Source organism: Mesoplodon densirostris, chromosome 11, assembly GCF_025265405.1.
Source record: "Mesoplodon densirostris isolate mMesDen1 chromosome 11, mMesDen1 primary haplotype, whole genome shotgun sequence".
Taxonomy (NCBI): Eukaryota; Metazoa; Chordata; class Mammalia; order Artiodactyla; family Ziphiidae; genus Mesoplodon; species Mesoplodon densirostris.
The window spans coordinates 65,244,606-65,379,657 of record NC_082671.1 but is presented as its reverse complement, the minus strand read 5'-3'; the positions used below and the strand labels follow the sequence as shown (position 1 = coordinate 65,379,657).

Sequence of the window (135,052 nt, the reverse complement as noted above, 5' to 3'; positions counted from 1 at the left end):
TGTACGTGGTTTAAAGCTGGCCATGGCAAAAGCACACACACCACAGAAAGTGACACACATTACAGACCTCGGCTTGATTGATTGTTTTGTTGGTTGTCTAGACTTGAGAAATATTAACATTAATAATGCAAATTCAATTAAAAGCGAGTCACGTCTGCAGCTATTGCACTGTGACTAGCAGAAAAAAAGTGAGAAACTATTTTCCCAGGATTTGAAAACTGTTATTTGGGACTTCCCTGGTGGCACAGTGGTTAAGAATCTGCCTGCCAATACAGGGGACACAGGTTCGATCCCTGGTCTGGGAAGAGCTCCCATATTGCAAGCAGCTAAGACCATGCGCCACAACTGCTGAGCCTGTGCTCTAGAGCCCACGAGTCACAGCTACTGAGCCCACAGGCTTAAAGCCCATGCTCTACAACAAAGAGGAGCCCCCGCTCAACGCAGCTAGAGAAAGCCCGCATGCAGCAATGAAGACCCAAGGCAGCCAAAAATAAATAAATAAATAAACTTAAAAAAAAAAACTTATTCAATTCAACAAAGAGGGCACTCGGGCCACTGATGAATGAGTGAAGTTTCAACAAACATCTTCTTTGTTCCCTTTCACCTTACTTTTTAACAAAAATGTACATTCATGTTGGACCAACACTTGTTCATGGGTCCCAGCTACAGGTTGGCTACACATACAGTTTGGCAAAAATCTGCAAAAACATTCTGTGAGGATCAGTTGACTACATCAAATTTATAAAAAAGGGTGTTGTATATTTTATTATTATTTGTAAATGTTATGTCACACATCCTTTTTCTGAATATGTTTTATGATAAATATAGGTATATACACAGACACATGCATTTTTCCTGGAGGGTAGGTTGTTTCTCACTTGGCCACATACCACCGATTCTGTCCTCTGTCAATAGGCATCATTTTGTTTCCATTCCAACAAGGAATTCCATTCCATCCATGAGTGTATGTAATGTTAATAGATATTTTCAGGTTGCTTTCAACAACCATTATAACAACTCTACTTTCTTGCATCAGTGCGTGAGTACCCTTTTCCCATACAGCTGCTAACCATAGATTTATAGATTTATTTTTTGTCAGTCTGATGTAAAGAGGTATCATTATTTCACTTTGCTCCCCTCCCCCATACCAGTGTGAGTGGAGGTCTTTTTGTATGTTGCCATTTGGATTCATTCTGTGAATTGCCTCTTGGTGTCCCTTTTCTTCCGTGTTGTGTTGTTTATTCTCTTTCTGCCAATTTCTGCATGCTCTCTGTAAATTAGATGTAAGCCTTATATGTGTTCTCTGTGTTTAAATCTCTTGTTCATCGATTGACTTGGTGTTATCTTTTGTCATAGAAAAATTAATTTTTGTATTACTAACTGTGTATCATTCCTTCTATAGCTACCAGGCATCTGGTCTTGGTTAGGTACATTTCTCTCCACTGAGAGTGTTCATACAACCCTTTAGAATTTCTTGCTGCATTTTTATTAAGTCTTAAATATGAAGTTTATTTTTACATATAGCTAAAATAAGATCCAGTTTTATTTTTTTCTGATGGGTAGCTAGTCATGTTAGTATAATTTGGAAATATTTGTGGTTTAGTAAAACAATAATCATAGTTATTTATTAATAATTCCCCATTGTATTGAAATTTCATTTATTTATTTATTTATTTTTGCGGTACGTGGGCCTCTCACTGTTGTGGCCTCTCCCGTTGCGGAGCACAGGCTCCGGATGCGCAGGCTCAGCGGCCATGGCTCACGGGCCCAGCCGCTCCATGGCATGTGGGATCTTCCTGGACCAGGGCATGAACCTGCATCCCCTGCATCGGCAGGTGGACTCTCAACCACTACGCCACCAGGGAAGCCCTGAAATATTATTTTTGTTATCAAATATACTCACATATATTTCTGTATTCTAATCTGTCTGTTCTCAAGCCAGTAGCATGTTGATTTGATCCTAGTGTCTTTATAGTAGGTTTTCATTTGGGGGGTTTTAGGAATACAGTATATAACACTGTTTCTGGCATGAGGTCATTAAGAGAGCTTCCTTTATCTTGCTATGTCCCTTTCAGTGCATTTACCACAGGGAGGCTCTGTGTTGAAATTGTGGAGACACCAAATGAAAGCAGTTGGATCCCTGAGTCACTTTATGGAGGAGGGTTTCCCTGGAGCATTGCCTGATTGCATCATCTTTGCATGAAGGATAAATAACCTTTTGTTTTGAACTCAGCATAGTTTATCCTGTCCTGACTAATAATTGATGTTGCTGCATTTAAAAGCTAAGATACATGGCATTAACTTAGTTGCTGGTGGTTGGCACCAAGGAAACTGATACTGGAAGGTGGGTGTTGGCAATCCAGGTTATAAATGCTGACACATTACTTCAATCAGTCTTTATAGCCAAATGAACTTGAACACTAAAACAAGAGGTAAGAAAGCGGGGTATTATAAGTGTGTCTTGGCTGTTGACTACCCTCAAAAAGATTTTGCATGAATTCAGGAAGGAAGTGGTTAATTTGTAACCAGGAATAAAGAGAACAGGGAAATTCCAGAAATTAAGGGCTTAGCAAAATTGGAAAGCCAGAAATAATTTGATACAACATCCAGAAAGCCATTGAACATCAAAGGCTCAAACTACCTCAGGGCGAAAAGCAGATTAAAAAAGGTCCCAACAGACTCAAGGTAGCTGCCATTATATTGTGAGTGAGTGAGACTTAGGGGCAAAAAGGCAAATAAGCAAAATTGAGACCATATCTCAGAAAGAACTTTTGGGTGGAGGTATGGAACATGGAGCTCATTGGAAACAAATAAGTTGGAAGCTTACTATGTTTTTAAGGAAATCATGTTGTGAAAGAAACCCAAAGCTTGGACTAAATTAAGGCTTTGACTGTTCTTGACTTAAAACAAGCCTTGTGTCCCCAGTCGTCCCTGGGCAGCTGAGAGTTTCACGGCCCCCAGGGATGGCACGGTCTCCTATGTCCACTTCAGACGTGGCCAAGGAGGATGATGGGGCAGCATGGTGGGGGCCTTGGCAATGTCCACCCAGCAAGGTTTCAGAATTACTACAGAGCAATGGCCCTACCTCCATTCTTCCCATTTCCATGTGGAAGTGTTGACCTCAGTTGTCCTGACCCGCCCCATCAGTGAACATTGCGTCTGTACAGGAGGCCAATAATGTCTCAGTTTGTAGATTGTCGACTGAAAAAAAATGCACAACCTAATAGTCGAGAATTATGTTTTATTCAGTGAACATTCTGAGGACTTCAAGCCTGGAACACAGCCTCGCAGATAAAGTTGAGAAACTCTTCCGAAGAGGCAAGCGGGGAGCCAGGATATATAGGAGTTTTTGCAACAAAAGACCAGGTAGTCCGAACATCAAAGGATTACTGTAAAAGAACACCAGATATCTCAAGTTACGGAATTTAGCGCTTTTCTATGTATGGGAAGTTGCAAGAGCCTGGGCTCACTGAAATCATTTCTTTTTAAAATTTTTTTTAATTTTTATTTTATATTGGAGCACAGTTGATTTACAGTGTTGTGTTAGTTTCAGGTATACAGCAAAGTGCTTCAGTTATACATATACATATATCCATTCTTTTCCCATATAGGTTATTACAGAATATTGAGTAGAGTTCCCTGTGCTATACAGTAGGTCCTTGTTGGTTATCTATTTTATATATAGTAGTGTGTATATGTTAATCTCAAACTCCTAATTTATCCCTCCCCCTCAATGTTTCCCCTTTGGTAAACATAAGTTTGTTTTCAAAGTCTGTGAGTCTGTTTCTGTTTTGTGAATAAGTTCATTTGTATAATTTTTTTTTAGATTCCACCTATGAGTGATATCATATGATATTTGTCTTTGTCTGACTTACTTCACTTAGTATGAAATCTCTAGGCCCATCCATGTTGCTACAAATGCCATTATTTCATGCTTTTTTATGGCTGAGTAATATTCCATTGTATGTATGTGCCACATCTTCTTTGAAATCATTCCTTTGATATGCACCTCAGCTACATGGGGCCAGCATCCTGTGCTTTCTCATCCTGAGTCTCGTCAGGGTGCACCATCGGGGTTGGCTGAGGCAGTTGACTGCTAGATGGTGAGCACCTTGTTTCTATCCTGAGTTCCTTCAGGGCTCACCGTCGGGGTGGCTGTAATGTAATGGCTTGATGGCTGCAACATCCTTGGTTTACTGATATGGCAGGCAACATTTTAGTTCACAAGAACTCCAGACCAAGAGGAGGCAGGTACAGAACCCCTAGAAAGCACCACGCAGCCACTCACTCGAAGATCTGAGATTTCAAGCTGGATTCGGAGACCCATGGCAGTTGGGGAGGGTGTGTGACTTGAATATTTGGGAACCAGGGAAGACAGCACTTCCCAGTTCCCAGGTAGTTAGGTGGGGCTATGTGGCTAGTTCAAACCAATGAAATGTGAGTGGAAGTGGCACCTATTACTTCCGAGCCAAACTGTTGAAGAACAGAAGAGCTACCCTTACACTGTCTTTTCTTACCATGGAGACCCTGGAGACCACAAGATGAGATGCTGGTGGACAGGAGGGTGCCTAGGTCCCAGAGTGGTATATGGAAGGGGGGTCTCACCAACCCATATTAGATTTTGCTTGAATGAGATATGTTTTTTTTTTTTTTTATGCTTAGCCACTGGGTTTGATTTAAATTAGGTTATTTTGGATTTTCTACCTGTATAATTATATCATCTTGAAAGGTAACATTTAAATTTCTTCCATTCCCATCCTTCCACCTTTTATTCCTTGCCTTACGGTGCTGCCAGGGTTTTATGTTCAATGTTAGATTGAGGTGGTGATAGCAGGTATTGTGGTCTTGTTCCTGTTCTGAAAGGAAAACTTTCAATATTTCAAGCATTAAGACCTGTAAGATGTTTTCTGTAAGTTTTTCATGGGTGTCTGTCATCAGTTTTAAGAAAGTTCCCTCGTACTCCCAGCTTGTATAGCATTTTCAAGCTCAAATGGGTGTTGAATATTATATTTTTTATGTGTCTATTGAAGTGATCATATATTTTTCTCTTTGAAATGCTAATGCTGTGGATTATATTTATTGTTTTTGGATGTTAAGCCAACATGACACTTCTGGGATACCTCTGATTAGGTTGTGCTTCATTTCCTTTGCTATCTTTTGATTGAAATTTTTGCATCTATGTCAATGACGGAGACTCACTTTGTCAGGTTTTGGTATCAGGGTAAACCTGCCTCATAAAATGAGTTGAGGCCATTTTTACTCTTTTATATTCATTTTATACATTTTTTCCTATTCTCTAGGAGACCTCGTGTAAGATTGGTATTATTTCTTCTGTAAATGTTTGGTTGAATTTGTAAGGCCTGGAGTTTTCTTATTGGGAAAGATTCAATTTATTTAATAAATATAGGGTTCTTCAATTTCTATTTTTCCAGTATCAGTTTTGGGAATTTTTAATTTTTAAAAGAATATTATCCATTTGTTTTCAAACTTCAAATGTTTTGGATACAATTTTTCATAACTGTCTCATTTTTTTAATGTTTTCTGGATGTGCTGTGGTATCTTCTTTTTAATTCCTGATATTGGGAGCTTGTGTCTTCTTTTTTTCTTTCTTGATGATGTTTTCCAAGAAGTTATCAATTTTATTAACTTTTTTTCCCCAGGGTACTGGCACTTGGCTTTGCTGATTCTCTGTTATGTTTATTTTCTTTTTCATTCATTTTATATTTATCTTCATTGTTCTTTTCCTTTTCCTTTGTGCTTATTTGACTATCCTATTTTTAATTTGTGGAAAGTACAGATAAATCATTAGTTTTCAGTCAGTTAAATTTGTATATCAATTTGGGGAGAATTGATATCTTTACCATGTTGTTGTCCAATCCATGAAAACAGTATGTCTCCTCATTTATTTAGATCTTCTTTGATCTCTTTACCAATGTGTGCTCTTAAGCTTAAATTTCCCTTTAAGCACCAATTTAATGGCACCACATATGTTATAATAGTATCATTTCTTTTATGCTCAAATATTTTCTAATTTCAATTATGATTTCTTCTTTGACCTTAGGCTATTTATTTTCCAAACAAGTGGGAATTTTGTAGTTATTTTTTTCTTCATAGATTTACCTCAATGGCATTGTGATCAAATAATGTCCTTTGAGGTTGGTAGAAAGTTGCTTAATTATCTGGTATATGGTAACTTTTCACAAAGATTCTGTGTCTGCTTGGGAAAAAATGTGTATTTTGTATTTGTTGGGTGCATTGTTTGGTATATGTCCATTTGGCAGATTTCTTAATCATGTTCAAGTCATCTATATTACTGATTTTTCATCTGATTTACTAGTAATGAATTCTTTCAATTTTAATTTTTCTAAAAATATCATATTTTTCCTTCATTCTTGAGAGAGAATTTTACTGGGCTTAGAATTCTGAGTTGGCAGTTACTTTCTTCTAGTACATCAAAAATATGAATCTCTTGTCTTCTGATTTTCATTACTTCTGTTGTAAAGTTTGCAGTCCATTTAATTGTGCTCCTTTGAAGGTAATCTTTCTCCCTCTCCCCTTTGCCTCCCCTCGTTCCTGCTCTTTTTTTCTGGCCATACTTAAGATTTTCTGTCTTCTGATTTAGTTTAATAGGGCTTCTTGAATCTGTGGCTTGGTTTCTTTAATCAATTGTGGAAATTTCTCATCTGTTTATCTCTTCAAATATTATTTCTTCTCCATTCTCTTTCACTTCTCCTTCTGGAACTACAGTACATGTCAGTTACATGTTTCCTATGACTGCTAAATGCTTTTCTGTTTTCCATCCTTTTGTCTCCATGGTTTTTATTCTGGGTACTTTTTGCTAATACATCTTAAGGTTCATTAATTCTCTCTTCTGCTGCATCTAATCTGCTTTTTAAAATTAAACTTTTTCCTTTTGAGATACTTGTATATCACAAGCAATTGTAAGAAGTAATGCAGAGAGATCCCTTTACCAAGTTTTCCCCAGCGGTAACTTCTTGCAAAAGCTATATTACAGTATCACAAAGAGGATACTGAACTTGATACAGTCAAAATACATAACATTTCCATCACCTCAAGGATTCCTCCTGTTTCCCTTTTATAGCTACATCCACATCCCTCCTGCCTTCACCTCTTCCTTAATCCCTGAAAACCATTAATCTGTTCTCTACTTCTATAATTGTGTCATTTCAAGAATGTTAAATAAATGGAATCATACAGCATGTAGCCTTGTGAGATTGGCTTTTTTTTTTTTCACTCAGCATAATTCTATGGAGCTTCAACCAGCTCACTGCACACATCAGCAATTCCTTCCTTTTCATTGCTGAGTAGTATTGCACAGTGTGGATGTATAGTTTGTCTAACCAGCCACCAGTTGACGAGCATTTGGATACTTTCCAAGTTTGGGGTTATTATGAATAAAGCTGTTATCAACATTCACATACAGGTTTTTGTGAGAACATCAGTTTTAATTTACCTGGAATAAATGTCCAGGAGCACAACTGCTGGGTTGTGTGCTAGTTGTATGTTGAGTTTTTAAAGAAACTATACCATTTTATATTCCTACCAGCAATGTATGATGGTTCCAATTTTTCCACATCCTTACCAGCATTTGTCACTATTTTAAATTTTTGCTATTCTAATAGGTGTGTAATGGTATCACATGGTGGTTTTGATTTGCATTTCCCTAATGGCTAGTGATTTTAAATATCTTTTCATGTGCTTATTTGTTGTTGTCTGTATTTAACAAAAGAAGTGCAAAACTTACACTCTGAAAACTGCAAAGCATTATTGAAAGAAATTTTAAAAGACCTAAATAAATGAAAGATATCCCATGTTTTAAAATTCTTAATATTGGAAGTCTTAATGGAAGACAATATTTTTAAGATGACAATACTCCAAACGGATCTATAGATTCAACAAAATCCCTATCAAAATTCCAGCTTGCACCTCTGCAGAAGTTGACAAGCTGAACTTCAATTTCATATGGAAATGCAAGGGACTTGTAATAGCCAAAACAATCTTGGAAAAGAAGAACAAAATCATAAGACCCACACTTCCCAATTACAAAACTCACTCCAAAGCTACTAATCAAAACTGTGGTCCTGGCATAAGGATGGACTTATCAATCAATAGACTAGAAGTGAGAGTCCAGAAATAAACCCTCATATTTGAGATCAGTTGGTTTTTGACAAGGGTGCCAAGACAATTACAAATGGTGCTGGGACAACTGGATGTCCACAAGCAAAAGAATGAGTTGGACCCCTACCTCACCATACATAAAATTAATTCAAAACGGTTCAAAGACCTAAATGTAAGAGTTAAAACTGTGAAGCTCTTAGAAGAAAACATAGGGATAAATCGTCCTGAGCTCAGATTAGGCAATGGTTTCTTAGATATGAAACTAAAAGCACAAGCAACAGAATACAAAATAGATAAATTGGACTTCATCAAAATTATTTGTCTTCTGGAGATGCTCTTTCGTAAAATGTTTCTTCATATCTAATAGGATTGCTTGGATTTTTTTTTTTTTTTTACTGTTTACTTTAAAATTTTTTTTAAGTTACTCTTTCTTAAAAATTTTTAAAATTAAGGTATAGGGGCTTCCCTGGTGGCTCAGTGGTTGAGAGTCCGCCTGCCGATGCAGGGGACACGGGTTCGTGCCCCAGTCCGGGAAGATCCCACATGCCGCGGAGCGGCTGGGCCCGTGAGCCATGGCCGCTGAGCCTGCGCGTCCAGAGCCTGTGCTCCGCAACGGGAGAGGCCACAACAGTGAGAGGCCCGCGTACCGCAAAAACAAAAAAACAAACAAAAACAACAACAACAAAAAATAAATAAATAAAATAAAATTAAGGTATAATTGATGAACAACATTATATTAGTTTCAGGTGCATGACATTATGATTCCATATTTTTCTTTCTACTTTTGAGGGTTCTTCATATAGTCCAACTACTAGTTCTTTGTTGGTTATGTGGTTTGCAAAGATTTTCTGCCAGTCTATAGCTTGTCTTTTCATCTAGTTAACAGGGTTTTTCACAGAGCAAAATTTTTAATCGTGATGAAGTCCAGTTGATCAATTTTCGCCTTTTAAGAATCATGCTTCTGGGCTTCCCTTGTGGCGCAGTGGTTGAGAGTCCGCCTGCCGATGCAGGGGACACGGGTTCATGCCCCGGTCCAGGAAGATCCCACATGCCGCGGAGTGGCTGGGTCCGTGAGCCATGGCCGCTGAGCCTGCGCATCTGGAGCCTGTGCTCCGCAACGGGAGAGACCACAACAGTGAGAGGCCCATGTACCGCAAAAAAAAAAAAAAAAAAAAAGAATCATGCTTCTTTGCCTAGCCCTAGATCCTGAAGATTTTCTCTTTCAAAATTTTCTACAGTTTTATCGTTTTGCAGTAAACATGTAAACCCATGATCCACTGAGAAATAATTTTCCCTTAAGGTATGAGACTTAGGTACTTAGGTCAAGATTCCAATATTTTTTTTCCCCTATGAATGTCCACTTGCTCCAGCACGATTTGTTGAAAATGCTGTCTTTCCCTCATCAAATTGCTTTTGCTCCTTCTTCAAAAACCAGTTGGGCATCTTGGTGTGGGTCCATTTCTGGGTTCTCTATTTTGCTCCATAGATCTGTGTGTCTGTCCCTCCACCAACACCATATAGTGTTGTTTATTTTAGCTCTATAATAAGTCTTGAAATTGGGTAGAATGACTCCTGCCACTTTATTCTTCTTTTTCAAAACTGTTTTAGCTTTTCTAGTCCTTTGTCTTTTCATATAAATTTTAAAATAATCTTGTATATGTCTTCAGAAAATCTTCCTGGGGTTTTGATAGAAACTATGTTAACCTTATATATCAACTTGGGAAGAACTGACATCTCTACTATGTTGAGTCTTCCAATCCATGAACAAGGTACATCTTATTTTTGGCTGTGTTGGGTCTTCGTTGATGTGTGCGTGCTTTCTCTGGTTGTGGTGAGCAGGGGCTACTCTTCGTTGTGGTGCATGGACTTCTCATTTTCGTGGCTTCTCTTGTTGCGGAGCATGGGCTCTAGGCGCACAGGCTTCAGTAGCTGTGGCACGTGGGCTCAGTAGTTGTGGCGCACAGGCTTAGTTGCTCCGTGACATGTGGGATCTTCCTGGACCAGGGCTCGAACCCGTGTCCCTTGCATTGGCAGGCAGATTCTTAACCACTGTGCCACCAGGGAAGCCCCTCCTTATTTATTTAGATCTTCTTTGATTTCAGCAGCTTTTTATAGTTTTAGCATAAAACTCGTACATGTGTTTTTTTAGACTTACACTTTAATTTTTTAAAGAAATTGTAAATGATATTGTAATAATTTTAGCATTCATATGGTCATCGCTAGTACCTAGAAATACAATTGATTTTTGTGTGCTCATCCATGATCTTTTGAACTCACTTATTGGTTCTAGAAGTCTTTTTTGTAGCTTTCTTGCCTTTTTTATTTTTATTTTTTTGTAGACAATCACATCATCTGCAAATAGGGACAGTTTTAATTCTTCCTTTTTCATCTTCATGCCTTTTATTTCCATTTCTTGCCTTCGTTGCCCTAGTTAGAACTTCCAGCACCATCCTGAATAAGAGTGGTGAGAGCAGACATCCTTGCTTTGCTTCCGATCTAATCTGCCTTTAAACCCATTCATTGAGCTCTTATGTCTGGTTATCATACTTTTTATTTTTTACAATTTCTAAGTGGTTCTTTAAAACTTTCCTGTATTATATTTTTATGGTTTTCAGTTTTTAGAAATAATTTTATACATTTTGAGCATATTAAGTGCAGGTGTTTTGGAACTTCTGTGAGTCTCTCCTGTGATCCATTACTGCTGTTTCTTATGCACATTGCTGCACTGTATGCCTGGTTACCTCTGAGGGTGTGACAGACAGAATAGATCTGATAAATTGTTTGTAGAAATATTTTGAAGTCTAGGATGATGAAACCTCTCTGGAGGAAGATCAGCGTATGGTGCTATCAGTTACATGGGAGTGGTAGCAATCTGGGATCCCCTTAACCCAATTTCAGGATTTGGGTGTCTCTGGGCCCCCAGATGAAGTGGAACTGAGTGTAAGGGGGGTCCACCCTTACTCCTGGGTGCAGCCTTTGAGGTCCCCATCCAAAGTGGGGCTGACGCATCCCTCCCTCAAGTAGTCCAGGACTCCAACCCCCTCCCCCTAGCCTGCTAAGCTGGAAGAGCACGGCTCATCCTCTCATCCCTCTCTTTCAGAATCAGCAAGTCCCCAGGAAAAAAGCAGCCCCAAGTTCAGACCTCAGCTTTCTGTCTTCTCCCAGACCTTGAACTCAAAATTCTTCGCTACCTTGTCAGCTCTCTAATGCCCTCCGGTAGTTTAAAAAAATACATGTGGCCCAGGGTTTCTAGCTGGGGTGGGCGGCGTAGTCTGAAGACCTGATCCGCCATCACTGGGGGCGCATGTTGGAGCGTGCCTTTCAGACGGGTGAAACGAAGACATATTCGAACGCTGGTGGTAATGACCCACCAGAGGAGGAAATCCGGGATGCAGGACTGAGCGGGATGTTGTCATAGGCAACGGGGGATGGAATCTTTTTTTTTTTTTTTAAACAAGTATAGTTGCTTTACAATGTTGTGTTAGTTTCTGCTGTACAGCAAAGTAAATCAGGTATACGTATACATATATCCCCCTTTTTGGATTTCTTTCCCATTTAGGTCACCACAGAGCATTGAGTAGAGTTCCTTGTGCTATACAGTATGTTCTCATTAGTTATCTATTTTATATATAGTAGTGTAAATATGTCAATCCCAATCTCCCAATTCATCCCACGCCCCCCTTTCCCCCTTGGTATCCATACGTTTGTTCTCTATGTCTGTGTCTCTATTTCTGCTTTGCAAATAAGTTCATATATACCATTTTTCTACATGATTCCACATATATGCGTTAATATACGCTATCCTGAGATATGACCCAGTGAAGATGGGAGCCTGGATGCTTCGTTTTGTGGTCGCTTCCTTGCCTGTGTGGAGTGAAGACGGTAATCCCGGCAGGACCCCTTGGCCGGGTCACAGTGTGGTGGTAGGTGGCCCCTGCTTTCTGCAGACCTTTCTCTCTGGGGGGAACTAGTACTAGTCCAGTAAGAGCCATGGGCTGTGCTTTCTTCCTGTGAAATTTCCAGTTGGCTGTATCCCATGGCTCAGGAGCTGAGGAAGGGAGGAAGGAGGTAAAGTGAAGCTGTGGAGGCCCTTGAACAAGCAGGGTGGGAGCCAGCAACGCTCAGCTCATCCGCCGCCACTGACGGCCACCAGCTTATGAAGTCCTGCCCAGAAGTGCATCCTTTCCATGCTCAGATCCTGCTGTTCCACAGGATAGATCTGGGGGTGTCTCTCCTTTGCCCCCAGCCTGCCCATGGCTCCCCACTGCCCATACAATCAAGTCTGAGACATTCAGCTGGGTGCCCAATACCCTGAAGCATCTGGAGCCCTTCTCATGTCACCCTTGCCAGCTGGGGCCAGAAATGACCCTGCTCTAGGGTAAGGGACAACTGGGAGGGAGAAGGCAGCTTTCTAGCACAATCTTCACTCAGAAGGTTATTCTGTCCGCTCCCCAGTGCCAAGTCAGGGAGGTGTGTGAGTGCGTCTCTGTGTGTGTGTGTGTGTGTGTGTGTGTGTGCACGTGGCTGTGTCCTGGCCCGGTCCTCCTTGCCTGGAAACAGGGGCATGGAAGACCTCCACGGGGCTCTCCAAAGAAGCCTCAAAGTGCCCCAAGAACGTGTCCGCAGCAAAGCAGTGATGTCAATCCTGCCCCACCCCTGGCCTTTTCCTGGTCCTTTTCTCTGCCCCCGCCATGAGGCTGGTGGTGCTGGCGGGGAGGAGGGTGTGAGCTGAGAGTTTGCGCCATCCCATGGGACTCAAGTCCATTGGGGTGGCGGGAAGAGTTTGACTAGCACTTAAGACGGAAATTCTGAGCTGAGCTGGGCCCAGAGGGACACTGCTTTGGCCAAATTAGGAATGGGGTTGAGGATGGGGTGGAGAGGCTCCAACGTGGCCTCCTTGGGCGACAGTTGTTGGAGGTGCAAAACCCCTATTTGCCCAATAAGTGTGTCTGTCCCTGCTGGAGCAGGGGGTCTGGTCCTCCTCCGTGGACCCATCGGCTGGAGGTGGACTCAGCCACTGGGGGCCGTCTTCTGAGCCAGGCCTGGAAACACACTGACCCGCAGAGCTGCTCTCACGCTGCCCCAGCCTCAGGCGCAGGGGAAGGGGGTGGTGCTGGAGGGGGTGTGTGCGAGGGGGCGGCGCTGCATCCCCAGCAATTGTCCCTGACGGCCCGCGGCTTGCAGCCCCTCCTGCCGCCTGCCAGTGCCCCTTTGGAGGCTCTGTCTCCTTTCCAACCCGGCTCTTGCCCTCTGGGAGGTGGTGTCCATCAGGCCTCTCCATCTGCCCTTGGGCTGGACCCTCTGAGGCTTCCCGGAGGGACCCATGTGATCAGCTGCCCCTAACAGCACCCCAGCAGCTTCTTAGCTGAGACCCCAGGCCCTGGCCGTCCACCCTCCCGACAGAGTGCCAACAAATGTGAGCGCAGCTTCCCCCGAGCACATTTTTGAAACATTAAAGCAAATTTTAACACAGGGAAGAGTTGACGTGACACTCCTTTATTAAAACCTAAGGACGTCTTTATAAAAACTACTGTATATAAAGACAAAAGCAGTGCAACAGCGGTCCGTGTAAAACACATTATTATTATTATTACATTATATTATTATTATTAGGAATATTATTGGTTTTTGGTTTTCCCAGTTATCAGCCTGCTCACGTGAAGTAGGGGTTTACAGGAGAGAGACAAGTCTGTCCCATGGTGTCTGCGCCCTTGTCCGGCTGATCCTGGGGAGGACACACCGACCCTGGGGTGGGGTTCCTACCTTGTCAGGGTGACAAAGCCCCCCACTCTCGCAGTCCCCACTTAGTTATTGCCCATCACCCAGACCCTGACTGTTTGGTTATTTGACAGTGACGTATCCCACTAGCTTTAACCTAGAAGATGGGGAAGAGACAGGAAGGAACCGAGGTGAGAACTTGAGGTGAGTTTCCAAGAAGAGATTCCCTTGGGGACACCAGTTTGGTTCCAGTTGTGGCCACACTGGATGCCCACAGAGGCCGTGTAATCTGTAAGTTTTGATCATGTGCACAGTGACCCTTTCTGGGGTTCGCTGACTTTGATGGGATCCTGCACATTTCGGAGAGCAGTTTAGGGCAATTCACAGGGCACCTCACTGCACCATCCCTGGGGTCACTGTTCACAACACAGTCTATAGAAACGGTGCCCCCTGGAGGTGGGCACTGCAGCAGCCCTGAATTTCAGTCTAGCAAGGGCAAACAGGTCAGGGCTTTGACGTGAAGATAGGAGTTTTAGGTAGAGTGTAACTAATAGTCAAAGCTGCTCACTCATCAAGCATCTATCTAGCACCAACTGTCTGGCAGCATCTTGGACTGAAAACTTGGGGGCGGGGCGGGGGGGAGACAATGCCACCTCCAAGGTCACTTATTCTCCTTATGAATTTGAGCATTCCTAACCATTAGGCACAACAAGTCATTTCACAGGTGATCCCAGCCTCTCCCTCAGACACTGCATGTTCCCTGACATCTCCGTCTACAGCAGGAACAGCTCCCGGAGGGGCACTGGGTAAATATTTGTTGAATAGATGAATGAATGCATGCATGAACAAATGGAATTTCTAGAATCTTCTACCTCACCTGACTGCTAAACTCAACATTCAAGTTTTCAGGCCACGGGCTCCAAAGCTGCATACATTCACTTAATCACCATCTGGGGCTGCATTTGTGCTGTAAGGAGGGGCTGGGGAGCCTGGCGTGGCATTGGTCAGACGGAGGGTGTGCCGTGTTTGTTTTCTGGAGGGGACAGGACATCATTCCAGGCTGGTGGTGAGTTCTGGGGCTGCAGGTGGCAGTGACCAGAGTGCCACCCACTCACTGGGTGGGTGGCTGCCCTGCTGACCTTTCAGATCGCCAGTGGGTACAGGTAGACACTGTCTATGCTCGCCAGGTGAGCAGTAAGATAAGAATCCCCCAAGGTTGCTGCAGAGAGGGGAGCCCACCCAGACGTGTCTGCAGTGACGTGGCTGCCCCTCCACATGGACAAGAAATGCCCCCAGCAACTCCTCTCGGGGCTATCATGTCAACTTGGATCACTGCAGAATCTGCAAATTCACCTCTGAGGGCCACCTAAGGCATGGCTTCTGCCATTGCTGGGGATCAATCAGCCAAGCTGAAAAAATGAAAATAAATCAATCAACAATTTTTAAAAAGTCTGTGACTCTGGGAAACTAATCTTCTTTTACGGCACGACCTCTAGGAGACACAGTAAATGGGGTGTCAGAGGAGCCAGGAGATGGGGTCTGGGCAAGGACCGTGGTCTGGAGGGACAGCAGAGGGCTGGGACACTGGCCTGGTGTGGACAGGGGTCTGGGGGCCTGCTGGGTACATGGGAGACGGTGCCAGGCTCGATATGACGGGAATGGCCTAAAGGGAGCTTTTGATTTGATGGTGAGCTGAGAAGCGTCTCTTGGTAGAAGAAGCCTGTTAACCCCCATTCCTGGCTGTGTTTTCCCTGATGCCCCCAAGCCTTCCTTTCTAGCCATGGGGCTGAATTTGCCTGAAGGGTTTTTTGGATGAAGAGGGGATACGCCACCACTCCAGGAATGCTAGCTGCCTACCTGTTATTTCTCTAAAGCATCAGAGATGGGTTCATCAGAAAGATGGGATCTACCTGCAGAATCACATGTGTGCATGTGTGCATGTGTGTGTGTGCGTGTGCATGTGCTTTCAGTTAAGGCCTGTTTCCTATAGGTCCTGGTCGGCGTCAGATGTCAGGCTGGCAGCTGGCGGCCCCAGGCCCTTCTGTGCTGGCGGGCAGCTCCTTGAGGTGCAGGGGGATCTCAGAGGTTCAGGTGGGGGCAGAGAGGCCCATGGGTGCTACCAGATATTGGTTCTGCGTAGAGATTCCAAAATGCACAATTACACTATACACAAATGAGAAGGAAAGCATAAAACTGCTCGTTATAACACACAGTTCCCAGTGGGAAAAAGTTCTTACAAATACAGGGAGTCAAAGACAAGTTCCTCAGCGGATATATTGCCATCTTCTTTCTCTTCTTTTTGTTTTTCTTTTTGTAGTATTATTATTGTTATTTTTACAAATTATGTGGTTATAGCCAGAAGCTCACAGTAAAAAGTAAAACTAGGCAGCTCGAAAAATCAGGTTAGGGAGTCACTAAAAAACACTAACTCTGTAAATCTCTACTTGAACCTGTCACTACCCTGCATCGTATTCTCAGGGACACTCTACTCATTGGCACATCTGCCTGCCATGGTAGGATGGGGCAGGTTTTTATCGGGATGGCTCATGTCCCAGGGGCTTTGAGGAGCCCTTGACATTGAGAGGGAATGAACCACACACGTGTGCCTTTCAGATGGGCATTCACACCCACGCACACTGACCTCTCCCCTCAGCCACTCCGTCCCACGCCAACACCCCACACACTTGACAGGTGAGGCTCAGAGAGGTGAAGCGATTTGCCCAATACCACCCAGCAGGGAAGGGGCAGCGAGTGCTGTGGGTCCCTGCACTCCGTCCCCTGCATCCCAGGCTGCCCTGTGTCAGTTTGCTAAGTCTGTGATGTCTGCTGAGCTTCACGATGAGGGGCCGCCTGCATACAACAGACGTTCTGATCCCCAGCCCGGCTGCACCAGTAAACCTCCACCACGGGGTCATCAGTCATTCCTGGAAAGACCTCTGGTGGAGTCAGGAGCAGTGCCTTGCAAGTTCTCAAGCCCAGGATGCAGATCAGGGGAACCCTAGCCCCTGCTGGTCTCTGTGACAGTGACCTCTGGCAGAGAGGCAAGGCCACCAGCTCCTTCTTGGCAGAGGAAGCGTCTCCATGTGAAGAGCTGCATGAGCAGCACCCAGAACCGCAGGAAGCCAGAGATGCAAGCCCCCTAAAAATACCTGGTCTGAGCCCTTCCTTTTAGTGAAGGCAGAGAAGGCACAGAACTTGCTTGAGGTCACACTGGTCTCAGTGCAGAGCTGACGTCAGAATCTGGCTCTGTGCCCACACCCCTCTCCCCAAGGCTCAGGTTTCTCTGATTCCCGAGGCTATGCACATGGGATGCAGGTGTTTGCTGATCCAGCTGGGCTGAATGGCTGCTGAGCACCCCTCCATGGCAACTGTTGCTCTGCATGGACAAGGCCCAGGGGCAGGCCCTGGCACGTCTCAGCATCCAGGGTAAAGCAAGCCACGTCTATCCCTAATCAAGACCCCAAGCAAAGGTTATCTGACATTGCCTCTGCCAAACCTGTACACCTGGGCCCTGGTAGCACTGTCTGGAGAAGACGGGACTCAAGCCACAGGTCTGGGTCTTCCTTAGCTTGCCTGTGTGACCTTGGGCAAGCCACTTGACCCATCTGAGGCTCAGCATCCTAGTCCACGAAATGCAGAGAGTCCCTTCTTTATGGGCATTGAGAGGATGAAAAGCCAGGCTGGATGGAAAATGCTTGACACCCTGGAAACTTCTTTCTGCTTTATCAAAGGACAGGTGTTATGTTTTTCCAGGCTAAGGTGACTCACAGCGGACCACGGCATCTGGGCTCTCACTCACCTCTCTTTCCGCCCTTCCTCTGTGTCCCAGCCAACCTGGATTTCTTTTGGTTCCTTGAAAGCATCAAGCTAGTTGCTGCCTCAGGGCCTTTGCACTAGCTGTTCCTTCTGCCTGGAGTATCTTTAATGTCCATGGCTGGCTCTTGCTTATCCTTCAGAGCTGGGCTTAGCCTGCTCAGAAAGCCCTTCCCAGACCACCCAAGCTCAACAGGACCCCACGAACATTGTTTTGACCAAATTCTCGGCTTAGGGCTCACTGTTATTGCTAACTTCCTTATTCACTGCTTATTTCTTCCGTCTTCTCCCCCAGCTAGGACACCAGCACCACGAGCAGGGGCCTGCCTGCTCACTGCCACGTCTGATGGGCAGAGGGTCTGTGGAAGACACTGAGTCCTGCTGAGTGAGGGTATGTGAACAGAGGAGCTGGGCCCACCCAGCTGGGCACTGGGGGAGATTTTTGGCTTCACTAACACCAAGGGAATGAGGGTGTCTACACTGCCACCTTGGCCCTCGGGGATTTATGTGATCATTTCCTAGGTCATGCCCTTCCATGTGTGTGCCCCCGGGCTGGCGGGGTGGGTGGTGGCGGTGGTGAGCTCTGTGGACAGATGTTATGGGCATCCAAGTTTTTGTGGAAGTCCCACCTTAAATGGGAAGAGCTTCTAGAACCTTCCCCTCTGCATTTCCACAGTGCTCATCACTCTATCCAGCAAAGATCTGTGTGTCTGTCTCTCCCACCAGATGCAACTCCCCCAGGGCAGGGACCAGGCCAGCCTGACTCATCTCCCTTCCCGATTGCTGCCCAGCAGAGGACTGGCAGACAGTAGGTGCTTAACCAGAATGTGCCCTGTGTAGGCGGGTCCTGCAGCAGCGACGGTGGAGAGCTTGGGTGATGGCCCATCCACTGAGAAGCCACTGGGGAGATTCTCCAGGGACTATGTTGGGGGTACCCTGGGCTGGGGAGCTTGGACTTTGGGTTCTTATACCTCTGAGGTCAAACCGAGGGCTGGTCTCCTCCTGGCTGTGAGACATGGGCCATTTCTGCAGGGAGTTCATCCCACCCACCTCCCAGGTGATGAGAGAGGGCGTACGTGAAGATAACCTAGTGCCTGCCTCGAGGATGGCCTGAGACGTGTCTCTCATTATCACTGTCATTATGGGAACAAATTCCATAAGAACGAAACCCCACCTGCATTTCGCATCCCCAGCACCCCCTGAGACACAGTGGGGCTGTGACCTGTGCTTGCCCACTCTGTCTGGCTCACAGCTGCTGCAAGAACCTGGAGCCCGGACACTGGGCCAGACCCCCAGCACAAGGTGACTCAGGCCCATCAGAGAACTTGGGGGGACCCCAATAAAACCAATCAAACAAGCAAAAAGGATACCCCTGATCACACACACACGCACACACACTCACATTCAATATTCTGACACAGAGAGGCCCACAGGCCACTACAGGAGGAAGCAGAGGCAAGGGAACCACGCACAGGTACGACACATGGCCTGAATCCTCCCTGCTTCACTTGGCCGGGGCAGCTGTGTCGGTCATCCTGAGTCCACCATGGCACCACCTCTCAGAAGCCACCGGCCCAAAATGGGACTATTGCTTGCAGACGGGTGGCTCAGAAGCCCCTCCCTGCACCCGGCCCCCACCCCTGGGTTTGCTCGTAGTGTTAGAAGTCCGAGGAAGGGTTCGGCACAGGCAGTGTTTTCTCCTCTGCCACCACCGCGGCCGTCTTGGCTCTCCCTGGCGTCTTGAAGTGGTACTTCTTGGAGTCTGAGCCAGGTGCTTTGGGCCTCACCTCCCCCATCCTGAGGCACGGCAAAAGGGTTTTCTAGGGAAGTAGAAGGGAACAAAGTATCACATAGTGTCTCCTCCATGGGGATGCACTGGGGACATTTCTCTCTGGCCTCAGTTCCAGGAGAACCCAGGTTTTTCTCTGAGCACATGACATTTTTTTTGTCTTCTAGATATTGAGACCTGTTTGACTTTAAGGCTGGAAGCAAGACAAGCAGGTCTGCTGTCACTATGGTTTCATACAGCACTAGTGCCCCTGGCCCAAGCAACAAGACAAGAAAAGAGCATAGAGTGTCAGGAGTGGACTAGAAGAACCCTAATTACCATTATTGGCAGATCATGTACATAGAAAACCCAAGAGAATCAACAGGCTAATTATTAGAACAGAGAGTGCAGATACAAAGATACAATTTTCAATCTGTAAGACAAAACCAGATCAACTTATAAAACCAACAGTGTTTTTTTACCTCAGTTGTTACCAGGGTGATTATATGTCTTGGCTTAGGATAGTCCCAGTTAATACTTACTGTTCTGACATAATTTTTAATATTGTTCCCTTTTCAGCCTCAAAAGTATTCTACTTTGGATGATAAACCAGATGGTCACCCTTGTTATAACAAACTAGAAAATATTAAGAACAGATACAGATAACACTCATAATAATAAAAAGAACCATTGTGAATCTTGGTGTCACACCACTGGATAGGACCATATCATACAAAGTCATGGAGAGGAAACCAGGACACTCCTGGCACATTGACGGGTCACAAGATCACTGGGATAAGGTCAAGAGTGTAAACACCAGCCCACGGGGCACTTACAGCTTTGACTGGCAGAGCTGAGTTGCCTTTGTTCTTTCTCCTCTTGAGATCACCTCTAAACAAGGATAATGAGGAACAGAAATACAAACTCCATCTCTGGCAGACACAGTGAATCCCGTGTCCTATAGCCATTTATAGGGGCAATTACCCAGTCACAAATATTCACCTTCCCATACTCCCTTGCAGACCGGAGTGGTCACATACCCACTCTGGCCAATGCTATGCAAGTGGAAGTCTACTGGGAAGGGGACATGGATCCAGAGGAAGAGTGTGAGAACAAAGGACCTTCACTAATGTGGCTGGAGTGGGAAGCAGGGAGAAACCTGGTTCTGGTGGCAGCCCCAGATTGTGCACCTCCACACCATTGTAGCTGGGTTTCTGCAACTTGTATCTGATTACAGCTACTAACAGATAAACCATCTTCCACCAAACTCCAGTGTGTTCCAGGGGCAAGGGGGGAAGTTAATGGAGGGATTAAGCCAACAAAGTCCGTCTTTCCAGAGGGCTTGATACTCCAAATGGCAGAGTCAACACCCCATTCTGCATCACTGGGCTCTGGGTGACAAATTCCGTGGTCCCGCATCACCTGCTTTATCATTCTACATCCAGTACACCAAATATTTTACTTACTGGTCTAGCTTATTGTTTGTCTCTCCCAACTAGAAAATAAGCTACATGAGGGTGAAGGTATTTGTGTGTTGTGTTCATTTTGGTATTGCCAGGATCTGGAGCAGTAACTGGTACACATAATAAGTCTTAGTTGAATGAATGGATGAAGCAAGAATTTAAAGCCCAGATGAACCCGATTTTAAGTATAAAGTCAACAGAAAAACTTTTAAAAACACATTTTTGATTTATAGCTCCCATGAGCCCTTCTTGCATAAATTAACAGAGGATACATAGAGGATAATAAAGGATAATATCCTATACCTTAGGATAACAAAGGGTAAATAGAGCAACTCTGGCAAGAGTACTAGCAATGAGAATCTATTTAACTGTAGGACTATGTCTGAAACTAGTGTATTGTGACTGTTATAGAAAAGAACAAAAAAGAAAACAGAGAATCAATATAAACTATAGTAGGGAAGGTGGAGGTCAGAAAGAAGGAGGTAATACATGTAAACTATGTCTTATTTGTTTATAGTTGGGAGTCCAAAAATATCAGTTAGAGATGGAAATAACATTAGAGGTACAAAGGTAAATGGAAAAACTAATATAATATAATCAACTAAAATCATTTGATGGAAGTGAGAGAAGGGGAGGGAGAGTAGATATGTTCTAATTTGGGCATCATTCATAGTAGGGAGAAAATAAACATTGTCTAAAGAAATAGAGGATTAAGGGTATCATATGACAGTATAATTATGAAGATAACTATGGGATGAAAAACACAGCTTTCCAAATTGTCAGAAGATATATACACAAAAAATAAAACAAAGAAAACAGAGGCCATATGGTGAAAATTGACAACCCCCACAAAAGCTATAAAAGCAGAAAGCGTGTCATAAACTATGATAACAGAACTAAGACTAAATGTAGCTCCCATATTAGTAAATGTTAATGAGCCATACACACTTGCTAAAAAAAAAAAAAGACTCAGACTGGATTACAAGCAAAATCCACTGAAGGTAGAATAACTCAGAAAGGTTTCATATAATAGGATGAGTAGATGATGAAAAAGTTTTGGAGATGGACAGTAGTGATGGTTGTACAACAGTGTGAATGTACTTAATGCCACTGAATGGTACAGTGGTTAAAATGGTAAATTTTGTTATGTGTTTTGCCACAATTACACAAGAAAGAATGGGCAGAAACAAAACAAGTGCAAACCAAGAGATACCAGGGGTCTTGATCTGAATGTTAGACAAAGCTGAAGTCAGGGCAAGAAATAGAGAATGAGAAAAAGAAGGCATTGTGTGGGGATCAAGGATGAGAGTCACCATGAGGACCTAAAGTAATGAGTGTCTTTGCACCAAATAACAGTCTCAACATTCATAGAGCAAGAAATCTGAAAATGTAGGAAGAAAAAGACAGAGTATGGTAATATTGGTGCATTTTAATTCACCTCTCTCAGTCCCTCACAGATTAAGTTGACAAAAACATAAATAAGGTATAGAGAGCCAAATAACCTAATTAATAACATAGTATGTGTGTGTATATTTTAAATTTTATTTATTTATTTATTTGTTTGTTTTTGGCTGCATTGGGTCTTCATTGCTGTGCATGGGCTTTCTCTAGTTGTGGCGAGCAGAGGCTACTCTTCATTGCAGTGCATGGGCTTCTCATTGTGGTGGCTTCTCTTTGTTGCAGAGCATGGGCTCTAGGCACATGGGCTTCAGTAGTTGTGGCACGTGGGCTCAGTAGTTGTGGCTTGTGGGCTCTAGAGTGCAGGTCCAGTAGTTGTGGTGCGTGGGCTTAGTTACTCTGCGGCATGTGGGATCTTCCCGGACCAGGGCTTGAACCTGTGTCCCCTGCATTGGCCGGCAGATTCTTAACCACTGCACCACCAGGGAAGCCTTAGGGAAGCCCTATGTGTGTGTATTAAACAGAATCTTCCTTCTGTTCAAATGCTCTTGAAAATGCACACACAAAAAGCAATTATCAGGCCACAAAGAAATTAAATTCTAAAAAGTAGATGTAAGACAACATTCTCTGATCACAGTACCCTAGAATTTGAAAATGTTAATAGCAAAACCACAAAATAAAACCCAAGAAGTTTAAAAATGCTTTAAAATAACTCTTGTGTCAAAGACAGAGCCAAAAATCAAAGTTGCAGAATATCTAGACAATAATGAAAATAAAAAGATTACATTTCAGAACTTGTGAGATGCAGCCAAGGCAATGCTCAGAGGAAAATTTATAGCTTTAAATATTTATATTAATAAATAAGAGAACATGAATTAGCTATCCAGCTCAAAAATTAGGGAAAAACAAGGCAAAATACTGAAGGAAGGCATTGGAAATCACTTGATAAATTAAAACTGAAATGAAGTTAAAAACATAAAAGGAAGAAATGAAAAAATAAATCCAATTTCTTATTCTTTTTGAAAAACAGGACACATTAACTGTTGGTGACTCTAATAAAGCAGAAGGAGAAAGTGACCACTTAAAAGTTATGTGTACTTTTCCTTTCCAATTCTGCTTCTCCACTATCTCTTAACCCCTCCAGATAGGCTTTTGACCCAACTCTTCTGCAGAGTTTACCCTTGTTAAGGTCACCAAAGACCTCCATGTTGCTAAATCCAGTGGTCAATTCTCAGCCCTCCTTTTACTTGTCCTCTTGGCAGCACTGACACAGGTGATCACTTCTCCTGCTTCCAGGACACTCCAGGCCCCTCTCTTGGTTCTCCTCCTAATTTTCTTGCTGCTTCTTCTCAAGCTCCTCCGTGGGTCCCTCCCCATCTTCTCGGTCTCCTCTTCTCCTTTCCATATCTACTCACTCCTGAGGAAATCATGTCCTCCCGAGGAATTAACTACTCTACATACATTAATGTCTCTTTCAGCCTCAAGCTCACACCATAGCTTCAAGCTGTCTACTTGACATCACCAACTGTATATTTAATAGGCATCTCAAACTTAATATGCTCAAAACTAAAATCCCGATCCTCTGCCCCAAATCAGCTTTTCCCACAATTTTCCTGACTGCAGTAAATACAACTCCAACAGAGTCCCAGAGCATCTTTGGCCCCTCTCTTTCTCTCACCCCCAAATCCAGTCCACTAGTAAATCCTTCAGATGTATACATCAACCTTGCCTTTCTGCCACCTCCATTGCTTCTACCATGGCCTCCTCGCTTATCAAGCTCTTCTGTCTATTCTCCATACAGCAGCCAGAGGGATCCTGTGAAAATCCATGTCACATATCATGTCCCTCCTGTGCTCACTGGCTCCCATCTCACTCAGAGTAGAAGCCAAAGACCTTCCTCTCCATCCGCTCTGGTCACATCCCTTATCTTCTCTTTTTTGCTCACTCCACTCCAGCCGCGATGGCTCATTTTACGTGTCAACTTGACTGGGCCACAGGGGTGGTGCCCGGATATTTGATCATACGTGGTCCTGGGTGTGTCTGTGAGGGTGTTTCTGGATGAGATGCATCTCTGAAGCTGTAGACTGAGTCAAGTGGATCACTTACCCAATGCAGGCAAACCTCCTCCAATCCACTGAGGGTCTGGATAGAAGAAACAGGCAGAGGAAGGGAGAATTCCCTCTCTGCCTTCCTGTCTTTGAGCTGGGTCATCAGTCTTTTCCCGCCTTCAGACTTGGATTTGGACTGGAATTTACACCATTGGCTCTCTTGGTTCTCAGGCCTTCAGACTTGGAGTGGTACTGGGCCATCAGCCCTGCTAGATCTCCAGCTTGCCAACTACAGGTCTTGGGACTTCTCAGCCTCCAAATCTGCATGAGCCAATTCCATGGAGTAAGTCTCTTTATATATATAGCTATCTCTATGTAGATTTTACATATTTTATCTGTATTATATATAGACATATATTTATAGAGAGATATCTATCTATAATCTAGATTTATATATAGATATCTACATCTATGTCTATACTATATCTATATCTGTATCGAAATCTATCCTATTGGTTGTGTTTCTCCAAGAACTTAGACCAAGACAGCACCTGCACCAGCATGCTTCCCTCTCTTCTCCCAGATAAACACGTGGCCATTCCCTTACGTCCTTCAAGTCACCTATTACTGAGACCTTCTCTGACCACCTTATTGAAAGTTGGACTCCATCATCAACTTCCTCCCTGCTCTCATAGTGTTTTTCTCGCTAGCACTTATCACCATCTAACAGTCCACGTATTTTATGTACGTATGTATTTTATTTTATTTTTATTTGGCTGTGCCGCCCTGCATGTGGGATCTTAGTTCCCTGACCAGGGATGGAATCTGCGTCCCCTGCAGTGGAAGCGCAGAGTCTTAACCGCTGGACCACCAGGGAATTCCACACGTATTTTAAATTGTCTGTAGCCTCCATATAAATGGGGGCTGGCCCACTACTCTACCCCCAGGACCAATAACGACACCTGGCACAGAGCAGGCACTCAGGAAAGATGGGGGGAACAGACAAATAACAAGAGAAGAACGAGGGAGCCTACCCACTCAACGCCTGTGCAACAAAATCAGAAACTTTGATGGGATGGGTGAATTTCCAAGACAATAGAAACTGCCCAGAGAATCCAGGAAAAGAGAATCTAAACAAAGCAATTGCCAAAAAGAAAGAGAGAAACTGTCCAATGGCAAATCCAAAGTCTAAAATAAGAGAAATGCAAATGAAAGCCATAATGAGAAAGCATTCCAGAGCACAGACCAAAGGAAGCTTCTTCATTCCTCCACTCATCACGTCTGCAGAGATCAAAAAGGTTGAGTGCACCATGTATTTGCTGGTTTTTGCGGGGGAAACCTCTGCTTTGTGCTGGTGGGAGGGACATCAGGTCACTCCTGGAAGGCAGCTTGGCGCGCACCCAAGTTATAGATGCGCATGCCCTCTGACCCAGTAATTCCACTTAACCATTATCCTACAAATACGCTCACAAGGGCAAAATTCTTACAAGCTCATTTATTGCAGTAATGTGGGTAAAAGTGGAGGATTAGGATCAAAGAAATGTCCATCATTGGGGAGCTGGTTCAAAAACAATGGCTCCCCATGCAGTGGAGACCAAAGCAGAATGATGCCTTCTGGAAGCCCCTGCTGGTGGCATCTTCTGCCAGGCCTAGGCTGGGTGCTGAGACACAGACCTGGAAGGAGTGGGACCAGCCCTCGAGTGCTCTGAGCTTGGGGGGAGCCACACTGGGACCCTAAAACAAGAGCGAAAGACCCGCACTATGTCAGTGCTGAGTGGCTGGGGGCGTGGCTTGGATGGGGGCGGGGACCCAGGGAAAACTCATGTCAGGAAGTGGGGGAAGGCACACCAGGAGGAGGGCGCAGCCTGAGCCAAGGCCAATCAGAGGGTCACAGCAGGTGACGCAGGATCTTCCTGGTGGGCTGAGGCTAGACAGACATCCACCGAGCACTTCAACTGACAGGTGAAGGCACTACATGAGATCCCAGGGCTCTGGGACGTAGACATGGAAGATCCTTCCTAATCCCAAGAAAGGCCAGAGTTAGGGCTGCTGTGATGGGGTATCTCTTCTGGGCTGGGCACTGTCGAAGCACTTTCTATGCCTAGTCTCACTTCGCTCTCCCAACAGCCCTACAAAGGGGGACTCCTATTTCTCCTATTTACAAGTGAGGAAACCGAGGCTCAGGAAGGTAGTGTGACTTGCGCAGAGTCACATATCTGGCTAGTGGCAGAGCCAGGAGTCCAGGCTGTGCTGCCAGCCACTGGGCTGCACTGCCACCCCTCAGGTGCAGGGTGGCGGCCTGGATAGGCTGGCTGTGGGGAGGCCAGTTGAGCAGCAGGCACTGCTGCCCTGGAGAGAGGGTGCAGGGCTGGGACCCAGATGGGGCCCACCAGGATAAGGAGGGTCTCCAGCTGGCTTCTGCAACCTAACCGGGGAGATAAGACAGAGCACCTGGCAATTTGAATAACAATGAACGCTTCCAGAAGGCTGAGAATCTGTCACAATAACTGCTCAGGATAAAAGCAGAGGCCTCAGGAGGCACAACATGACTAAACTGCAAGGTGAGCTGCAGAAACTGTGCCCACGGCACCGATAAGAGCTCAGCCTGGATCTAGGGGGGACAATAAGCCGGGAGTGGGGACAGGAGCTTTCAGCTCCATTTCTATTGCGTCCTCACAGCAACTTCTCACAAAGGGGTGAACAATGCGGGACCACCAGGGTGGTAAGAGGGCACTCCCACGGAGGGGAGAGCAGAGTCCCCCAGCACAGAAGGTGGCCTCTTAGTGGCAGAAGGTGTGGTCATGGGGAGCGGCATGGAGGAGGTGTGCTCGTGTAATGAGGATAGAACGTGAAACGCAAGCATGGAGAAAATGCAACGTAAAACTACTGCAGGGAGCTGCCCTACAAGCCCCCTGAAACAACGGGCTAAGATGAGAAAGACTGGTGAGGAGGTGGGGGAGGAGGAACTCTCACCCACGACCTGGGGAGTGCAAAATGGTTCATCTGCTTTGGGAAACTGGGGGAGCTGTACATGCTGATGTTGAATATATGCCTGTCCCATGATGCTACATATAAACCTGTGTGAGTAGAACTCAGGCCCCCAAAGAGGTCCCCATCCTAATCCCCAGAGGTTGTGAATGTGGCCTCACGTGGTGAAAGGGATTCTGCTGGTGCGAATGAGTCGAGGGCCTTGTGATGGGGAGACTGGTTACCTGGCAGCACAGGCTGGACTCCTGGCTCCACCACTAGCCAGATATGTGACTCTGCGCAAGTCACACTACCTTCCTGAGCCTCGGTTTCCTCACCTGTAAATAGGGGAAATAGGGCTAGGGCTGTTGGGAGAGTGAAGTGAGACTAGGCATAGAAAGTGCTTGGACAGTGCCCAGCCCAGAAGGGATACCCCATCACAGCAGCCCTAACTCTGGCCTTTCTTGGGATTAGGAAGGATCTTCCATGTGGGCCTGGGGTCATCACAAGGGTCCTTAAAAGAGGGGGGAAGGACGGTCAGAGTCAGAGAAAGAGATGTGAGGATGGAAGCAGAGGTCAAAGGGATGCCATCAAAGGAAGGGCCCACACGCCATGGAACACAGGTCACCTCCACAAACTGGCAAAGCCCAGGGAACAGATTCGGAACCTCCAAGGAACCAGCTCTGCCAGCACCTGAATATTAGGGGTTCATAAGGCTCATTTTGAACTTCTGCCCATCAGAACTATAAGAGGATAATTTGTGCTGTTCTAAGCCACTGAGATTGTGGTCACTGGTTGCAGCAGCCACAGGACACTTGAACGACACCCAAGAGAAATGTGTTCACCCATTCACCAGAGTACTTGGCTGTGAATGTTCAGAGCAGCTTTATGGATAATAGAAACAACCCAAATGTCCTCAGCAGGTAAAGGGATAAGCAGAGTGTGCTACATCCATATGATGGAGTACTACACAGCAGTGAAAAGAATAGGCTCTTGACATGCCCAACAACATGGGGGAATTCACCTCATAGATAAAATGTTGCGTGAGAGACACTGACCCCAGGCCCCACACCAGCCAATTCCAGCCTAGGAACAGCCCACGGTTGGGCAAAATCACTCAGGGGCTGGACGTCAGAGGAGTGGTGTTGAGGGGACGCGAGGAAGCCTGGGTGTTGGAATGTTTCAATTTCAGATTGAAATTCACCAAGCTGTAGCATCAAGATGGGCACTTTATATACTTCAACTGGGAAACAGTGACCAACCTCAGGAAATGAACCTCTGGCCTCACCTTGCATGCCCCAGTGACGGGGAGCTCACTACCTAGTGAGGAAAGCAGCTGGGCTGTGGAGGGAGGCTTCCTGGCAGGAGGCTCTTCCTCTCCTGAGCCCGTAACCTGCTTCTGGCCTCCTCCTCCCCCTGCTGCCAGCTCGGCCTCGGGGTCCTTCACTCTAGTCCTGCAGACACGGTCAGGCTCCACGAGCCTGACAGCGATCAGGCTTCTCTGGATCAGGGCTTCCTTCCGTCCTCCCCTGCTTCAGGCGAGAGCTGCCTGGGCCCAGGCCCCTGGGGTCCCATCAGACTGCTGTCACCTGCTGTCAGTCACCTGCTAAGTGGGGACTTTGTGAGGCTCCCAGGAAGCAGAGCGTGTGAGAACACCTCGCTCGCAGAAAGCACTCAGGGCACGGATGTCCTGTGAAGTGGGCGGGGAAAGCGTTTCACAAAGGGGTCCTTAGAGACCCTCTAGGAAATTTTTATTTTGCCTTTAGCAAGACAGCTTGTTGGGCCTCTAGACGGATGAAGAGGGGCAGTGATCCAGGTGCAGACGGAGCGGCTGAGCAAGGGAAGGTGCGTGTGTATGTGTGTGTATGTATGTGTGTGTATGTGTGTGTGTGTGTGTCCGTGTGGAATGTCTGGGTGTGTGATGTGAACAGTGTCTCTGTGTGTGGTGCATGTGTATCTGTGTGTGCTGGGGAGGCTTTGGGCTAACTGGGTCCCCCTTGAGACCTGGCACCGTGGAGGTGCTCCCAGCAGAGGGTAAAGAACCCGACTGTGGAATCAGGTTGCTTCTCACTGGCTGTTTGACTTCGAATGTGCCAGAGACCTCTCAGAACCTTAGTTTCCACATCCATAAAATGGCCAGAAAACACCTGTCCTGAGAGGCCGTGGTACAGGTGAGACGGGCAGCGCTCTCCCAAGTGCCCCTCGCACCCCAGCTGTGGGTCACCGGGTCTCCAGGAAAAATGAGAGGTCTTGTTTGTGGACAAATTAGAATGATTTGGGGTCATAAGGCACTGCTTCATTTGAAAGAATCTAACATGAAACCTCACTTTCTTCCTGAAGAGAGAAGCCAGCTGCGTAAAAGGCCAGGCGGATGGGAAGGAGAGATGATGCCTTTGGGTGTCAGACAAACCGTCGCCTCCGTGTGTTTGCAGGAGTCGCTGACTGTGTCGCGGGACGGACACGGGGCATCATGGGAGCAGCGGGCAGAGGGCCGGGCATTCGGTCCTGGCATCTGAGGCCGACCCCGCTGCTCCAGGATCCCCTGTCTTCAGGCCTTCTGGGCTCCGTCTGCCTCGGGGGCTGCTCCTCCCCAGACTCCTTTGCCGGTGTCCCCTGGTCCCTTCCCCCACACTTCATCCTCTCCCCAGGTGACTTCCTGGCCCCTTCACGACATGATTCCGTGACAAGCCCCCTTGGCCAAATCCAAGCTGGGATTCAACCCAGGTTTTCCTCCAAGCTCCTCCCTGACTTGTGGGTGGCACCGACATCACCCCATCCATGCTCACAGGCACCTCAGACCGCAGACACTCCACGAGGCTGATCCCCAAAGCCATGCCTGCCCCTGGGTCCCCACCTTGAAAAAATCCCACCAGCATCTCCCCAGCGGCTCAGGCCTGAGTCCGGGACACGGTCTTTGGAGCGCCTCACCCCCAGCCAATCCACCAGCTGGTCCTGTGGGCTGTCTGCTTCCTTCTCTGCTCCTGCCACAACCCAGCCTGCAAGACAGTGCCAGCCTCTGCTGGACAACCAGCTCCCTTCCCCACTCACTGCCAGGGGGAGCTTTTAAAAAGGCACCTGTCCCTTTCCTGGAGGGTTTCCCCGGTCCCGGGATCAGGAAGCCCACCCCTCACCATGGCCCTGCACATCAGACACTCCCTGCATCTCCCATCCCTCCCCTCCTGTGCTCCCCCTTTCTCCCCACACTCCTGCACCTTGATTTCCTTCTGGTGCATGAATGCACTGGCTCTCTCTGCCTCAGTGCCTTTGCACATGCCACTCCGGGACCTGGAATGTTCCCCGAGCCCACCTCAATCTCCTCCAACCTTGGCAGCTCACTCTTTTCCATCCTAAAGGTCTCAGCTGCCCAGAGAGGTAGGAGCAAAATACAGAGGGCCATGAATGCTGAACCGAGGGCCCGTCCTTATCCTGCAGGCCACAGGAGCCTCAGAAAGGCTTATGGCTGAGGAGGGCTGCCCAGGTGCCTCTGCAGATGCAGGGCTGAAGGCTGCTCTGGCGGGTAGCGGGAAATAGAGGAGGGGTCCATGGGGAGCTGTGCCTGGCTCTGGGGGCATCATTGTTGAAGCCCAGCATGTACCCTTCCTGCCCGTACCCTTTACTCTTCTGCCTGGTGGCATTTCTCACAGAGCTTTGGGTCTTTAAACCTCTACATCTTAAAGGTTAATTTTTAATGTTGCTTTGGTAAATATTTGATGCTGCTGCTTCCACAGGCGCTCTGCATTCTACATTAAATGCCATAAGGTGCTCCAGACTTTGTCCTTTTCATTTGCAGCTTCTGTCCTTAACTCCCCCCTCCTCCTGCTCTACAGAAAGAAAGACTCTCTCTCTTTGTTTCCTGCTACGATCTTTTCAAAGCGCTTTCCACATCCATTCTTGTCCCCTATCGGCGTCTCCATTAGCCAGGTAGAAGGTCAGAGAGGTCTAAGTTGAAAGGCACCGTAGAAGCATTCTCTCCCTTCCCTCGACTTACACGAGGGGACAGTAAAGCTTGGGGAGGCACAAGGCTGCCCAAGGTTAAACAGCAAGCCAGTGGCAGAGGGGGTTGAACGAGCAGCCGTGATGGCCAGCCCAGGCTCTGCTCTGGGCCCTGGGATCCCCCATAGGACTCAGACTGTCCTTGTTTTCTCAGTGCAGTGGGCACAGATGTGACAACAGACCATGTGGTCCTGGCTGTGATGGGAGCATGGAGCAGGGGGAGAAATCCTCCAGAGGATGGAGGGAGGCGAGTGACCTGAGCAGGGCTTTGAGGGGTGAGTAGGAGCTTGTGGGGAGCTGGGGTAGGGAGCCCAGTGAGGCCAGGCTTGGGTGAGCGTCTCACAGGCACAGACGGAGTCTGATCCATTCTGTGTCCTCAGCCCTGGCCCGGGGCCCAGGCTTTGGTCCAAACTCTCTGGGAAATTAATGTGCCTCCTTGCTCCAGGGCACTTGCACCTTGCCCTTGGCCATCCATGGCTCCTGGTCCCCTGACCCTGGCAGCATCCATGCCTCTATGCTCCCTCAGTCTGGGCGCTGACCTGGCCCTGTTCCTATTTTACTGCGCCCCTGGCTGCGTCAGGTGCCCTGGCCTCTCCCTGCCGCCCTTCCCGCTGCCCTAGGGTCAGGACAGAGGTGGCAGGAGAGGGCTGAGGCTTGGGCCAGGGACACACCCAAGCATATGAACATGCACACAACACACACATCCACACACACACGATACACACATGCGCACACACTATGCCCAAACTACACACCTGCACTTCACATGCACTATATGCTACACAGGTACACTACAGCCACACTATGTACACAAGCCACACACACAGACTGCACCCTCCTACCCACGTTGTACACACACACACCCCTAGTCTTGGCCTTTCCAGGCAGGCTTCACGGCCAGGGAGGAGGCCATCTCTCAAGGGCAACATGACATGAGTCAGCCGGTCCTCCTGGGACCTCCCTCTGCCCACCTGGCTCACACCTGGCCCTCCTGGCGCCTGCATCTCTGCAGCTCTCACGATGCATGTTCCCCTTTACACGCCCCTCTGCCCCGCAGCCCCCGCCCTGCCTCTTCTCTCGTGTGTCCTTCTGGGCTGTGGCCACACGCGTGTCACCCACGTCAGACCCCACAGTGGTCCTTGGCACTCCCCCTCTCCCGTCTCCCCACATCCACTCCCTCTGTAGGTCCCGCCTAGTCCACCTCCAAGATACTTCCGAATTGGTCCATTGCTCCCCATCACCACCCCCCAGGCTCTACCATCCTGGTCTCTTCCCCGGGGCACAGCGGCGGCCTATGCTCGGCCTCCCTGCCTCCACTCCCGCCTCCCACTGTAAGCCCTGCCCGGGCCACGGACGGGGGAGCTCCCACCAAACTCCCATCAGACCAAGTCGCCTGATGCTGAAAGCCCTCCACCCACCCCACGTTTTCCTTAAACTCACAGACACACTCCCTCCCATCACGAGGCCGCCAGCTGTGAGTCGCACCATCGGCCGGAACAGTGGTTTTTCATGATGGAGCGGGCAAGGCTCCATCAAATGCACACAGCCATGGGGGCACATCTGGAGGTGAGAGACGTGACCCCTGGAGTCGTGTAAGTGATGGTGCTGGTCAGGGTCACAAGGACACAGCCACTGGGGTGCTATTGTAGCGACTGGTGTGTCCACACTTGGGGGCAGGGAAGGTCCAGAAAGAGGCATCAAAGGTTCGGAGGAGGGTCACTCAGAGGTGCTGGATGGGAGAAGGGGGCGCATTTGCAGGGGGGCTGGGAGCCAAGTGACAGCCGAGGGGCCTGGATTCATAGAAGGCTCTGGCATTCTACCAGCTCCCCAGGACGTGTCTGCGGGGTCCGCTGGCCTGGGGACAGCGGTCAGGAAGGAGGGCTGGACACAGACGGCAAAGCTGAAGACAGATGGCGGCCCAGGGTGCCTCTGCAGCCGTGTCTCCCTGGCTCTGAGACCACCAGGGCCGAGGACGGCTGTCCCCAGCCTCCCAAATTTCAGACGACTCTAGCCGGCCTCACCAGGGAGTGGGCTCTGGGATGTGAAGACCCCAGGGTGACCAGGCCACAACAGGACAAGCCAGCACCCTATCCCCCTGTCTCGTCTCTTTGGATGAGTTGTGACATAAACCCTCGGCAAACTCCAGCTGAGCAGGGGGCATTTGGCAGGGAGCTCTTTTCCCACCCACAAAGTGAGCAGAGACAAGGAAAGGGGGTCCTTTGGGGGTCTTTCCTATGAGTGGGGTGCTGGATTAGGTCCTCTGCACACCCTCTCAGATTCCGTCTTCACTATCCACCCCCATGCCAGGTGGGGATTATTTGCTCCCCCACCAATGTCTACGCTGCAGCTCAGAGAGGTAAAGCAACTTGCCCAAGGATGCACAGCTGGGCAGCCCAGAACCTGGTGCCAGCCCAGCCCAGGGGACTCCCAGGATGCAACACCCAGAGATTCCCAAAGCCATGTTCCCAGACCTCAGGGCAGGATGGAACCACTCCCAGATCTCGCGGCCAAAGTGACCTGGCAACGGGCTCTCCCCAGCACCCTGTGGGTGCCTTAGAAACAACCAGAAGACCATCCTGGAAGGCTCTGGTGAGGAGCGGGGGAGCGGGTGCCCTCTTGGCCCACAGGCAAGTGCAGGTTTCCATAGTTCCGACGGGACTGGAATGCTCACATTGAGAGACATTTGCTGCACCAATGAGCATCTATTCTTGGAAGCAAATATTTTAGCAGCTAAAGCCAGAGTGTTAATGGCGGGGAAGGGGGAGCAGGATAAAGAAGGAAAGCTTCCGTGGTCCCCCAGACCCACACCGATGGAGATAAATTCCTTCTTCCCATGCCCCCTGGCTCCTGATCTGGGAGCTGGGCCTGGGAAGAGCCCTTGAAATAAAGGGTCTGGGGGAACATAACAGTCATCAGCCCAACCACGATTTCCCTCCCTGGTGACCCCGCTTTGTCTGGTTACACCTGCTGCAGCCCAGAGGGCGATTCTATGGGATTCCTGTCAAATTGACATAAAGGAGCATCCTCCTTTCTTGGGGGTAATGATCCCCGAGATTCGCCCAGGCCTGCATGGAAACATCTCTGTTAATTGCTCAGGCGAGCTGGCATCTTTGTTTACACAGTAGCTACCGCAGTTACTGGGTTAGGGAATTTTAATTGATTTCAAACTTGGGAGCTGGGTGGGCCGTGTGGGTCTCCTCCAGGCTGGGTGGCCAGGTGTGAGGGCAGGATTGCAGGAGCCCCACCCAGGGTTTGAGCGGCCGCCTGGCAGTGTGCCCCTGGGAATAGGGGCGCCACGGGACTGATCTCCTGCTCTGTTGCCCTGATGCCCCCGTTTTCACAGACAAGCAAACAGGCTTGGCAGGAGCGAGTGACTGGCCCAAGGTCACAGGGCCTGTGGATCTGGTTGGCTGGACCCAAGGCCCTCACTCCCCACCTCCCCACCCCTGCCCTGGCTGAGCTTCATCCTGGGCCCAGAGACAGTGGGTCTAGTTCATTCTGGAAGTGCATTTTCAGTGACTTTCCCAAAACCTTCCCTGAGGTATATTCTCCCTATGGCTGAATACCTTGATTTTCCAGGCAAAGCAAGTGGAGGGCCAGGATCAATTTCCTGCCCATCACCGGCCAGCGTTCCTTGCGGGCAGGGCTGATCCTGTCTCATCTTTCTACCCCCAGCACTTAGCACAGCCGTGACCTAGTGCCAACCTTAGATAAAGTACTGGTTGAATAATTGAGGGAGTTAAGTGTGCCCAAGCTGCAGCTGCACAGCAATGCAGACTGTTTCAGGAAAGGAAGAGAGCAGGATGGAGCTGGAGAGTTTTCAAAGGGATGTCCGAGATGTTTCCTCGGGGTCTGAGACCCAGATGTGTGACAGGGAGGGCTGACCAGGCTCTCTGCCTTCCCACCCCCACTGATTTCTCCGTGCCCAGAAGAACCAGGATCTGGAAAGGGTGGATGAATCTCCCTCCAGAATCACCTTGCTTCTTGTCCCAGCTACTGCTGCCCGGGATGCCTGCCTACGGGTGTCCCAGGGAACGCCAGGACCCTGCTTTCACAAGCACCTAAGAACATGTTTGCTTCTCCACAGTAAGGGGCACAGACCACTGGGGCAGGCAGATCATTGGAGGTGCCATCTGAGCCATGCATAGCGATGAGCTGGTAAACATTTAATGACCTGTTCTCCGGCGGTGGGGGGCGGAGAGCCCTGATTTGTAGCATTTGCTGCCCATTCCCATGGTGTAAATACTGCCAATATGATGTAGCTGATGGCAGAGTTGGGGAGAGATGGGTGGTAACCACCATCATGCACGTTTGCATCACACAGATACAACAGACCTAAAACCTCAAGAGCATAGAAAGTAGCCAATGTAGCATTGCAATTAGGAAGTGAAGAGTTTCAAGTATCTATTACCTTTGTGTTTAATAAAATTTATTTAATTGGAAGTTTAGAACATTGAATTTTTATAGTGGTTTAACTATGGGCTCTGAAAATTTCTCAGAATTTAACTACCAGTGCTGCTGAGGTGGCCCCAGCAACTCTTGGATATGTTTATGGATTTGTTTTATGTGTATTAGGAAAAATGTAACTTTTTAAAAAATTGAAGTATAGTTGATTTACAATGTTGTGTTAATTTCTGGTGTACAGCAAAGTGATTCAGTTATACATATATTCTTTTTCATATTCTTTTCCATTATGGTTTATCATAGGATATTGGATATAGTTCCCTGTGCTCTACAGTAGGACCTTACTGTTTATTTTATATATAGTAGTGTGTATCTGCTAATCCCAAACTCCTAACTTACCCCTCCCCACCCCTTTCCCTTTTGGTAACCAGAAGTTTGTTTTCTATGGCTGTGAGTCTGTTTCTGTTCCATAAATAAGTTCATTTGTGTTGTGTTTTAGATTCCACATGTAAGTGATATCATATGGTATTTGTCTTTCTCTTTCTGACTTACTTCACTTAGTATGATAATCTCTAGGTCCATCCATGTTGCTGCAAATGGCATTATTTTGTTCTTTTTTATGGCTGAGTAGTATTCCATTGCATACATATATCACATCTTCTTTATCCATTCATCTGACTATGGACACTTAGGTGGCTTCTGTGTCTTGGCTGTTGTAATTAGTGCTGCTATGAACACTGGGGTGCATGTATTTTTTGAATTAGAGTTTTAGTCTTTTCCGGGTATATGCCCAGGAGTGGGATTTCTGGATCATATGGTAGGTCTATTTTTAGTTTTTTAAGGAAGCTCTATACTGTTCTCCATAGTGGCTGCACCAATTTACATTCCCACCAACAGTGTAGGATGTTTCCCTGGAAATATGTAAAGATATGATTGCTTAGAGCAAGTTTGAGTTTTCTAACCAAAAAAATGGCTTGATTTAAGATCAATTAAAAATGTGGTAAGTAAATAGTACAGGGAGAGAGATACACAGTCAAAAGGAACACCTAACAGCTGAAATTTGGGAAAGAAATGTTGTTGATGGAAATGGCTTCAATTATCACCTGTCTTGGGGGCACAGTAAAATAAGTGGGCAACCCGCAGGAGAGGAAATACAATTAATTAACAAATGAAAGGAAAGGTGTTCAACCTCACTAATAATCAAAAAAATGCAAACCCCCGTGCTGGAGAGGGGGCTGTGAAATGAGCATCCTCAGAAGATGCTGGTGGGTGACAGTCCCTTTGGGAATGAGGCTGGCACCTATATAAAGAACCATAACACTGTCACACCCTTAGACTCAATAATTTGCCGGCCTGGAATCTATCCAGAGGAAATAATTCAGAAAAGGGAAAACCATAAACACTTAAAGGTGTTTGTCGCCACCCCTGATTTTCTAGAGTATGTGCCTCCCCTGCAATGTTTTTTTGTCACAGTAAAAAAACTGTAAGCTGTATAAATGCCTTGTTGTAGGGGAATGGCTAAATTAATGCCAGCATATGGAATCTAGACTACTTGGGAGCTGCTAAAATGATATTTAGAAAAATTAAGTCAAAACCACAGGACAATGGCTAATTTAATGTTAAGTGAATAAAATTAGAATGCAAAATGATGTGCACAGTCATTCCCCGGCCATAACCATGGGGGATACGTCCCAAGACCCCCAGTGGGTACTTGAAACTTCAGAGAGAACCAAACCCTACTTATATTATGTTTTCTTCTATACGTACATACCTGTGATAAAGTTTAATTTAGAAATTAGGCACAATAAATATAATAAGGCACATTTAACAACAATGACTAATAATAAAATGGAACAATTATAACAATACACTGTAATAAAAGTTATGTGAGAGTGGTCTCTCTCTCTCTCTCTCTCTCAAAATACCTTATTGTACCAATTTAATGTCTTTTCCATCTTAATGAAGCACTTATGAGGCACTGTGGCCGTTACTTTTGCAGTTTGAGGTGTGACAGCGAAACTAGCACAAATTTCTTTTTCCTTTTTCACAGCGTCACGGGTAGAAGATTCGTTCTTGCCGTAGATCTTAGCAAGATCTTAGCTATTTTTCTTTCCACTCTGAGCACTTTCATCCTTTCACTTAAAGGATCCACTTCGTGGCTTCCCTTTGGCACAACTGACGTGTCAGCATCGCTGCACTTGCTCCGAGAGGCCGTGATTAAGTAGATAAGGGTCACTTGAACACAAACCCTGTGACACCACAACTGCCCATCTGATAACCAAGAGGGTTACTAAGTGACTGATGGACAGGACAGCCTGGGCAACGGGATGTTTCACATCCGGGGCAAGATGGCATGAGATTTTATCACACTACTCAGAATGGTGTGCAATTTAAAACTTACGAATTGTTTATTTCTGGAATCTTCCATTTAATATTTTCAAACCGAGGTTGACCGCAGGCAACTGAAACCGGGTAAAGGGAAACTTTGGATAAAGGAGAAACACTGTACGTCATTATTGGAAGAGTGTAAAAGCACGTGCATAAGAAAGCAGAAAATGCGAAACACCTGTGCGTGTTGGGAGGTTCTGTGGCTTCTCTTGTCTACCTTTACTCTTTGCACTAATAACATACCAATAATTACGATGACCATTTACGGAGGCCCCTATCACATGCCGGGCCCTGTTCCAATCCTCTCAGTCGCCCCGCAGGGTCGGTCTACTGAGTCCATTTTACGGATGGGAGAACTGAGGCTCAGAGAAGTGAAATAATTTGCCCGAAGTTCCCCACTAGCAAGCGGAGGCACCATCTGAACCCCAGGTCGATACTGCGTCCAGACCAGAGAGGGCTTGGTCTGCCGGTGCCTGGAGCCCCAGACCTCATGCTCTTTTGGAGGACCCTCAGGGTCCTGCCCCAGGGATGGGTGAGGCCTGACTTGCACAGGGAGCCTGTCATCAGGTCCAGCATGGGGCTGGGTGCTTTGTGAGTGCCATCTCAGGGTGTAGCTCTCACAGCGGGAGAAGTACCGGGGGAGACCCTGCTTCCCATTCCAAGAATGCGGGCTTTGGAGTCAGCTAGACCTGGGTGTGAATTCTGGCTCAGCGGCTGTGCAGCTCTGGGAAAGTTGCTAACTCTCGCTGAGGCTCAGTTTCCTCCTCCATGCACGGAGTCAGGGTGGCCAAGCTGGGGACGTGAACTGGCACCGTCTGCTGCAGCTGCTTAGCTTACCAGTTCCTCAGGAAATGGGAGCTCCTTTTATTAACAATAATGATGCAATTCACTCATCGGTCTGACATTTACTAGGTGCCTAATATGTGCCAGGCTCCGGGAAGAAGAAGATGCATTGACTCAACACTTATTTATTGAGCGCCTACTTCTAGGTGCTGGGAGCACGACTGGGCACGAGACAGACCAATCCCAGCTCTCCCGGGATTCCTTACAGCAGAGGAGACAGCAGACAAGAAAGCAAACACAGCAGAGGGGGTGAGCTCCATGTAGAAACCGAAAGAGAAAAGGGGGAGTAGAGGGGGACGGTGGGGTGGGAAGGCTGTTGCTATCTTATAAACCTTGACCAGGGAGGGCCTCTGGAGGAGGGGACATCTGGGCAGGAACCTGGTGGAAGAGAGAGAGAGCAAGCCATGCAAATATCTGGGAGGAGAGCTTGTCAGGCAGAGGGAGTGGCAGGTGCAAAGGCCCTGAGGTAGGGGTGAGCTTGGCAAGCTCCGGGAGCCGCAGGGAGGCCAGAGTGGCTGCATCAAGTGGGGGAGAGGAGGGCAGAGGGGCTGGGGAGGGGTGTCAGGTCAAGCTGTGAGCCAGTGAAAGAATTTTCTCCCCCAGTGAGAAAGGCATCGGTGGGTTCTGATTCACGTTTGAAAGGGCTCGTTCTGTTGCTCCATGTGGTTGGGGGGTGGGGGTGGGGGGTTGAGAGGCAAAGGATAGAAGCAGGGAGAGAATTAGGAGGCATTGTCTCGACCCTGGTGGGAAGATGGACTGGAATGGTTGGTCTTGGGAGAGGGGTGCGGAGGGAGAGCTGACAGGACATGTGAAGCGGGAAAGAGAGGGTGGGGTCAGCTTGGCTCCAAGATTCTGTCCTGAGGAGACGGCGGGAGGGGGCGGGGGTCCCTGGATGTGCTCATCTGTCGACCGTGTCTACTGAATATCTGGGTGAGTCTGGAGTCGGGGGAGACGCGGGTGGAGACAGACCAGGGGTCAGGTGCAGGGGGACAAGACTGTAAATGTGGGCCGGGTGGGGTTCCTGGGGAGGGGGGGTGGAGATTGGAAGAAGAGGCTCAAGGAAGGGCCCTCCAGTGTCTAAGGCTGCAGAGACAAGGAGGGAGCAGTGAAGTGAACTGAGGTGAGGCCAGTGAGAGGCCGGGAGCTATGAGGGGGTAGTGCCCAGGACCCGGGGCTCCCCGGGGCTCCCCACTTTTCCTCAGCCTTTTCCCTCCTCTGGGACATTGCCAAGCTGCTCTCTCTGCCCTTTCTCCACTTCCAGAAAACTCCTACTCATCCAATGAAACCCTTCCTTGTGTTGATCGCTGTCCGGTACTCAGCCAAGAGGGCTGTGGACCCTGGGGACAGCTGACTGCCATCTTCAACACTGCAGAAAGCCTGCCACACCTCGATGTGATGCCGGGGAGAGATGAAAAACATTTGTACAGCAGTTTCTATATGTCAGGCTCTTCCCACGTCTCATTTAGCCAGACAGCACCTTGTGAGGCGATTTTAATCACCCTGCTTTCCAGGTGAGGGCAGTTTGGCTAAATCAGGTGCTGGAGGTCCTCTGGCCACCAAGAAACAGGGGAGCAGGATTTGAACCGAGGTCTGCCAGCCTCCAAGAGCCTCTGCCCCTCACCACTCTGCTTCCTACCTGTAAAGAAATAGAGTTTCGTAGCAGGTGGAGTTGTTCAGACGCAGGCAGCTGGCTTTGGAGGAGTGAGCCCTCCATCCCTGGGTAGCACACACCTGGGCAGGGATGGGCAGGGGGTTTCAATGCCAACACCGGAAACCCTCTCATCCTGGAGGCCAAGGGACCGGGGCACGAGAAGAGCGTTGCTCTGAGAGGTGGGAGGTCAGAAGCCCCCAGGTAGCCAGAGACACAGAAGTGGGTCATGGAGTGACAGACCGTCTCTCAAGGCACAATGAATGCAGCCATTAAAGCACTGCTCATGAAAACTTCTCAATAACGCGGGCAGCTCGCCATGACATAATGTTGAATTAAAAACCCAAGACACACAATTTTCTGGGCGAAGGCAACAGCTATAAAACGAAATGATGCTCTGATGACAAGAGAGGGCTGGAGGGGAGAAGGGGCTGCGTTTGGTGGTGAGGCCATTTGGTCCATTCCTCGCGTGCTCTCCACCGAGCATGGGCAATTTTATGATGGAAAATTTGGCATGAAAAGAAAGGAAACTGTCACGGCTACTTGGTGGAGGGCTGAGGTGTAGGAAATTATAATCAAGACCAGAGATAAGGGCCCCCGTGCTCTGGCTCCAGGCGGCCCTGCCTCTCCATGCATCTCATCATCCCCTCCCAGAGAAGACCCTAAGCCTTGAGAGACAGGGAGGGGGCAAGGAGGGGGCGAGATGTTGCAGGAATTGCGCAGGTCACATGACTCAGGAGGGCAGCTGTGGGATTTGAACTCTGGACTGCCCGTGGCTTTCCCTCCAAACTGCTTCATCCACCCCCTTCCCTTCTGCTCCAATATCACAATTTACTCCTTGGTATGAGTGGGAAAATCCACCAGCATGGTCCCTTTGGACGTGGGCTGGTTGGTTCTTTTTTCTGGACCCTGGAGACTGGTGCCTTCAAGGGCTGGGTTGGGGTCTCTGTTGGGGTTTATCACCCTCGAGGAAGGGGAAGAGCAGGAAAAGAGAAGGCCTTGAGCACCGGAAGACTTTCTGGGGGGCGTTTCTGGCCTCTTGTGGAATATTATTAGCAAAGGGGGTTTCACTAGAAAAAGAATCTATCTGATAATTCTATCAGAGAAAAGAACCCTGAGTCGCACTCTGTTCCTGGACAGCTGCTCCCTTCGGAGACCTCGTGGGCCTGACCCTTCACCTGGGCCTTTGCATGTTCTGTTTTTCCTACCAGCAGCACCCTCCCAGCTTTTTTTTTTTTTTTTTTTTGCCTAACTCTTACTCATCCTTAAAGATCATTCCAGCCACCACCTCCTCCAGGAAGCTCTCCCTGATGCCCAGGATGGGCAGGTGTCTCCTCTGGTTTCCCTTTGATCAGATCTGATCACTCATTTCCACTGTCTGCACCTGAGTCAGTCTGACTGTGTGTCCAGGTGCCCAACTCAGAGACTGGTGCAGGATAGGAGTGGGGGAGATTGGCTCCCATCCCTGCCCCTCTCTGGACCAGAATTGGACCCTACACCCTATCTTCCTCCTGGCCCCTCCCCCTGCCCTTGGCTCTGCCCTGGCTGGAGCCTGCAGCCGGGAGCTGCTCCCTGCCCAAGGCTTCAGGGGCATGCAGAGGCCCTCAAGCTCTGTCTCCTGACTCCTGCCTTCTTCTCTCATCCGGCTCCCTGGCCAAGGGGACCAGGCTGAAGACCCGGCCCTGACAGCCTGGGGTGGAGCACACTGCCTGGGTTCAAGTGCTGAGTCTGCAGGTGACCAGCTGGGTGACCTTGGACCAGTTACCTAACCTCTCTGTGCCTTCGTTGTCTTGTCTGTAAAATGAGGATTTGTCAGATAAGTGTTTGGGAGCTGGGAGGGATGCATTGAATCAAGCAAACGAAACTCATTATGTTCTAGTGGGGCTGGAGCAGGAACATAGGGCACCCGATCTGAGTGCTGGAACGACGCCCGGCTGCACCCGTGCTCAAGGGTTGCTGTTATTTTAAATTCACTTCCCAGCACCAAACCCAAGCGTTCCCTCTTGGGCTAACGGCCCCGCCCCCGTACCCCCCATCCCCCTGCGGGCTCTTCTCCACTGAGAAGTCTGGCTTTCTGCCCTCTCCGGGGTAAGGAGGGACAGGCCAGCTGGTGAGGGGCGAGGGGACATTCCCCAGGAATAGCATCAATGCTCCCTGCAGCCCTACTGTGTGCTCAGCCCTGGGCTGGGTCTTTCCGTGTGCCCTCCTTCACCTCTCATCACCACTGTCCAGAGTAGATACTGAGACTCAGAGAGGGCCAGCGGCTCATCTGAGGACACACAGCACATGAGGCCTCTGGTCTGGACTTTCTGTCACCCCTCATCCCTCATGGTGCCCCCTGGTCATGGAGCAGCACTAATGAACAAACACTCTCCTGGGTTTTCACCAAAGCCATGTAAACAAGATGAAAATAGGGAGAGCTGGCATAGGGTGCCTTCCTGTATCAACTAGGCCGGGTGGGAGGAAGCCAGGGCCCAGCCGGGAAGGACAGGGGTCGGAGGGGACAGGGCCAGAGTGTCCTGATCCAGCTGGAAGCCCTAAGCATTTGAAACTCCAGCCCCACTTGGGACATTCACTGTTTTCTGAATTCCGATCACGGAGGCCTCCTTGGTATTTGATGTGATGCCAAGGAAAGAAGATACCTGGTCCTCTCCCTTTGTCTCCTAATTTTCTGGAATTTCTCGCTGTTGGCTGGTGTCCCTGCAGAAACCACACACCAGAAACTCTGGCCGCAGAGCCAGCAAAAAAGTGACGCCTGGGCTCTGCCAGGGGGGAGGTTCTGGGGTTGGGTGAACTCCAGGGACCCCACGGGGAGGCACGGATGAGTTCTACAATGAGCTGGGAGGGTTCTAGGTGGGGGAGGGAGGAGGTGGGAGGGTGATGGGCTGAGAGGGGAGCCCCCGAACGAACATCAGGAAAGAATGTCTGGTTCTCCCACACGAAATCTGCAAAAGTCACGTGATCTCAAGGGTCACCGGGGCCTTTTTTCAAGCTGCTCCTTCTGTCCGAGGTGACTTTTCCATTGTGTGCCAACCAGGTGACCTCCCCTTACCTCCTCAGGTCTGGTGCAACATCGCCTCCTCTTCCAGGAAGCATGCCCTGACTCCTCCCTCCCCTGCAGTTCATCGTGGGCTCTTCTGGGTCCTCTGGGCACTTCATGTTACTGTGGCTGTTCTCTCAAGCGATGGGACACTTCCTTGCAAACAAGCCCTCCCTAGCTGGAGGCTTTCTTGGCTGGCCACGTGGACCAGGGGGAGCTGCTCCTCTCCTGACCAGGGGGCCAGGAAATTCAGCATCCCCCCCTGGACTCCAGAGCCAGCCCCCCAGGCCTCCAGGGCTCCTTCTGCCAATCTGGGTCCTGAAGTCAGGCAGCTTGCCCTACAGAGAAGCTCCCAGCTCTAACGGCCGTGGCTCTGTCCTCTAGTCAAGGGCTGGTCCCCAGACTGGCAGCATCAGCACCTCCCAGGAGCTTGTCTACAAATGCAGAATCCCAGGCCCACCCCAGACCATGCACATCAGAATTTGCAAGTTTAACAGGACCCTGGGGGATTGAATACCCATTAAAGTTTGAGATGCACAAACAACCCCCTTCCCAGGCCCAGTCAGGATTTTCCCTTGGGAAGGCTTGGGGGCTGGGCAGCCTCCTGTCTCTCCTCCAGTCACCACCCCATCTCTCGCTCCCCACCCAGCCCTCTAGGCCTGACCAGGGACCCTGACCTCAGGGAAGATTTTGAAGGATGAATAGGAGTTCCTCAGGGAGACGTGGAAGAAGAGCATTCTGGGAAGAGAACTGTGTGCAAAAGCAGGGAGGTGTGAATCAGCAAGAGGTGGAGGGGAACCAGACCTCGAATGGAAGGTGTGAGACAGGGATGAGGGATGAGGTGGGAGGGGAAGACTGCACAGCTTTCCTTGGTGGGGAAGATAGAAGCCCCTGTAGTCCTAACTTGCTGTGGGGTGTGAGGCTCTGAGGTTGGCAGGGGCTGTGGCAGTTGGCTCAGGGACGTACTTAGTTCCGAGAGACTTTGGACTAGGGAGACCCTGGCTTAAGTCCATGGACTTACTGTGTGGCCGTGGGCAAGTCACTTAGCCTTTCTGGGCCTGTGTTTGCTCATCTGTAAAAGGGGATGGTAAAGCTGTGCAGCTCAGTTCCCAGGGTGGGAATTACAAGGACCAAGGGAAATAATGATTGGTGGGGGAGAGGGAGTCTAAACTGTAAGTGTAACCATGGTTCCCAGTGCTCGACTTGCTCCCGTGTGTCTTAGAGGGAGGTGAGCAGCAGCCTGAGGCTTCAGAGAGAATGAGATGGGCTGGGGAGGGCCTTGGGGGCCAGGTTAGGAGCTGAGACCCTCTCGGGGGATGGGGAGGTGGGACAAACCAGAGGGAGTGAGGCAGGACAACGGGGGCCTGGGGTCCTGAGAGGGTAGCCAGAACCTCATCTGGTCCTGAGACCTCCCTGTGAGGTGAGGCTGTGATTGTCCCCATTTTACAGATGAGGAAACCAAGGCTCAGACAGGTCTTGAGGCGTTAAGCTGCGATTCAAAGCCAGATGTGTCTGACCTAGAGCCCCTGCTTGCTCCCCTGGGCCCGTAACAGTGACAATGACGCACACAAGCGTCGAGGCAGCTGGGATGACACCGTGCCTCGGGGACCCCTCTCCCTGAAGCTGCAGTGAGAACCCTGGGTGGTACCGCACCCCGGGCCGCTTCCCTTTTCTCCTTTAGCTCCACTGCACCCCTAGGGGGCTCTAGCAATAAAGCACACAGCCTTAGGGTTAGGGTTAGGGTTAGGGTTAGGGTTAGGGTTAGGGTTAGGGTTAGGGTTAGGGTGACGTGGCAGGGCTGACTCCAGCTCTGTTGCTGCTGCATCAATCAGATGACATTTGCTGAGCACCTACTATGTTCCCTGAACACCAGAGACAAGATGCCTGCAGTGGGCATAGGTTCCAGCCCGGGGGAACTGTAGCACAATAATAGACATGTGATTCACCAGGAGGTAGACCCGGAACTGGGGCAAAAAGAAAGTCAGGTGGAGGGAGAGGCAGGGGAGGGTGGCAGGAAGGGGGAGCACAGCCCGGAGTTGCCCTCCTGCCGCCTGGGAGCCGGCAGGGGTGCGACGAGGGCCGAGGTGAAACGTTCTGTAAGCTCGGGAGAAAACCAGAGCGTGTCAAGTGAGTAAGGGAGACATTATGAGCAAAAAAGCAGGGCACCTTGTCACCACTTTCCGGGAGGCAATGAGCCACGGAGGTGCGGGCACCCGGGGAGACTGAGTCCGTGGGATTTTAGCAGAAAACTTTGCAGTCTGAGGTCATTATGTTCTAAACAAAGGGAAAGCCAGCTTCTCCGTGAAATTAACTGAAAGCGGCTGTGCTTCATCCCCTCAGACCGCACCTCCCCACCCCCGGATCCAGGCCGGGTCCATAACTCAGTGACTGTGGGCTCCGATGGCACCACAATGCCATCCCGAGTGGTGATGCCGTTTGGGCCTGGCCCTGCCAGGCAGCAAGGAAATGGCGTTTCTGGTGATGGGGATGGATGGAGTGTGGGTCTGCGGGGACCACGGAGGCAGGCACTGCTCTGAGATGCAGCGCCCCTGATGCACGACCTCCGATACTGCTCTTTAAGTGGCAGCTTGGGGGCTGCCTCAGTCCACGCGTCACCGGAGAAGCTTCTGATGAAGAGGTTCCTTCCGCCTCCCGTGGATGAGGCCACCTCTCCAGAGGCTCTGTGAGCCTCAGCAGAGAGGCCATTGGCCCTGGGGTGGGACCCTGCATCTGTCGCCCCTTCACTGGCTGACCTGGGCAAGTCAATGAACTCCTCCGAGCCCCCCAGTTTCCACATCTGAAAATGGGGCTCAACAGCCCTACAAAACAAGCAGCATGTGGCTGGCCTGTGTGGGGCACGGGGTGAATGCTGTTCCCGCCCCCCCCAATCAACCCTGGCAGGGCAGGACCCCTACCATGTTTATTTACCCAAATGTGAAATGATCTCAAGAATCGCTGGCACTTGAGGACCAGGTACCAGGCCTGTACAAGGATCAGCCCGTTTAATTCTCAGGATGATTATGACCCCTGGTATTTACATGGGGAAACTGAGGCAGGGGCCGGTGGAACGGCCTGCCTGAGGTCACAGAACCTCCTAGTGGCACAGGTGGGCCTTGAACCTGAGCCATCTGACTCCCGGCCCAAACACACGTGCTGCTTCTGATAATGCCGATAGCGATGATAACGCTAAAAATATCCACTTAAGAAGGCTGATGGCTTTATGGTTGACTGGTGCCAACCTGGCTGACGGAGCCAGTGATGGGCGCCTGGCACATAGTCACCACTGAACAACGGCCACTGCCTTCTGCTTCCTGTCCTCCGATCTTGTTTCTTTCTGTGTCTCTGTGCCCTGAGCACCTGACACTGAGTAGATCAATGCCAGCTGCCTGGAGGAGGGTGCAGGGAGCAGCGCCCACAGCCTCCTTCGTGGGTTTCTGAGTGTTTGCTGAGCCCTGCCAGGTGCCTGGCCCCTCACAGGACTCAGCTGGGGGCGCCGAGGTCAGCCCAGTCCAGTGCCAGGTATCCAGGTCTAGTACCTGCTCCCAGCCGCTGGACCGGGCAGCTGCAGCATCCTTGAGTCTCCCCTCCGGGGTGCCTATGATAAGCCTCCTGCCTCAGTCTCCCCTGGAGTCGTTCAGGGCTGGATCTTGGCTCCAGAGTTCCCCATCCCCAGATAAGGGCTCAAAACAGGCATGTGGAGACCCCAGAAGAGGAATGCACCTCGTGATGGGGACTCCGGGAACCAAGGTGCTAAGTGTGCATTTGCAGCCCTCTTCCTCCCCGGCCCCTCTTCCAAGAGGAAGGACTCTGGTCCTGCTCCCCAGGGAAGAAGCTGGGCCCTGAGCCAGGAATGGAGAAGCCTCCAGGAGCTGGAGAAGCCAGGATCATCCACCTAATACAGAGCTGGGATGGGGGGAGGGGAGAAAGAGAGAGGGGCCACAAGGCTGAACAACAGCGTGCTCAAAGATACGCATCTCAGTGACGCCCCGGGGCTGGAACATGGGTGTTTGGAAGGTCCAGGTGACAATTTGGAGTAAAGCAGCACAGACGCTAGCTCTTGTTCTGGGAGAAACACTGATTACAACCCTCCTGCCCCGACTCTCCCCCCTCCCCCCACCCCCAGTTTGACATCACACATGACCACACCCACCACCGCACCTGGTCTCAGACCTCCACCTGCCTGAGAAGCCCCACCTCCCCTCCTGTCCACAAGGCAAGGCTTGTTTAACCTCAGACTGCTGGGGCCCACGGCCTGGCTGTGCCCCTCATCCCGCCTGCGCCCCCACCCCCGGGCTGTACCCCATCATCCTATGACGGTTACCCATGTCTTCGCTTGCCCCACTTCCTTCTGTGTCCCCAGCACCCAGCACAGAGCCAGGGTGGGGTAGTGGCTGCTTGGGAAACTTCAGCCAAACCAAACAATGTAAGGGAAGACGGGTACACACTCGGGAAGGGGAGAGATTCCTGCCGGCACAGAGGGCGGGGAGCTGGAAGCAAGGGGCAGTGGGGCAGGAGCTGGAGCCAGCTGTTCACCCCCCTCCACCCCCATCACGTACTGACCCTACTGGCTGGGCTCCTCAGGAAAGCTTCTCCATGCTTCCAGCACTTAGCCCCAAGGGTCATAGTGAGAATGAAAGCATGCCAACAGGGCCCAGAACACAGCAACTGCTCAGCAGATGTTGCTGGAATCATGGGCGCCCACCAGGAGGCCCAGCGAGGTGAAGGTCTGCTCTGGTCTCAAAGTCCATCCCCTCTCCCTTCGGCTGGTAAAAGGAAGCCCAGGGCTTCCCTGGTGGCGCAGTGGTTGAGAGTCCGCCTGCCGATGCAGCGGACGTGGGTTCGTGCCCCGGTCTGGGAAGATCCCACATGCCGTGGAGCGGCTGGGCCCGTGAGCCATGGCCGCTGAGACTGTGCGTCCGGAGCCTGTGCTCCGCAACGGGAGAGGCCACAACAGTGAGAGGCCCTCGTACCGCAAAAAAAAAAAAAAAAAAAAAAGGAAGCCCAAACAGGAAGTCCCCGGCCCAAGGTCACACAGAGCATGGAGGGCAGGACGGGAGCTGGGCGGCACCTGGGGATCCCCTAACCCCCATTGCGTCCTTGCACGTTCCTGATGCTCGTTCTTGTACGAAGACTCATATGGTGATGGAAACCCCGTTCTGAGTCTGCCTGTATGAGAACCAGGAGGACACAAAGAGGCTCTGAGCTCGGAAATGAAACGTCTATCTGTACAGAGGGCAGAGCCCGCGGGCTGGGAACCCAGCCTCTCATGAAGACGCCATGAACCCAGACTTTACGTGCAATCCCAGCAAGCTTGCATGCTCTTTTCCCTCCATAGCTGATATCCTTGAACCCCATCTGGATCGCACAGCACAGGGCCTGGTACACAGTGGGTGCACAATGTGTGCAGTATGGAAAGGGGGAGACCTCAGAGACAGGCAAGGGTTAACAGCAAGGGAGACTGAGAACTGTTAGGACCAGACGCAGCGACTCAGAAATGGACCAGCGTGGTCACTTTCCGTGCAAGCAAACCACCCCGGGTTCTGCAGGCAGGACAGCAACAGCCCCTAAGGGCCGGCTCACATCACCGTCTTGTCAAGAACATGGCAGGGGGTGGGGTGCACCTTTGTTTACATGGTAGAGTCTCGGCTCTCAAAACACTTGGTTCCTGGTAATGAAGTTTTCCAGTAGTTCTCAAACTGTAGAGCCTACAGGCATCACCCCCAGAGATGCCTGGTTAGGAGGCTCTGGCTGAGACCCAGGAATTTATTTTGACAAGCACCCCAGGTGTGTCTGCTGTGCGAGACCCACATTCCAGGAGACCACACCTTTGGGGCAGAGCCAACAGCTGTTTCATGGTCTGTAGCTTTGGGTGGGCTTGTGTGTCCCCTCCCCCCACCACCTCAAGGTGAAGAGCTGCCTCTCCTCCACCCATCACCTCCACACCACCAGGAGGCTGGCTCGGGGGCCCCGCCCAGAGGACCCGCTCAGTCCACATTTGTCCAGCTGAGCTGAGCAAGGCTGCGTCTTTGCCTCCTGCGTGATAGTTGGGGCAATTATTAGATCAGTAAGCACAAGCTGATTTAAGTGTTTCTTATTAATTATTTAAGTCGTTCATTATTGAAAAGGTCGCTATCTGTTAGCTACTTAAACGATCATGAACTAGCTTGGTTGCATCTCCAGCAAGGAAGGAGCAATGGTTAACTGAGCACCTACTATGTGCCAGGCATTTTGTTTGATCCTCAGGACAATCCCAGGGTGGCGGGAGTGGGGGAGTGCGTTCTTACTCTCCCCTGCTTCACACGGATTGTAAGGTTAAGAGGGTGAAGGAGATTGCCTGAAGTTACAGAGCTGGTAACTGGCAGAGCTGGGACTTGAACCTGGGTTGGGTTGCCTGCAAAACTCATGGCTTGGCAGGGATCACTGTGCTGTAGGTTTTTGTATCTGGATCTTGCAGGCTGGGCTCAGTACTGTGATGTCCTGGGATGATGTGCCCCGTGCCCCGTGTGCCCATGACTGCAGCTCAGCCCCTGCAGAGCAGCTGAACCTTACATCCGAGCCCTGGACTTGAGCATCTGCACTCAGCCTGGCTCCTGCCAGGGGCTGATGCCTGTTCTTGGTGCTGGCCAGCCACACAGTGGGTTCCTGCTCCAAAATGCACAGGCCCCTCCTCTCTCCCTCCAGCTCTGCACCGCCCAGGGACCCCCCAGGTTAGGTTATTCTCTGCCTCCCACCAGACTGGAGATGGATAGACATGAGAGTGGCAGTCTGTCCATTTCCAGGAAATCATGAACTCGCCCCTGGGGCAGGGTAACCAGGCTCTGCTGGGGTAGCCACCCTATAAGGCCAGCCGAGATCCCACCTCCCTGGCCGGCTTCCTTCCCTTCCCCTGAACCATCACTGAGAAGCCTGCCTGCATCTCCCTCAGATGCCTTTCTGTCACTCAACATATATGCACAATGGAGTCCAGTAATAAATATGCTTATTTTCAAATTTCATGCCAAAAGAAGCTTCCCCCTCAGCCCCTGACAGATCGGCTTGCTTCCTTTGACCAGACTGTGAAAACTTGGGAAGCCATCCAATTTCCCTTTTTGCCTTGGCAGCTAGGAAACTCACAACTCCACATCATGCTCAGTGGCAACAGCTCTCACACCAGAATCTAAGCAAAATAAACTTGCAAGCTTTGTTTCTAAGCTCTGTTTCAACCTTTCATTTCGACTTTTCTGTCCAGGCACAAGTTGTTACCATGAGCCACTTCACATCTTTCTTGGCAAATAAGATAAGCAAATTATCCGGTAATTGACAAGCCAAACACAGCAGCAATAATGATCTGGTATTTTCCCAGCTCATCAGAGACAAGAGATCGCAGCCACTCACCAGGCAGACGAACCCTGGAAGCTCATCAGCGGTGGGCTGTGGCTGTCTCTCTGCAGCGTGTGTACGGCCTGGGGGGCTTGCGGCAGGGGACCCGGGGGAAGCTGGGACTGCAGGGCCGGCTGCCCTGGCCGGGGTGCCCGGGCAGGTTTCCCCCACTGCCTGGGGTCCTGTTTCATCCACCGTCCATGGATGCCCCACCGTGCCAGGTAAACCTTGCAAATGTCGTAGTTCATTGCCGAGTAATACAAAAGATCCAGGACCAGCAGCATCAACACGAAGAAGCCATAGATCCACACTCCCAACAAGGCAGTGTAGTTGCTGCGGGAAAAGAGAGAGAGGCTGAGAGAGGCGGGGACAGCAACCCCACCGGGGCTGGAGTTAATCAGGGGGGTTGATTAGAAAACGTGGCACGGAGGCTACTTCAGGGTCTCAGAGAGGAAGGTGAACCCCTCTGGGGGGCAGGGGATCTAAGCTCCTTCTTCTCATGCCCACTCCCCACTTTCCTCTCCCCCACCCGCCCTGTTCGCCCCCTCCCAGATGCCTGCAATCCACTGCCCTCCGCCTGTCCCTCGAGCATCCCCTCTAAGGCCCCAAGTCCTTGGGCCGGGAGCCCAGGGGTCTCACCCTGTTAGGCCCTCTGGAAGAAATTTCCCGCTGGGCATCTGGGGCTCTTGTGTTGTGGTGGCGCTTACTTTCACCTTCCTGCCCCCCCGACATGGGCGCTACGCCCGAACCTGCCAGCTGTCTCCCGCGGGTACCTCCCTCTTGCCCACCCTCCTGGCATTGGCTTATGCTGCTCCGACCACCTAGGAGGCTCTCTTGCATCCCTCATCATCCCCTACCCTCCCCATCTTTCTGGACCCAGGGCAAATGCAGGAAGTCTGTCGTCTGAGGACAAACCAACCCAAGTTCCTGCCCCTCGGCATCCACACTGGGCCACTTCACACCCCTAAGTTCGGCGTGGGTCTCAGCCAGGGCGTCTCCCACCTGGGGCCGGCTCCCTTCCAGCCTGCGCCATCGCGCTCCCTCCCTCGGAAGCCCAGGAGTCAGAGCATCAGCTCAGCTGCCCTCCCCGCACCCCATGAGCCAGACACTGGTGCGTCTGCTCCACCAGCCACATGCCTTTCACAACCACCCTCAGGCCACTCCCCAACAGCGTTCTCCACCAGGCACCCCCAGACTGCACGGCTGGGGGCCTCAGGGCCCCCTGACATGGGTTCTTTTATTCCTTCACCCAGCATTTCCACGCTGAGGGCCAGTCTGCCCTCCAGAAGCAGAGATGATGGGGTTGGTTTTGAGCTGCAAATGCCCCTTAGTGAAGGGAAGCTGGCTGCCCCCTGAGGAGCTCACTGGGACACTGGGCCTTTGCACAGGCAGCGCCTTCTGCCCAGCCACAGCTTTCTGTCCCCCCACCCCCTTCCTTCCTCCCCAGCCTGACTCCCACTGCCTCTTGGAAACTGTTGGGCCCTTCCTCTGGCCTGAGTGCCCCTCAAACCCTCCCCCCACCACCCGGGGCCATGCTGGCAGGGGCCGGGTATATCCTCCCACCCAAGCCAGGGTCTGCATCTCTCCCGGGTGCCCGGGGAGGGCCATTTCCTGGCCTCACCACTGCAGCTAGGCCAGCGGAGCTCCACGCGGTGCTCGCCCGGGACTGTGGCTGTTTAAGGGACCGATTTATTAGTCACTCAAATGCCCCCTCCACTGGCTCCCTGCTGCGGCCATCTGTTCAGGTGGGTGTGAGCTGGCGGGTGGCAAAGACGAGGCAAAGCCAGGGTCCAGCCTCGCTGTCCCCTGGGGGGGACCCGCTCTGGTTCTCAGCAGACAGGCTCCTCGGTGTCCTGGATCCCCTCAAGAGGTCCCTCTGGATGCTGTCTGAAGCTGGGGAGCACGGGTCTGGAGCCAGGAGGCCCTGGCTCTGTTTCTCCTTGGCCTCACTTTGCTGTGTGGCCTGGGAGGATGCCGTGTGTCTCTGGGTCTGGAGGAGATGATGTGAAGCCCCTCCTGGTCTTGGTTTCCAGACTCTGGATCTTCCCAGCTGGGTTCACCTCTGCTCAGCCTTGGCCTCTGCAGTGAGATGGGCGCCGCTCCCCTCTGGGTCCTCCAGCCCCCTACCAGGGCTGGGCCCAGGCTGGGTGGGGAGGCTGACTTTTGCCCACACGTGCCCTCTGCCCGGAACGCCTTCCTTCCCCACACTGGCTGGGGGCTCTTCGAGGGGAGGTTCTGTGTGTCCCGTGAGCAGGCATGCACTGGCAGGTGCTTAGGAGTTAGTAGTATCTGCTTGAGGAATGAGTAACCCAACAATTCCCCATCACGGTACCTTGGATCCCTCTGCGGCTTCATCTCCAGCCACCACCTCCATGAGGACCGCGGCCGTCCCAGGGGCTTGTTCATGCTAAGGTGTAAATGACTGCCAGGCCCACCCCACCCCCTCCCCCAGCCCCCTGAGCTGCCTCATTTCAAGGGGAAGAGTGAATATTTTGGTATTAGTGGACACTACTTCATTAGCCCCAAGCCCATGCGCCTCCACAGCACTGGACAACCTCAATCCTGCTGTGTGACCTTGGGCAAGTCACTTTGCCTCTCTGGGCCTAGATCTATTGAGCATTCCCTCTGTGCCTTAATCACAGGAGCCAGCACTCACCGGGTCCTTTCTCCTTCAGGCCCGTGTTATCTCATTAAGCCTCACAGTTGCACCACCAAGTAGGGCATATTGTTATCCCCATTTTACAGATGAGGAAAGTAAAGCTCGTTTTCCCCAGATCATGGAGAAAGAATTTTGCCGAGCTGGGATTTGAGTCCACACAGGCCTAATCTCTTGGGCCCAGAATTTAGTCACCAGGATTATCAACTTGTCACACTGACTGCCAGGCCCCCCTGTGAGCGGGTTCAGTTATTTTAGGTGAAGTCAGCTGAGGGGCCATGAACCATCTCCCAGCTGGCCTGGGCCCAGCTGTGAGCTCTGCAGCTGATGTTCCTTTCTTTCTTATCTTCACTTGGAGATATCCAGGTGTGAATGCCTGCCAGGGAACAGAGGCCAGCAGCCCTGTCTGGCATGCCGAGGCAGGAGTCCATGTGGACAGGGGAGGAGGGCCTGGCTTCGGCCCTTGGCACCCCTGCTTTCCCCAGCACCCCCTCTCCAACCTCCTCTGTTGCCCCCACAGAGTTGCTCTAAGCATCACGCTTTTCCTTAGTGGTTCCCATGGCGGCAGCCGCGGGCGCTGAGGGAGCCGGTGGGGAGGGAGAGGCAGGGGCAGCTGTTGGCAGATGCTGCCACACTGGGAGAGGGAGTCCACGACGCCAGCTGGGGGTGGGAGCTGGACACAGCTGGGCCTGAACCATCAGGACTAAGAAATAATAACAGCAACCAAAGCAGCAGCCGGTGGGCATTGTTCTAAATGCTTTACACATCTTAGCTCATCCGACGACACTCAAAACACACAAGCAAGGAAGCATTACTGCTATCATCCCCATCCCAGAGATGGAAACTGAGGAGGCTCAGAGGAATTCAGAGACTGTCTAAGAGCTCACAGACATTAAGTGGCAGAGCGAGGATTTGAACCCAGCAATCCAGCTCCACAGCACACATTCCTAACCGTTGCACAATACCGCCTAAGGCAGGCGCCACCCATGTTTTCTGGGCAGACAAGCCGCCTCCAGGCTTTTGCCTATGCTGCTCCCCTGCTTGGAACTTGCTCCCTACCTCCTATGCAGGCAGCTGGCCCCAGCCCCAGGCCTGAGCGCAGCTATCACCTCCTCCAGGAAGCCTTCCCTGACGTCCTGTGTTAAGTCCAATCGCTCCCCTGGGCTCCCAAAGCCACCGGGCTTCCCAGAACACATTGTGTTGTCTTTGCTGTCTTGTAGGACTGTCTGTACCTCAGGATCAGAGCTCCTTGGGGCCAGGGTCAGAGTTCAATGCTCGGCCTGGGGCTGCTTTCAATGTTCCTTAAGCTAACATATATTGAGTGCTTATAGCAAGCTGGTGTCAGTGGCAGCCTTGACAGGAATAACTTCTTCACTAGACTTTACCTTCTCTATGCATATTCTCTAGTAGTTAATGGTGATACTAGCAATCACAGCGTGCCCGTGCCTTGTGTTTCCGAATCTTTGCAACAATACTGTGAGTTAGGAACCAGTATCCCTAATTTACAGATGAGGAAACGGGGCCCAGAGAGGCAAAGTCAGCAGCCAGAGGCTACACAGCTGGGGAGTGGCCGCACTGGGGTTTACACGCAGGTCTATCTGACCTCAGAGTGTGCTGAATTTTGGGGAATCCCAAGGTCAAGTCTAAGATAGATGTCCAGGCAGGAATTCCCCACATCTGCTTGGCCCACTTGTCCTGGCTCATCCTCTACCAGGAATTGTGGACAGGTCCCAACCTCCCCAGCAATAGCATCCTGCATCTCAGTGTGTCATCATCATGGTGTGCATGGGAACCGCTGAGCCTGCAGGCCTCTGCAGCCAGCTTGCTCTAACTGGCATGGGGTTTGCGGAGTGGTAGCACCCGCCATGATCTCACCGCCATGATCTCACCACACCCTGCCCCCCCAGCTCAGAGAAGGGAGGGGCACACCCGCAGGACTCCCTCTGCCCTGCAAGGGAGGCCACCCTGGAGGTGGCAGCCAGCTGGGAAGCCTGGGCCATGGATGCCATCCCCAGGCAGTTCCCTGCCTTCCAGGGCCTGCCCTCTCCATGGTTGCCTGGTTGGAAGCATTCTGGTTTTTTAAAATCTAATTTAAAAATGTGATCTGGAAATTAATTTCATCCAGATGCAGGGGTCTTTGTTGAGTGTGTGTGTGGGTGTTTTATAAAGGGCAGAAGAGAAAATAGAGGCTGTTTTATGGGACAAGATGTGAAGCCAGCCAAAGCCACAGATAGCAATTTTTCAGTATCTTTTGGAAGATTTAATGATTCAGATTCTTTTGCTGCTTCCCAAGCAGTAAAAAAAAAAACCCTTCTCTGCTGGAGGAATGTCACTGAATACCTCCCGGGGACAGGAGCAGGTATGTCAGCCGGCAGAGGCCAGATGGAGGTCCCATCGCCACCCATGGGCAGTCCCAGTTGAGGACGGAGGACAGAGTCCCTGAGGCCATCGTGTCAGAAAAGGAACATCAGCTGCAGAGCTCACAGCTGGGCCCAGGCCAGCTGGGAGATGGTTCATGGCCCCTCAGCCGACTTCACCTAAAATAACTGAACCCGCTCACAGGGGGGCCTGGCAGTCAGTGTGACAAGTTGATAATCCTGGTGACTAAATTCTGGGCCCAAGAGATTAGGCCTGTGTGGACTCAAATCCCAGCTCGGCAAAATTCTTTCTCCATGATCTGGGGAAAACGAGCTTTACTTTCCTCATCTGTAAAATGGGGATAACAATATGCCCTACTTGGTGGTGCAACTGTGAGGCTTAATGAGATAACACGGGCCTGAAGGAGAAAGGACCCGGTGAGTGCTGGCTCCTGTGATTAAGGCACAGAGGGAATGCTCAATAGATCTAGGCCCAGAGAGGCAAAGTGACTTGCCCAAGGTCACACAGCAGGATTGAGGTTGTCCAGTGCTGTGGAGGCGCATGGGCTTGGGGCTAATGAAGTAGTGTCCACTAATACCAAAATATTCACTCTTCTCCCTGCAGGCCTGCTTATAGGGCCCGGCCCTGTTGGTAACAGCCTTGGCCAAGTGATGTGCTTTGGTCAAAAAAAACGTCAGCAGAAGTATCAGGCTGGTTCTGAGTGGAAACTTAGGAGTTACCTTGTAATTTCACCATTGCTCTTTTCCCTCTGCTATGGGGACATCCTGCTCTGGATGAGGACTGCTTGATCAGCTCGGGTCACAGATGCTCCCTGCCCAGAGCCCCAGGTGACCCAAGAAAGGCATGGAGTGTGAGTCAAAAATAAGCCTTTGTGGGGCTTCCCTGGTGGCGCAGTGGTTGAGAGTCCGCCTGCCGATGCAGGGGACACGGGTTCATGCCCCGGTCCGGGAAGATCCCACATGCCGCGGAGCAGCTGGGCCCGTGAGCCATGGCCGCTGAGCCTGCACATCCGGAGCCCATGCTCCACAGTGGGAGAGGCCACAACAGTGAGAGGCCCGCGTACCCCAAAAAAAAAAAAAAAAAAAAAAGCTTCTGTGTCTCGACTCCCAGGGACTCTGGGGCTCCTCCTTATCTCAGCCTAACTGAGCCCAGGTGACCCAAACACCGGTCCCAAACCCTGCTGTGCCACTTGTGTGCTGTATGACTACAGGAAAGTTCTCACCTTCTCTGAGCCTCAGCTCTGGTGTAGTGAGGCCAGCGGGACCTTCTTCATAAATACCTCTACTCGGATTAAAGGAGTCAGGGCAAGTAAGGTCCCTTGCCTTCCACTAAATGCTCGCAAACGTTCATATATGTCCCTTCCCCTGGCTTGGAGGAGTGTATTCAGATTAGGAAACCTCGTGGATTCTAGAACCTCTTCAGCATCACAAGGCTGACAGTGTGTAGGTATGTTTTACGCCTAAAAGGGCTTGATAGGGCTGAGCAACTGACAAGAACATCCAGAAACTTCCGACCCAACTCAGGAGCTGGATTCAGAGCTTGAAGCATGTTTGACGGTGATGTAAGACCTGCAGGACAGGGCCCAGGTAGAGGAGACCCAGGGTACTGGGATTCTCAGGTCCTCAGGCCTGGCCAACCGCCACATATCATCTCTCGGTGTGGCTGGAGCACCTCTGGGTTCTGGGAAAGGAAAGCTACTGGAGGAAAGAGGTTTCAGTGCGGCCGAGGGAAGAACGACAACCCATCACTTCCCACTTTGAGGCCTTGAAGACCCTTCTGTCTTCTGAGAATTCCTGTCCCAGGCTCCCACCCCTGGCAGCCCATCTGCCTGGTGAAGGAACACCCACGCACTGCACAAGACTCTAGTCCATACCACCTCTCCCAGAGGGATGTCCCCTGCCCCCAGAGAGAGCTGACCGCTGACCCCATATACCCCGTCCCACCCTGTGCCCTGGATAGATGCTGCCATTGCTTGCTCAGGGCCCTGGGTGGTCACTGCTGCTGGCGTCCCAGCCGGAACCTGGCATGGGAGGGTGTGCAGTACACTCCTGAACACCAGGGACTCTGCCCAAGTGGCTAGAAGTGGCATCTCACTGTGGCGGCAGGCTTGGCGAGGTTGCTCCCCTAGCTCTGTCCGCCTTTCTGCCAGGCAGCCAGAACCAAAACAGACCATTCTGTTCCTCCAGAGAAACACAAATAAATAAGTCATCAGAAGCACGCTCCATTTCCCTGCCACCAGCCCCGCCTCCCAGCTGATTCACTGGCAGGGCAGGCGAATGTCAGGCAGCCCTTGCTGTTGACAGGCCCCATGCATCTTCATAAAGCCCCAGCGGGGGTCACAGCTGCGCTGGTCCATCTAGATGGGCTGCCAGTGGGAGCTAACCTTCTGGGATATCGGAACACCTGGCCTCTTGGCTGAGGTCTGGCACATTCCCCAGCATCAGACAAGTCCTGGCTTTCTAGATGCCCCTGGGGGTGGCAGAGCCCACTGGCCGGAACAAGGGCCCTGGTGTCCCTTGGCCTTGACTGTGGCTGGAACAGGTGACTTCACCTGCCTGGGCCCAGCCCCTTCTTCCTTCCTCTCAGAGTAGCTGTGAGGACTAATGAGACAACAAAGGCATCCTGCCCAGAAGGGTCAGAGCTCTAAAGGGCAGGACGGTCCCAGAGGTGGACTTTACCTGGCTCCCCTCACACAGCCGGAGCACTCAGGACCTCTTGGCCAGGCAGGCCTGTCCCAACCCATTCACGAACCTATCCTCCCACATCCAGTGGCCCATCCTCCAGTTGTCCCCTCTCTGCCACAAGCTCTGGCTGGACGCAAGGCCCTGGCCCAGCTCCCTGGGCTCAGGCCTTCTCCCCAAGATGCCCCAGCCCAGGCAGCTAAGCGGGGGCCTCCAGGGTGACCCCAGCCCCTCCTCTCCACAGGGCTCTGGTCTTGCCCAGGTCATCCTCATGATTTCTGCAGTATCCTAGGTCCTTGTACCATGCACCGTCCGTGAGCACAAGCCCAGCTTAAAGCTCTCAGGGCCCCTCACCACCCTCAAGAGGAAGCCCAAGCCCCTCCCCCTCTGTCCCCTGGTCCACAAGGCCCCACCCCATCCTGCCAGCCCCCGCTTCCTCGCCCCATGGTTCCCCTGGCATTTCACACTCAGGCTGCAGGGAACTGCATCTGGAAACGCTCATTCCTCTGGACTGTGTGGCTCCTACCTTCTTCAACACTTTCGGATACAGGACACCAAGCACCACGCCTCCCTCGTGAAGCCCAGGAGAGCAGAACAGCCCGGGTGAGGAACTCAGCCCAGCTCTCCTGGGCCTCCGTCCACATCTGTGGGAAAGGAGATGGCGGGAAGCTCGGTGGAAAATAACGAGGAGGGACCCCTCCAGAGCAGTGCCCTCAACCGGGAAAGTCCCGCACCCCACGCTTGGCAGCGTCAGGACACACGGTTGGTTGTCACAGCCAGTCAGTGGGAAGGGGGTGCGCTCAGCATCTAGTGGATGATGGCCAGGGTCTCACAATGCACAGAGCAGGCCCCAGAAAGGAGGATGAGGCCCCAGGTGTCCACCGGGCCGTGGTGGGGGTCCCTGCTCTAGGCCCTCCATCGGTGGAAGTCCCAGATTTATTAAAGCAGCTCTGGACCCAGGCTGGCTCTCAGCTCCACCCCGACTGGCTGCCTCAGTCGGGCAAGTTATCAATCTCTCCACGCCTCACCTCCCTGTGTGTAAAGGGGGCCAAGAGTGGGCTGCTAAGTGCCTTCAGAGGGTTGAGCACAGAACCGGCCCCATGCCGCTAGCTCCAGAAATGCTTGCTGAGGTGCCAGAATAAAAGCCAAGCTAAACTTCCTCAATGCGTCCATGCCTCCCCAGGGAAGGGCTCTGTTTTGTGGTCCAACTGTTCATTATCTGCAGCCAGGACCCACTGTGCCTAAATGATGGAGAATTCCGTGTGAATCCTGTGTAAATGTGCAGATCACAGAAACCTGTGGGCTTCAAAACGAGGATCCCAGACACCAGTCGCCAGAGCCTTGGAGAAGTCTGGCCGTCTTGCCAAGCCTCTGTCTTCTGTCTGGCTTTCAGCTGGCAATGACAGCACTTCAGGGTCCTAACCCCAGTCCTGGCACCGCCCTCCTCCCTCAGGGAATTAGTCTTTGGTCTTATAAAAGGCTTGGGTCAAGTTCCAGGCTTGATTCCAGTCCTCGTGACAGAAAAGGCTTGCTGAACTACTTCAAACAGAATTATTCTGAGGTCTGAGCAGATGGCAAGATATTCAGGGGAAGTACCCATGCATTTGAGGAAGGAAGGCTGGGGAGCTGGCCTTGGTGGGAGGAGGAGAGATTCAGACGATAGTCAAGGGACTTGCATCTCCTGCCTGATCAAAGGGAAGAGGCAACTTCCCCCAAGTGAGCATGGCATGCTGGCAAAACATCCAAGCCCCAATATCAGACAGAGAGATGGAGGCTCAGACCCCTACCCCACCACTCCCAGCAGTGTCCCATATCTCTTCAACAGTCACTCAGCTAACACTGCTTCCAAGTGGATTTTTCCTTACCATGAAAAAAATACATCTACTCCAAGAGTCAGCTTCAGGCTTACTGGGAAAATATCTGAAGTATCCCCATTAAAGTCAGGAAGAAGACAAGATTGCCTGACAATTTTAAAGATGGTTTTAGAGGTACTAGCCAACACGATTGGACAAGAAAAAGAAGTGAGGCACAAAAATTGGAAAGAAGGAGATGAGATGATCATTGTTTGCAAATGGCATAATTGGACACCTAAGAGAATCAGCTGAAAAAAGTATTACAAAGATAAGAAATTTCAGTAAGGTGGCTGAGTAAAAAAATACATATTTAGAAATCATTAGGTTTTATCATTTAAACAACAGTTGGTTAGAACAGTGGTCCCCGACATTTTTGGCACCAGGGACTGGTTTCGTGGAAGACAATTTTTCCATGGACTGGGTGGGGGGATAGTTCAGGCGGTAATGTGAGCGATGGGGAGCGGCAGATGAAGCTCCGCTCGCTCACCCGCTGCTCACCTCCTGCTGTGTGGCCCCGTTCCTAACAGCCTGTGGACCGGTACTGATCCGTGGCCTGGGGGTTGGGGACCCCTGGGTTAGAAGATATAGTAGAAGAAAAACCCCATTATAAAATAGCAGCTTGAAAAGAAATAAATATGAATAAACACAAAAGATACGTGCAATATCTATATGAAGAAAACTCCAAAACATTATAAAAGAAAATGTGAACAAATGGAAAGACACATTGTATTCTTGGATAGGAATATTCAACGTCATGAAAAGTCCATTCTCCTTGAATTAATCTATGAATTTAACACAATCTCAGTAAAAAATACTAACTGATATATATATATATATATATATATATATATATATATATATATATTTTTTTTTGGCAGGGAGACTACAAAAGCCAATTCTAAAGTTTGTATGACAAAAGACCTGGGGGAATAGACTAAGAAGACATTAAAACACATCAAAAGCAACAGTAGTTAACACAATGAGGTACTAGCAAATGTATAAATAGACCAATGAAAGCCATCATAATCTACCTAGATACTCAAATTTAGTATACTATAGTATACAATAAGTTTGCATTTCTCATCAGTGAGGAAAAGATGGACAATTCAATGATTGCTGTTAGGATAACTGTCTACCCATTTGGGAAAAAATAAATGTGGATTCCTACTTTACATCCAAGTAAACTACTTACATCCAAATTTTTAAAAAAATCTTACATCCAAATAAATTCTTGACAGATCAAAGATTTGAGGGCAAAAAATTAAAACATAAAAGACGTAAAAGACAACACGAGGGGATTTTTAACAATCTCAGAGTAGTGAAAGACTTTCTCTGTATGATACAAACCCTACCAGACATAAGAGAAAAAAAAATGGGTACAATTTGATTACATAACAATTAAAAATTAAGCATGAGGAAAAAAGCATCACAAATTCAAAGACACACTGAGGAAATATTTGCAATGCATCCTATTTCCTTCATATGTAAAGAGTTCCTGTGAATAAATAAGAAAAGGGCCAAAAATTCAATAGGAAATGGCAGAGGACATAAACAGTTAGCTCACAGTAAAAGAAATACAAGTGACTCTCAAACATGTGAAATATCCTCAGTTTCACTCATAGTAAGAGAAATCAGTGGATGCTCTTTCTATCCTACGTGCCTTTACTTAGCATATTCTCACTGCTTTTCTACCAGCAAACTCCTCCTCTTTCTTTACACTCATATTCCCTCCATCAGGGCCCTGGTCTCATGTGTTTTAATCACCTTAGGGAAAGGGGCTGCATGGGATTAATCTCTGGGTCAGGAATGTCAACCAATATGCGTTGAACAAATAATGAATGAAGAAGGAACTCAGGCCCCGTGGATTCCAGGTCCAAAGCACCTTTCATGTCTGAAAGTCTTCCACATCCTTGACCTCATTTAACTACCGCAGCAGCCCTGAGAGGCAGGTATCGCATGCTCATGTCTCAGATAAGAAGGCTGAAGTCCAGAGGGCAGAACAGGTCAGAAAACCTGTCACCTGAAGACTTTCCCAGACTCCTTCCAGGTCCACCCATCCTTGCACTGGTTGCCCAACAGCTGGCCTGGAGGCTGGGGTGTTTTGGCGGCACCCGGACTTGACTGGGGCCCAAGGCAGTGGGGCTGTGGCCCCAGTACCGTACTTACTTGTGCATGTAGCCCTCGGAGCCGGTCGTGAGGTTTGCCTGCATCACCGCCTGGAACTCTGTCTCATTGCAGCAGTATTTGAAAACCGTGTTGTTATGATGACAGCAGAGGATGAAGGTTTTGTTGTCCGATAGCCGGGGGCAGTGGAAGCCGAAGTGATAGCGGCCTTTGTGGTCCGTGTATGGCTCACAGACACGGTAATGCGCGGACAAGACTGGAAAAGACAGTCACCAGGCTTGCTGGTGTCCCTCCTCAGGCCCAGCTGGCCCGAGACCCCCACCAGTCCATGAGGACCATGGGCAGAGCCTGGCTGGCCTATTCTAGGGTTTTGCCCACCTCTTCCTTTGCCAGGAAGGCTTTGTGGTCCAGTGTGAGCCTCCCCTCTGCCAGGAAGACTGCTCTGGCTCCTGTCACCTCCCAGGCCCCCCTCGGCTACCATCCTGCTTATACTGTGCTGTCCAGACTGGGAGCTTCTTGCAGGCAGGGCTGATCTTAAGCCTCACGTGGATCCCCTCCAAGGGCTCTGCACACAGCTGGCACTCAATTAGGAAACAACACTAACTGAGCACTTACTATGTACTTCGCAGGCTCTATCAGATTTAATCCATTTGGCCATCCTAGCAGGCAGGTCTGGGATCCCACTTTACAGAGGGAGGAACCCGAGGCTCAGAGGTGTACAGTGACCTACCTGAGCCGGTTAGAGGTGGTGGAGCAGGAATCCAACACAGGCCTGCCTGGATCCAAGGTCCAGGAGCCTCTGCACTCCTCCATCACTGTGCGGACTGATGGTGGACTCACCAACAAGTCCAGGCTGGCCTGGGTGGTGAGTGGCATGGGTGCAAGAACCAGGTCCCACTTGTAGAGAAAGCGGTGTCCCCTCATATCTTGGTTTCTACTAAACTGATGCCCTACACCGGGAAGTCCCCAAGGGCCTGCCTTGGTGGCCCAGCTCATGGCGACAAAGCTGCCCTGGCCTTGGACCCTCATTCTCCTGGCTCAAGGCCAGAGGCCCCTATTCAGCCACCGATGCTGCTGAAAACCCAGGACAGTATTTACTAGTTGTGCTGCTGATGATAAAGAGGAGTGAAAGCCTGAACAAATATAACAATGGAAAAAAACTTGGAGCCCGCTGTCTGCAGCTTAATTAGTATCTTCATAAAAGGGACTGCTGTATCTAATTTGTATCGCTCAAAAGGGGCTTCCTAGGCTGAATACATTTCTCCAACCACCAAGGCTCTGGTTCTGCAGAAGCGCCTCAGTTAATTGAGACCTCTGTCTCTGCTGAGAGGTTATTAGACTCCAGCCTACACAGCTCCCAGTGCCAGGGGCTGCCGAGGGGATCCCAGCTGGGCTGCGCTGGCCGGTGGGTGGGTAGGCCTCATGTGCTGGAGCGCCGAGGCTGGCTTGGGTGGTTTCGTGAAATCCTGGGCCCCTTCCCCAAAGTACAGCACCCTCTTCCGTGGGGACAGGCAGGATCACTGCGGGAAAAGGGTCTCAGCCTTTCAGGAGTCAGGGGAGAGTCAGCCTCGACCCTGGGAAACAGAAGACCCTTTTATGGATGCAGTGGTCACTAAGGAAGCCCCAGGTGGATGCACCATCTCATTTGATCTCATGTATTCCCATTGTACAGAGGAGAAAACTAAGGTTGAGAGCACCAGTCTCAAAGTGTGGCCCCTGACCTGCTGCGTCTGCATCCCCAGGGGACTTGTCACGGATGCAGTTTCTCAAGCCCCTCAGCAGACGTTCTGAATCAGAAACTCTGGGGGTGGGGGGCGCAGTCTGAGTCTTAGAAAGCCCTGCAGGGGATGCCGATAGACTTGGTTTGGGACCCACTGGCCTGGAGGAACGACGTGCCAGAGGCTAAAGGTGAGAGGCAGAGGCAGGAAGTGAATGCCAGCCACTGTCCAGCCCCCGTCCAGATTGATGAGAAAGCCCTGCCGGTGGCGGTGGGCGGGGGGGTGTTAGCTCACACTCGCTTGCAGGAGGCTCGGTTTGTCAGCAACACCCAGTGGCTGGTCAAGAAGACAAGTTGGGGCCCTGAGGCCACAGGACCCAGGGAGGGAAGGAGCAGAGTGGTGGAGGGGGCCTTTGAGCTGGACTTCGGAGGAGCCAGACGTGCAGAGATGGAAGTGGGGAGGGAGGCCCAGCCAGGGAAGGGATAAGGAGAAGTCCCCAGTGGCTCACCCTGGCCACCCCTGGACAGCCAGCTCCACCTGCTTCGACCATGTGCGAAGACAAGGAGGCCACTGCTGCTTCTTGAGGAAGAATGTGCCGGAGCCTAAGGAGTCCTGGCCCGGAGCCAGGACAGCTGGTGTGAATCCTGGAGCACACAGGATCACCTGGGTCATCACAGCCTCTCTGTGCCTCCTTGCCCTCAAGGATGGAAGACCAGTGGTCTCCCGGGGGCTGGGGGCTCCCAGAAGCATTTGTGAACAGCAAAGCGTAGGGCCCGCTTAGAGCAGGGAGGGTGTCAGCGAAAGAGTGGACGATAAAGGGCAGCCTCCAGGCACGAGTGCATCGTGGCTCTGGGGCTGTGCCTGGGGCCCGAGGGCAGAGGGATGGTCGTTAGGAGGCCAGCGTGTCCTGAGTCACCAGGAAAACAGGCCCACGCAGAGAGGGAACACCGAGGGGAGAGCCACTCTCTTGGGTCCCGGGGTTTTGGAGTCCAAGATAGGATCCCGATCACCCCCTCCACATACACACACACACACACCTGCGAGGCTCAGGGTCTGCGTGGCCATCATTTAACAGCCAGGTGACTGTGTCCACTGACCCTGTGGCCTCAGGCAGGTCTCTTTCCTGGTCTGAGCCTCAGTTTCCTCATTTGTAAATGGGTGAAGAGCTCCTCTCTCCCAGGGGACAAGATGATCTACTGCATGAGAAAGCAGTGGGGAAGGAGTTCTGTGCACAGTGGCCCCCAGACCCATGACCTTGGCCTGGTTTTTTCTCTGCCATCCCAGGGCCCTTCATGGCATCCTTCTGAACCACGACCCCCAGCAAAGGGGCAAGGGGCCCAAAGGTGCAGGCTGGTGTCCACAGCCCTGCCAGAGCAAGAGGGCACGAGGGCATACGTGCACACACGCACGAGAAAGAGAGACAGAGACAAGGACAGAGGAGGAGAGAGACAGAGACAGAAGGAGACAGAGACGGGGGGACAGAGACACAGAGATACAGAGAGGGAGACAGAGGGAGAGACACAGAGAGAAGGCACCTTGCTGAGACCAGGGCTTGCGCTGGGCCAGCCCTGCTGGCGTGAGGTAAGGTGCCTTCTCGAGTCGGCCAGCTTCACTTTGGAGCAGCCAAAGGACTTGGTTCATGTTCATCTTTGTGAACAGGAGCGTGAAAGCCCCACTGCTGGGATCAGGGGGCCCGCCTAGGGGACTGGTAGGGTGCGGGGAGATGGGGCCCCGGCACCACTCTGTCTGGGTTGGAATCCAGCCCCTACACTAGCTGTGTTGTCTCTGGCTGTCAGTTCCCTCTCCAAGCCTCAGTTTCCTCCTCTGTACAATGGGATGACTACGACACCGCCTGACTTTGACTTGCTGGGGTCAGGAGAGAATTCACTGCATGTAAGGGCTTCTCCCAGGACTTACCGGCAGCCACCGTTAACCACACAGTGTCCTCAAGAATCTTCCAGCTGAGCCCCCCGAGGCAGGCACGTGGGGCACAGCACACAGTAGGTTCTCACCAAACAGCACCAAACATGAGCCCCTCACGAGGCTGATGCCACTAGGGCAGGCAGCCCCATCAGCAGCCAGAAGCCTGGCTGAGCTGTAGCACTGACACCAGGAAGGGACCACCTCCCCCTCCCACCTCCTGCCGAGCAACACGGAGGTTCTACCTGCGGAAATCAGCAAAGAGAGGACGGCGAGCACGTTCGAGGGCTGCTGGCCACAACTGGTCATCGTTCGGCTTTTGCATCGATTCGTCGAGCGCTGCCTGTCGAACGAGAGCCGGGAGAGGCCGGGTGTGGGCTGTTTTGTCTGCGGTGCAGACACTGGCTTTGCTGCCCACGGCAGGGCTGGATGGGCCAGGGCTGGGAAGCAAGTCTGCCGGGAGCAGGGGCCGGGCCGCGGATGATGGAAACGCCGCCATCCAATTTCCTTTCCGGCATGAATGACCTTCCCCCACCAGTCAGCTGTCATCTTCCTTTCTTTTCACGGCAAAATGAGACTTAATCAAAGGAGGACAGATGGCTCAGGTGGTGGAAATAACCAGCGGGCTGAGGCCGGTGGGCACGGGAATGAGAACGGTGGTGAGCGAGGGGATTAGAGGCAAGCTCATGACCCTGCAGGGGGCTGGCGGGACCCAGGTCTCCCTGCTGTGTCGCTAATGGTGACTTCCATTAACCCCACCCCACCCCCACCAGCATGCATCCACCTGGCACCCTCCAGGCATTAGGGACATGGCAATGAACTAAACAGACTCGAGATGGAACTCAATAGAAGCTGTCCCTTCCCTGGCTTGCATTCTAGTGAGCAGGGCTGACAGCTCACAGATGAGTAGTTCAAAGGCTATGAGGTCCCTGGGGTTGCACCCTGAAGACTGAAAGCAGAGACTCAAGCAGATACTTGTACACCCATGTCCACAGCAGCATGATTCACGATCACAAAAGGAAGAGATGACCAGAATGTCCATCGACAGATGATGGATAAACACTACGTGGCACGTACTACAGTGGAACATTACTCTGCCTTAAAAAGAAAGGAAATTCTGTCACAGGCGACAACACAGATAAGCCTTGAGGACATTACGCTCAGTGAAATAAGCCAGACACAAAAGGACAAATACTGTGTGATTCTACTCATCCGAGGTCCCTAAAGCAGTCAAGTCCATAGAGACAGGAAGTAGGATGGGGGGTGCCGGGGGCTGGGGGAGGGGGAATGGGAGTGAGTGTTTGACGGGGACAGAGTCTCAGTGTGGAAAGATGACAAAGTTCTGGAGATGGATGGTGGTGATTGGAAGAAGTGTTGCATACTGAAGGAGCAGCAGGTGCAAAGGCCCTGAGGTAGGAGCAGCAGGGAGGCCAGTGGAGGATGTGGGGAGGGGTGGGTAGCAACAGGCCACCTAAGGCAGGGCCTTGGCCCTCAGTGGCCACTTTATATCAGGTTGTTGAAACCTCAGGACAAACCTGAGGGACAGGTTCCCTCACTATCATCACCCCACCCCACCCCACCCCAGGGCTTTGGGAATGGAGGCTGGGGAGGAGGACCAAGTGTCCTCTGTGTACTCTCTGTGGCCTGCTAGAGCCCCACCAGGGTTGTAGCTGCATGTGGCTGGGGAATAATTTGCTGAGCGCCTACTATGTGCCAGGCTCCAGGCCAAACAAGGTCCTGCACACTACCCTCTACCCTCACGGCACCCCTGATCAGGGAGAGCTCCGGGACCCCAGCTTGGGTCCAAGACAGCTCTGAATCCTGCTGACTAGCGGGCAGGCAGGGCAGGAAGCCAAAGGGACAACCCAGAGGCCGGAAGTTTCAGACCGAGGAGACAGTGCCAGATTCACAGCCAGCCAGGCCCTGCCCCTGCTCTGGGGCCTGGGGCTTCTCACCTGCAGCATGGGTGGCAGGGAGGCACCCAGAGTGTCAATGCTGCTCGGAAGGCTGGTGGCCAGAATAAGAAAAGGGGGTGGCAGGGCTGTTGGACGAAGCCTGAACACCTTAATACAATGCTTACTCAGGGTGATGTTGGTGTCAGCCCCTGGGGAGGGCCCCGCCCACCTCTCCATGAAGGCCTCTCTGCTGCCCCAAGAGCAGCCCTGCCCCCAAGGGCTGTGAACTTCTTAATTGCTCTGAGCCTGGGCCTCCTTCCTGCCTCCCTCAGGGTCCTCCTGGGAAGATGAAGGAGATTAAAGCATTTGAAAGTGCTTAGGAAAGGATTTCCTACTAGGGAAACCTAAAGATCAATCCTGGAAAATGCACTGTGGGGGTGGGGAGTGACAGGTCCTCTGAGATGAGTCCTCCCTGCCATGTGGCCCCATTCCACAGATGGGGAACCTGAGGGCCAAGCCTGGTCTCCAGATTCCAAGCCCTTCTAGCCCCCGAAAGGTGGGGTTGCTCACTTTTTAAGCCAGGGCTCCAGTCTGAGAGCTGGTGGGTTCATTGAACAAATGCTTAGGTGGGGGTGGGGGTCCACCTCTGCCAGGTGCCCAGCCCTCCTTCCAGCTGCTCCCGCTCCCTACAAAGTCCTGCGTATACTGAGGGGGGCTATTACTCACACCTGGGGTGCCTTCCTCTTTTTCCTGTGAGTCCAAATCCTGCACCACCTTAGAAGCTGTTACAATGCCACCTCCTCCAGGAAGCCTGCCTTGATTCCATCAGCTGGAAGAAGTTTGTCTCTCCATTGAGGCGTATCATATTCTATCTCTTCGCTCCTTAATGTGTTAATTCATTTATTCATTCATGTATTCTCTCAACAGCCACTTGCTGACCCCCACTTATCCGCTTGCTGACGCCCGGAAAGGGCCTGGGCCAGGTTCTAGGGACTCAGGGTGTCCTGGGTGAGGGCGCCCAGCAGCTCTACCTTATGGAACTGGTCCTCATGTCCTCCTCTATCCGACTGTGAGAGTCTTGGGCCAGGGCCTGGCCAACTGGGGGTCACGCAGACTGGGTGAGACTCCCAGCACGACTGGCACCGGCCTCAAGCTCTTGGCCCATTGGGGGCGCTGAAGCAACAGGGCCTGTTGTGGATGTGTGGGTCCCGCACAGCACAGGTGTACCCCGTCACAGTGATGCACTGTGACTCGTCTGTCCCCTGTCCAGCAGGGTCCTCCCTACGATCTGCTCAGTCCCCTCTGCCTGGCCGTGCACCCTCCACCCCACCTGGCCACCCACGGCTGCCTCAGGATGAGTCAACGGGTGACAGAAGCCACAGCCCTGTTGGTGGGACAAAGGTGGAGGTGGGGGCTTCCCCACCTCCTCAGACCCCGGGGAAGCTTAGGTGCTGGCACTGAAGGCTGAACCTGTGGTGGAAAGAAAACCCCACCATGCGTCACTGGGAAGTTACATAAAAATTCCATTTCTAATGACCGAAGACAGCAAAGCTATAAGCCAGCATCTCTATTCCTGGCTCGGTGGGAGAGCTGCTTTGGAAACTCCGTGGCTGCCATCCCTGTGAGGTTTCCAAGAGAGGGCCAGCTTCTGAGGGCACACTATCAACAGCCTCCATATTCACCTTAGCCCCCCTGTGGGGTCTGCAGAGGGGGACCTGGGTGTGTCACACTGTCAGGTGCCACCACCTGGGACCCTCCCCCACTGGTGACATTTGGGGTAAGCCTCTCCAGCAGAGGTAAGAGTTGGGGCTGAAAGAGTGAGCATCCCTCATCCTGCCCCCTGGGTCCAGCCCTGGTTCTGGGGTCTGCGGCCGTGGGGCTGCGCCCTGGGACTGGCTTAGACCAGCTGGGCTCTTCACAGGTGCTGGACGCTGGCTTTTCACCATGTTATCTCAGATAGTTCCCGACAGCCTGATGAGGCAGATATCAAACTCCCATCTGGTAAAGTAGGACACTGAGGCTCAGAGAGGTGAAGTGACTTGCCCAAGGTCACACAGCCACTCAGTGTCTCAGACAGGAAGCAAGGCCAGCCTCGAAACTCACTCTCCCTCCTGGCACTATAGGAGTTTCCAGAGCCTCCCGAGCCCCTGACCCTCACTCCTCAGAAAGCACATTTACCACAGACAGATTCGATTTATGGACCCGGGTTCTATTTCTTTGAAAACTGGTAAACTACCCACAATGGTAGCTGGTGGCCAATGATAAATCTCAAATAACAGGGGGAACATTCTGGATGAGCAGGACCCCCCAAGCTGACTGCCTCCAGAATCACAAGTCAAGCACGCATCTCTGCATCCACCCCTTGGGTCAGTCGGGGACTGCTGTTCCCAGATTTGAGGATTATTTTTAAACACCCAATTTGGCGAGGCCTGAGTGGAGAGGATGGAGGGCATGTGAAGAGAAACAGAGCCGGCGAAGATGAATTAAACCCCACTGGCAACAACAACAGATCTGTTCTCGGTCAGCCAGGCTAGGCAGGGCTCGGGAGGGAGGGAGGGGAGGCAGGCCCTTGGTGTGGGGCAGGGAGCACTGCCACGGACCCTCCAGGACCCCCCATGCCTGGCGGCCCCTGGCTCAATACTTGGAGGTTCCTCATCCTCTCTCAGCTTACCCCAGACCCCTGCTTAGCCCACCATGACCTTCCCTGGGCGTGGCCAAGAGCATCCCCTCTTGCCCAGACCAGGTCAAGGGCAGGGTGGTCTGGAGGGTGGGCCTTGGGTTTGGGCCACACTGCCTGGCTCCACCTTTTGTAACCACACCCTGTGTGACCTGGGACAAGTGTCCTCAGTCTCCTCGGCCCTAAAAGGGAGATGAAAATAGTATCGAATTCACAGAGTCCTTGTGATGATTGAGTGAAGTGATGCATCAAAGTGCTTGGAATGGGGCCAGTGCTCAAAAGTATCCATGGGGAGTGCTCCTTGCCGCTAGATACCTCTGCCCCAGCCTCGCCCACCAATCCAGGTCCTATTGACTTCCTGAAATGCCCATCTGACCACCCACCCACCTCCTTAGGGGTCTTGGCAGCTCCAGGTTCAAGTCCATGCTCACGTCCCAGGCCCCAGGTGGTCTGGCTCTTGCTGCCTCCTCTGTCTCTCTCAGCTCCTCAAGGTTCAGCCCTCCAGGATGTGTCTCTCCTCTGGGCCTTTGCACATGCTGTCCCCACACCAGGGACACCCTTCCCCTCTCCTGCAGGCGGGCAACCTGGACCCAGCTTTTGAGGTTCAGCTGCGGTGCCCATCTCTCAGCAAAGATTTTCTCCCTCTGATTCTCTCACTCCCCTGGGTGGGCTCCCGAGACTGGCATGGGCAGGAGCATGCTGCGTGATTAGTTTGTGTCCCAGCTTGAGAGCAAATGGGTTAGAGAAAACGGGTGACAGGCGGGGGCGTTGAGAACCCAGACCCCTGCCGTAGGAGCCTGACCTCTTTAGACCCGGCCACCTGAGCCCCGCATTTCCCAGCAGCAAAAACAAAGAAGGGCACATGACTAGTTACACACCTGTCACCCAGACACACCCCACCTTGCCCCACCCCTGCGGGAGTGCAGCTCTGCAGTCAGCCCCGTGGAGGGCGGAGTGAGGATGGGTCCCGACCCAGCCTCCTGGGCATTGGGTGCTGGTGGTAGAGCACAGGAGTCGGGCCCTTTGCTCGGGCTGGCCCTTCCCTGGGCATCTCTTCCTCCAACTCAGATGTCTAAATCAGACCTACCACGAGGTCCGGCTCAAATGCCACCTGGTCCATGAAGCTGCCTCGGCTACTCGTCCTCCCCACCCCCAGTGTCCAGGGAGTGGGTCCTCTTCTGCATGCCCATCAGTGAATACCTAACGGGCCTCTACAGGGGGCCAAACCCAGCGCTGGGTGGGGGTCGGATTCAGCCACAAACAAGATGGACCAGGTCTGGTTGCCATGGGACGACGGCCTGGGGGCGACAGTCAGGAAGCAACTGATTCCATGATGAATTAGTAATTGAGCTTGGGCATTCTTCTTATGATTAATAGTAGTATGAGCTTTTTGAATTAGTAATTTAACAAGGATAGAGCCCTTTGGGGCCTCACAAACAGTTCTGTGGGCAGAGCAGGTACCCAATAGGCGGGTATTGGAAATAACCCTGGAGACAGCCACTGGGTGCCCACCCTGGGCCGGGAGCCATGCGGAGCACTTGACTCCCATGAGCTCACTTACTTCTCGACACCCTTAGGCTGTACCACTGCCCTCCCCGGGGCGTGGATGGAGGGACGGGCGGGGCAGAGCCAGGATGCCAAGCCTGCACTCTGCTCCTGTGCCGTCTCCATGGGCAGGTGGGCGTGTTCACTCATCAGGCAGCACACGCTTGCACACACGTCTGCAACAACATGCACGTGCACATGCATGCACAACCCCCTGCTGCCCAGACATACACGTGACAGGCACACACGGTATCAGTGGCGACCTTATCCCCCAGCAAGTCCCCAAGTTTCCAGGGCCTTTCTTTGGCAATGCAGACCTAATCCTGAGTTTGTGAACTTTTATTTTTAGGACAACACACACTTGGAGGTTATGAAATCTCAGTGTGAAACGTGAAGTCCAGGAATAGACGCCGGTGTGAAGCAAGATCAAACTGTGTCCTCCTGACCCCTGGGGCCTGCGGAGGGAGTGGCAGGAGGGTGGGAAGCAGGAAACAAGATGGACACGGGCCAGACTGCGACAGGTTTGCCTGCAGCCGGGCTCTGGGCTGCATGGCCAGCAGTCACGGCCACCGTGAAGCGCATCCGAGCTGGGGCCCAGCCTGTGTCGGTCAGCCCCTTTCCCTTCCCACATCTTCTCAACCTCACTCCGGCCCTGAGGTCCACGCTGCTCCCATCTCGGTGGCCTGCACCCCACCCCATGAATCAATCAAGCACATGGGGCCTCCCTATACTTCTGTCTCCAAAACCTACCCTCACCTCAGAGCCAGAGAGCTGCCTTTCAAAATGCAAATCCCATTGCATCACTCCTTGATTAAAACCCTCCAAGGGCCTCCTACAGCACGGGGTGGGGGGATGGGCAGGGGGAAGGCCAGACTCCTGCCAGGGTCCTGGCACCTCCCCGGCCAGGGAGGCCCACCCTCCAGCCACACTGGCCATCCCGCAGCCCCTTCACCATGCCCCACACCCCACCCTGTGGCTTCCCTTCACCTGATAGATTCAGATGAACCCCCCAGTGCGTACGGGGTCGGGGACCCTGCCGTGTGCGCTCATGGCCTGTCCACCTCTCCTTCAAACACAGATAGTGGTTTATAGTTGAAGGCTTGCACAGTGGCTCTCTCCGAGCTGCGTCTGTCCGCTCCCCTAGACTGTAAGCTGGACAAAGGCTGTGACTCAGGACCTGCTGCATAATTTGCAGGGCCCAGTGCAAAATGAAAAATGCAGAGAACCATTTTTGTTCAAAAATCAATAAGCATTTCTAGACAGCGACGGCGGAGCATGAAACCAAGCACGGGCCCTTCTGAGCGTGGCTCACACACCTGGCACGCCTGGCTGACTCGGTTTTGAATTGTCACAATGCAGCATGGGCCCTGGCACATAGTAGGCACTTTATAAACATTTGTCGGCTTGGCTGAGTGAGTGCAGGCTTTACCATCTCCATTTTTCAGATTAAAAAATGGCAGCTCAGAGAGCCTAAGTGATTTGCTTAGAACTGGAGGCTGGCAGGGCTGGGACTTGAACTCAGGTCTGTCTGACTCCAAGCAGGGGCTCAAAGTGGGTGCTGGGGTGATGGCACAGGTTTTGGAGTCAGTCTCCCCCGGCCTAGAATCTGAGCCCTGCTGCTAAGTAGCTGAGTATTCTAGGCAAGTTATTTCACTGGCCTCAGCTTCCTCATCTGTAAAATGGGAACCATGACCCCCACCCCTTGCTGGGGTGCTGAAGAAAGATGGAAAGGACAAGGAATGCTAGCAGGGCGCCCAGCACATCGAGCAAATGCTCCATAAATGGCTCTTCTCTGGTGTTGCCCACTGTTGTTTCCAAAGCCGGTGGTTTAGGTCCCTGGGAAGTTGCTGTGCAAAGGAAAGTGTGTTTGAACTCTTCCTTTCAGGCCTGGCTTATGCTTTTAGTTAGCACTGACTTCCTTCTGCCCCGCCTGCTTGCTAATTGCTTCCCTGCAGGGCACAAGCTCCTTGAAGGGGATGGCGGGCTTCTGTGCCCCTCTATCACCCACAGAGGAGGCTTTGCACACAGTAGGTGCTGCTGCTCAAAGAGTGGGAACTCTGTCAACACTCATTGGCCTGGAAGCGGGGTCCACTTTATTGCAAAGAGCAAACATTCTGATGGGAACAGCAGAGATGCAGGCAGAGGCCTGAGTGCAACTCCCGCTGAGACGGGGTGTCAACTTTCACTGCCAACACCAGGAGGGACCTTGGGCATCAGCCTTGTGGTGGATGCCACTCCTCTAAGCCAAGAAACCCCAACTCTGGAGTCCAGGGGAGCCCAGGTGGGACAGCGCAGGGTCCTGGATCTACATCCCTTGACCCCCACCCAATGTCCCCCACTCCATGGGGCTACTGTATGGTCAACTCAGGAGGGGAGAGGCGAGCTCTGCAAAGTGCGGGGTGGGGTGTCGGCGTGGGTGTGACCACGGGACGGCGTGCAGGTCACCACCAACTTGGAAACCACTCCTGCCCCCCAAGTCCCTCCTTCAAGAGGACATGCTAGTTGATTCCCAAAAGGGCTCTCCTTCCTCAGAGACATCTCCACCCCAACCTCTGCCAACTGGGCTCTGGGTTCAAGTTCCAAACCTGGCTTGTTTCCATCATCCCTTCTTGGAAACCTCACCGAGTCCTCCATGCGTGTCCCTTTCCTGAATGTTTGAGGTGGGCACTGCTGCTCTCCCGTTTCACAGGTGAGGAAACTGAGGCCCAGGGAGGGGAGAGATCTGCCCGAGGGCACGCAGCTAAGAGAGGCTGGGCTGGAAACTCCAGTCCTGCTGAAGGCCCGAACACTCTGCTCCCTGCTCAGAGCCACACCGGATCACCAGGCGCATGGCTCCCCCAGTTAAGGGGAGGGCTTAGCTGAGAGCTCGTGAGGCCCTCTGCCTCTACGTGTTCTCCCGAATTATTTGGCTACACCATGGAGATAAAACAACCCCTGGAAATACCAGCAACATTTTTTTCCCACTGGAGAAACATGAAAATATCACATGAAGAATGGATCACTTAAAGTGTCAGAGGAGGAAGAGGAAAGACAGGCCCACAGACTGTCGGAGGGCAGCCCTGGATTTCTCTCCCCACTCTGGGGGCCTCTATTCCAGCCTCCCTCCGTGGGAGGGGGCTCTGGCCCCAGGAACCTTCCCTCACTGGGGAGAACAGAAACCAAAGCCCAGCCTCAGTTTCCCATCTGTAAGTGGGTATAACACGCCCCCCTTGAAGTGGTGTTGGGAGGGGCCAAGGAGGTGATGGAGACATTCATTCATTCATTCCCTGCTGAGTGTGATGCTGGGCAGCCCTGGGCTAAGGACTGCAGACACGGTGGTGGGCTAAACAGACCCCTCCTGCCCCTGTGGAGCCAACCACACGCGGCGACTCCGGGCACCTGAGCACAGAAGAGGGCCCTGACCTGGTCTGGGTCGGGGGTGTCCCCAGGGAACACGAGATCTGACAGGTCAGATCTCAGGCAGGCTCAGCTGGACCAGGCGAGGTGGGCCTGGGGAGGGAGCGCGCCAGCAGTGAGGCCAGCAAGTGAAAAGGCCAAGGATGGGGCCGAGCTCAGGGAGGGCAAGGGAAGGAGGTGCGGCCGGCAGGCAGTGGGCGCTCCTGGCACGGAGTGGGTGCTGATGGGCCTCTTTGGGGCCCACCCCCACAGGTCATGAGGACCACCAGAAACTGGGGGCTTGGCCCTCTCAGGTGAGGAAGGGGCCGGGATCAGAGCCGAGGACAAGTAAAGCCAAGTGGGGAGGAGGGAGCCCCTTGAGCACCTACTGTGCACCAGGACAGCTGTGCAGTCTCACGCCCGAGCCTGCCGGGTGAGGGGAGGGAGGGAGGCGCTGGCCCATGCTCACACCATGGGACCAGCCATGACCCTGAGGGCGTCCCTGGGCTCTGACCACCCTGTCCTCTGCCTGGCCACGCCGGGCCAGCCGGCTGGGTGTGTGCACAGGAAGAGACCTTAGGGGCAGCTGGGTGCAAAGGGGAGGTGGGAGAGGGCACCAGGTCACCAGGGCAGGGCCCCAAGGGCAGCTGACTTTGGGAAAGAGCTTGAAGGGAGAATGGGGTGGGGGTGAGGGAGGAGGCTGGAGGTGGTCCAGGTCAGACCCTCACACCTCCTCCGCACTCCCTGTTTTCCCTCCCATCCCAGCTTCCTCGCTGGTCCACAAAGCACAGAGCTTGTCGGAGCAGTTGCCCCTCTATTTACCCACCCTGTGTGCTAAGCTCCTGATACAAAGACACTAAGGCACAGAGATGGTCAGCAACTTGCCCGAGATCACACAGTCTGCAGGCAGAGGAGCCAGAACCTGAGCAGGTGGTCTGGGGCCAGCACCTGCGCTCCTCACACAGGGCTCCCAGCCTCTGTGCCCAGAGCCTGCTCTCCCCACACCTGCCCATCACAGCCTCCCCTGGGGCCCCTCACATCCTTCTAGGACTGAGGGTCACTTTTTGGCCCTGCCTGGCTCCTTCCCTAGGCTGGGCGCTTGTCCAGGGCAGGGACCTGGGCTCGCGGCTGGGCTCAGTGAGGGTGAGCCCCTCACCCTTCCTGCTCCTGAAGGAAATCGTGCCTGTGCACACTGTGCATCTGGGAACATCCTGATCTGCCCAGCTCTGGACGGTAGAGACCAGAAACCCTGTCCCTCGCAGCCGCTGGCCTTCCACTCCCCACCACGATCAACCCTACACCCCAATAAAATGAGAGTGACTCAGTCGGGCCTTGTATAGGCAAAGGAGCATGGCTGCCGGCCTGTGTGGACAGGAACTCAGCTGGTTCTTCTGGGGCCACGAGGAGGCTAGCAGCTGGAGAGAACCTCAGCCCTACGCCAGCGATGGGGACCCAGCTCAGGCCCAGGGCCTGGGGCCACCACCTGGGGACTGTCCCCAGGGCCAGGCTCAGGTCCCCCTGCCTTGGTGTCTTCACAGCACCTCCCCAAGAGTCCCATTTTACAGGTGAGCAAACTGAGGCTGTTCTCTGGGAGGTCTCACAGCTCGGAAGTGGCTGAGCTGGGGTTGCAGGGGCGCATCTGGGCTAACACTTCACAGGATGAGAGACCATGCATGTGGATTCCCCCCGAGGCCCTCAATGTCCGTTCTTGGTCAGATGCGGGTCAGTGATGCCACTGCTGGAGGCCGTCCTGGGCACTGCCCAGGTGAGGTGCGTTCGTGAGTGCATTCAGCCCCCTGCCCTCTGAGGAAGGAAACCGAGGCCCACAGAGCCCACGGAGAGGGTGTTGTCCACCTGACTCCAAAGCTGGGCTGCCTTCCTGGCTGCCCCCTCCCACGCACCCCCAGCCCATCTCCAGCCGGCAGCAGAAGACCTGTCCACCAGGGAGGGCTGTCCGCTCCAGCTGCTGTTGGAAACACATCTGGATACAGTCAAAGGGCCCTAAGCCTCTACAGCCAGGTCTCCCCTGCCCCCAGGCACTGCCCCACCCACCACCATCTCCACACTCAGGGCCCTCTGTGCCCCCATAGCTGGCATTTTGTCGTGGCCAGTGCCACGGTGGCATTTAAAGCCAGGCCACAAAGGAGGCTGGCTCTTTCTCCCTCCCTCCCATCACTGGATCCTGCCTGTCCTGAGCTGGGCCAGACATAAACCTCTTTTCTTGTCCCCTGAAGTCACAGGTGCTCTGCTTACGGCAGACAGAGTGCCAGGTCCAGACAGGCCTGGGTGGCCCTTATCTAGTCACCATCCAGGTGGACAGTGGCAGCCCAGGGTGACTGGTGCTGTGATGGGGAAACCAGGGTGCCATGAGAGCCCAGGAGAAGTGCCCGACCCAGCCTGGTGGGATGGGAGGATGGGGATTTATTTAATCCTCACGCTATTAGGAGGTGTTGTAATTATCCTCAACTTACAAATGAGGAAACTGAGGCACAGAGAGTTTAAGTAACTTGCCCTGGGTCACCCAGCTAGTTGTGGTAAAGCTGGGATTCAACTCACCAGAGTGTCTGGCAGTAACTCCTGATGGACCGGTAAGTGAGGGAGGGCATTCCCGGCAGAGAGACTAAGACATGTGCGGCAAAGTGAGGGTTCATTCAGTGCAGTAAGTATGGGACCAGTTTGGGGGCAGTGCTCACCCAGGTAACGGGGCTTCCCGTCCTGCCTCAGGTTCGGCACAGCAGCAGAGAACCAGAAGGAAGGGCTCTGACCTTGGGGTCCACACGCTTGGGCTCTGCCACTTCTCAGCTGTGTGACCCTGGGCAAGTGCCTTCACCTCTCTGAGCTGGGCTGCCTCAGCCAGATCCTGGGCACCTACGTCATACGAAAGTGCAGCTGTATCATTGCCTTTACTCCTGGTGATGACCCCTGCAGTAGGAATTCCTTTATGCCTCTTTAATAGAGACTGTGATCACAGCACACTGGGTAACGGTGGTGGCCCCGAGAGGACGGGGGTGGGTGTTCCAGCTGTTACGCTGGCTGGTAGGTTCAAGGATGTTTATCCCTGTGCTGGGGAATTCCAGCAAGGATTCATCTCCATGTGGACTCCCCGCCTCCTCCCGGGGAGCCCCAGACACTCTGCCCCGTCAAGTACTTCCTGGTCATAAGCTCTCGATGACTCGGTTTCCTCACCTATAAATTGGGGACGCTGGTCATTAAAGGTCCTCCTATGCTCGCAGTGTGCCCCGACCAGGTGGGCCCCTGTGAGGTAACCCAGGCATGGAATCCCACCGCCCCCTCGCAGCTGCCCGGGCAGGTCACCTGGCCTCAGGGAGGCTCAGCTTCTCCTCTGTAAGTGGGTGTCCTGCCCCTTCCCCCCGCCCCAGGTCACGGGAAGATGAGAGATGAAGTGGGTGCCGTGTGGGAGGTACCCTCGATCGTTCACAAAGTGACATTAGATGATTCAGGCGTGGCAGCCCGGGTCTCTGCCCGAGCCAGGGGATGAAACCAAACAGACGTTGGTAACTGAATGCACCGCAAACTGCAGATGCCAGGGGTGGGGGAGGTAGCAGAGCCCCTGGTGGGGGCCAAGCGCTCTCAGCTGTGCCCCTGACACCCTGCCTTCCCACCATCATGCTCCCCCAACCCAAGGAACACAATTACATTCTGACTTGCCAAGGAGTCGTCGCTGTCACCGGTGGCGGACCCTGGTGTGGACCCCAGACGTGAAACCGACCAAGCCAGGTAACCGAGCTGGGCCTGGTGTGCCCTGGCACGTGGTGCCCCTGGGGTGAGGTGCCTGGGTCAAGGGTGTAGCATGTGCTGGGGAAGAGCCAGAGTGTATCAGCTCAGGCCCTCAGAGAAGCAAGGGACCTCTCAGAGCCTTGGTTTTTTCTAAGGAGGATGGGGCTCAGAGTAGGAGGAGGAGGATGGAAACTGTTGTGAGGGGCCCTGGAGGTGGCTGGACCGGGGTCGCCTGGAGTGTGGTCCTGCGCTCCGCTTGGGAGCTGGTTAGCAGCGCGGGATCTGGGGCCCCCCGGGACCCGTCGGATTAGAACAAGGGTGGAGGCAAGGAATCTGAATTTTACCAGCTTTCCAGGGGATTGTGACGCACACTCAAGTATGAGAACCACTGGGCTAGGTCAGAGGCGGGGACGTTTTTCTGTGAAGGGCCACACACTAGACATCATGGGCTTCGTGGGCCAGGAGGGCTCATCACAGTGACTCAGCTGTGCCATTACAGCAAGGAAGCAGCCCTAGACAATACAGGCTGCACGGCAGCGGCTGCATGCTAATAAAACTTTACTAACAAATCCAGGCAGCCCCGTTTTCTAACCACTGTGCCTTGGTACCCAAAGTACAGTCCGCAGCCCATCATGGCAGCATCTCCAGGGAGCTGGCAGGGCCTCCACCTGCTACATCCCAGGCTGTGTGCTAACCTGTCCACTCAGTTCTGCAGGCAGCTATGGGCCCTACGGGTTCCTTCTGGGTCTAAGGGGGGCCAGGCGGCGGGGGAGCTGGGAGAGGGGCTGCCTAGCCAGTCTAACAAACCATGGCACCAACGTCGCTAATTGGAAGCAGCTGCTGTTGCAACCAGAGACTTAGCTGTGATTAAGCGAAGTTGCCTTTAGGCCAATCAACTTCAAAATTATGCAAATAGGGCCGCAGCAGAGACCACAGGGATGGTGCCGAGCAGGCTGCCCGACACAGCCTGGCACTCTTAACCCCCACGGCCAGCCTGGAGGGCCCACGGCCACGTTCCCATGGACCAGCTCCACTTCTGGGGATTAACAAGCCTCCCACCCACACTCTGTAAACTGGCACCAAAGCAGCTGAGCTGAGAGGGAGGTGAACCAGCAGCCACCCAGAGACAGTGGATCTACCCTCCAGCCCCCCGTTTGAAAGCAGCGGCTAGCCAGGTCAGGCTGGCGGCCACACTGGCCCTCAATGAGCCAGGCAGGGGATGCTGCACACCAAGAGGGCTCCCTGGCGGCAACGGCTGAACATGGAGGAAAACAGGACACTCCCAAAGGTGGCAGGAGGCGGCTCTCAGCCAGCCTCCCTGAGCGCTTGCAAACTCTTGCTCACCGCCACCAGCTCTCTCAGGTCCCGACCTGGACAAACAGTGGCCTCCTCCTGCCCATCTCCACTCTTGGGACCCCCGGCACCCCACATTTGTTGCACCCCAAACTGAACTCCTCAGCCATCCTAGCCCATTGGGCTTTGCTGCCTCCCTCTGCCGGCCCCTCCCTTGGCTGATGTCCCAGGAAGCGTGAGTGGTCCACCACCCGAGTGGAGTGAGGGGCAGGGGCCAGGAGAGAGAGGCGGAAGACGCCTCTCACGCACGCCCTTTCAGGGGCACTCCCTGAGTCTTCATCCTGGTCTCGGAGGATGGCAGTGTCATATGTCCTAGGAGATAGGAGGGAAGCCCAGCTCTCAGGCCCGAGGTCGTGATGTCCAGGGGCTGTCAGGTGTCTGGTTAGAGGCTGTATTCTGGAATCAGACCAAACTGCTCTGAGCCCTTTCACTGGCATTTTTCTCTTCCTGTCTGCTCGCCCCTCTTCCCAGCCTGGGGGCACCTCCCCAGCAGAGCCAGTATCAGTCGGCACTCCCTCTGTTTAAACCGGCTTTTGCTCGGTCCTCCCCCAATTGGTGACCCATTCCAATTCTGAGTTTGCACTCTGGAAACAAAAGAATTGCTAAGAAATGTGCCTGCAGGCATCCAGAGAGGCCAGAGCCCTCTGACCATCCCCCAGGTGGGCCCCCAGGTGGGCTCTGACACCTAAGACACTTGAGCAGGGAGCAAGGGGCTGAGCACAGGCCCCTGATGGACGGAAGTCCCCACCCTCAGGCTGACGGGGCCCCTCCCAGCAGGGCAGGTCCCTGCTACTGGGGCAGAGGCTGGTGCCGGGATGAGCCTTTATCACATGGGTCCTACAGGGGCCAAACGCAACTCCCGGGCCCATCATAGCAGGCTGCCTCCTTTTCAAAACTGAACATTGCTTATCATGCAGAGAAAATTGCTAGATTTTATAGTATAAGTTGACATCTAGGTAAACAGTATTACGGAGGTCTAATTCGTGTGCCACTGTGGGGAACGCTGGCTCCAAAATTTCTGGGGAATGGAGAGGTAACATCAAAAAGCATTTATGGGAGAGCCCTGCCGACAGGAAACCGGATCAGAACTGGGGTGAGAGGGCGGGACTTCAAGGGGAGGTGGGTGCTAGGCCGGTGCCTGGCAGAGGGCGGCCAGAGAGAGGACAGAGAGGGCAGGCAGGCTTGCAGGAGGGGACACGGTTGCCCTGTGACCCTGGGCACGCCACTTAGCCTCTCTGGGCCTCTCCCCAGAAAGTGGGGTGCTAACCCCAGCCTCACGTGGGTGGTGTGAGATTAAATGAGACAGTAGAAGTGAAACCTGGCCCGAGCTGGGAGCTCAGTAGGTGGTCAGTAAACAGGGCTTCCGTTCCCATCCTCTGACTGGCTGGGGGTTTGCTTAGAGCTGTCACATCTGTTCTCTTAGGTGAGTTGCACGTGATCCTGAGCAGTGGCCGGGGGAGGTTATTAGCCTCAGATGAGGACGCGGAGGCTCAGAGAGGCTGTCATTTCTGAGGGTCACACAGCTCATACAGAGTAGACCTGGGACTAGCACCTGGTGCCCCAGAATCTCAGCGCAGGTTCCCTCCACTATGTCAAGCTGGCCTCGCCCAGCACAATCTGCACATCCCCAGCATGGTTAAGGGTGGGCACAAAGACATTTTGGGCTCGCAGGGCCCTCTGTGCTGTGGCATAACCACCCCCCCCTTCTCAGCTGGGGGCGATTTGCCCTGGACTGGGCTCCAGGGTGCAGACACAGAACCCAAACGAGAGTTAAGCAGGGTCTAATGACTGGCCTTCCACACAGTGGAAACGGGAGAATGAGACCATTCTTGACAGGCATTGTCCAGCCCCATGACAGGCATTTGACAAATATGGTCTCCTTTAATTTTCAAAAAAAGGGGGACGACCGCTCAGTTTGCAGATGAGAAAACAAAGACTCAGGGAGGTTGTGTCACCTGCCCAAGGTCACACAGCTGCTGAGCTACTGGGACTTGGGCCCGAGCTGGTCTGGTTTCTAAGTCAAGGTTCTTTCTGGGCCTTAGGCTCTTGGCCTGGAGTATCTGGGGGAGGGAGCTGCCACGACCCCAAACCAAACCACTGGGAATTTCTCCCTCTCCCAATGCCTGGGGGAGAAACAAGAGACCATTCTCTGGGGATGGGAATCTGATGGTCTCATTTCCCACCAGTGCGGGAGCCCTCCCCCCCCCCCCCCCGCATTCAAGACTTCCCCAAAGATCCAGCCCCTGGTTGAACTCCTTCTGGAACTCAATGCACCACAGCCCCTGGGGAGTCCGTTCCTTCTGGGGGACAATTCAGACTGGAAAGCGGAGAGGGGGGATCTGCACTGCTGCCTGCCTACCCTCTTCCCCAGTTCCCCTTGCTCAGGCCCCACACTGAACAAGCTTATTTGTTTATTTGTTTTGAACAAGCTTACTTTAAAACAATCAGCATCTGGCTCCAGTGGTGAAAGACCCCATTCAGGAGTTGTGTCGGCAGGAAAAGAAAGCATCCTTGGCAGGGGAGGCCCTGCTTCCTGGTTCTCAGACCTGGTTCCTGGCTCCAGGGATGGTGGGGGGCTACATCCAGGTCTTGGGGTCGCAGCTCTGGTTCCAATCCCACCTCCACCACTAACAAACTGGTGGCCATGAGCTGGTCACTTCATTCAAAGCCTCTGTTCCTCCCTCCCTCCCGCTCTTCCATCCATCATTCAGGCAGGAAACCTACTAGATGCCAGTCCCAGCTCTAGGCCCTGAGGATACAGGAGTGAACCAGACACACCTGGTCCTTGGCATGGAGACGCCTTGGTCTGCCTATTTGGTACGTCCATGTCTGAGGCCCCTGTAGACTGCTGGCTCCCCGAGGCTGCAGCTGGGGAGGACGTCGCTCCGAGACCCCTGGCTGCCCAGCCCAGCACTGGGCAGGGAGGAGGAGGTGGCGGGGAGTGGGGGTAGGAGGGGGCCAGGGCAGTGGCAGAGCCGGTGGTGAGGGGGTGAAAGGCCCCGGCCATGGCCTCGGACAGTCCACGAATAAACTCCAGCTCATCGCTCTTCCCAACTGAGATAGAAAATAGCTTTCACACTATATTTTCTGATTTTTTTTTCACTTCACTGCTTCTAAATTGATCCAGAACAGATTGTCCGATTGTTTAAATTTCAGGAGAAAAGTCTCCTAATCTTTCCCTAGTCCTGCCCAAAATTCTGCCTGGCCCCAGCCCTCCCCCAGAGACCCCACTCCTCGGCCAGACCCCAGCTGGATGTCCGGGGCTGACCTGGACTTGCCCGCTGACCTATGGACTTGTAGGTGATGGACAGGGGCTCACCCGGGATAGGTGGGTCTACATTCCCAGATGGTGCTCACTGGACCCACTGGAAAGAAAGGCTTTGTTTTCCCAGGAAGGACCAAACTTGCCCAGCACTGTAAGGCATTGGAGCCACACAGGAGCCTGGTGGCCCAGGTGGAATGAGAGGCTGCCACCTGCCTCCTCTCCTATCAGGAAAGTACTCTGGGTGTCTGGATGAATCACACAATATAAGCAACTGTGAAGTGCTGTCATTATTCTTATTGACTACGGCAGTAAGGCAAACAGGTGTCATCTTGGGTGCCTACAGGATTGACTGGTTGGGACTGCCTGGGGGGCTGGGCCGAGGCACATCCTGACTCCATGCTGTGATGGATTGATTAGCAATGTCTGTCCTAGGCACAGCAGTGGCTGGTGGTGGTACACAAGCCACATATCTGCCATCCTGCATTTACAGAGTAAAGTCCAAACTCCTTAACTAGCCAGAGTCCTTGGAGATCAAGCCACTGTTGACTTCTACAGCCTCGCCTCCACAGCTTTCCACAAGTACCACGGGACAGCCATGCTATCCAGAAGTTTCTCAAACTTCTTCCTCTGGGCTCCATATGCATTGTTCCCTCTACCTCAAGATCGCCCCACTCCTTGCTTATTGGCCTGGTCCACTCATCCTCCATTTCCTTGGGTGCCACCTCCTCTGACAAGTCCTCCTTGATGTCTGGCCCCTTTCCCCCAGGCAGAGTCCCTGCCCTGTCCTCTGTTCTCACCCACATTGGTGCGATCCCTTACGTAGGACTTGGACCCGGGCAGAAGAGCCTTCCTGCGGACTTGGAGCCCCACCAGGGCAAGCCCTGGGTTCAATCTTTGGAGGGAATAATCACATGACACATACCCAGGCTAATGGCTTGCCCACTCCTGTCTGACAGCCAGCCCCTTTGGAGGAGGCCACAGGTGGCAACAGAAACCAGACTCCAGATGTTAAGGACCCCACTGCCCTCAAGCTCCAGGCCCAGATGACGCTGGGGCAGCCTCAGTGCAGACCCTCACTGGCTCCTGCCAGGCCCCGCCTGTCCTTAGGGGCTCGCTGCCCCACGTCTCTCTCCGCCAAAGAGAAGGAATTCAAATAACAGTGACAAATGAGTGGGGACACGTGGAGGGCTCCCTGCTGGAGCGCTTTGCCTCCGTGACCCTCGCCTGGATGAGTTGCAGGAGGGCCTGCGGTGGACCCACGTTGCAGAGGAGGAAACTGAGGCAGAGAGGATGGAGGTGGCTGGGCAAGGCCACCCAGATGTGAGGGGTGGGCACAGGAGTGTGGTGACCCATACCCCCAAGCATGCGCCCCCCCGACCACTGAGGGCACTCTGCCTTCCCCCCACCCCACGTGAGAAGATCCAAGTCCTGCCTTTGCTACTTAGCAGCTGTGTGCCCCTGGGGAAGCCATAGCCCTTCTCTGAGCCTTGGGTGGGACAGCAATCCGTCCTTGCTCAGGTATGTTCTGAGAATTAAACCAGGCAGTGTTTGTGAAGCACCCAGGACAGGGCTCGGTGTAGAGGCGAGGAACTCTCAGCAGCTCAGGGCTCTGCGGGCCCTTGGGCCCAGCACCCCATCCCTGGGGCCGTTCTGTGGCCTCAGCCGCTTGGAGGTGCCCTCTGCCCTCACCCCTTCCCTGACTCTGTGCCTGGAGCCCCCTTGGGAAGGAATCAGGTGGTCTACAGGCTGGTGGTCCACACTGCCTGCACCATGCCTGTCCCCAGCTCCAGAACCTCCCTGCAACCTGCCGTCTACTGTGTGGAGCCCAAACACCTCCTCTGACTTCCCGTGCACCTTTACAAATCACAAACCACGCTCAATGCGTGATCTTTGCACATCACTGTGCCCCCAAAGGAAAATAGCATTCTCCCGTATTATGGAGGAAGAAACAGAGGTTCAGAGAAGCACTGGAACTTCCCTGCCCTAAAGAGGAGGAGGTCACAGTCTGAATGCAGCTCTGTCCTGCACCAAAACCACACTGTCAAGGACACCAAGCAACCTGGGTCCCCAGATTCGGGTCACCATCCCTGGTCCCTGGAAGAGGGGGAAAAGTTCATGCAGAGAAGAGAGATCATATCTGGCTATAAAACTCATTCCATCTCATCGCTCATGGCCCTCAAAGAGAAGCCTCTGCCCCAGTCCTTGGGCGCCTTCCAGAGCTTCCCTGAACTTAGGCTTTTGAAGTTTCCTGACAGCCATCACTCACTCACTCACTCATTCATTTACTTACCCATCCATCCATCATCCATCCATCCATCCATCCACCCATCCATCCATCCATCCATCCACCCATACATTCATCCACCCATCTATCCATCAGTCCATCCCTTCATTCACAGACCTGTCTGAAGCATGCCTGAGCTAGAAGCTGGCTACAGAGCTAAACCAGGATCAAGGTGGTCTCTACCCTTTGAGGACAGAGAGAAACTCCACTGCTTCTGTGCCCACTGGGTGTTTCTGTTATTAAATGTGGTGATAATGATAACAGTATTATTTACTGAACACTTACTATGTGCCAGGCTCTACACCAAACATGTTCCTTGAATCAACTCTTTTAATTCCTGTAAGAACCCTGCAAGGTAAGTGCTATCCCCATTTTTAGAGGAAGAAACTGAGGCTCAGAGAGGTCACATAACTTGCCTAAGGTCACACAGCTATCAGGGGTGGAAACTGGGATTCAAATCCTGACAGCCCCTTTCAGAACTCAGGGATAAGAAAATAAATAACGGTTATCACTGTAATTGATCCAGGAGCCTGGAATGTCATAGTCCTTACCTTTAATCCTCAAAATCACCCTTGTAAGTTATTATTATTATTATCAGCTTTCTCAAGCGGATTTAAAAAATTAGGATACTGAGGCTCAGAGAGTGAAATAAGCAGCCCAGCATTGGCCACAGGTAAGGGGTGGAGCTGGTGTGTGAAAACAGGCAGGTGAGCTCCAGAGCTGGCTCCCTTGCTGCCCTGCTCTGTGGTTGCCATGGCACTGGGCAGGCACCAGAGCGGTCTAATGGCTCACTTGATTCATTTCCTCACTCAGTCAACAGCCAGTCTTGGAATCCCCTACTCTGGGGATTCCCAGATGATCAGCTTTGGTTCCTGCCTGGCTGCTTCACCGAAGGGCTGGAGCAATGCTGGCAGAGTAACAGTTAATAAAGTGAGAATACAAAGAATGCAAATTTATCTTACCTGGTTCATACAATAAGCCGTTTCCCAGATGAGGAAACTGAGGCTCACAGGTTATGTAACTTGACCAGGGTCACAGAGTTAAGAACAAGCAGAGGGGAGACTTGTCCAGGGTGGATCCGAGGCTGCTCCCCCGGGATCTGCGCCAGGAGCTTCACTGCAGCTCTGCTTCTCGCCCTGACAATGGGCCTCAGCTCAGAGGCTCTGCTCATTCCCCAAAGGCCTCATGGTCCCAGGGATCAGATTCCGGGCAGTGACACCCAGGTGATGCCGTATTCCCGATCTGCTCCCGGGAAACTCTAAACCACAGAGCCCTTCAGAAGCAAGCCCATGGGAGGGCATGCTGTACTCCCACTGAACTGAAGACTGAACTCCACTGGCCAGGCCTCCGGGGCTCGGTGATGATGCCAGGCTTCCTGCAAATGGGTAGAGAGAGGCTCCACCCCCCGATTTTCTGGATGCAGAGACCGAGGCTCAGAGCCAGCAGCTCTGGCATGGATATTCTGGGACCCCTGTCCGGAAACCCAGCCCGGGCTGTAGCCGAGAAGGGGAAGCAGGGCTCAGGTGGAGGGAGAAAGGGGATCTTCCAGACTTTGGTATTAGTGTCTGTAATTCTTTGATTTAATTTTTAGAATTTCCCTTTAGCAGCTTACGATACTGATACTTGCTCTGCTGTCCCCATAGAGCCCATCTGACCTAGAGCCTTGGGCTTCAGAGCTCTGGCTGGACTCCGGCCACCTGCTTCCCCTCCCTGGGCTGTGTTCTCCTTAGGGAAAGGGAGCCTTGGAGGTTGGCCTTGGGGTTGCCTGAGGGTGCTGGAAGATAATGGACAAGAAAGGGCTTTGTAATAAAGGAACCTGCAAACATTAAAATCTGAAGATGCCCTTGGGAGGCCATGCCTGTCTGAGACCCACTGAAAACTTTCCTCAGGCTGCTCCTCTGCCTGAATGCCCTCTGTCCCCTTCTGCCTGGCACTCTCCTATCTACCCTTCAAGACTCAAACCTAAAGTTACCTCCTCCAGGAAGCCCTCCCTGACCCCTCAGGCAGGGTGGGACCTTGCAGATGACTGTTTTTCTTCTGTTCTCCTGCCCCCAACAAATACACCGCAAAACCCACCAGGGCAGGGTCCTGTTTTAATTGTCTCTTGTCCCCCGAGCCTGGCACTATGTCTGGCACAGGGTAGGTGTCCCGGAAATGTGGAATGAGCCAACGCTTAAATGCGTTTTCTGTTGGTCTATAAATCCAGCTGCACATGGACGATTCTCCCGACAAAGGCAAGGAGCCCAAAGTGAAAGCAAATCACCATCGTTTCGGTAACCTGCTCAGGGAGCCGTGGAGGAAATTCTGGCGCTGGATTATGGAAGGAATTGGCCTTTATTTTTAATTTGTGCCAATATCTAAGAAAGCGGCACTTTATTTTCAGCCCATCGTGTGCCGAGGAGCTTCGGATCTGGCACAGGAGACAAACTTTCCCAGCCCCATTTCCCAATGCAAATCTCGCAGCCTCAGCGAAGCGGACGTCTCCGCCCTCCGCCGGGCATTTCTCAGATGCTTGCCAGGAAGGAATAATCAGATTATGTAGCTGGGTTTTAAAAGATCACTGTTTGTCTCATTTTCCAGGGAACTGTGAACCAAAAAAAAAAAAAAAAAAAAAAAAAACCAAAAAAAAAATTTTTTCCCCTCCCAGGGTTCTGTTAAGAGATTCCAGAACTTAATGCAGTGTTAAATTGGTGTAATTTGGGAAACTCATGCATTATTTCTTAATTTCTTGAAGGCGAGTTTGCACGCATCTGCTGGGGTAGGTGTGCGTGCAGACAGATGGGCGGTGACGGGAGTGTGTGCCCCAGACAGGGGAGGAAGGGGGCAGCCTGTCCAGAATATGCCAAGGGAACGAACGCTCCATTCATGTCTGATGGCCGCAAATATGGGACAGGAGTCATTTGCATTTCATCTCTCGGCTTCTGCTTTTCCGCTTGGATGGTCAGGGAGGGAGAGATTCTGAAGCCTCTTCCTGATGGGAGAGCCTTGGGGTTTTCAGGGCAAATTTCACCAGTCAAGGAGTTGTTTACACCCCTCCCCCACCTTGGGCAGCAGCTTCAGAGGCTCTGGCTGACACCCACCGGGTCTGTATCATGTCACGAACATCCTTGGCCTTCAAGGACGCCCAGTTCACTGTGACCTTGAGCATGCCACCAGCCCGCTCTGGGCCTCAGTGTCCCCGTCCGTACATGGGTCAGCGGACAAGCTTCTAGCTCCCTATCAGGCCCCGAAGCAGCAGCTCTTCGGGCTTCCCACCGTCATGGCACAGCACAGCACAGGGGCCTCGGAGATGCTGGGGTCCTTGACTCTATCTGCCCCTCCCCCCAGCTACAGGATGTGGAGGGTGGAGGCCCTCACACGGAAGATTCTGCCAGTCCCTTTCCCACCACAACCTTCATGAAACCCACTAGACAGGCACTAAGTCTCTGCATTGCTGAACGGGAAAACCCAGGCTCAGAGGGCAAGGGCTTTGCCAGTGAGTGGTAACATCGGGATGCCCAGAGAAGGCCCTCCAGAAAATTCCCAACCCGCTCGCAGCTAAGGGGTAAAGGAAGGAGCAGTTTGTCACAAGTGGGCCAAGCTGGCGTGGGGGAGGGGGTACGCTAGCAGAGCCAGGGGTGCTGGGACAGCAACGGTCTCAGCTCAGAGTTATTTATTCACATAGTCAGCTGTCAAACAGATACTGAGCCTTGGTCATGTCTAGGGGCAGGTTTGAGGGATCTTGGGCTCTTCTTTACCTTCCTAGGGGGTCAACCATGGGGGCGTGTCAAGGAATGTGTGTGCTGGAGGAGGGAAGGCAGGGAAGGAAAAAAAAGGAGGGGGGAGGAGGGAGGAGGAGACAGGACCTCTTCCCTGCCAGTCCCTGTGCAGGGCGAGACTGACACCAACAGAGTGGATGGCACCCAGCATTCCCAGGAGAGCGTGGCCCAGGGTGGGCAGGGCCCCTGGTCACCCTTCTCACTTTCACTGGCTCCAGATGTTCAGGACCCCACCTTACAGAAGACTGTTTGGGAAACAAGGCCCCACAGTTCTTAGGGCTTGACTACTGCTTCAGTAACTTCTAGAAAGAGTGGCTGGGCTGGGGAAAAGCCACTCTGGGAGAGCCGGAGATGGGCTCTGAGTTCATTCTAAGATCAAAATGAGTCTGTTGTGTGACTCAGCTGGGTAAAAGCTCAAGCAAGAGGCTGAATTTATAGAGGTAGAGCATCACCAAGAAGGGAGGTGATACCTTTCATCTGAGCCGAACACGGGCCACACTCTGGATCAGTCCAAAAGAGAAAAAACAGAACAATGAGTAGGATGTGGGATTCAGCAGACCCTGACCTGCAGCGGCTCACTGCACGGTATCTGAAGAGCTACCACGGTTGCCGTCAGGCACGGGCTGGGCTCCAGGTGGTGGAGTGTAGTGGTTAGGTGCGTGAGAGTAGCTGGGTTATTTTTAACCTCTCTGCGACTGTTTTCTCAGCAGTACAACAGAATCAATAACGGCCAGCTCACAGGGTTGGTGTGAGGACTAAATGGGATGATGGGGCTCAGTGACTGCCCTGCACGGTGCCTGGCACATAGTAGGCCTCTGGGCCTTTGTGGCCGAGTGCAATCCTATTGCTGTGCAGGTGCATCCTTAGGCTCATGGCAGTGAAGTCGTTTATCACAGACTCGGACAGTTGAAGCAGCCCGATCTGGGGTCCACTCGCTACTTTCCCCTCCTAGCAGCCAAGGGCCTGGTGGGGAGGCAGTCCTCTCCCACCATGTGGCCGGAAGTGGGGAGCATCTGGCAAGGGCTGGGCCGATTGCCCCAGAGAGCTGGAAACCAGACTCTTCTTCTCCTTCTCGCAAACCTCTCACTTTCCACCCCAATCACAGGCTCCACCCACGGGCCATGGACGTGTCCAAGTGCTGAACTTGACCATCCGCCCCTCCTCCCTGCCCCACCCCCACTATCTAACCCACACCCAGGCTGGGTGGTGGTGGTGCCCAGGTTTCCTGCCCTAGCCCTGCTTCCGCTGCACCACCTTTCCCTGCTCACTCCTGCTGCAGCCCCTCCCTGCCCCACCACGCCCCCTCCAAGCCCCGCCCATCGGTCCGCAAGATGCCTCCCTCCCTGCCCACTGTGTGCCCCCATCTTTGCCCGTGGAGGGTCTCTGCCCGGAACACTGCTGCTCCTCTCTTCTTCTGGCTGCTTCAGGCCTGCCTTCCGGACCAGGCTCCCCCAGCCCCGAACCCACCTCAGGCTCTCTGGGAAGATGCTCCCCACCTGCACCCCTGCCACTCAGCTTCCCCCAGGCAGGGCTCCATCCCCACTGGCTTGTCAGGGGCTGTTTCCTTAAAAGCTGCCAAGAGCAGAGCTGATGCCCTTCAGCAGCAGACATGGGGGCTCGCTGAGTTGGCTGAAGAAGGGGAGTGAGTGAAAGAATGAATAAATGCAGGGATGGATGGATGACTGGGACCGAGGGAGTGGCTCTCTTCCGGTCTCCTGATCTCCCGATCTCCCTCGGGACAGGCCTCACTCCCTTTCTCTTTCACTCACAAAGGTCTAAGCAGCACTCGCCCTGCCCCCACCCATCCTGTCCAATCCAGCTGCCCCATAAGTTCCAGGCTGGTGGCCTGGGAGAGTGGGGGTGGGGCGGGCGCGCGCGCGCGCGCGCGCACCCCCCCCCCCCATGGCTCCAAGCCAATCTGCTCCCCCAGCTTCCCCATCATACCTCCCAGATGCCTGAGACAGAGTCAAGAATTCAGTGTGATGGTGACAGTAAAGAAACAGGCAGAAAACCCTCCCTGAGGCTTTCAGCTGGAGCCATGAGGCGCTGGGGCTGCCTAGCTGCAGCGAACTTTCTGGCCACCTCTTGCTTCTGCTCCACATTCAACCCCCAGCCAGGACAGGCACAGCCAACAGCCTCTCTGGGGAGATGGATTCGTGCAGGGAGGTGTCCCACCCTGAGCAGTCACAGGTCTAGGGGATGGTGGGGGACTGACCCCCAATCCCGGGCGACCCTGACCAGCATGGGTATTGTCCTGGCTGACACCAAGGACCAAGGCTGGGCTGCCTGTTTCCCCGCCACCTTCAGACCACCTGACAGGTGAGGGAAGAGGGGGTGATGGAGGAGCTCCCCTAAGCCTGGTCTGAACGCAACTTGCAACTTGCTGGCTCAACAGTATTTCAATCGCAGCCCGGAGTGAAATTCACAGGACGCCCGTGACTTAAAGACACCCTGGGGTCCAGGCCCTCATTCCACAGACTTGGAAACAGGCCCAGAGAAGGACAGGCACCTGCCTAGGGTCACACCGTCAGAACTCACAGAGCTTTCTCAGTGTGACCTCGCAGCAACCTTCAGAAGTGGGAATGGCGCCCATGCTACTTTACAGATGGGGAAACAGAGGCTCAGAGGGGTCAAGCGCCTTGCTCAAGGTCACACAGCTGGGGGAGAGAGGGCTGGAGGCCGCTGGCTGTGATTCCTGGTTCAAGGCACTTTCTGCTCTTCCCATCCCAGCCTGGGCTCCCTGGGCTCCCTTGGGCGGGAGGAGCCGTCACTAAGCCAAGGGATCAGAGAGGCCGAGAGAGGCAGGTAGACACAAGAGGCCCACAGACACACTCCCACGGCAGATTATATAACTCCCCTTCCCAGCCCCACCGCCCCAGGAGTGCCACCCCGGCAACTGCACAGGGCACCAGAACCAGACGGACCGGCCTGACCCACCAGCCGGCATCAGTTCTCTCTAAAGAGATGACAGTTGGAGGCGCCAGGACGCGCTGGCTTTTTTTCCTCCTTTCTGGTTTCCTCTGGTTGAGTAACAAATACTAATACTAACAATGATAATAATAATTAGAATAAATATAACCTGAAGACGCTTGGGGTCTCGTTGCCATGGCAACCGCTGGAGCTAAGGCACTTCGGAGGCCGCCGCCGGGCCACCCGGTCCCAGGCGCGGGATCAATATTGATTCGGCCCCGGGAGGCGGCGGCGGCTCCACTGGGGCCACGCGGCGGGTGGGGAGCGAGGGGCACGCACTTGGAGGGGTCTTCCTGGTAGCCCGCGCCGCCCAGCTGAGACCCCCGGAACCGGTCGGGTCCCCAGCGTGGCTCCGGAACCCTGCCCGGCGCGCGCGGGGCTCCCGGTTCGCTCAGCTCCAGGACTGGTCCACGGACGCCGGTCCCCACCTCGGACGCGGATGCCGGTCCCAGCTGCCGCGTCCCTGCACGGTGCGCCCTGGACTGGTCCTCGGACCCGGGCCCGGTCCTCTCCAAGGTCCAGAGACCCCGACCTTGGCGAGCCCTGGTGTGGACCGTAATGCCAGGGCACCGGCTGCCCGACACGGCTCCTGCCCCCAGAGTCTTCCCCGGGCGTACCCCGTCCCTTTCCACAGCACCCCGGACCTCCGATGCACCGAACTCACCTCTCCCAGGGGGCCCACCCCTCCCCGCCCCGGGCGTCCGCACACCTTCTCGGAAGCCGGGGCGCCGAAGATCCGCCCCCCACTGGCCGGGACCCTCCTCCGCCAGGAGCTCCGCCCCGACCCCTTTCCCCCACCCCCGCGCCCGGACCCTGGCCCGGCGCGCCCCTCCCCCGCGCGGCCCCAGCCCGGCCCGCCCGGGGAGCCGCTCACCTTGTGCCCGCCGCCTGCTCGCTCCTTGCTCCGCCGCCGGGAGCCGGCGCCCGCGGGGCTGAGCCGCCTACCGGGCCGCGGGGCCGCTCACGCCCCCGTGGTGCCCCAGCCGCCGCCGCAACAGTTGTCTCAGCTCCGGGGGCTGCGGGGCCGCGGGTACTCGGGGCTCCGGGGCCGGCGCCGGGAGAGCGCACGCTCTTAGGCGCGCGGGGCGCGGGCTCGGGCTGGCGCTCCGGCTCGCGGACCGGCCGCCGGCCTCATGCCCCGCCGGCCGCCCCGCCGCGCGCCCGCCGCTACTGGGCGGCCCGTGCCGCTCGCCAGCCCGCCGGCCCCGAGCCCCGCGCCGCGCCCGCCGCCGCCGCCGCGCTCATGCTCGCCGGCCCCGCGCTCGCCGCCGCAGCCGCGGTGCCCACTTCACTCTTTGCCGCTCGCTGCTCGCCCTCTGCTGCCCCCTCTCCCCGCTCGCGGCGCCCGGCCGTCCTGCCCTCGCCGCCGCCGCGCCGCGCTCCCTCCCCAGCGCCCGCGGCGCCCTCCTCCCTCTCTCCCTCCCTCCCTCTCTCTTTCTCTTCTCTCTCTCTCTCTCTCTCTCTCTCTCTCTCGCCCTCCTCTTCTCATTTTTTTTCTTTCGCAATCTCTTTTTCCCCTCTCGCGCGCTCTCTCCCCGTGTGTGTTGTCTTCGTTTTTTCCCTTTTGCAATCTCTTCCCTCCTTTCTTTTGTGCTTCACTCTCTTCTCACTTTTTTCTTTCCTCCCCCCCCCCACTCCTTTTCTTCCTTTCTACTTTTCCTTTCCTTTTCCCCTCTCCTCCCTCTTTTCCTTCTGTTCCTTCCCTTTCTTCTTTCTCTCCTCCTCCCGGCACCCCATCTCTGATTCTCTGTCTCCCCAGCCCCACCTCACGAGCTCACCTGCCTCCTCCCTGGCTGCTCCCCAGCCTTCGGCCGGGCCCGGCTGCTGGGAGGCGGGCTCCCCCAGCCCCTCCCTGCGGGAACACCAGACCCGCTCCAGCCAGGTGGCCGCGGTCCTGGCAGCCCCTCCTGCCGCCCCTCCCGCAGCCTGCCACTGGAGGGCCCCACCTGCAGTGCCCCTCCCCCTGCGGTGCTAAGCAAGACATTCCTTCCAGCCACCCCCCAACCCCCGCGGGAGGTGGTCCATGGCAGGGTCAGACTTGGGCAGGAGAATCCTTCACATCAGACAAGGTCTTCTGTCCAGTTTCCAATGAGAAAACCCGACTTCCCCAGGCGGTGGTAACCCTCTCCTGCTCCGGGGCCCCCTTCTCTCCACCTCTCCTCCCCTGCATCCCCGCCCCCCCCGCCCCCATTTCACCCCTCACCTGCAGGACAACCCCGTGCTAGACTCACTGTGTGGCCTGGGGCCAGTGAGCCAACCTCACTAAGCCTCAGTTTCCCCACCTTCACCCCCACCTGTCCCTGGCCCAGTGACCTCTGGTGGTAAAGAAGGACATGTGGGGGGACATTGCAGCCTCTTCAAAGGCCCCACAGAGGGGATGGCAATGCAGATTCAGGGTTAGGGAGCGTGGTCTTGAGTGCTCTGGTAGGCAGGTTGATTCCACCCGTGCAAACTCTGTGTCTCCCTCGTCATTGGATCCGGCTCCATTTTTACAGATGTTGATTGAACCTCCCCGGAAACTAGGCTGAGCCCTTCATATACACCTTATTTTACTTAGATCTCACCACAGTGCTGGGTAGTGTCTTCCCTGTTTTACAGGTGAGGCAACTGAGGCTCAGAGAGGTTAGGGCACCTGCCCTGAGCCACACAGCTGCCAAGGGACAGAACCAGGGCTCCAGCCCAGACGCCCCCGACTTCCAAGCCCAGGCTCCCCACCTGTGACAGTTTTCTTCCCTAAAGAGGTCTCAGCAGCGTCTCCCTCACAAGATGTTTCACAGATTAAATGAGGCAGGATATTTGAAGCACTTCACGCAGCTTCTGCAAACCCTCCCAAGAGTGGGGAGCATGATCACCCCATGGGATGATAGAAACCAAGGACCAAGGAGGTTAAGAAACAGACAGAAGGGCCCAGTGCTGGAGGCGGGTGGGACTGGGTTGAGAGCTGACCATCCTCTGTGCTAGGCTGGGCTGCCCTCAGTGTGCTCCCAGGGCCCTGTACCTTCCCTTCCCTACAGTTAGGCTCCCCAACCTCGGACGAAGCCACTTTGCCTCCCTGTGCCTCAGTTTCCTCATCTGCAACATTGAAATGATTCCACTCACCCCAGAGTCAGCATGAAGATTAAATGAGAGGCTGTATCAAACAGAAGACAGTCCTGTTGATTTTCCCAAATAAATGAGGGCCTTGATCTGCATCAGTGTCCCTTCTGTCCTTCCAGGAGGTGGTAGAGTGGGCAGAAAAATGTGCAGGCTTTGGAACTGGTCGGACTTAGGGCTGAATCTCAGCCTGGCCATTCACCAGCTGTGTAACCTTGGGCAAGTTCACTTCTCCCAACTCCTGTGCACTGGTTTCCTGGGGCCGCCATAACCAATATTCACAAACTTGTGGCTTAAAACAACATATGTTTATTCTCTTACAGTTCTGGAGGCCAGAAATCCCCAAATCATTTTCACTGGGCTGAAGGTGTGGACAGGGCTGCCTCCCTGGGAGGTTCTAGGGGAGAATTCTTCCAGCTCCTGGTGGCTGCCGGCATCCTTGGCTTGTGGCTGCATCACGCCAACCTTCAAGGCCAGCATCTTCCCGCCTCTCTCTGCCCTGTCTTCACGTGGCTGCTCCCCTGTGTGTGTCGGAGCCCCTTGCTCTCTCTCAGGACACTTGTGATTGCATTTAAGGCACACAGATAATCCAGGATAATCTCTCATCTCAAGATCCTGACTTTAATCAAATCTATGAAGCTCCTTTCTTGTTGCCATATACGATAAGGTCCCCAGGTTCCGGGGATTAGGACGGGGGTCTCTTTGGGGGTGGGGGGCATTTTCAGCCTCCCACACTCTGTGCATCTGGGATCAGGACAGTTTGGGCTGGTAGGGCCGCTGGGGGAATCAGCGGGGACTAGCATGAAGACCAGCCTACATGGACCCATTCAACAAACATTGTGTCTCCGCTCTGGTCGGGGCTGGGGGAGAGGTGAAGGGGGGCGGGGCTGTGCAGGTAATTACCCAGACCGCGTGGGAAACGTTGCCCCCATTTCTGAGCACCTACTGTGAGTCGAGGTGGCCGGGTGCTCCAAGCTCTCCGTCGCCTTTAATCCCTTCCCTATTTACTATGTCTCTGCCTTCGGGAGGCCTGCTCCCCCGCAAATGCTTCCCCCCCCACCCCCCACCCCCTGGGGCGGGCTGGCGGCCTGGAGGATGACTCACGCTCTCTCCCTCACCGCCTGAGAGCAGCCTTTTCAAAGGGCTGGCTGGGGAGGGAGCTAAATTTAAAGCCAGGCTTCCCGAGAAGATCACCTGCCACGTCAAAGTTGCTGCCATTTAATTAGAAGCTGGGGGCAGCCGAGGTCCACGCCCGTGAGCCCCTTTGGGAAGGGGGGAGGGAGATCCTGGGGTGGGCAGGGGGAGGGGCCGCGACCAGCTGGCACCCTGCCTCTGCATCAGCATCCCCCACCTCGCTCTGGGGAGCAGCCCTCCCCCTCCCAGGAACCCCCCAAGTCCCTCCTCCTCCTTCTGCAACCCAAGATCTCAGGGTTCCAAGCCCCCATTTCCCCAATTCAAGACATAAGGAGCTGGGGCTCCCCCACCACCAAGTCACCCATGGAGCATGTGGCCAAGCTGGAGTTTGAAGTGCTGGCCTGGCCTGGGGGCTCGCGTTCTAGGCCAGCCGGCCACTCGAGCTAGTGGCTGGAGGTGGTGGGCAGGAGGCCCGGCTCTTTGAGCCTGTTGCCCTCTCAATCCAAAGAGGCTGAGGTCCCCAGGCTGCGGCCTGCCTGCCGCTTGAAGGCATTAGCTACACCCTGTTTACCTGGGAGGAGACCGGCCCCTGGAGGAGCCTGACCCCAGCTGGGCCCCTGCTGCCCAGCCCTGCCCCTCTGAAGCTCGAGGCTTAGGTCACAGCCATCCTTATGCCCTTGCTGCTCCCACTCTCCCAACTGGCTGTGGGAGCTACGTGTGGCAGCAAAGCCGCAGTCTCCCCGTGGCTGCAGGGCTGGGTCACGTGGGTGGCGGGGCATCCCAGTGGTTAGGAACGCTGGCTCTGGAGCCGGGCACTGAGCTGGCAGCCCACAGTGGCCTGGGCCGTGCTCTCCACCTCAGTTTGCTCTTCTGTGAGATGCTGTGACTTTTGACTCTTCCAGTCCAGACACACAGGAGGTGCTTCGTGTGTGGAACCCACTGCTGTGGCTGACTGTTGTCCTGGAGGTTTGGGAGACCAGTAGGTCATCTGGTCCAGAAGCCTCCTTGACCAGACACACCCCGTTGACTCCAACTTGTGCTGGGCCAGGGGCTGTAAACTCACCGGGGGGCCTCCTCCCCGACCCCTGCCCGCCTCCCTGCTGGCTCTGGGTGTGACACAGTTTCTACTCTGGCCCTGCGAGGAGACCAGGCAGAACTACCTACAGCCCTCCGAGCCGGGAGGGAACGGGGCTTCCGGGGCTTCCGTCTACATCAGAAAGGCACGTGGCAGACCCAGTTCCAAGAGGGCCCCATCACCTTCCCCCTGCTGTTACTCCACTGTGGCAAAAGGGGTTTTGCAGATGTAATTAAGGTTGTTAATCTGTTGATTAGTAAGATCAGGAGATAAGGAGATTATCTGGTGTGCCTAAGCCAATCACTGCGAGGCCTTTGAAAGCAGAGACTTTTCTCAGCTGTCAGCAGAAAAGGAAGTCAAAGAGATGGCAGCCAAAAGAGGGATTTGACATCAGGGAGGCTGGCGCTGAGATGGAGGGGTCTCAGCGCAGGGAGGTGAGAGCAGCCCCCAACCAACACCCAGGAAGAAACCAGGGGCCTCAGTCCTGCAACCACAGGAATTGCATTCTGCCAGCACTCTGAAGGAGACTGGAGTCTCCCCAGACCCTCCCCTAAGAGCCCCGCTTGGCTGATGCTTTGATTTCCACCTCGTGAGACCCTAAGCAGAGAACTCGAGGAGCCTGCCCTGACTCTGCCCCACAGAACGGTGAGATAATACACAGGCGCGGTTTTAAACTGCTAAATTAGTTACAAGCCACAGAGGAACCAATATACCCAGCAACCGCTTGTGCCAATTCCTTTATTTTTAGGGGGCGAAGGTCTTTACGGCCCATCCCTCCCCCTGCAGACCCCTGGGCTGGTCTTTGTATTGTACAACCTGACTCAGCCACCCCTCTGCCTGCAGACCTTCCATGGCTGCACCTTCTCAGGGTGATGTCTGAGCCCCTGGTTTGGCATTCAAGGCCCCCTGTGTTCTGAACCCTGTTCCCCAACGTCCCCACGAGTGGCCCTGCCCCACATGTGCTGTTCAGAGAGCAGCCTGGGTCTCTCATCAGCCACAAGTTATGGATCATCACGGTTCCCTGTACTCAAGTTCAGCACCTACATGTTCCCAAGTGTTTCCATTTCTTTAAATACACCCCCGATAGCTGCTTCTGTGGATATTGGGGAGAAGTCAGCCAATGTTTTACGCACAGTTGCAAATTCCACGTTTTAGGGCTTCCCTGGTGGCGCAGTGGTTGAGAGTCCGCCTGCCGATGCAGGGGACACAGGTTCGTGCCCCGGTCCGGGAAGATCCCACATGCCGCAGAGCGGCTGGGCCCGTGAGCCATGGCCGCTGAGCCTGCGCGTCCGGCGCCTGTGCTCCGCAACGGGAGAGGCCATAACAGTGAGAGGCCCGCGTACCGCAAAAAAAAAAAAAGTCCACGTTTTAGAAAATTCAAAACAGGGAAGAAAAGACACCGTTCCCATCGGTCTGGAAATAGTTGGCAGCACGGGCCCTGCCACTTGCTTGGGGCAGCTGATTAAGGCAACAGAAATCAATCCCAGGGAAACGGCAAAACTCGGAAGACCCCTCCACCCCCTTTGCAGACCTGACTGCCTCTGGACCCTAAGACTCAGAGCCTGCTGGTGCCCAGGAGTCAGGAACCGCTGTGTGGACCAGGGTTCCTGGGAGCATGTCTGTTGCAAAATGGCAGCAGGAACTAGGAAGGCTTGGTGTGGAGGGGGTAGGGGGATGGACACCCAATCACCCTTCCCAAAGCTGGAAAACAAGAGACCCCAGCGGACTCAGTGTGCCCTTGGCCTCCTGGAGCCTCAGTTTCCTCATCTGTACACTGTCACTGATAATAACATCCACTCAGGTGGCACCAGGCTCTGGTCTCAGTCATAACAAGCCTATGGAGTAGGAGCCGGTATCCTATCTGTAACAGTTTCGCAGGTGGTGATGCGCTGTGACCCCAGCGCCCGGGTTGCAGGGGGAGCCTGTGACCGAGAGAGCCCTGGCTTCACAGCCCCCGGGCTTGAATCCTGGCTCTCTGCGTGCCAGCTGGGGCCTTGGGCAGATCCATTCACCTCCCGAAGACCATTTCCTTATCTCGGAATTGGGATGCCGCCGGCCTCAGCCTCCTGGCTTAGGGAGGCACAGCACGAGGTTGATGGCAGAAGGCAGAGGAATGCTTTTGGGGTGGAGTGAGAGACCCCCACCCTTACTTCTGGGGTACTCACCCCCGCTCCAAACCTTCGAGGCCTCAGCTTATACGAACGGTGACAGCTCCAACCCCCGTGTCTGTCCCAGGTTTGGATTCTGCCACAGCTGACGGCGGCTCTCATGGCCTCCCTGCGTCTCACCAGCCTCTCAAACCCAGTGCACAGGTGATGAGAATTAATATGGTGCAAATTGGTGGGTTGAGCCAAGCACCCCGAGATGGAGGCCTAATTTCCACACAGCCCAGCACCCCCCACGGGCAGCCACGGAATAATAACAGCAGTGATAATCAGAATAATTGCATACGCAGAGCCTTTCAGTCACATGCCCTCCACACCCATTCACATCTTGAAAAAAATGTGGGGAGTAAGGGCAGGGATATACCCTCATCTCAGAGCTGTAGGGTGGGGGCCCAGAGAGGTTGTGTAATGGACCTGAGGTCACAGCTCATGAGAGGCAGGCCTGAGGCAGGAACCTGAGGACTCCAATGCGAGTGCTCTTTCTACTGCCCTGGAAGCCCCTTCTCAGAAGCCTCTGTCTAGGGGACTGGAGTGGGGGCTTTGCTCCAAAGACTAGTCATTTTAAATCCCCAAGGGCAGGGCAAGGCAACTTAGACCCCAGTAGGATTCGCAGCTTTGTAGCAATAAGGCCTTGGACAAGTTGCCTAACCTCTCTGGGATGAGGACCTACCTTTTCTCTCGAAAAAGATTTACCTTTTCTCCCACTTACTGGGTGCTCTGTGGCCCCCAGTGTCACTTGGGTGGTCTCCTTGAATCCTCACCACCATCCCAGTAGTTGCTTCTATTTATTCCTGTTGACAGATGACAAATAGGCCCAGAGAGGTTAAGTGACTTGCCCAGGGTCACACAGCCAGGAAGTGGCAGAGCTAGAATTTGAACCTGGGTCTGTCCCTCCCTTGCCCCTGCTCCAGGCCCGTGCTCTTGACCTTGATGCAAGGAGGAACAGAGTTGAGGGCCCTGGAATGGGAGCACGTCCTGGCTCTGCTTCCCCATTTCTCAGTTTCCCCACCTGCTCCGTTCGCACTGCCGGTCAGGCCCCTCTGGCTCAGAGAGTGTGAGGCCCTGGCAGACTCAGCCCAGTGCTGGCTTCTTGCAGGTTTAGCCCAGCCGTAGGGAGGTAGGTTGTATGGGGTTTGACAGATCAGGCTCCCGTGGCTAGGGTCCAAACTCCAAGCTTCTTTGATTTTGCTGAGCAGCCTCTCCCGATGCTGTAAATGGTTTGGCTTGGTCTCACAGAACGACCTTTGTTATTGCAAAATCTCATGTTTCCACAGAACCCAGGGAAAAAGGAGCATTTGGTGGTGGGTTCCGGCATCTGTCTGAATTCTATTCTGGTAAGGTTCCCAGCTGTGGGGAAGCCAGCCCGGCCTGGGCCGCAGGGTGGAGCCCGTGGCCTTGGCCAGGTAGCCCCCGCCTGTCTGGCTGCCTGCCAGCTACAGCCTGTTCACCGGTCAACATCTGTGTTGAATCAGAACCTCCAAACGGCTACTCAGGGGCCTGACGGGAAGCGGCTGGAATAAGAATGAGGGGGGGGAGGTACCTTCAGCCCTGTCTGAGGTCTCCTCTGGCTGACCAGGGCCAGCCAAGCCCTGGTTCCTTTGGAAGAGGGGAAAGGGAAAGGAAATTCCAGCTTTCAGAGCCTGGATTCAGGTACCTCATGCCAGGCCTGGGGCTTTGCAAACATTTTCTCCTTAGCCCCACTGGCCCCCCCAAAAAGCAAGGCGCTATTATTTTTGCCCCATTTCAGCTGAAGATAGGATCAGAGAGGTTAAGTACCTTGCCCAGGGTCACACAGTGGGTAAGTGGAAGCTGCTGCCTGCCCTATGTTAGATTTCCAAGTTCAGAACCCTTTATACCATTTACATCACTTTCTTTTTTTTTTTTTTTTTTTTTGCGGTATGCGGGGCCTCTCACCTCTGTGGCCTCTCCCGTTGCGGAGCACAGGCTCCGGACGCGCAGGCTCAGCGGCCATGGCTCATGGGCCCAGCCGCTCCGCAGCATGTGGGATCTTCCCGGACTGGAGCACGAGCCCATGTCCCCTGCATCGGCAGGCGGACTCTCAACCACTGCGCCACCAGGGAAGCCCTACATCACTTTCTTGATCAGAGAAAATATGGCCCCACTTTGGTGTCCAGGAGATGACTTTGTCTCAGCCCTCCCCATCTGAGACCCAGACCATGTGAGGGGCCAGGCCCTCTGCGGTCAGTTTTCCTTACATATTGCTCTAAGGCCTCCCCAGAGCACCACGCCTGGTACTGGAGCCTAGCCGAAGAGAGGATGGGCTGCTTTCTGCCCCCAGGGCATCATGGGAATATCCTGGCATACCACCTGCAGAGAGAGAACCCCAGAATCATGGCCTGCTAGAGCAACCTTCCAAGATGAGTAGCATGAGCCCTAATTGCAGATGAGGAGACTGAGGCTCAGAGAGGTCCAGTGACTGGCCCAAAGTCACCTAGCACATTAAGCCTTCTCGCCACCTTAATGTCCTATTTTAATGTGAAAATTACAAAATAAGCCCCAGCTTCAGGGTCAGACTCTTGGGTCTGCCTCACATCAGAAGAAGTCACTTTCCCTCTCTGAGCCTCGATTTCCTCATCTTTGAATTGGGGGCAACAGTTCCTACCTTTCAGGGACCCTGTGATACGTGGTCGGTTGAGGCCATATTAGTAAGTGCCTGGCACACAGTAGGGCCTCCACTTGGCTATCCCCACCACTACCCCACTAGTAGCTAGTGCCTATAGTCTGGTATTTACTGGTCATAATAACAGTTACTAGGTCTTAACCACCTACTGTGTGTGACTCACTGCACTGGGCACTTTGCATCTTCAGCATCGTGAAAATAACCACAACCAACGTCTTTGAGCCTCGTGTTGGGCACTGTTCTGTGCATCTGACAAGCATCATATGGGTTAACGTGACGTGGGCTGCAGCCACGCCCATCTCACAGACAAAGAAACTGAGGTTGGAAGTAACTTACCCGAGACTCCTAAAACCCAGGTCTGCCTGACCCCCGAGCCCAGCTCTCAAACCTGGGCCAGAACCTCTGTCTGAAAAGCTGAGGTCTCGTCCTCCACCCAAAAGGGGACACCCGAGCTGGCTTGGGGAGGAAGGAGGAAGCAGGGTCATCACCAAACCCAGTGGGGAGTGTGTGGGGCTGGATGTAGGTGGGCAACAGCTGCAGGTTGCAGGCAGCTGGGCACCTCCCCAGAGGGAGGGTCCACAGGGCTGATGGCCCACAAATGCCCTTGGCCAAGGCCCCGCCCTGGTGGCTTTCAGAGCAGGATGGGGTCAGTGCCGTGGACGCAGGGACCAATCTGTGTGGGCACTCTGCCCTTGACCATGCAGGCTCACACCTTTACCAGTCACCAGGTGTCTTGGCTTCGTCGGGCAGAGCCCCCCGAACCCTCCACCAGCAGCCCCTGAGCCGCTCCTCCTAGTATTTACTGGAGCTGCCGGTTCAAGCCTCACTGTCTCCTGCCTGGACACGTGCAGTAGCCAGCAGTCTCCCTGACTCTGTTCTCCCACCCAGTGGGCCATCCTCCAATGGGAGCCAAAGGGATCCACGTGGAACCCAAATCTGACAGCATTGCTCTCCTGTGCAAAGCCCTTCTATGGCTCCCTACTTCCCTCCAGATAAAGTCTGCATTCCGCCTGCCACTGAGCTCCATCTCCTGCCACAAGGCTACCCTGGGCTGGCTCTACCTCCCTACTTCCCTGATCAGACCGTGCTCTCAGGCCAGCAGACCCCAGCTCTCTCTGTTTTCTCTTCCTGGACTGCCTGTCTTACTTTTTATCTTTGAGGACCCAGGTCATTTGTCTCCTCCTCTTGGAAGCCTTCTCTGAGCCAGACTGGATCTCTGCTTCCTCTGGGCTTCTCCACCCATCACAGCCCTGGCCACACTGAGTGACACTGTCTGTGCTTCTGTCACCACCAGGAGCTCCCTTAGGTCTGGCTTGGGTCCGACCCAGCTCCGTGTTGCCGACACTGTCCACCACAGGGCCCAGCCCGGAGCGGGCCTCGGTGTGAGAAGTTGCATAAGTGGTTCTAACAGGCCCAGCCCAGGAGGCCAAGAGCGATTGACATCTCTCCCCGCTCCTGCCAGGACACCCAGTGCCCAGTCTGGCCACGTCGGCAACTTGGCACCGATATTTTATTAATAAGCACATTTGGCACTTGCCTTGCACCTTTCCTTCTCAGCTCTCTGAGCACCTCCCCACCTTTAATTAATTCTCCCCACACCCCAAATAAGCTGCTCTTCCCACAGCAGATAATGATGTGGGAAGTCCTTTCCTTAAAGGTGCCTGGGATTCATTGCACAGTGTAATTAGAATCCTCTCTTCCGCATCTCCTGGGCCCTTCCCACTTCTACTCCTCCCTACCCTGGGCCAGCAGGTGGTCTCAAAACCTTTGGGATGGAGTGTTAATGTATTATTGTTGTTATAAAGCCATTCATGAGCTTGCTGTCTTAACAGCTTAGTTTTGTCATCAGAAAAAATAACAAGATAATTTTTGAAGAGGCGAGAGGCAACCGGAGGGGCAGTGGGTGGAGTGGAGCAGCACTGGAGCCTGGTTTGTGCAAGCTAGCTGGGTGAACTGGTGTTGGGGAGGGCCCTGGGAAATCTCAGTTTTAGTCAACTCCCCTTCCTCCAGGAAGACTCCCCTGATTAGCCCACTCACATTGGGTTTTTCTGCTTCCCTCTGGCCTTTAGAGCAGAGACCCTTGTTCTGATAGGTGATTGCTCTGTGTGGGTTTGCCCCTCCCAATGACACTGAGAGTCCTTGTGTAGGATTCAAGTTTCCATGTCTTTGCATCCTGGGAAACGAGCAGAGGACTGGGCATTCAGTGACCAGTACTTGTGATGCATTGAGGAATGTGGGAATGAGTGAAAAGATGGTGGGTGGATAGACGGATGAATGGATAGATCAATAGATGGGTAGATAATGGGTAGGTGGGTGGGTGGATGGATAGATAATGGATGGATGGATGGATGAGTGGGTAGGTGGGTGGGTGGATGGATGGATGAGTGGGTAGGTGAGTGGATGGATGGATGGATGAGTGGGTAGGTGGGTGGGTGGGTGGATGGATGAGTGGGTAGGTGAGTGGATAGATGGATGGATGGATGGATGAATGGATAGATCAATAGATGGGTAGATAATGGGTAAGTGGGTGGGTAGATGGATAGACAATGGATGGATGAGTGAGTAGGTGAGTGGATAGATGGATGGATGGATGGACGGATGGATGGATGAGTGGGTAGGTGGGTGGATGATGGGTGAGCGGGTTCATGGAAAGATGAATATGCAAGGAGATGGTTGGCTAGATGGAGAGCTTCACAGAGAGATGAATGAAGGGAGGGCTTGATGGATAGATGGATAAGTGAATGATGGGTGGATGGGTGACAGATGTGTGGCTAGAAGGGTCAACAGGTGAATGAGGGTGGGTGAGTCTTTGGATGGACAATAACAACAATAATAATATTCTACCCAGAGCTAATATTTTTTGAGCTTCCAGGAACTGTTCCAAGTATTTGTTCCAGGTGTATTCATTATCTCATTTAATGCTTGTAACTATCACTAGAGGGGAATGTGTGCTGGATTGGGGGACGAGGGATGCTTGAATGGGTGTTTTGGTGGATAGACAGGCAGGCAGGTGCCCAGCTGATGTGTGTTTGTGATGGAGAGGCGGGCAGGAGCTTGGTCAAGCAGATGGGATGCCGGGCGGGCTGGGAGGTGAGGCTGAGGGAGCAGTGGATGAGAGGTCAAAGCAATGGGCAAGAACCTGGATATTTTCTCTCTGTTTCCACCCCAGGGAAGGGCGTGACATTCCCTAGACACCCACCTCAGGAACCTGGCATCATCCTTGGCCACTGTCTCGCCTTCCATCTCACCAACCCTCGGAGCTCCAACTGTCTACCCCCACGACAACCGTGGCTGGATTTGGCCCCCAGCCCCCCTTAGCCGTCCTGGGCCCTCCTGTGTCCCCTCCACATGGCAGCCAAGGGGATCTCGCTAAAACACAGCCCCAAATCCTCCTCTGACCCCGAACGCCCATGGGCCCCTAGCCTTCTTGGTGTGCCCAGCCTTCCATAGCCAGTGCCTGTGGACACATTGAAGGGCCTTGGTTTCCTCCCATGACAGGTGCCTTCAGGCTCCCGGGTCATTGTTTATGCAGTGCCCCTTCTGGAAAGCCAGTGCCCCCTGTCCACTGGGGGCCCAGTGAAATCTCTTCTCCCCTAGGGTTCCCATCACTGCCCACCATCTTCAAGTCACCACAGAGGTTTCCAGCTGGGCTCTGGGGTCCCTGCAGGAAGCGACCCCTGGCTTCACCATGGCCGGCCTTCTCATGTGTAAAACAAGGATCAGCAAGACTTCTCGCCTGTGTGGTTGTCACCAGGCCTGATGAGGTGTGGCCATGCTCACTATGGCACCTGACCATGGAGTGCTCACGAATGGCTGCTATGATTTTTCTTTTTCTTTTTTTTTTACGGTATGCGGGCCTCTCATTGCTGTGGCCTCTCCCGTTGCGGAGCACAGGCTCCGAACGCGCAGGCTCAGCGGCCATGGCTCACGGGCCCAGCCGCTCTGCGGCATGTGGGATCTTCCCAGACCGGGGCACGAACCCGTGTCCCCTGCATCGGCAAGCAGACTCCCAACCACTGCGCCACCAGGGAAGCCCTATGATTATTATTAATAAAGCGTCTGCCTCCCCCCACCTGACAGTATATTTCTCAAAAATAAGACTGGGCCTGGTGCACAGACTAGTCAGTTCATTCATCAAGTATTGATGGAGCCTTTCCTGTGTGCCAGGCACTGTCCTGGGTGCTAGGATACATCAGTGACTACAGGTGTCCCGGGGATCAGGGCCGCGACACCTATAGGGGGATGGTGATCCGTGGTCGAATCACTAAGCAACAGCGAACAAGACCAGTGAAAGGGCCTCGCGGCCGGGTTCACACCAGCTGCTCATCCTGGTCGGTTCTTGAAACCAGGAGCAGCCCTCGCCTTCCAGAGCAGGGCAGGCCCTCTGTCAGAGTGTCTGAATCTGAGTCACTTCTGTCTCGGGGACAAGAGGGTGACCTTGCTTGTGGGTCCCGAGGAGCTAAGAATAGCCTGGGAAGCTGAGCGTCCTGCCGCCCTCCCTCCCCTGCATGTGTGCGAGGTGGCAGAGGGGGGTACATGTCCTGCCCCACCGCAGTGTGGCCAGCTGCTGCTGGCACCTTTGGGGCATGGCTGAGCCTTGCCAGCTGTTTGGGAGGAGAGGAGCCAGAGGGAAGGAGGGTTTCCACCAGCCAAAGTGCTGAGCCAGCCCTTGGCTGCTGTCCTGGAGGTCCCGCCTGGAGCAGGGGAAGGTCCTGGATCGGCCACTTACTAGTGGGAGAACTTCAGCAAGCCGCCTGTCCTCTGGTCTCTGTTTTCCAGGTGAGGAAACTCACATGCCTTTCTTCAGGGTGTGGAGCTGGCTTGGGGTCCCCCCACCCAATCCTGGCCCCCGCCAGTGGACTTGGAGGGCAGAGACCCTTGCCCCAGGCCTCTGCCCACCACCGTCTAGCTTTGCCGAGAGGACGCCCCATGTGGCCTCCCCTGCATCCGTGTGAACAGGCAGGAGCGTCCAGCAGGTCAGAGCGTTGCTCTGGAGTCTGATAGCCTGGGGCAAACCCCAGACAAGCCACACACAGACTATGTGACCTCAGACCAGTCACTTGACCTCTCCCAGCCCATTTCCCCCATTATGAAAGGGGGGTTATGGCCCATCTCAGGGGCATAGTGCTGTGGCGGGAGATATGCACGCAAAAATGACACATAGTAGGTGCTTCTGAAGCACATAGTAGGTGCTTGGTGTTGGTGTCATGCTTCCTGGTGGGAAGTGCTGGGTGTGGTGACTGGCACAGGGAATGACCTTTTAGGCCAATCTGGGAAGGAGAGGAAATGGAAGTGCTCTTTGTGACTCTGAGGGAGACGCCAGGGACCGGCAGGGAGACCGTTTGAGCAGATTTGGATGGAGGAATAGCCCCAACTATCAGAGATGAGAGAGACAGAATGGACTGTCCCCTCAGATAGAGAGCTCCCCATTCCTAGGGACAATCAAGAATAATCTGGTCCCCTGCTTCCTGGGGAGATTGCAACAGCGATTCACACATACATGGATCGGTATCTACCCCGGTGTTTCATGACACTGGGGTTTATCTGGATCTGGGTCCAGTAGAGACAGACTGTGTAGCTCCGGGAGGGGGAGGTGCGGCTGCCCTGCAGCTTCCGGCAGTAGCTCTCTGGCCCATCCACCTCCCGGCCCTGGGGCTGAACAGTCCTGAGCTGCTGGCAAACGCACAGACGGTTTCCTCCTCCTGTGGACCAGCTGCAGGAGAGTGCACAGCTGTCTGCCCGCCCCCACGGGGTCCTTGCCCTGCAGGTCACTGTGCTTTCCCAAGGCAGCCAACCTGTGTGCTCCTCCACCCTTCTGACCATCTCCGTACCCAGCGCCCTCAGGGGTATTTTACACAATCAATGTAATGAGGGCCAGTTTCTGCATTTAGGTCTCAGCTTAAAACCCTCCCACTGTGGTCTGGAATAAGAATTCATTCATTCAACAGGGTTTAGCGGTAAATATTGCAGATCAGGAATTGCTCCACCTGGAGAGAAGTTGGCAGGGAGGGATTGATTCTTTTTTTTTTTTTTTTTTTTTTTTTTTTTTTTGCGGTATGCGGGCCTCTCACTGTTGTGGCCTCTCCCGTTGTGGAGCACAGGCTCCGGACGCTCAGGCTCAGTGGCCACGGCTCATGGGCCCAGCCGCTCCGCAGCATGTGGGATCTTCCCGGACCGGGGCACAAACCCACGTCCCCTGCATCGGCAGGCGGACTCTCAACCACTGTGCCACCAGGGAAGCCCGAGGGATTGATTCTTGGTTATATTTATAACCTTGCCACTTCTTCTTCCTCCCTCTCTTGTCCATCTGTGGACCGCCAAGTACCAAATGTCTGGGCCTAAATCTCTCCTGAGTGCAAAACCACATCATCAGGTCCTCAGGCCCCCGGGTCTGCAGGGAAGTCTGTGGTGGAATTCTGCGTCCTCCTGCCCCGAGCCCGCCCCCTCCCGCACCCCAGCTGCATGCTGCCCTCCAATCAGATGCCTCTCCCTGGTCCTCCCAGGCTCTGTGGGCACCACCTCCTAACCATTGCTGGAGTCTGTCCACTTCCTTCCACTACCACCGCACCGTCACTCTCACCTGGATAACTGACAGTTGCAGCAGCTACCTGGGGTCATCCTCTCCCCTCTCCCCCCGCCACCAAGTGCAGTGTCTGTCCAGCACCTGCAGTGGACAAATAAAGCTGAAGTTCTAACCAACATGTCAATGAGGTATCAGCGTTGCAGCTTCCCCGGACGCAGAAAATGATCAGGGACCCTTCCCCGAACCTCAGGCTCCCCAGCCATAACAGGGCAGAGAGAGACTGGAGGGACTTACTGTCCTACTGTGAGTCCCCGAGGGGAGGGGGCTGCCACCTCCTTCACCTCCAGCCCGGCGCGGGGCCGGTTGGAGAGTCTGTCCTGTGTTGCTGGAGCCAGGGTGCTCCGGGGTCCCCTCCAGGAGAGGCCAGGAGAGAGAGCAGGGATGGACACGGAGGCACCCCCACGGTTGTCCCCGCGAAGGTGCCTATGTGAGTCCTGTGGACCAGGCATGGCGCCCAGAGCCCACCTGGGAGAACAAGGGACCCCAACAGTGAGTCTTCCAGGGGCAGATGTCAGAGCATCAGGGACCAGGGGTGGGGGTCCGCATTTGAGAAGCCACCAGAATGGAGGTGACGGAGGCTGGAGGATGTAAGACAGATGGCAGCTGGGCTGGGGTTTGCGTTAGGAACCCAGGGGGCTGCGGACTTACTTCCTCACTCCAGGGGAAACACAGCAGGGCCCTGCCTCTGTCCGGGGCTCGCAATCCCTCTCTCCCTCCACAGGCTGAGCGGCCCTGGTCCTTGGCCCAGACCATGAAGCCCTGTAGCCAGGCTGGTGGCACTCGCTGCCTTGCCCATCGGAGTGGGATGTGCGGGACCCTGGGCCTTCTCCTGCCTGGGCCTGGGTCTTAGGGACCTGGAGATGCCTGTGTTGACATGGAGACTCATGAGCTGGCTGTGGAGATTTCCAGACCATGGGCAGGGCCGGGGCAGGGTCCCTTTCCAGCCCAGAGTCTGGCCCCAGGTGTCTAAGGCAGGGGATTGAGGCGGGGGGCGGGCAGGGGGAGATTTGAGCTTCAGGAAGGACCCGTTGTTGGCAGCTCAATCCCTGTTTGTGGAGACCAGGTGGTCCCCCACCTCCACTCCTTCTGCCTCCCAACAGGTGTGTGGCAGGTGCTTTGTGGGTGGATGTCCGTCTGTCCCTCTGAGAACTCACCAGAGCCAATCAGTGATAGCCACGAGACTCACACCCTCCAGGGCCCCACGGCACCCAGAGCAAAGCCCCCTCCCAGCACCCTTCCCCGCAGGGCACTGGTCCTGGGACCCATACAGAAACTCGGCTCACTTCTATCCAATCCTTTCTGAAATGTCAGCTCTTCAATAAGGCCTCAGGGGATCTCACTGCCCGTCCCCCATTAAGATTCCTTTTCTCAGTTAGGTTTCTGTTTCTCCCGCTATGGGCGAAGTGCCTCCTGATCATCTGCACACTTTGGTCCTTTGTTCTGTTGTTACAAATGCCCCTTCGATCTGGAAGTTCCACCACCCAAGGGCTGGGCTCTGTATCTGCTGTGCCCCTGGGGCCTGGCACACAGTAAGCCCTCAGCAAAAATTTGCCAAATGAACGAACCAACCAGGATTCTGCTGAAACATCGGACAGAACGTGGGCAGGGATCTGGGCCCGCTGCTCTCAACGGTGCAAGTGTTTTTTTAAATATTTTTGTTTCATTTATCAGAAATCAAGGCGGAGTCAAGCGCGGTAATACATCTAAACTGGTTGATTAAACCATAAGGAAGACGATGGCACTTTGTAGCAGTTAGACAGAAGCCACCGGAAGGTTTAGAAATATTGTGATCCCTTGAGCGGTTTTTGCAAATGGGGTTTCTATTCATAGTGAGGCCACCGTCGTCTTTATTTCATTATTTCTGGGGGTTTTCTTCACGGCTCTGCCCCAGGGTTTCATGATACTGTTACATAAAGTGATTTCAATAATGAAAATCATGCACTGTTTGCTCTTGCCATTTTGGGAGCCAGGAGTGTTGTGCAGACAGGGCTGGCCTGGGGGCCTTGATGTGACAGGACTGGGATTCGAATGCTGAGGCCTTTCTTGCCACCTCACAGGGAGAACAAGCTCGGGTCAGAGGCTGAGTCCTGGGCCAGGGGCACACGAGGTAACCAACTCACCCCCGAGGCCTCCTTCCCCCCACCCTTCCCACCAACTCTTCCTCCACTCCAGCAAGCCCACTCCTGCCCCAGGGCCTTTGCACTGGCTGGTCCTGCTTCCCAGATAGTTCTGCTGTCCCCAGATACACCCGGAGCTGGCATTCTCCTTCCTGCCTGCCTTGGCTGAAATGTCATTTTCAAGAAGAGCCTTCTCTAAAGCACCCTTCACCTCCTGAAGCTTCCCACCTGCCTTCTCAGCTTTTTTTCCCTGAGACATTTATTGCTGTCTGCTATATTATATATGCCCTTGCTTATTTGTGAAGGGCTAATAGACTCAAGAGTTCTTTAGGTGGGTGGGTGGGTCAGATCTGGGGGCTGAGGGAGAGGGAGGGGCGGAGACCACCCCAGGTTTCTGGTTTGAGGAGCGGGGTAGGAGGGGATGGATGGGGAACCAAGCCCACACTTCCATGACCAGCTGCTGGTTCCCCATGCACTCTGGTGCCTGCAGAGCCCCCATCGGGCCCCTCCTCCGGCTGGCCTGTCCCCAGGGCCCACGTGGCATGCAACCTGGCCTCCCTGAGCCTGTGGCTGGCCCGGATTACCAGCAGCAACCCTTTGGGTGCCCTTGGATTGGTGCTATGGGTTGAACTGTGTCCCCCCCAAAATTTACATGTTAAAGTCCTAACCCCCAGTGCCTTAGGATGTGGCCCTTTATTTGGAAATAGGATTGTTGCAGATATAATTAAGATGAGGTCATAGTGGAGTCGGGTGAGCCCTGGTCCAACATGATTGGTGTCCTTATAAAAAGGGGACATTTGGGGCTTCCCTGGTGGCGCAGTGTTTGAGAGTCCGCTTGCCGATGCAGGGGACACGGGTTCGTGCCCCGGTCTGGGAAGATCCCACATGCCGCGGAGCGGCTGGGCCCGTGAGCCATGGCCGCTGAGCCTGTGCGTCCGGAGCCTGTGCTCCGCAACGGGAGAGGCCACAGCAGTGAGAGGCCCGCGTACCGAAAAAAAAAAAAAAAAGGGGGGGGGGGACATTTGGACACAGACACATACACAGGGAGAAGGCCATGTAAAGATGGGGGCAGAGATGGGGGTGATGGGTCTACAAGCCAGTGAACGCTAAAGGTGGCCAGAAACCCCCAGAACATGGGGTTGGGCCTGGCACAAATCCTCCCTCAGAGCCTCAGAAGGAGCCAGACACCTTGATCTCAGATCCTGGCCTCCAGATTGCGAGCTCATACATGTCTATTGTTTTGAGCCCCCCAGTCTGCGATGCTTTGTTACAGCAGCCCCAGGACACTAATGCCGTTGCCAAGCTCGAACTGGCCGGCCCCCAGCCCTCACCCGGCGGCTCCACTTGCAGCCCCACCGAGTCTGGAACTGTCTGTCTGAGAGGGACACCCTCGCTCATCAAACAAAGAGGCAGCTCCCCAGTCACTGGTTCCTCATTTGAAAAATTAGGATAATAATACCCACCTCCCACGGCTATCACGAGCCTTCAATAAAATACAGTGGCAACGCACCTGGTTCGTGGTAAGGTTTGGTAATTGGTGGCGGCAGTGCCGTGGTTATGTTTATTATTGTTGTTATTAATAGTATGATTGTAATTAGCTGTCAGTTGCCAGGTCTGAGCTGGCTGTCGTGGAGATCAGAAGGCCTCAAGGTGGGGCCTCTGCTCACCGCTGTGTGCAGGAGAGGAGACGGCCTGTAGGAGAGGGCCAGATGTGTGCACTGTCATTCATTCAGTCATTGTCGCCACCTCTGTGCCTGGACGCATCTGCCCTCAAGGAGAGAGGTGCACCAATGGTGATTGCAATGCAGCATGATCTGGGCTCTGATGACAGGACCCTGATGGGTTGCGGGGGCCCAGATCCGACCTATCCGGGGGAGGGAAGCAGGGAAGTCTTCACAGAGTAAGTGACTTTTGAAAATGGCATAAAAGGAAGGGAATCTGGGCATCCAGGTTCCCAGCTCCCACACCAATGCACAGTGTGACCTTGGGTTGGTCCTTGACCTTCTCTGGGCCTCTGCCTCCCTGCATGAAAAACGCAGGCCACCAAGGGCCTATCCCCCAGAAGAGCTTGGAGTAGTCACCCTGCTAAGTATCTCCAGTACCCAGGCCCCATCCTCAAAGCCAACCAAGGTAAGGACCCAGATGTCCCATGAGGCACTTGAGCAGGGCACGCTTGTGGCCAACATTTTGGCCAGTTCTGAGAGCTGCATGCCTGAGGATAAGAAAAGAAACTATGGACAAACATCTAAAACCTTTCAGGACTCCCTGCCCTGCTGTTCCAGTCGAGGAAAAAACAAACTGCCAAAGCAATCTCTCTGAAGACCCACACCCAGCCGGGCAGAGCCTGGACCATCCAGTAGATTCCCAGTTCTTTTATTCAGTTTCAGCTCTGCGGCTGGCCACCTGCCTGTCCTTTTGAGCACCAAAATAGAGTGATAAATGGGGACGCTGGAGCTGGGCAGATGTCACCATTTAGGACAGTCGCCCCTTGCCTGCCACCTGGGATTTTGTTTTCCCCACTGGAAGACAATATCCCAGCAACGTGGAATCTTTCTCTGCTGGCAGATTTAAGGCATCTTGTAAACAGGAGCCAGAGAAGGAGAAAGAAATGCCCATTTGCTGAACACATGTTCTGCTCGGAGAGCTGCCTTCTGCGCTGTGAGTGTGGTTTCTCCTCTCCCCTGTTCCTATTTTACAGATGTGAACTACGGTGCCGGGAGCTTAGAGATGAGAGAGCCCACCCGGGAGGACAGCGGGAAGTGAAGTCAGGGCTCTGATTGTCAATTTTGCTGTGGACCAAGACCCAGAGCAAGATTTCAGGGCTGAGCAGCTTCGGGAGGACGGCCAGATTGGTGGGGGCTAAAGGGTGTGTGGTGAGGAGAAAAACTGCACCGGGCTCTTGCTAAAAATGGCAAGGAATACTTTATTCAAGGCTACTGCGATAGGGGCAAGAGATTGAACTCAATTTCCGAATACAGCAAGGACAGCTGGGGATATAGAGCCAAGGAGCAGAGTGAGGGGATCAGCGGATGGAAAATTACTAAGAGAAACTTGATCAGATTTCCCGGGTAGGGGAATTCTTGCTAAATTGGCCCAAAAGGATTCTGGCTAAAGGGTCAAGGACTTAGATACCAAGGGTCAGGAGAATGAAGATATGGGGGAGGGCATTCTTGATAACCTGGCTTAGCAGGATTCTTGGCTGAAACTGGGCTTGGCAGGTCAAGGTCAAGGAGAAAAGGGCTCGGGAAGCCTGATGGAAGTTTGGTCCAGGAGGGAGTCTGTCAGGTGGAGGGGAGACCTTTAGGAGAAAGAGGTCGAGTGCCATAGTGTGAATATCCAGTTCTCTCTGGGGACTGGGCAGGGCTCGGAGATGTCCCGGGATGTGACGATGGGAAGGCCAATGTCCGGGGCCAGGAAGAAGGCGACTGGGGCTGTGCTTTGACCCTCTGACTCAGTTTCTCCATCTGTTAGGTGGGGCCCCTGGTGCTGACTGAGAACACACAGGAGCGGCGACTGCACACACAAGGGGTTTGACAGTTATGAACCCTCCTCTCCGATCCGCTGCCCCAGAGCCCGGGGGTTTGTAAACTGAGCTGCCACATATAGGCCCACTGCATCCAATGTAATTTGGGGAGAAAATTCCAACTGGGACAAAGACACATGTTCTTTGCTACTGCAGCTCCCGGCCCTACGGGGCCGTCTTGTTAGGCTGTTTACAGCTGGCAGCGGGCTGGGACCACAAGTGGCGAGGAATTCAGAGCTGGGGCCAGCGGGGCCTTTCATTCCAAGAGGATGCGTCCTCTCTGGGTATTTCTGGGTGGTGTAGCAACGAGCTGAGCCACTGGCGCCGCTGGGGGCAGGCAAAAACACACAGGGGCCAGATTGCTGCCGAGGAATCCCACCAACCTCTGTCGTGGCTCAGTTCCGGGACAGCTGAGCGCTTCGGAATTAGCTTGAGCCCCGCTAGCAGACGCGCACAGGTTAGCTCCACGCGGCCATTGCATGGAGGTTGGCGGGGCCCAAACCAGAGGGGAGAAGTGCCTGGCTCTTGGCTGCATGTCCCCGTTGCCGGGATGTGCGGCTGGCTCGCCGCCCTCTTGCAAAGTGAGTGCATTCCTCCAGGGCAGCGACCACGCCTGCCTCATCCTCAGGTCCGTCCAGCAATCCCCGAGCAGCTGCTGTGTGCCGGGCAGGGGTGGGGCACTGCGGTGCCAAGATACATAGGTCTCAAGTTCTGTCTCCTGAAGCTCCTTCCAGGACTGGGCCCCCGGCTGGCACAGACAACCTGATATAAAGCAACTCACCATGTCCCAGCCCCTGAAGGCGGCTTGTGGGGAGTCCAGAACTTTCCCTGACCATTTTACAAAGCTGTTGTCGCATGTGGAAAGCTGACGGACTCGGGGATGAGCCAGGCCTGGGCCCAAGTCCTTCTCAGCCCCCAGCTGGCTGTGTGACCATGGATAAGTGACAGTCTCTCCAGCCACGGTTTCCCGTCGGAGGCGGAAGTCTTGGCATTGGGGGAATGTTTTTATAGGAGTTACCAGGGTAGTGATCCATAAATTCTAGAATTATGATGAATCACCAGTGTCATGGGCTGAATCGTGTCCCCTCCCAAATCCATATGTTGAAGTACCAAAGCGGGTGACTGTTTGGAGAGAAGGCCTTTGAAGAGGTGATTGAGTTTATGCGAGGTCATTAGGGTGGCCCCCATCCAGTAGGACTGCTGTCCTTATTAGAAGAGGAGATGAAGACACAGACACGCACAGAGGGACGACCACACGAGGACACAGGGAGAGAAGGAAGCTCAGAAGAAACCATTGATCTTGAACTTCAGGCCTTCAGGATTGTGGGAAAATAAATGTCTGTTGTTTAGGCTGCCCGGTCGATGGGGTCCCCAGCAAACGATTACAACCAGTATTGACGTTAGAAGAGTCAAATGATCATCAGAGCCTCTTGGGCTTGAATTCACCTGAAACCTACCAGTACCCGCCGTGGGACACTCCATGACATCCGTGGAGCCCCCAGGCCCCTCAGGGCCAACCTGAGCTGGCCCCAACCATTCTCACTCAGAGCATCCCAGATGCTTTTCTCAAAGGAAATGCCTTCCACCATTCCCGACAGGGGCGAAGCTGGAGTTTGTCGCAACCAGGCCCCGGCATCCACCTCCAGGGACGGTCCATGGGGAAGCCCTGGGCACAGAGGTGTTTGCTGTGGTCATCATGGTAGCAAATCATTCAGAGAAGCAGTTAAGTGAGCCATGCGGGTCCACCCAACAGACTCTAAAGTTGCTTGAACTCAGTGCGTCTGAAAATTACAGAGGGAAACGGGAGGAGGGAACTAATGGATTTTGAACGGCTGTATGAGGCCTGGCTCCGATAAACGCTTTTGATAGTTATCTTGTTTATTTTTCTTAGCATCCTACGTAAGATAGATATTTTTATCCCTATTTTATGAGGTTAAAATCATGCCCAGGGCCACGTGAGAAAGGAAGACAAGTTTTAAAAGGAACACGGGAAAGAAAGCGAGCCCGTGATGAGGGAGGCATACTGAGGGCATCCCTGCTGGCTCAGGGACTAGAGATCAGAGAGGAGTTCTCTGTCATACACTCCTTCAGTGCTCCTTTCCTATTTGCCATAGAGAGGGAGGAAAGGTCTTGGTGTCTGATCGCCAAGGCCTGATCCACGTCCCCTCCTGGAGGAGGCCCCTCCTCTGGCACCTGCTGGTTTGTGTCCTAATGTCTTGAAGTCAGACTCTGTCCCTCTCTCTGTCTCCCTCCCAGCACCTAACACAGGCTCTGCACGGCAGGTGACTGTGACAGCAAATGCTGACATCACTGGCCGTGTGCCAGCTCCACTCTGCACTCCCACCTCACGCCCAAAACCTGTGGCAAGGGCTGTGATTGGGCCCATTTCACAGACAAAGAGACTGAGGCCCAGGGAGCCTAAGTGACTTGCCCAAGGTGAATGCCTGGACGTGGGGACACCAGGATCCACCCATGGTACTTTGGCCCCCACGGCAGAGTGTGTGACCACTTGGCCACCCTGTCTCTGAGCACACGTGTTGAGTGACTGCTGGAGCGAGCAGCTGTGGGGTCTGGAGTGAGTCCCTATGCCTGGCCGGGCTCCCTTCCTCAGCTGGAAAATGGGCTCCCTCTGAGGCAGGAGATAGATGGGCTCCAGGCCAGACATTCAGTACCAGCCCCCTGTTTATATATCCTGAGGCAAGAGACAAACGGGCCCCAGACTACATATTTATGACCAGACTCCTGTCTATATTTCAAGATCTGCACTTCGATATAAGAAACAACAACAGGAATAGGGTAGATAACTGGACATTGGACACTTTTGTGGAAGGGACAGAGAGGGGCTAAACCCTGTTAAAAGATCAAGTGGTCATATATTTCCCATCCTCGGGGCAAGGGAAACATTGCATGTGCGCAGGAAGGCTCCTTGGAGGTCAAAAAGGAGGGGGCACCACCCCATAATAAGTGATGCTAAGGCCGTCCCACAGGCCTGTGGGCTGTAACCCATCTTGGAAAAAATTTGCGCACGCATGCTGGGGAGGGGCCTAGGGCAGGTCACGTGTGGAAAAAGAAGCCATGTAATTGGCCAAAGGTAAACAGACCCGGAAGAGCTGCCCTATCACCACCTCTTTACTGGGCTCCTCCTCATTAGGGGGACGCCCACACCCTTTCTCTCCCCGTATGCATCTCTGCCCTGCTTCTGTCTTAACTAAGCAAACTGTTTCTCTGTGTGCTCTCCCATATATTGTGCTGTGTCTCTCATAATTAACTTTGTACCTGTTTTTACAGTTTTGCCTCCGTGAGAAATGCATTTTTCACTGGAGGCAAGAGCCAGGGGGTGTGGTGGCCGGGATTCCTGGTTTTCATCCAGGCTCCCCAGGTTCAATTCCTGGGCAGGGAATCAAGATCACGCTTCAGGCCGCTGCTCACTGCTGCGTGTCCGAGTTCACCTCCCCACCGTGAGCCTCCTGCGCGGCTGCGGGAGAGGCAGGGAGGACCACCTTGAACTGGTCAGTACTGGACACTGTTTCTAGTGGTGTGGACTTCTGGGAGGGCGGGGACGGCTCCACCTGGAGCCTGGCTCAGAGATGGCGTCCTGTGAGCGGCTGATGAGTGGCCACAGGCCCGGCAGCCTCCAGGCGTGGCCACTCTCGCTGGGCCTCCCGTCCCTCCTTGGCCCAAGCAGCTGCCTTAGGGAGCCTCGTCAGCAAGCCCAGGGCTCTGAGAAGGAGACGGCGCGGGCCCACATCCTGAGGCCCCTCTGCCCAGGACAGCCCCAGCCCTGTGGAAGGGGCAGCCCGCGGAATCAGGACGCGGCTGAGCGGTAACGAGGGCTCCCTGCGAAGCAAGTTGGCGGCGCCTGGACCGTTCCGGGATCCCCTCCGAGCTCCCTGTCTGATGCTGTTTGAACCAGTACTCCCGCCAGCCGCCTGCTCTGGGCTGGTCCACAGATAGAGCCACCGAGCATCACAGGAGGGACAGAGTGTGTGGGGGCCCCCGGAGCACCCGGACCCGGAAACCTCCTTAGTTAGATGGGCCTGACTCACTGCTGCATTTCACAGATGAGGAGACTAAGCCCAGCGGGGGATGCTGCCTGTCAGTCACCAGGGTGGCTGTGCTCCTGCAGGGCCCTGCCCCCACCCTGGCCTCCCCTCCAGCAGCTGCTGCCGTCGTCCTGCCCTTGTTCATGATGGCAGCAGTGGGGTCAGCCGCATCCCACCTCCTGCGGGGGGACTGGCTGGCCTAAGGAAGGAAGAACTGGGTAGGGCCCCTCTACCTTGGGTGTGGGGAAGAGGGTCATGTGACTCCCCCCAAGGCAGCAGGACAGGTAGGGAGGGGGGCTTCCCGTGGGGAAATCAATCCCCGGAGATGCAGCAGCTGCCCCCATCCCCCCAGGGTTATGACTTCCTGGCCCAAGATGGACCTGGGCCCCATTTCATGGAACGTTGTCTGCTCACCAACTCACTCTGCTGATATTTTGGGGGTCCCACCGCACGCCAGGCCTTCCTGTACAGGAAGCAGTGTCTGCCTTTAAGACCTTGTGTGGGAACGGTGGTCTCCAGGCCAGGTGGTCAGTGTTGAGATGGGGGGGCACAAGGTGACAAGAGAGCCCGGGGTGGAGGCGTTGGAGGCGGTGCACACCCAAGCCAGCCCGGACCCTGGCACAGGCCCCAAAGGCAGCCATCACTGTGCCTGGGGATGCAAATGGGGTTGGACTCCAGCCACGCCTTTAAGCCAAGTCACGCCAGGGGGTCAGCCTGGAGGAAGGGGCCTGGCTGTAATTTGCACAAAGGCACGGCATGTACTAGTAGCTGCTGGAGGAAGATGGGTGGGGCTAGCAAGCAAACCACCCCCAGACTTGACCAGTGTCCCCTGGTCCTCTGGGAATCCAGGTCCGGGGACAAGAGGCTGCTGGAGGGGAACCAAGAGGCAGGACCGCAGGAGGAGCGGTGGGACGACGGGGCTCATTCTTGGGGCCAAGTTAGACCCTGAAGAAAGCGTGGATCCTGGAAGCTGGGGCAGAGGGCAGGGCATTGCCCAGGGAGCTGCAGGCTGAGGGGCCCTTGAGGAGGGTCTCTGAAGACGGCCACGCCCATCAGGAGACCCTCCCTGCCCCTCCTCTGGCCCTGCCATGAGCCCAGCTCCGAGGGGTAAGAAGCACCCCAGCAATGGGGGAGAAGGGGGGGACAGAGGAGAAACTGACCACGTCCCAGGCCCCTAAACCACGCTGAGCTGAGCTGGGCCAGGCAGGAGCTTTAAATTCCACGAGACTCTGAAGTTTTAATATTAGACTTGCCTGGACTTCATATCACCCAAAAGTGCCTGGAAAAACTATAGGAAATACCCTCGGTGTTCACGCGAGGGAGGGAAGCGTCTGCCAGGTGGGAGCGAGGGGCCGGAATGGAGAATGAAGCTGGTCCCACCCTCAAGCCCCCAACCCACGCTGAGTGCATGGTGGGCGTGTCTGTTGAGGGGTGCGGGGTGGTGGTGGTGATGACGAGCCATCAGCCAGGTGAGTGGGGCTTGGGGAGCAGACCTGCGGGAAGGGGAGAGGGTTCCCCTGGGCGGGGCGTGAAGAGGGAATGGAGCCCTGTGCAGGGGGCACGTGGGCTTGTGGGCTGAGCCTGGGCAAAAGGCTGCAGGCACCAAAGACCCAGCCCCGCAGCAGGGTCCCTGACGGTGCACTTGTTACAAACACCCCTCCCAGAGGTCAGCGCCCATGTGCATCCTTCCTGCTCCCACCCGGCTCCGGGGCACCCGCTTCCATGTCCAGAGATCCCGGAAGCTGGGCCGCTGTAATGAGGCCTTTGAAGCCGAGTCAACACACGTCTGGAAGGGCTCTTTTGCCATCAGAAAACTTCAGACAGATTTTGAAATAACGCCGTGTCCTCGTGGCCTCCTGATGTTTGAAGAAGGCAGGCTTTGGGCTTCAATCTGCACTTTTGTTTCTTAGCCTGTGGACCAACACACCAGCTATCGACTAACACACACACTTAACACATTCACAGATGCATGAACACACAGGCACACACAGACACTCACACACACGCACACTGCCCGCATTGGCACAGCTGTCCTGCGGAGTGGGCGGCCGTGCCCCATGCTGCCTGGGGTGAGGGCGGGGCACACTGGGAACCAGAGTTCCCTCACTGTTCTAAGCCTTTTCAGAAATTCAGCAGTTTGGCCCAAGTAGATCCAAAAAAAGCATGGTTTCTGGTGGAAATTAAGTAAAGCGAGAGAGAAATGCTCCTGCCTTAAGCCTTGGCTCACGCAGACGGCGGCCAGGGGTACCCTCCCGGGGTGTCGGCGGGCAGGCATCCACACCTACCAGCGGATGTAGACCCAGCCTTCCCAGTGGGTCATAGGTCGGCAGGAAGGGACTTTGAGTCTCCTCATGTCTGTGGATCCAGCTCGAGGGTCTCCAGCCTGGCTAAGCTTTCTCCAACCGCCTCCCTGCAGGGCTCCCAGCACCCCTGCCCCTGATTCCCCCGCGGCCCCTTGTCCTCAGCACGAGGTGCAGGAGGGTCAGGTAAAGGGATGTATTGTTCCTGCCTGATATCCACCTGAGGCTTCAGGGGGAGACACTGCTCAGGGTCACACACGGGGCTGCTCTGCGTTTCTGAGACTCCTCGGCCCCTGGGAGGCCCTTGCTGCTTTAGGAGGGGAAAGGGTGACCCTTGTCCGGCTCCCCTCCCAGCCCCGGGCTCCCCGTGTCTTGGCCCTGGCACTGCAGCTGGGGGCTCCTTCAGGGCAGGCACTGGTCTGAGTCAGCTTGAAGGACGTACACCAAACTGATGAGGGAATGAACCAACAGATGCTTTTTGAAGAGTAGTGATAATAATGCAGTGATAAAGCTGACTCCTTCTAGCACCTGCACAATGGGCGGGGTTCTCCTCCAAGCGCCCAGGTAGCCGCTTGTTTATCCTCACCAGGGCCCTTTCAGTGGAGCCTATCACCAGGCCCACTTTCCAGAGAGGGCCACGGAAGCACAGAGAAGCTGAAGGACTCCCCAAGGTCACACAGCAGAGTTAGGGTTGGCCACAGAGAGTGGAAGGCAGCCAGCCAGATGGCAGAGCCCCCCTCCCCCCTCCCTTTGGCTGCCCTGGAGGGGCCACAGCTGCTCCCGTCCTGTGCATCTGTGACTCAGCTTCCCTACTGCAAAGGGCCCAGCGCTCTCTCAGACCTCTTAGCCCCCAGCTCCTTCCTACTTTGGCTTCACTCTCTGTTCACCAGCACTGCCCACTGCCCAGCACTGCCTTCACCTCACATTGGATGTCCTCTTGAAGTGGAGTTGGCTGTTTGGTATTTTTTTAAATAGATTCACTTGCCCCCATGCACAGCCACCTCCATTATCAGCATCCCCCATCAGGTGGTATATTTGTTACAACTGATGAACCTACACTGACACATCAGTGTCACCCAGAGCCCATAGTTGACATTAGGGTTCACTCTTGGTGTTGGACATTCTATGGGTTTGGGCAAAAGTATAATGACATGTATCCACCTGTACAGTATCATAAGAGGAGTTTCACTGCCCTAAAAATCCTCTGTGTTCCCGGTATTCGTCCCTCCCTCCCCCCTCCCCCTGGCAACCACTGATCTTTCACTGCCTCCATAGTTTTGCCTTTTCCAGAATGTCATAGACTTGGAATCCTACAGTTGGTAACCTTTTCAGATTGGCTTCTTTCACTTAGTAACACTGGCTGGCTTTTAATGGCACCTTGGCTAGGGGGTTGCTAGCATGTGTCCCTGCCCCCAACACGACCAACCAACCAAGAGGGTGCCCATGGCCACAGGGAGGACTGCTCACCACCCACTTCCCCACCCCCTGTATGAATCTTGTCTTCATTATAGAAATAACAATGATCTTAAATTGCAAAACTGGCCACATTCTTCCCCTCCTTCTTGCCTTGATCTGTGTAGTCCCTCCCACATCGACTCTGGACTTGCCCATGGGGCTTGCTTTGGGCAAGGGGACTTTAACATGATGCAAGCAGAGGCTTGGAAAGCATGTGTGCATTGGGATTTGCCCTGGTGATGCCCTTGGGAGGCTGAGAGCAACAAGTGAATAAGCCTGAGCCAGCCTGCTGGAGAGGTCACACTGAGGAGACCAAGGTGCCCCAACCAGCAGCCTGCCAACTACCAAACATGTGAGTTGGCCATCCTAGGTCATTCTATCAGCAACTAACCTGCCAGCTGACCACAAACTCAAGGCGTAGATTGCCCAGCAGAAGTGAGCTAAGCCGACCCAGACCCAGAACTTCTCAGGCAACCCATGGAATCATGAGATAAATAAATGGTTGTTAAAGCCACAGAGATTAGGGATGGTTTGTTACACAGCAGAAGCTAACTGATGCAGGCCTTAATATTTGATTTGGATGCTGGGTATTTGGTGTGAGTGTTCAGGACTTCTGTGCATTGGGGTAGTTGCTTTCAGGGCAGACTGGTGTGGAAATTACTCTTTACGCACCAAAAGTTTAAGTTGCCACAAGCCTCTCTGCCCAGCACAGGCCTCAAAGAGCAGCTGACTGACCCGCAAAGTTGCCCAGATGCAGAGAGCCCAGGTCCTTCCTGAAGACTTGGATTGGGAGGCAGGCACTTTGCAGACTCCACGAGGGGAGACAAGTCTTAGAAATGTGGTTGGTGATGACCTCACGGACAACCAAACTAAAACTGACCAAGAGCCTGAACATTCTCTGGAACGAGAAGGGTCCTGCTGGAGGAAGCAACGAGTCTCACAGGAAATAGCTCAGGACATAGGACACTGTGGCCTCTATTTTGACCCAGAGTTAATTCCCTTAGTTAAGGGGTTTCTCCAAGCCCTAAGTGGGGAAGGGATACAGAACCCCATGATCTATCCTTATATCTTACTGTATGAATCTACATATGACATATGATAAGATGCAGTATATATTTATATAGATAGTTCAGTTTATGATCTAATACACCAGACACATGTTTCTTATTCTAGAGCAAGGATCTGCAACACACTTTTCATTTTCTTCATAAAGTCCTGAGTTGAAAAACACACCTAGACACTGTTGCAGACAGATACCTGGCTTGAGGACCCACCCCATGCCCTGAAGTCAGGTTTCCTGAGTGGGGGAGAAAGATCAGGAGCCCCTTCCCCAGATGAAATCATTGGATCTCATCTGACTCTTCAGGGAAACACAGGGAGGCAGGTGGGAGCCCATTTTACAGAGAAAAAGGCTCAGAAGGACAAGACGGGCTGTTTAAAGTCCTAGCTGGTCCATGTCAGGGCTGGGACTCCAGCCAGCCAGCACTTCGGATTGCGTACCACGTGAGCTTTTCCCAGTGTCTCACGTACCAGAGTCGATGCTACTCCCCTCCCCGCACCGGCAGAGAGACAGACCCCACTCTGCTCGCTGCACAGCCAGCCCCCGGGGCTCCTCCCCTGCAGCCCCTCCCAGAGAAAGATCATCAGCTGGGGCGAGGGAGCTGGGAACCCTCTGGGCCAGGGCAGTTGTCAGTGGGAGCCTGGCCTCCCACTGTTTCTTGGGCTGTTGCTTGAGGTAATTGGATGCAGGCTGGGGTGCCTCTGGCAATGGCAGGGCCCTCACCTGCCCAGGGCGGGGAGTTGGGGTGGCTTGTGCAATGGGCCTGGGCCTCTTCAGCCCATGGGTACGTTTATCAGCTGCTTCCAACCTGATTAATTCCTCCGCGCCTTGGGGGGACCTGGAGGCCCCGGCCGCAGCCGGGGCCCTTCTCGATCTGTCTGGGCGGAGTGTGCAAGATGGGCAGGCGTCTAGAAGCGGGTGAGGTGTGTGTCTGCACGCACAGGGGCACAGGGAACACGGCGGGGGAGGGGGGGCGCGAATCCCCTTCCTTCTCTCCAGGAGGGAGCTTTGGGAGGCCGGGCGGCGGCTGAGACAGAAGTCTTCCTAGGGCTGTGTTGCACAGAGCTGCTTGCAAGGGACCCCCACCCCCACCCCCGCCCCGGGCAAAGTTCAGCTGCTCACCTGCAGTGCGGGCAGCGGCCAGCAGGGCATTCAGGCCTCTGGCAGGTTCAGCCAGCCCCAGTGTGCAGCCCAGCACGCGGTGCACTCCACAGCCTGCTGCCCACACTGGCCTCGTCCCCCAGACCTTTGCCCTCGCTTCTCCCTCTGCCTGGGTGTCCTACAGTCAACCTTTTGATCTTCTTTCCAAAGGCAGTTGTACACCCAGCCAGGCCGGCAGCTGGGAAGAGCGCCCCCTGCAGGTGAGCCCCCATGTGGCACCTTCCCGCGAGGCCTCAGCCCACTCTGCCTGCCCCCTCTCCCCCCTGCCACCTCACCTGCTTTACTGTTATTACTTCTCATGTCATCTGCTGCTTGGTTCTTTGTCTGTCCCGCCCCCAAGGATGTTAACTTCACAAGGACAGAGACTTTGTCTGTTTTGTCCTACTGCTCTGTCCCCACTGCCTAGAAGAGTGCCCGGCACGTTGTACGTGCTCCATAACATTGGGTAAATTAATGAGTCATTCATAGGATGATTGCTGTGTCCCACACCATCTTTTCAGCAAGGCAGACAGGCCAGGGTTAATAACCTTATTCTGCCAGTAGGAGAAACTGAGGCTCAAAAAAAACTGAGATCATATAAAAAGTAAAGGGCAGGGGAAGGCTGGAGTGCAGATCCAAGCCGGCCAAGGCCAGAAATCTCTCACGGAGTCATTCAGCAAACATTCATGGAGCACGAATTATGTGGCAGGCACAGGGCTAGTCAGAGGAATATGGCGGTGAACCAGCTCTTTGTGGAACTTGTAGTCCCTTGAGGGGACATCAAACAGTCATTACCAATAAGATGTGATTGCAAACTGAAGAGTGAGGAGTCTGGCCTAAGCAAAGGACATTCAAGCTGAGACCCCAAGGTGGGGAGGAATCAACTGGCCACATGGAGAGGGTGGGGAAGAACATTCTCAGGCTGGGAAACAGCTTGTGCAAAGACCCTGAGGCAGGACCTCGGACGTATTTGAGGCAATGAAGTACTCTCAGGGTGGCCCAAGCCAAGAGAAGGAGGGGTGCTGGGTGGTCAAGGGCTGGGCCAGAACCCACAGGGCCTTATTGGTCCCATTGAGATGTTTGGTCTTTACCCTAGGGTAATCAGAGTGCTTGAAGGTTTTATGTGGGGTGAAGTCACTAGGCCTGACGGCTCTTGGGTTGGATGTTGGAGCCTCTCTCTGGCCACCAGCCCTAGTCACCTGGCACCCCAGGCCCCGTCAGCATGAAAGCACTTCGGGCATTTCTCCTGCAATATCCAAACCAGATGCCTCAGGCATAGGCTTTGTTTCTGACCTGTTGATGCCTCGGATGTTGGGGGTCATTTGCCGCCACTCAGTGGCCAGGAACCGGCTGCAGTGGCCCAAGTGAGGACAGCAGCATGCATAAGCCTTCGCGGGGTGGCCTTGGGGGAAGTGACTGGCTGCTCCATGGCCAGATCTGCCTGGGTCCTCAGCCACCAGGCTGCCTTGGTTCCTGGCCCCTTTCCTGGATGGGTTCCGGTTTCTGATTCTGAGAAGCCCCAGATATGCTTCCTAGAAAATATCTCCACTGCCTGCAAACAAGCCCTGGATGGTCACCATCCAGGTGGTTCTGCCACTCATGGTGGGGACAAAGGCCTTGACGTGACCTGTTGGGAAAGTGGTGTGACCCGTGAGTTAAGGGGAGTGGCTGAGCCTCAGAGAAGCAAGGAGCTGGGAGCTGGGAACACAGGGATGGTTGAGGCAGACTGTTCTCAGGGTGCCCATATCTGGGCAGTGGCTGAGCAGACAGATGCCAGGACAACCCACCCAGCATGAAATCAGATCAGGGAGGCATCCTAGAGAAAGAATGATTCCTTCTCTGGGAAGGGGTGGTGAGGCTGAGGAAGACTCCCCAGAGGAGGCAGCCTTGCAGTTTTGAGGGATGAAGAGGAGTCCTTCAGGTGGCCAGGGTCTGGAAGAGGCAGTGGGCAGTGGTTAGGAGTTTGAGCTGGAGCCAGAAGCTGCTGGAGCTTCGGGAAAGAACTGGAATCCAGTACCTGAGACCCTAGCCCACTACTCTCAGGCCACATGACCTCATATACCCCTCCTCTGACCTCAGCTCCCATGCCCTGCCCCCCCAAACTCATCCACAGCTCCTCAGAAAGTCTCCATCTGAGGCCAAAAGGAGTTTCCCTCACACTGTGCGAGCCCAGCTGGCTCTTCCATGAGCTTCCTCTGTCCCACGGCCCCTGCCCTGTGGGGACCTTAGCTCCCCTGCACAGAGAAAGCCTGGATGGTCAGAGGTGTGTGGCACCTTGCTGGGCCAGCTCTTCACTACGTGAGCGGCAGAGAGGAGTGGGCAGCCAGAGAGAGGCTGGCAAGGTGGGGGGAAGCTCTGGGTATCAAGAGGTGGTCTCTGTTGTTGGTCTAAATCCTACACTGAAAGAGAGGCAAAGGGGGGAACCAGCAGTGTGCATCTCTTCTATTCCTCCAGGCTGGTGTAAACCCCGAGTCCCCCAGCCCTCCCGTTGCCACGGAGAGGCCTGCCTCTGACACACACCCCCTCTGGCCTGAGAAAGGGGTGGGGATGATGAGAATGTGGCCTGGCCAGGCAAGGATGAGGGCTGGGCACAGCTGGGAGCCCAGGGGGTTGCCTTGGGAATAGCCTTGGGACTCATCCAGTGACCCAGTCAGAGTGGGGTTCAGGCATGCCAGCTGCCAGGGGGGAACAGAAGGGCTGGGGCCTGGGAAGCACTTCCTAGGAAAACCCAGCCTCGCCACACTGCACACCCAGCTGGGCCACAGTGATCGGTGCCAGATGCCTTTGGACCCAGGAGATGCCAGTCTCATCCCAGGTCATTGTTAGACAAATTCTCATTTCTTTAATTAATTCATCCCCTCAGTGACCTGTGACCATCTCAGTGTTGACAACACTGGGGACACAGAACTCCCAGCTGTGCAGGAGGTGGACAAGGACATAAAAGATGCCCACAGCAGGGTCAGGGCTATAATGGGGGGGGGTGCATAGGGAAGAGGTTTGGGCATCCAGAAGGGAGCCTGGTGTTGGTGAGTGTGTGCCCAGCTTCTCAGAGGGACAAACAATCTGTGTTCATTAGCACTCCTCCTCCCCCTGTAATAAATTCCCACAACTGCATCTCTCTCAATTCATCTTCTTCTGCCATCTACACTGCCACCAGCTGAGTTGAGGCCAGCATTGCCTCTTGCCTACCCTCCTTCCTGATCTCCTAGCAAAGAGAAAAGTGAGATAAAATGCAAGAAACGTCTGTTTAAAGGCTTGAGAGAGCTACAGAGTCTGCCAGGACTGAAGGGGCCAAATCCCAGAGAGAAGGGAAACTCATTAAGGCAAAGATGATAGTCTACCCTGATTTTCCCCCAGAGACAGCTGACAGTTTGTAGCAGCTTCTAAGGGGCCAAGGAGCTAAGCCAAAAAAAAAAAAAAAGGCAGAAAGTGGCAGCTAATCTGAGCTCTTAGAAATCTCACGGGGCTGGGGAGATGAAACTTGGAGTTGAGGGCTGTCAGGGTACCCAGGACCTGAGTATCTAAATTCCAGGAGATGAGAAGCACAGAGAAGTGAGCCCAGTACTCACTCTCTCCAGCTCCCCTTCTAGAAACTTGCCGACTCCTAAGCAGAATACGCCTGGCAGAAAGTGGCTGCTAAGAGACTGAAAATCTAAGCAGAACATTCAGCAGATTTATGATCGTGAGAAGAAAAAAAATATTGGAGTTCAGGGACCACCAAGGAGGAGTGTCAACACAGTTGGACCCATGAAGGTGGCTGTGTCCTAGGAATAAGGGTAAGTCAGAGATAAACACAGCCTGAGAAAGTCTAAGCCCCAGCAGAGAACCAGCTCAGGACTTGAGTGGATTAATATTCTCTCTCCATACTCTAAATGCTTCCAGAAGCTAAAGTCAAGCCTCTTGAGAGGATTATAACATTATATAGAGGCTCTACAATTTTGTACAAAATGTTCAATATTCATTTAAAAGTTCCCAGGCATACCAATAACTGGAACAAGAGAAAAAACAGACAAAATAGGGACCCACTAATGATGCAAATCCTGAAGTTATCGGACAAAGATATGAATATTATTGTGATTAATACATTCAAGAAAATTGGTGACAAGCTGGAGAATTTCAGCCAAAAGCCAGGATATATATTTAAAAAAAGAAGCAAAAGGAAAAAGGTCTGAAAAACATAATAACTGAAAATAAGAACTCAATTGATGGGGTTGAGAGCAAAGTGGACTAGATGGAATAGAGAATTAATTAACTGGAAAATGAGTGAGTGAGAAAAATCTATATTACAGCACAGAGTGACAACAGAAGGACCAATACAGAAAAGAAGATAAAAGACAAGAAATCAGTTAAAACATCTGACATACATATAATTGGAATCTCAGAAGGAGGAAGGGGAAATGAATTAGACAGAAACAATACATGACAAAATAATTTCCAAGAATTTTCCAAATCTGATGAATGACCTTAAGCCAAGATTCAAGAAGCTTAATGAGCCTCCAAATCACCCCTAACACATTGTCACAAAGCCAAAGACAAGAAGAAAGGCTTACAAGCAGCCAGAAAAAAAAGACACATGACCTTCAAAGAAACAACAGTAAGACCAACAGGTGACCCCTCAACTAAATGATGCAACCCAGGAGACGATGGAACAGCATCTTTAAAGTGCTAAAAGAATATAAATGCCAATCGAGAATTATATACCTTATGAAAATATTCAATTGCTTTCAAAAACAAAAGTGAAATAAAGATCGTTTCAGAAAAATACAACTTGAAGAATTTATTCCCAGTAAACTTTCAAGAAAAGAAATACCATAAAAGAAGTTCTTCAGGCAGACACATAACAATATAGGCAGAATGAAAAGCTGAAGAAGAGGTAAATGTGTGACTATGTGGGTACAGCAGAACAATAAGAAAAATATACAGAAGGAGCAAAGAAAGTTAAAATGCTCTGAGGCCCTTGCATTTTTGCATTTTCTAGGAAGTGGTAAAAATAGTTACTTAAATTAGACTAAAACAAGTACTTTGACTTTGCATGGTATAATTTCTAGAGTAACCACTGAAAGAACAATTAAAGAAAGGATAACTAACAAGCTAATGGAAAGGAGGAAATTGAATAATAAAAAAATTTTTGATTTTTCTAAAATTAAGAAAGTGAGTGAAGAAATATAAAAGGGGTGGGATAAGTAGAAAATAAATGCTTTTCTTACAAGACAAAGATCATCTCACTTAAACTGGTTTAATTTTAACCCAACAATATGCTGCTTGGAAGAGACATCTTAAATAAAAGGACTTATGTGATAGGCTGAAAGTAAAGGAATAGAAAAAGATCATGAAAACTCTAACCAGAAGTGAGTGGGTTTCACTATAATAACATCAGGCAAAGTAGACTTTAGGGCAAAAATCATAAATAGAGGTAAAGAGGGACAATTAACCAAGAAGATAAACTATTGTAAATTTGTATGCACTTTATAACATAATCTCAGAATAAATAAAGCAAAAACTGGACAGAACCAAAAGAGGAAATAGACAAAGCAGCAGTCATGTGGGAGGGCAGTGCATTTCTCTCAATAATTAACAGAATGAGTAGACAAAAACTTAGGATATACAAAATTTAGACAATATGATGAATAAACCTGATCTACTGACATATAAGGAACATTGTAAAAATAAACAGCATAATTCATATACTTATCGAGTGCACCTGGTACATTTACCATACTAGATTACATGCAGATCATAAAGCAAGTCTCAACAAATTTCATTTAATTAAAATCATATGTTCTTTAACTACAGTGGAATTTTACTGAAATCAAAACCAAAAAGGAAACTAGACTATGCCCACTGTTTGTAAACTAGTTAAATATACTTCTAAATTCAGTGAGTTGGACAAGAAGGCACAATGAAAATGAGAAAGTAGCTTGAAATGGACAATAATAAAAGTGAATCATCCAAATAAGGGATGAACCTACAGCAGAACTTAAAGAAAAACTGATAGTCTCAAAACTTGTATTTTAGGGGGAAAAGGGCTGAAAAGAAATTGTCTAAATAAACATCTCAAGAAGCAGTAAAACAACAACAACAAAAACAAAGTAAACTCAAAGAAATAAGAGAGAGATCTTAAATAGCAAAATAGAAAATAAACATGTAATAGTGAAAATCCACCAAGTATTAAGTTTGTTTCTCAAATGTATAATAAAATTTATAAATCCCTAACATGACAGATCATGAACATGGAAAGCAGTATCAAGAATAAAAAGCTGACATCTCTACAGACCTTACCAGCATTAAAAAAGGATATTGTGAACACCTCTTTTTGGCAGTAAATTTAAAATTTCAGTTGAGATGGACAAACTCCTAGAAAAACAAAACTAACCAAGAAGAAATAAAAAGTTTGAATAGTCCGATATCTATTAAAGAATTTGATCTATAATTTAAAACTTTCTCACAAGGAACTCTCCAGGTCCACATGGCTTCTATGATGAATGCTTCCAAACATTTAAGGAAGAAATAACATGAATCACGTACAAATTACACACAGAATAAAAAAGTGGGAATATTTTCCTACTCGTTTTAGAGGCAAAGCAGAGCCTTCAAACTTAAAACTGAGAAGAACTTTACAGGAAAGGGGGCAGAATGTATTTTCCAAAGGCAGACACACCAATATGTTTGCCCTGTCTTCTTACAAGGGGATTGACCCTCTTCTCACTCTCTCTGAACCTGAGAGGAGTCTAGTAACCTCCCTGACCAATGGAGAGCTGCAGACGTGATGTTATGTGAGGTCCCAGGCTAGGTCTACAAAGGAAAAAAGAATAGAGCATATGCCTCACTGCCTCTCTCTCACTCTTTCTTCCTCTCTCCCTCTTGGGACATTTGCTCTTGGCCTCAGGCCACCATGTTGTGAGGGAGCCCAAGCAAGGTCCCCTGTCAACAGTCAGCCTGTAAGTGACTGAGATTTTATGTGAATCCTGTCCCCAGCTTCCAAGTCTTCCAGCTGAGGGTCCAGACATTGTAGAGCAGAGACAAACTGTCCCTGCTATGCCCCATCTGAATTCCTGACCCACAGAATCCATTAGAGATAAGATTAGTGTTTTAACCAGTATTTTTTAGTGCAAGTTTTTATTCAACAATATGTAACTAACACAAAAGAAAAACATTAAAGGTCAAAAATTTTTAATGCAAAAATCTTAAACAAAATATTAGCCAAATAGTATCTAGCTATAATACATCATGATCAAGTTGGGTTTACTGTGGGATGCAAAATTGATTTGACTTTTGACAGTCAATCTGTGAAATTCACCACTTTAGAAGAATATAATATATACACAATCATATGTTTATCTCAGTAGGTGTAGAGATAGCGTTTGATACAATTCAGCAACTATTCATGATTTTTTTTTTTTTTTTTTTTGCGGTATGCGGGCCTCTCACTGTTGTGACCTCTCCCGTTGCGGAGCACAGGCTCTGGACGTGCAGGCTCAGCGGCCATGGCTCACGGGCCCAGCTGCTCCGCAGCATGTGGGATCTTCCCGGACCAGGGCACGAACCCGTGTCCCCTGCATCGGCAGGCGGACCCTCAACCACTGTGCCACCAGGGAAGCCCTATTCATGATTTTTTAAAATGTTTAGCAATCTAGAAATAGATGGAAACTTCTTTAATCTGTTAGAAGGCATCTATAGTGCCTTCAGCAAACATAATTCTTAATGATGAGAGATTAAAAACATACCCCCCTGAGGTCAGGAATAAGTCAGGGTACTCATTGTCACCACATCTGTTCAACGTTAAGCCAGTACAGTAAAACAAGAAAAACGATAAGGGCTTGGAAAAAACCTGTCAGCATATATATATATTTCTTTTCTTTTCTACTTTTTTGTTTACTTTGTTATCTGCAAATTTGTACAAACATATAAATAGTTCTACTCTCCAGACAAGTGATTTCTGAGGCTACCGCTGGGACCTGAGACTGTATTTGAGCAGCAATGTTTTCTTAAAACTAGAGTCTACTTTTTTACCCAGGTCTGCTTGTAAATTTGTGGAATCCCAGATATTTGAGGCAGCTTCCATAATTGTCATTTTGTATTTCTAACTGGACCAGTACTAACTTTGTACGTGCTTAACTGGTTTGTACACCTTGGGACGCTACCTGGTACGTTTCTGACTCAGAAGCACCGTCGTTAGTACTTGCACCCTCAGTGCTTCTGGCCTATTCCGACAGGACAGTGACAGGACAGTGCCGGAGACTTTGCTTTTCATGTTTGGGAGCACCTGATACGTTTTCACGTACATACTCTGAAGCGCTCGCAGCTGCTCCCACCATCCTGTGGACTCCGCACACCCACGGTGCTGTCTTTTGGCGCCTGCGTGCTCGCTGGCTGTTTCAGTTACTCCCAGGAGCCTCAAAACGTGTGCCAGGGCTTCCCTGGTGGCACAGTGGATGAGAGTCCGCCTGCTGATGCAGGGGACACGGGTTCGTGCCCTGGTCCGGGAGGATCCCACATGCCGCGGAACGGCTGGGTCCGTGAGCCATGGTCGCTGAGCCTGAGCGTCCGGAGCCTGTGCTCCGCAACGGGAGAGGCCACAGCAGTGAGAGGCCTGCGTACCGCAAAAAAAAAAAAAAAAAAAAAAAAAGTGTGCCCATCAGAAAGGGAGACGTGTGTCTAAAACTGGAGCTTTGGGGCAATTTAACCTTTTTGAATTGTGCTTCAGCAAAAGTTTTTCCTCCTAATCCTGCGCCTGTTCTGGTCCAGGCAAAGGCTGGTTCTGCAGCTCTGCCTTGAAGGAGTGCGTCCACAGTCACTCCACCCCCTCTCCCTTCTGCCCTGAAGGTCACTCGGCACACCGTGGAAATCTAAGTTTAAAATGGGACTTCAGTCGTTTGTAGAATGCTTTGTGTTCATGGGTGCAGATGGCTACCAAACAGAATAAACTTGTTTACAAACTGGGGCGACTAATTTGAAAACCAACAAACCAAGCTGTAAGTTGTACCTCTGAATTTATTTTAAAAGTTGGAGAATTTCTTTAGCCTTTAGCAACCTAAACTATAATCCCCATCATTCTGTTTCAATATTTTCCAATTACCTGTAACAGACCAACCAGGGTAAATTTGCTTTGCGTCCTATTTAATCCATCAATATTTTCAGCTAGTGTGGAGTGTCCCAAGTCAGCACAGTGAAAGGAACAGGTGCTCTTTATAAAACGGCCCCCTCGCCTTCTTCAGGAGGCTCTGACTGCCGTGGTCCCGAGCCCACGTCACATTTGTTTTGTCTTCCAGGTGACCTGCGCCCTGCTGGCTTGGTCTTCCTACAGGCTTCACAAGAACACCAGTGGTCCTGATGGATTCTCCACAGGCGGCCAGCTCTACTGCGAGCCACCCCGCCCCCGCCCCGTGACTTCTACTCCTGAAGATTCCTTAAATTCCCACCTCTCTAACCACGTTCATTGTTGGCCACTCCCAAACAGGTCGGATTTTAGCAGCCTGAGTTCCTCTGGGAATACCTCCCGCACATGGGCTAGAACCTGCGGGGGCCGGCGAGCGTGCCCTCACT

General features: G+C 53.0%; 1 protein-coding gene across 4 annotated transcripts; it reads right to left on the bottom strand.

The window, feature by feature from the left end:
• Positions 1–13,677: 13,677 nt before the first annotated feature.
• SHISAL1 (shisa like 1) lies at positions 13,678–94,219 on the bottom strand. Of its 4 annotated transcripts, none has more exons than XM_060113829.1 (5): positions 94,055–94,219; positions 66,566–66,663; positions 62,725–62,938; positions 51,005–51,322; positions 13,678–15,989 (listed from the first exon to the last, which is right to left on the bottom strand). In XM_060113829.1, coding segments are annotated over exons 2-5 (597 nt in total). In that variant the 5' UTR covers positions 66,630–66,663; positions 94,055–94,219; the 3' UTR covers positions 13,678–15,988. The 4 variants fall into 4 exon arrangements, with proteins under 4 accessions (XP_059969812.1, XP_059969810.1, XP_059969813.1 ...); XM_060113827.1 differs by having other exon boundaries at positions 13,678–19,490; positions 94,055–94,218; XM_060113830.1 differs by lacking the exon at positions 13,678–15,989 and adding an exon at positions 24,485–24,668.
• Between the last annotated feature and the right edge of the window lie 40,833 nt (positions 94,220–135,052).

What these genes read in the sequence shown, in the direction of transcription:
- SHISAL1 (XM_060113826.1), bottom strand. Translation starts at nt 66,629, where the DNA reads ATGACCAGTTGTGGCCAGCAGCCCTCGAACGTGCTCGCCGTCCTCTCT. An exon ending in CTCTTTGCTGATTTCCGCAG is followed by an intron (nt 62,939 to 66,565) that starts GTAGAACCTCCG and finishes TGTCTTTTCCAG; the next exon opens with TCTTGTCCGCGCATTACCGT. An exon ending in TCCGAGGGCTACATGCACAA is followed by an intron (nt 51,323 to 62,724) that starts GTAAGTACGGTA and finishes CTTTTCCCGCAG; the next exon opens with CAACTACACTGCCTTGTTGG.